General features: G+C 56.0%; 3 protein-coding genes across 5 annotated transcripts in view; 1 reads left to right on the forward strand and 2 right to left on the reverse strand.

The window, feature by feature from the left end:
- Positions 1-1546, reverse strand: part of LOC127033587 (palmitoyl-protein thioesterase ABHD10, mitochondrial-like) — a 2254-nt gene extending 708 nt beyond the window's left edge. The window contains exons 1-3 of the mRNA XM_050921510.1: positions 1374-1546; positions 705-816; positions 283-420 (exon numbers count right to left, since the gene is read on the reverse strand). Coding sequence (XP_050777467.1) covers positions 283-420; positions 705-816; positions 1374-1546 — 423 coding nt within the window. The remainder of the gene's footprint in view (positions 1-282; positions 421-704; positions 817-1373) is intronic.
- A 7704-nt stretch (positions 1547-9250) lies between these two features.
- TAGLN (transgelin) lies at positions 9251-21492 on the forward strand. The gene is made up of 5 exons (XM_050921918.1): positions 9251-9366; positions 18753-18952; positions 19057-19234; positions 19978-20080; positions 20737-21492. The coding sequence occupies exons 2-5, from the start codon at positions 18773-18775 to the stop codon at positions 20879-20881; spliced, it is 606 nt and encodes a 201-aa protein (XP_050777875.1). The 5' UTR covers positions 9251-9366; positions 18753-18772; the 3' UTR covers positions 20882-21492.
- A 1279-nt stretch (positions 21493-22771) lies between these two features.
- PCSK7 (proprotein convertase subtilisin/kexin type 7) lies at positions 22772-85386 on the reverse strand. Of its 3 annotated transcripts, none has more exons than XM_050921886.1 (16): positions 85281-85386; positions 78823-79335; positions 77835-77969; positions 76487-76652; positions 73064-73154; positions 71248-71302; positions 68725-68863; positions 56750-56850; positions 43029-43196; positions 41604-41711; positions 37378-37480; positions 30932-31088; positions 29898-29992; positions 28918-29011; positions 27356-27473; positions 22772-26139 (listed from the first exon to the last, which is right to left on the reverse strand). In XM_050921886.1, the coding sequence occupies exons 2-16, from the start codon at positions 79321-79323 to the stop codon at positions 25720-25722; spliced, it is 2451 nt and encodes an 816-aa protein (XP_050777843.1). In that variant the 5' UTR covers positions 79324-79335; positions 85281-85386; the 3' UTR covers positions 22772-25719. The 3 variants fall into 3 exon arrangements, with proteins under 3 accessions (XP_050777843.1, XP_050777842.1, XP_050777845.1); XM_050921885.1 differs by lacking the exon at positions 85281-85386 and adding an exon at positions 79944-80129; XM_050921888.1 differs by lacking the exon at positions 85281-85386 and adding an exon at positions 79694-79891.
- Positions 85387-102819: the final 17433 nt, after the last annotated feature.

The raw sequence follows: 102819 nt of genomic DNA on the forward strand, positions 1-102819 counted from the left end.
GGCCAGGAGCGATTTCTTGGGCTCAGTGAGAAATGTGTCTCTAGGCAGAGCACGATCGCTGGGAGGACTCACAGTCTGGGTTTGGTGTCTGTTTCCCTGCTCAGCAGGGACAGAGCTGAGACCAGGTGCATTTGCTTCCCAGCTGCTTTCTGGCAGTGCTCACATCTCTAGGCATTTATTCCCAGGGGCAGGTTAAGGAATACAACCCTCCTCTTTCCCCCAGCACACAGGGCTCAGGGCCTTTCCTGTGCTGAACGCATCATGCGCTGGACCCCGTCTTACCTCCGGAGTGAGCTCTCTGTACAGCGTTATGAAGACATCAGCCCCGATTCCTGTGGCCACCAGCCCAGCCACCCTCCCTGGCCGCTCCAGGGCTGCTAGGAGCATGAGCCAGCCTCCCATGCTGACACCAACAAGGATCTAGAGATGGAAACAGGGAAATGGTCAGAGAGAGGGGCACCGCCCTGCGGGCAGCCTTTGCCTCGTCCACCGCTGTGGTGCTACGTCCCCCTGCCCATGGCGTGCTCGCCTACAGCCCAGCCAAGCGCTGCTGTGAATCTGCTGCTCAGGGGACACCAAGGGCTTTGACAAGCCCTGTTAGGCAAAGCTTCCCTGCCCACGAGAACCCCTGGGACCTGCACCCCAGCAGGCAAAGCCCTTTGCACCGACCCAGAGTCAGGAGGGCTGCTGGCTTTGCCTCTTACCTGCGGCCCGCTGGTGAGTTCATCCAGCACTGTTAGAACATCATTTTTCCAGTGGCCGATCAAACAGTCCTCAAAACACCCATCTGAGCTGCCGCAGCCCGTGTAGTCAAAGCTGAGAGGGCAAAGGTGCAGAGCTGTTGTTCAGGCAGGACAGTCCCGCACCTCCCCCTTGTGTGGATTTCCCTCTGCCCCCAGCAGCTCACTAGCTCTGCTCCCAGACCCTGGGCTCTGGCTGCAGGAGGGGATTCCAGCTCTATGTGCCATCAGGGCCCTGTTCCCTTTGCTGGGCCCACGTCCAGGGGCACTCTCACTGCAGGTAGACACAGGCCTTGCTTTGAACATGGAGGGGACGCAGCGCAGGAGACAATCTGGGCTAGTGCGGGGAGGGATGTCAGAGGGGTGCTGAGCCCCACTGGGGCAAGAAGCATGCCTGGCTGGGGCCACGCTGGGGACGAGAATGAGCAGAGGGGGAGGCCCCACGTCCAGCTCCCATGCAAACAGAACATGTGCTGAGACCCCACTCCCGGCAGGGCCGGAGGCTGCACTGACTGACTCCCAAGGATGCACAGTCCTGTGGTCTCTGGCCCAGGGGCTGGAGCTCCCAGCTGGTGGCTGCTGTTCTGAATAGCTCTGGCAATTCCCCATTGGCATCAATGGGCCATCATCTACCTCAGGAAAGCCCGTCTCGACTCCTGGCAGAACTGCTCCAGAGCCAGGCACTTGGGGTTTGCCCTGGTGTCGTTGAACCCCGAGAGGAAGACAATGCCAGGGCTGCGACCGGCCAGCCTGTGGTAAGCCAAGCGGGGCAGGGCTCCCCGTGACAAGAACAAAGGTGATGCCATGGTGGAGCTGGGGCGCACGGCCCTGCAGGAGGGACAGAGACAGAGGTGTTACCCACGTGTCTAGCAGCTGCCAGCAGCAGCAGAGCCATCCCACATTGGTGGGGCGGCACAGTCTGGCCACCCCAAAGCAGAGGGTGTGGGGGTCCTGGCATGGACCTGTGGTGCACCATGTAGGCACCCTCCCCCACTCACAGCACTTCCATCCTGCTCATGAACCACCATGTGGGGGGTCCCAGTGCCGGCTTGGCCTGGGGCCCCCAGGAGAGGGGATGGCTGGAGGCCAGACCAGGCTTGGGTCAGGCCCTAGCAAGCAGCTGGGAAGCAGCAGCAGTCTGGCCCAGCTGCCTCTCCAGTGGGTTTTGGCAAGGGCTACCTGCTGCCGTCACCCCCTGGGCCGGACCCCCAGCCAGACGGCCTTTCTCAGAGCAGGGGCTAGCAGCGGGAGACTTTGCACACTGCAGCCTGAGACTCACGGCGGTTTTGTTCCAGCAGGGGCAGAGGCTGTGGCTCGACGCTGGCCTTACAGCCAGAACATGCAGCTTTCGCGGAGGCCCCAGGCAGCTCGGTGATTTGTTTTCCTCCTGTTCCTGGGCAGGTCAGTGTCTTGTCGTGGCTGGAAGCACTGAGGTGCCCTGGAAGAGACACGCACCCAGCCTGCCTGTGCGCATGCACGGCTCCATGCCAGGACTGGCTGTTATCATGGGGGACCTTGTCCTCCAGTGCTGGGACGGGCATGTGCAGCTGACAATGTTGACGCAGCCCCAAGCCTGCAGCAGACATTGCCTCCACATCATCGCTGCTGAAGAGGTGGGTTTCTACACCCACCTACAGCTGAGCAGGGGGCTCCAGGGTTTGACCTCACCTAGTTACAGTGCAGTAACAGCTACCTGGCCTTGCCCCCACAAGGAATTTGCAGCGAGATACCGCACGGTGGTGATCCCCTCTCTCTCCCACCCCCCAGGCAGCAAAGACACGGCGTCCCATAGCGAGAAGGAAGGTGCATTGTGCTGCCATGGCCTTTGTAACCCTCGCTGGTTATTTTGGGAGTAGCTGTGTGGGGTGAATGGGATGCTAAGGAGCTTGGCTATATCTGTGTATTCCACAGGTCACGGAGCAGGGGCTCCAGCCATTTCACTCCCCAGAGCACTTGCTGCAAGAGCCCCTCCTCTCCCAACACTGCTGGGTTGTTAGCGTCCTTTTGCAGCCCCCTGAGAGAGACACTGAGGAGCCGGCCCCCAGGGGCACGGACATGCCCCACACTCTCACAGGTATGCTCTTTCTGAGAGCCGGGACACAGGAGCTGCGTGGCCTGCAGAGCAGGTGCGTTCCCCCACTTAGCTCAGTGCTCCTGTAGGGGATGGAGGGGACCTCCCAGCTGACAATGGCTCAGCTCAGATGTGGGGGGTCCCTATTTGCTCCTCTGGCAGCCGTTGGCTTGAGACCAGCAGGGCCCCAGTGTGAGCTAATCAGCTAACCACACAGCAGCCCAGCACCTCTCTCTGTGAGCAGCCCTGGGCAAGGGAGCGACCTCAAAGGTGAGTGGATACCTGCTTTATCTCAACAGCTGCCAGCCCCACACCCAGCACGGCCAGGCCCGGGGCTGGGGTCTGGGGGAGCAACAGGCAGACGAGCAGCAAATGAAGCAGACAGGGTTGGAGGCACCACAGGCAGGAGTGCCCAGGAGCCGGGCTCCCCTGCTGCAGAAAGAGGTACAGCCCCGTGCTTGGTAACCCAGACCCTCACTCCTGCCTTGCAGGGCAGCAGAGCTAGCAGCATATGTGTCTGAGGGAGTTATGCCAGATATGCTTAAGGTGGACATCTGAGAGCAGCAGGGACTCAAACAGCCAAAGCATCTCAGTCTGTCTCCCAGTGAGCAACACCCCGCTCTGCACACACACACTCACCCCAGGCTTCAACTGCAAAGCCTTCAGGCAGAGAGCCTAGCAGCTCTACTTCACCCACTTCTAACTCAAGAACAGGCCAGCTCACTTGTCCAGCCCACGATGCATAGCCTCAGGACAACCAGAGATGGGGCACCAGTCCCTGGGGCTCTCTGGGGAGACCAGCTTGCTGGAGACCCAGGTTAGCCATTCAGATGCCCTGAGCAAGCCCTGATCCTAGACATGGCACTGAACGGGTCAGAGGGCTGGGGCATCTCCAAGTCTACTAGAGAAAGAAAAGCTCAATATTATTGAGACAGACCAACTGGCAGCTCTGCTGCAGTCTCGTTGCCTGAGCTTAGGAATCACTTCCCTGCACTGGGTCCCAGCTGTGAAATGGGGCAGCTGAAAATGGCCCTGCTGCACAGAGTGCTTGGAGAACTACAAGAGGTGATTATTGATTATTGCCCATATCTACCCTGAGCCCATGTGCCTACTCCCCAACCTCCTTCCACCACTTCGTCCTCACTACCCACACTCAGCCGCTGATCGAGGCACAGTCTGTGTCTCTCTCCAGCCATTCAGCCACTAACCCTCTTAGCCACTGGCCTCCACACCTGTTCCCACTTACACACCTGCTTCCAACCACCCTGCTGCTGCATTCCACACACCAACTTCCTCTGCTCTCAATGAATGTCCCACCTCCCTGCCCCTTCCTCATCAGCCAACCATGGAGCAGTCTTTATAAAACAACCCTCCAAAGCACCTCTCTCCTACTCAAGGGGTCTCAGTCAGTGTTATCTAGCAGTCTAGGGAGGATTAGGCCATATACGTTGATAGTACAGGAAGAAGGGGTATTCTAAGAGTCAGGGTTTGGTAAAGGAGAAACTAGAGGTAACTTTAGTTCCAGGTATAGAGCAAGGCCACATAACTACTATAAATAGCATCTTGTTGTGTGTCTGTGCAGCACCTGGCAGCCCAGAGCAGCTGGTGAGCTTTGTGTAGCAGGGAAATGCAGTCATCTCTGGGCTGCAATGACACAGCAATCTAATGACACACAGTAATGCGACACTAGTTTCAGGTAGAAGGGGAGAATGAGGTCATAAATCTGAAGCTTGTAGGGGGACGTAGAGAGGCAGAATGTCATCTAGCCAGGAGGCTGGGGCTAGCACCCCACTCATGAAAAGTGTTAGGGGATCTCTAATGAGCACAAGATGTCACGACTTCAGTTTTGTGCATCAGGAGAGTCTGGTGGCTCAGGCACCGGGCTCTGGCTCAGGAGATCTAGGGTCACTTCCCTGCTCTGCCCCAGAGTCTGGGCATAACTTGGGCAAGACACTGAGTCTCTAGGGGAGTCAGATCCCCAGATGCAAAATCTTCCTCTGTCAGTCTTGTCTAGCTGGACTGTAAACTACAGAGCCCTTGTGAGGAGACCAGAGAAGGTTTATTTCAGAAAGAATAGAGATTCCACTAGAAATAGGAGAGTGGTGGAAGTGGTTACACTACAAAACAAAACCCTAAAATACAGACCAGGGCCGACACTGATCACTAGCTACCTCCCCTAGCTAGTAAAGGAGGTTACTTACCCCCAAAGGGCAGGCTGCTGCAGAGCTGGCCTGCTGCCAGGAAGAGGCTCCAATCCTCCATAAAACACCCCCACTCCATAAGGTGCCTCCTCAGTGAATGGCCACCGAGCCTCTCTCACTGGTACGCTACCACCCCATGGCTGTTATCACCTCCCAGTGGTTTTGATTGTTTGCAGTTGTCCATGATGGTTTCCCACTGGACTGGGGAATGGCGGACAGTAGCGCCTGGCATAAACTCACCCGCTGACGGGGGGCGGGGGGATGGCTCCCGCCTGCATGAATAGGATGTCACCTAGTGATAGTTTTGCTTGGTGGCTCCTTTTAACTTTAATACCATAAGGGCACAAACTTTACTATAGCTACATTATTCCTTACATATCACCCATGCACACACCACACCATGGGTATGAACCTCAGTAGGTTACTAGCTTGCAACAAACACCTCGCATGTTACCCTGTTATGGACACACACCCTGTAAACAATATATTTGTTGTTGTGAGTATGTTGGGTCTGAGACAAGAGTTGTTTGCAAATAATGGGACCCTTTGCCCAGGAGCCTTTGTGTCACAGTGGGTCAGGCTCCCTTTGCATGGGCAGAGAGGTGTGCAGCACAAAACAGCAGGGGGGCAGGTACCACAAAGTGGGGAGGGCAGTCTGCTTGCTAGAGGCACCAGGCTCCGTTCGTGTGACAGGCGGGTGCACGTGTATGTGCAGCAGGTCCACACATATCATTATGCTAGTTGCACTGGCGAGGACTTTGCTCGGACTTTCACCCCATTGCTCGGCTGTATGCCTAGGATGCACGTCCTGGGCTCTGTGATCTGTAGCTTTTACACTGTTCTGACTTTGCTGAACTGAGACACTAGTCATATTTAAAACCCCGCCCCACGGTTCTGAGCCCTACACTGTCCCTGTGACGGGTTATGTCCCTTAGGAAGTCACCTGATGTGCTGAGATACCACTGAGTCTACCTGCTCTGCCAGCCTGGGCCCCCTTCACCTGTCTTGGTGAGTCAGGCTATCAAAGCCTCCTCTAACACACACACCAGCAGGGCCACCCCCAGCTGCAGAGCAGCTCTGGGAAGACGGCTTCAGGGACTTGCTCCAGCCCTCTGGTGCTCACTCTGTTTAAGGGGGACAAACCCAAAGATTTTATGAAATTCACCCCCTCCCTCAGTGTGGAGAAAGGTGTGCACACTTTTCTCTCCCTCCCCCCATTAGAAATTACAGACACTGGGTTTAATAATAAAACAAATTTTGTTAACCATAAAAGGCAGATTTTAAGTGGTAAAAGGGGTAACAGAGAACAAAGCAGATTACTAAGCCAATGAAATCAAACACGCAAACTAAGCTAGTTTCACTAAAGAAATTGGTTACGAATAGTATTTCTCAGCCTAGATATTGTTGCAGGCAGGTTGCAAAGTTTCTGTGGTTCAGAGTTTCAGTTATATTCCTTTTCAGACTGGGCCCCTCTCAGTCTGGACCCCCCTTTGTCTTCCCTTCAGGTGGCTTTTGCAGTCTTTCTACTTGGGCAGACAGGCCATGGCGAGGAGGAGTGCTGTTGGCCTCCCTCCCCACCTGAGGATTGACATAATGCGGGAATCCTTTGTTTGCCAGACTTGACCCCCCTTCTCTTCCAGTGGGAAAGTTACAAGAAGTCCCAGGTAATGTTTAGTGCCAGGTGACAAGACCACCTGACTCTGTAGGACCACAGTGTCCATGAGTCAAGGGCAGTATGGAGCATCCGTAGGAAGGCCAAGCTTCACAGTCCATTGTCCTCACTGATGGGCCTTCCACCCTGTCTGGCTTTTCCATTGTTGTACCTGAAGTGTTAGCAGCAGGCGTCACCCAAAGTAGCATAGCTTGAAATACAGATACATAGTCAATACTCCTAACTTCAGATTCAGAAATGACACAGGCATACAAATTGGATAATCACATTCAGTAAATCACAACCTTTCCAATGATATCTCACATGAGCCATCTTGCATGAAGTACATCTCAGTTATGTCATAGTCATATCATAAGCATGTTTTCATAAAGAACATGGGGTGACACGTCACAAGCCCCCCCAGATTCATTTCTTGTTTGACTGTGACCCAGCCACATTTGCCCCCGGAGGGGAAGGCAAGCACATGAGCCCACCGTACTCAGTTCCTAGAAGTTTATTTAAAATTGTCACCACATCACTCCAGCTCAGAGGAGACGCCAGACGTTTTGGGACTCCTCTAGCCACAGGATTGTATGCATCATGGAGCCCTTGTGTGGGACTGGCCCAGGGTTCACCCTGCCCTGGGCTCTCCACCGTGGAGCTCCGCTGTTAGTCTGCCGGAGCTCCGCTGGCCCTGAGGCCCTGCTGACCAGGTGATGTCACTCTTGCTCCACTGCAAGGCTTTGCCGCTGAAATTCTTGCTTCAAAGCCGAGCTAGAGAGCAAGCCGGGCAAAGGCTGTCCCTGCAGCCCCCACAGAGCAGCCTCCAGGCTGCAAGGGGGGTGGCTTAGACCCCAATTTCTGCATAGTCATGTGCCTTGTCCCATTAACCCCTGAGCATCCCAGCAGTGGAACATAGCATGTGTGTGGGGGAGAGGGGTTGCATGGTTCCCGCATGCCAGCTGAACGAGACTCACACCCTCACCTCAGAGCCCACATCAGCAATCCACACAGCAGCAAAGGGGTTGGCAGCCCGGTCTGACAACCAGCGCCCACCTGAGCCCTCCCTCCACTGGCCCAGGGGCATTGGCCTTAGTCTGTGTGGAGTTTGTTCAGCTCCATCGCTGGGCAGCCAATGGGTCTCCCTGGGGCCTTGGCTTGGGGTGCCACGGAGCAGGGGTGTTTACAGGCACTTTGCTCCAGGAGGCTCGGGCCTAGCTTCACTCCCCAGGAGGCTGAGCCAGGCGCCTGGTGGGAGAATGACGAGACGTGCATCCTACTGCAGACAAGCGCAGCCAGAATCAGGGCACTAAAAGCCTTGGGCACCAAGGGGCTCTGAGGAGAGGTCCTGGGCAGGCAGTGGGAGCTGCTGGGGTTATGTTACTAACACCCAAGTGTTGCATTAAAGCCAGCCCCACCTCTGGGACAGGATAAGACCCACTTCCTCTCTCCTGCCCTCAGAGTGCAGCAGGCGACGTGCCCGCAGCCTAGCTAAGACCTGTGGTGGAGACCCCGGCTTCTCTGCTGCAGCTGAGGGGACAGAGAGGCAGCTCAGCTCTGCCGCCTCATGTTGTGGGGGCTGTGACCGGGCTCAGGGTACGATTTCGCTCTCGTAACTGACACCAGCCGTTTGCCCAAATCACGTTTCCCCCCAACTTAAAATGCCCTGTCCCTCCTTGCGCTCCCAGCGGGTCAGGCCTTAGCGCCCGAGCAGGGTTGGGCTGGGATGCGATGAAGTGATTATTCACCCACGAAAGCTCATGCTCCAAAACGTCTGTTAGTCTATAAGGTGCTACAGGACTCTTTGCTGCTTCTAAAGATCCAGACTAATACGGCTACCCCTCTGATACCTGTGGCTTCTGGCACCTCTAGCTTTCCATGTGCAACTTGAGAACCAGGGCTGTGCCTGGGGTGGGGGTGCTCAGCGGTTCTGAAAACAGGCTCTATGGTGTCTCATACCAGGCACCCTGCAATGAAAGCCCCCAAAATCCGAGTCTTGGCCTCAGGAGCTATCAACCTGTGGAACAGCCTTGGTGTGTAGGGGAATGACCGAGGTTATTTAGGTGACCCTGCTGGTAGGAGCAGGGAAGGTTTCTCTATAAACATCGATAATGTGATTTGCTGAAAAGCCAGCCACGCAGTCTCACAGCCCACTGCCATCCCCAGGGCTGCTCGGTTCGGGAGGTAGCTTCGTCCCCTGGCCGCCCCACAGCAGCCTGCCTCCTGTTCAGGCCCCCCGGGAAGCATTGCTCGCAAGTCTCTAGCCCTGACGATGATGGGGAATGTGAGCACATGGGAAAACCAGCTATGAAGTCAGGGACAAAACCTCCCTGTACATTCACCAGGAGCCCTGGCGAGCTTCTGTCTATAAAAGGACTTACTCCATCAGACCCCAGGACCCTGTTTTGTCCCGGCCCTGAAAATCATTTGCTCCCAGGCATGTGGAGAATGCTTCCCACAGACGCTTTAGTCACTGTCTTTCAGAGTCTTTCCCCAAATATGGTGCCTGGGCACAGAGTCATTGCTGTGATGAGGGGCCTGGCTTCTCAAACAGAGAGGCGGGGTGGGGCTGGCGGGGTGGGGCCCGGAGGGGGTGCTGGTGACATCACTGTCCTTCGAACTGGCCTTTTAGCACAAGGGCCAGCCTCCAGCATCTGCAGATTCCAGACTCCCAGGCAGAGCGTCCTCCGTGAGCATCTTGTTGTAAGTGCATCCTCGAACCTCCGGCTGTGAGCCTGGAGTGGGGCAGCCGGGGGGAGCGGGGAGCAAGGCAGAGCAGATGCCTGCTTTCCAAGCTAAACAGAGAGCCAGCAGGGTGGGAGGCTGGGGACAGTAGCCTTGCTCTGAGCTCTCTCCTGGCCAGGGGCTCTAACAGGTGAAGAAATGCACGGCAGGGTTCTCAAGCTCTCGTTTGGAAAGCCTGGCAGAAAGGCCTTTGATTTCTCGGTGGGTTCCTGGGGTTTGCCGATGGGAGGCTGCTCCCTGTGCATTCTTTCCCCTCCCCCCCGTCTGCTAAAACTGGCAGGTGGGGGATTGTTCCAGGGTCTGTTCCCTCTCTGTGCTGAGCAGTGTCCCTGCCAGACATTGAAAGGTGGCCGAACTGTGGGGAGGGATGGGGGGATGCCTGAGGGTACCTTTCCTCTGTGCAGGACCGTCCAGTGCCCACCCACCCAGCTGCTCTGCTCGATGCTTTCCAAGAGCCATGTGCAGGCTATGCAGGAGCACCCAGCTCCCTCCAGGAGCTCAGGCTTGCAAGAGGAAGGAAGAAGATTCCTTCCCCCGCCCTTTGTTTAAAAGCTAAACTTATTTCTGCGTCTCCCACTGCATTCCACAGGCAGGCGGCCTGGCCCCTGCTGGGGATGGGGCTGCGTGTGGGGAAGATGCCTTCCCTAGCTGGGCGGGCCGGTCCCTTGGTGTGCTAGGGATGTGTCTGTGTTAGCCAGAGGGAAACGGGGCGGTAGGCAGTTACTGGGGAGTTTGCAGAAGTAAAGAACTCTGACAAAGGAAACAGATGAAATGGACCCTGGCAGGGCTGAATGGATGTTCTGAAGCTGACTGGAAATGGTGCAAGGGGCGGTGGTCAGAGATGCTCAGGGCTTATGGGGCTTGCAGAAGCTCAGCTGCATGCTGTGTCCCATTCTCACGGACCGGGCATAAGAAGAGTGTCATGGCGTCTTGCCCAGGTGCTGTGGAGTGGGGAGCTCAGCCCTTAAAGGTACAGACCCCAGCACCACATACGGTCTCTGAGGGGCTTTTAAAGAACAGAACATGGTACACAAATGGCACAGACCACTTGTAAAAGCAACCTCAGGACACTGGCCGGAGTTAGTGCTGTGTCTGCTGACCCATTCGTTAGCAAAGGGGGCCCTCAGCCCCACATGGCAGTGGGGTTAGCTCCTCGCCCCATTGCAGGAGTGCACGTCTGGGGGAGTGTGATGGCGCCCTCTTGTGGTGAAGCCTGGTCTGTGATGAGACTGGCATCCTCTGGGACATTCCCTGCTGGGGGCTGCCCCCGGGGCAAATCCCTGGGACCCAACGAGCAGCTGGCGCCTGTAGACCTGCAGCCAATAAATGCTTTGGAATCATACCTGCTTAGGTAATTCGAAAGGGCTTAAAGTCCAGGGCTGGCTGTTCCACGTCCACCTGGCAGCATCTCACACTGGCCAGGCCTCTAGTTTTCTGGTGGCCTAGGTTCTTCTTCAAGCCACATTCTAGAGCCTGGGTGGGACCTGTTTTACACATGAGGTCATGCTGGATCCTAGGAGTCTCTCCTGGCCTGAGATCTGTGACTCTGTCACTCCCAGCTTGATGAGATGCTGCTCACCCTGTGGGATGCATGGGGACCAGGCGGAGGACTAGATGTTCAGGATGCAGGTAAACTCGTAGATGCAGAAGTGGCTGCCCGCTGGAGCAGGGGTGAGTTTCCTAGGCTGGCGCCCAGACAGGATCAGCCAATGATTTGTGAATGCACTGGCAGGTTTCTACTTAGCAGGTGCTAATTAGCCTCCTGAAGCAGTGAGGGCTGGCCTTGAGGGACAGGTTCTCCACTGCTTATCTAGGGGCACTCACCCCAGGCAGCGAGAGCCAGGGGCTGCTGTCTGCTGCCAGGCAGAGCTAGTGGGATCTCCGCACACTGACAGCTTAGGTGTGGGTATTTCTTAACTCTGCAGGGATACGCCGTCTCCTCCTGGCGTGCTAGCAGATTTCTCCATTTCACGTGGGAGCTGGAGCCCCAGTGATCACAGCGGGGCAGGGAGAGAACTGGAAAAGTTCCAAGTGCCAGTGCATGCACCCCTCCCTCTTCACCCCACACAAATGGGGAGCAGGCCAATCCAGAGGGGCACCCTCCAGGCATGGGCATTAAAATAGACTGCTCTGCCTGGCTGCAGTGTGGCGACGTAGGGGGCCGGGGCTGCATGGCTGGGGCCTGAGCTACTTTATTCACTGACAGTGTCACGCTGAGGGTTGCTTGTGTCTTGCGGCACGAACTCCCCTGGGGAGACAGAAACTGGCCATAATCATTGTTGTGTGAGAGAAGCTCAGAGGGAAAAGCAAGAGACGGTGGGTGGGTTTTTGTGAGTACTCAGCACTGGCCGCACTCGGCTGCATTGCAGCTAACAGGCGTTTGACCAGCGACTTGCATGGGAGCAGAGAGAACCTGAGTGCTTCGGAAAGTCCTGCTCTCCTGCTGCTGTACCCGACAGTTCCAGAGTCGGCTGGTAACCAGGGGCCTGCCTGCGCTCAGCGACGCCAGGGCAGCGGCGCTGACATCAGAGGGGTGCGTGGGTGTGCTGGGAGCAGGCTCAGGCTCTGGCAATGTGGCGCTGAAAGGGACAAATCCATCCGAGTGCATCTCCACCAACACCAGCCAAGTCGCATGGGGAGAACTCTAGCCCCAGGCCCTTATTTCAAGTTTCGGCCTCCCAGACACGCTGCTTGGCTGGGCCCATTACCTACTGGCCACTGACTGGCCACTGATGGCAGCATCTCAGAAAAATTCCTCCTTCTCAGCTGTACCAACCTCTCCTGTTCCCCAGCTTAACCAGCCCTGAGCGCTGCGTGCTGCAGGGCCCTGTGCTGAGGCAGCCTGTGGCCTGTGACAGGCCCCAGGTCCAGCCAAGTGGCTGCGGAGCAGCGTTCACAGCCGCCAGCTCTCGCCACTGTGCTGCAAGGCTCGCCACAGCTGGTGTTTTCCAGGAGGCTCCAGCTCCTTGAGTCCTGGAGCCAGGAGAACCCAAGCTGCGCAGCATCCTGCTGCAAAGAAAAGCTTGAGCCTGTGACCTGGAGTATCCGAATGGCTCAGAACCCAGACAGCAGAGAGGCAGGCCCGACATTTACCATTTCAACCATCTCGAGAGGTGTAGCCCAGTCTTATGAGCCCTATCTCCGGGGTTTGGGACATTTGGGGCTGGCCAGGCTGAGTCACTGCAGGAGAGCACTTGAAAGTTGTGGCTGGGAACAGCCATCTCTAGCCATGCCCGTCGGGCTGGGATCAGGGGATCCTAGGGGATTTCTGGAGCTGACACAGCAGGGTAGCTGGGAGGCCACAGGATGTGGCTTTTGCCTAACCCCAGCATCTAACCAGGACTCTTCCAAAGGAGCTAGCTATTGCCCCTGCATGTGAGATCAGGGACGCTGTCTGAGCCCATTAGCCTTCGGGGCCTGTGGAAGCCCCAATGCTTGGCCTGCTTAGACCTGGGCTGGGCACTGCACTGTCTGGAGCGATGCTGCCTTGGCGAACGGGGCAGGACCCACTAGGGCTTCTCATCTCTGTGTGGGAGCCAGGCACTGAGCATCCTCTGGGGGCCAGTTCAGTTCATCCACCTCCCCGGCCCGCAGAGCTGTAGCCCTTCCCTCACACGCCCATGGGCTGCTGTCAGCCATCTTGTCCTGGGGATGGCCTTACATGGTAATCGGCACGGATCCCACTGGCAGGATCATGCAGCCCGACATGCTGCCTCTTGGGTTTGCAGAGCTCATGCCAGTAACTGCCCTGCCCCCGGGATCTCAGCAGGAGCTGGGGCTGCTCCCCTCCTGAGAATGGGGGCCTGGCGCTGCAGAACTGCTCTGCCTACAAGGCTGCTGTTCGAGCCTTTCCAATAAAACGCAGTCAGAGCAGGGGGACCCCACCCTCCCTGATCACCTGCTGGGAGCAGCGCTGCACACTCCTGAGTGCTGCATGTCTCTGGGTAGCTGTGCGATAACACAGAGCGCTGCCCCAGTCCCAGGGCAAAGCCGCCGCGTGCCGAGGGAGTCACTAGCTCTGTGCTGACTCTGCTGGGCTGGGGGCGCTCGGGAGCCCACTGGGGACCTGGTTCCTAACCCAGAGTGTTGTTGCACCGGCTGAGACTGGGAGCGAATGCCTGCTGACCTGAGCAGTAGCAGTGGCTTGTGTCGCAGCCTGTCTGGGCACGGGACTCGGCATGGCAGGGACAAACATGCAGCTCTGAAATCCAGCCAATGGCCCTCAGGATGAGGCGGCTGCATTTTCACCTGACCTCCCAGCCGCTGCGGGCTAGTAGTTAAGAGTTGTTCTTGTGGGGCCTGGGACAGCCCCAGCTCCAGGAAGAGCTGCTCCAGCCTGCCGGGGTCGGGGGCGCTGGCACAGCGGTGGGAGCACACAAAGACAGATTCAATGCCGGGGGCAGAGGCTGCTGCAGAGCCTGGAGGGGAGGATAGTGATTCCAGCAGCCAGCAAAGCAGCCACAGCATGAGGGGACGCCTGGGCGAGAAGGGCAGGGTCCCACAGGGAGGTCCTGCTGGGGTTTGGGGGCAGCTGTGAGGTGTAGGACCAGGTGCACATTGGCAGCGAAGACCCCGGCTGCACCAAGCAAAGTGTGCCTGGCTAGTGTTACCTGCTGATCCCCTGACTGGTCGGGGGAGGTGTGTGGAGGCAGAGACATGGGGAATTGACCCCCAAGCACTTAAGTGTCAAGGGTGCCAACCCCCCAGGCGGAGCTTGGCATTCGTGTGGAGTGCGAGTTCTGCAGAGAGGGCTTCTCCCAGCTTGTGCTCCCGGCGTCAGTGTTTTGTTTACAAACAGAGGCACGGTGATTAAGATCAGAAAAGGCTGGTATTTAATTAAGGAGCTGGACGTCCCTTAGATGAATCCAGGGCCCTAGGCGAAACTGCCACCTTGCACCGCCCCCAGCCCTGCAGCAGCTCCCCGTCCCCCCTGCCCTGAGACACGTCCCCCCCCCACCCCCTGGCCCGGGGAGCCGCGCGCGGTACCTCCCCACCCCAGCTCACCTCTGCTCCGCGTCCTCCCCGAGCACGCTGCCCCCTGCTCTAATTCTCCTCCCAGGCTTGCGGCACCAAACAGCTAATTGCAAGCCTGAGAGGCGGGAGAAGCGAAGCAGCTACTGTGCGGTGGAACCCCCGGGCTGCCGGCGGTGCGCTGACCCATGGGAACCCCTGGGCTGTCGGCCGCTGCTCAGACTTCCTCTCCCCCCCCCAGTGCAGCGGCCACTGAAACGCTTTAAAATTTTTTTGGGGGTGCTGCTTTTTGGTGCCCCCAAATCTTGGCGCCCTAGGCAACCGCCTAGTTGGCCTAAATGGTAGCACTGGCCCTGGATGAACTTGTAAAACAGGAAGCCCTCTGTGAATGGGGTGTTGAAGCGTGAACACAGGGGACTCAGAAGAAATACAGCCAAGCCCTCTGAGCCAAGGTTGCATTCAGAAAAGAGGAAGGTGTGAGGGGCATAAGTGAAAAGAAGGGGCCGAACCGCAGAGCAGGGCTAGCAGTGACATAGAGAAGTTCCCACGCTACCTGTGGTACTTACATGGCTCCATCACTGCAGTATCTGAGCGCCTCACATCACAGCCCCTCGGTGAGGTCGAGCAATGCTATTATGCCCATTGTACAGATGGAGCACTGAGGCACACACAGACTAAAATGCAGATTTTCGATGGTATTTAGGCACCTAGTGGGATGTTCAAAAGAGCTTAGATAGTTCAGTGCTTTGTAAACCCCACTAGATGCCCAGCAGCATCTTTGGGTGCCTAAAAACTTTTCAATCTCAGTCCCTACAGCACTGCCCTGAGGTCGCACAGGCATTCCATGGGTTGTGCAGTGATGCCTGCTGTGCCATTTTAGATTTTAACTGAAAACCACTTTGTTTTATCATTTTTTGTTCTGAATTTGAGAAAAGGAAGGAATGAGAAAGTGCCGCCTGAGTATTAGATGTGATTATACATCAAATTCTTAGGATTTCAGCTGTATTGAGACCAGTTCCAGAACAAAGAACAGAAATTGCATCCTGTGATGAAGTGGGAATGTTCTTGATGTGTTGTTTTGACTGCTGAGTGGGGAGTATTGAGCTGGGAGGGTTGCAGGGGCGTTTTGCTGGGACTGCCTGCATTGGGGAAGGGAGCATACCTGAGCATGTAACATGAGAACCCGGGGGCGGGGGGGTTGGAGGACAGGTAACACCTCTGCCCAGGACACTGGACAAAGGGCACAAAAGCTAGGGGAGGGGCCGAGGGGAGGCTGAGTGAGAGGCTGGAGGGAGTTTCAGTTTGAAGCTGGCTGGGAAATGGAGAGGGGTGCCCCAACGGGGTTGTGGCCTCCCTGGGGCCCCCAGACGCACCTAACTAACGGTGGTCCTGTTGTCTGTACCGGCAAGACCCGTTTGGACTGTGCTCCTGTCATCTAAATAAACCTTCTGTTTTACTGGCTGGCTGAGAGTCATGGAGAATCGCAGGGAGCTGGGGGTGCAGGGCCTTGTGTCCCCTACACTCCGTGACACATCCACAGAGTCCATAAAATCGCCCATTATTGTCATGGTTTGTATTAGTCACTGGGCGCCATCTGTGCACTCCGCACTGTTCAGAATATGCCAGAAAACGTAGTCCCTATGCCTATGCATATAAGATGTGTAACTCTGGATAAGACAGCTCAGATATTTATGTATGACGTGTTTAGTTATTGACCACACGTTATCACAGGTTCATTGTGACGGTTCTATCTATGAGTGGAGTCCCTAATAGCAGTAGAAGTTTTTAAGGACTAGAAGTTTTGTGTCTCCAACTTTCTTTCAAAAGGAAGCGCTGCCCAGAGCTCCTGTACCTGTTTGTTTTCCTTTCCTGCCTGCAGTGGCCCTGAGATACCTCAGAAATCTCAATTTTTTTCCCCCAATTTAAAACATTGAATTTTCTTGGTGTTTTATTTAAAATATTATGTGAAAACTGCTCCTCAATCACTGTAGTGTTGTGTTTAAGAACCTTCTGGGAAGTAACTAGCCTTTAAACAGAAGTGTAAGCAGTGTTCCCAATGCTCATGATTTTTGTCATGAGTCTCATGAGAATTATTGTGTTCCTTAAAGCCCCAGCTCCTGGAGTCAAGTGATATGTGATGATTGCAGCTTTCCTTCTTTCAGAAAAATGAAGTTTCTAGCCCTTGTGGCTGTGGAGAAAGCTTCAAAATGTGACCCCCCTCAATGTACCTTAAAGGCTCAAAAAGCAGATTGTAAATAAAAAAACCCACCAATCTATTATTTTTACATAATCTCATAATTTTAAAGTCAATCTCATGATTTTTGGTGAGCCTGATTCTTGATTTTTGAAAATGTGGAGTTGGCAATACTATGAAAGTGACTTGAATGTGTTAGTTTCACTCCTGTTTAAAGTCAGTTTCTAGTCTGTTATTTGTAGTATGGTAACACCCGTAGAGCCCCAGGCAGGTGCAGTATAAACTCACGAGGCCTTGCCCTAATAAAATGTTTCCAAATGTTAAATGATCTGTTGTAGCTTGATGAACTGCAAAAAAGGGATAGAAAGTCATCTAGGTTTTTCTACAATTGTTTTCACTGTTGTATTCAAGAGTTAGTAACCAAGTAAGAACATAAATTAAATTTTAAAATCTAACCAGTGTCCCTTAAGTGAATTGACACAAGATGTCAGAACAAGAGTGGGTCTAATATTTATTTTATTTTCTTTCTTTATATAGAAATTAGAAATTATCTGACAGGAGCACTGTATCTAAGTCATTAGCTGCAAAAAACCAAGGAGTTTTCAGGTGCCCAAGTAGCCTTTAGAATCACAGTTAAAGTCCCTCTGCCCCCAAACCTAAAATGTCACCCCAAGTTCAAAAAAGAATGAGATAAGTTCCTGGAGGATAGGTCCTGCAGGGCAGGCGCTTCAGGGTGAGTGGAGGGTGGGCTTCCTTTCCAACTCGTCGTCTTCTCCATCCCGGGACAGGAGCCAGTCGCTTTCGCCACTGGAGGCATGCAGTTGTGGAGGGAGCCTGTCACGAGCCAATAGAGAGGAGTGGGTGAAATTCTCCTCCAAGAGAGGAGGATGCTAAAGCAGAATGCCCCATTCCTGGATAAATCTAGTCCAGGAACTTGTAAGGGGTGTGCAGTTCCTAGGCTGTTGTCGCTGTTTGGCGCTACAGGGGATTGAGACCAATAGCAAACAGAGCTGGGTCCACGTCCCGCTGGGCAATGTTGCTGTGCATGTTAAACAGCTACTGCATTCTGTGTTGGGGGAGGCGGGATGCTGCAGCCCAGTGGGGGGAGCAGTGAGCCCCCTCTAGCGTTTGTGTCAGTTTGTCTGCACATGGCCTTGGGCCCCTGGGTGTGGGAGGTTTGGTAGGAAGGTAGGATGGATTGTTTTCACACCACCCAGCTCAACCGTGTGGAATGGAGTCGAGAGTACCTGGCTTGGTTCTGGGCATCACAGACTGGGAGCAGAAGTCATGGCCCTCCACACCAGAGCAGGTCCACAAGTTCAGCTGCTGGAGGACCTCTCCTCTGCAAAGAGTTTGGTTTTATTTGAGCACAGGGCAGTGATACACCCCAGCCCAGCCCAGAGCCTTGCTGTCTAACATTACACAACATGGAGCTCTGCTGCTGATCACGCTCAGTGCACTGGAGAGCATGAGACCACTGGCTAAAGCAGGGAGGATGTAAATGTCAGGAGTCTGGCTTTGGGGAGTGGAGCCCCTTGGTGCAGTGCATAGCAGATCTCTTCCTGGCCTGGACCCCCCCACATCTTCTCTGGCTCCCTTCCCACTCCAAAGCGCTGTGCCCAGCCGCAGCTTGTGCTTGTCAAGTGCCCCAGGAGGGTGCCGATGGGAATTGCCCATGCACACAGGTTCCCAAACTGAGCTCCGTGGAGCTGGTGCCCTGCGGAGAGCGGGCTGGTAACAGGATTCTGCCTCCTCCTGTGGCTAAAACCACCTGCAGGGGCTTCCCAAGGCTGCTTTTTCCAGCAGCATTTCCCACAGCCACGTTAAACACTTGCGGCTGGTATGGGGCAAGGTTCCTGCAATGGGGCATGGGATAGCAGGTGCCCAAGAGAGCCAGAGCCCCCATTATTGCATGGTGTGAAAAGGGCAGACTCTGGCAGTGCCCCTGAGAAGCAGCTTGGGAGGTGCTGGGGAGGGCAAAGAAAACTCGGGGTCCATTGTGTCTCCCAGCTCCACCTGCAGAACCTGAAACGGGAATTGGCTAGTAAGTGTGGGCAGCGAGTGGCCGCATAACGTGTGACTCACCCCCTTGTCTCTGCTGCCGAGAGAGAGCCAACAGTGCAACCCAGCTTCTGTTTGCCATAGGCCGGGTTCACACAGCTTGTTTCCCATCCTCCAGGGCTCGTTCCATCAGTGACCATGGCAAACAAGGGACCCTCCTATGGGCTGAGCAGGGATGTGCAGTCCAAGATCGAGAAGAAGTATGACGATGAACTGGAAGAGCGCCTGGTGGAGTGGATCGTGGCCCAGTGCGGGGCTGGCGTGGGACGCCCTGAACGTGGCAGGCTGGGGTTCCAGGTCTGGCTGAAGAATGGCGTAGTAAGTGCGGCTTTTCTCTAGGGCCGGGTGGGGGCCAGGCCATCTGCTGGCTCCCTTTGCACTGGGCCATTCAATGCTGCATCTGCCCTCTCCTTCGCTTGCAGGTGCTGAGCGAGCTGGTGAACAGCCTGTACCCAGAAGGCTCAAAGCCTGTGAAAATCCCCAAACCTCCTCCCACCATGGTCTTCAAACAGATGGAGCAGGTGGCCCAGTTCCTGAAGGCAGCTGAGGACTATGGTGTGGTGAAAACAGACATCTTCCAGACAGTCGACCTGTTCGAAGGTGCGGGTAGGGGGCTGGGCGCATCAGCTGGTCCTGCCCGTGTGACGGGCTGATCCAGGCATGCATTACTAGTTAATCATCTACAGTATTGTAGCCCCCAGGAGCCCCAGTCACCGAGCAGGGCCCCATGGCGCTAGGCATGGTACACATGCACAGAACAAAGAGCTGGTCCCTGTGCCTGGCTCTCACAATCCGAGTATAAACCAATTGATATGAGATGGAGACAGACAGGGTGGAGGTGTCCAAAGAGTGAGTGAGCTGAAGTGTGGTGCTCCCTTAGGAGCTGGGCTTCCTCCCTGAGCCCATTCTTGGGGGGTAGGAACCACCCCCCCCCCAAACTGGGAGTGTAAATAGGGTAGGCCCTGCTGCAACTGGTGTGTACTTACTGCATAGGACTGACAAGCCTTTGCTGAGTGGTGGCTCATGTTCGAAGTTGCCAGCAGGTAACACGTTTGCCTCTTTGCAGGCGTGCTCTACAGCCTAATCCCAAAGAACAAACACACGTGCTGCAGAAGCTGATGTAAGGACATGTCTGGGGGTGCTGCTGTGGGGCGGTGGTGAGAGCAGGATCCTGGGGGCCAGGCACACCCCTGCACTGTGCTGCACCTCTCTGTGCCCCTCACTGAGCAAGGCTCCCCCAGCTTTGTGGGTAGTGGAAAGCACACCATGTGGGTGCAGAGTTACATATCACATGCGCACAGAGGTTTCCGGCACTCATGTATGACACACCCTTCCTTCTGCAGGCAAGGACATAGCAGCTGTGCAGAGAACAGTCATGGCCTTGGGCAGCCTGGCGGTCACGAAGAACGATGGACATTACCGCGGGGACCCCTCCTGGTTTATGAAGTAAGCAGCAAAGCATCCCTTCCCCGAGCCCGGCCTCAGCATCTCCTGCCGCTGGGGGCAGGACCTCAGGAGCAGAGGTGTAGGGGGTGGGATCAATGCTAGCCCCTCCAAATGGGTGCCAGGCCTCCGGGCTGGTAGCACAGGGTCTCTTGCCTTTCCCCTGCGTTCGAGCCAGGGGCTGTGTGCAGAGCTGGTCAAACCGTCAGTTATCCGGGGCAGGAAACTTCAGTGGCTCTGTCCTTGATGAAACTTCCCAAGGCCAAAAATTTGTTTTGTCACAAAAAAGCACCACAAAGTCAGGAAGTTGTCAGGTTTTGAACATCCATTTTCCGTACAAGGTGTCAGGCCTTTCCCCCCGCTCCCGCAAACGGACTGGAAGCAGGGACCTTTTCGTGAACACGCGGACGAAAAGCTGGTTGTTCTGGTCAGAATGACTCCCCAGTGAACAAGTTTGGACCAGCTCTAGTTCCAGGGAAAATCTCTGCACAAGCCCAGAGGTGTGCAGAGCCCAACTGGCTGTGAGGGCGGGGAGGGGAAAGGGAGGAAGGAAAGGGATCCCATCCCTGCTCTATCCTCTCCTGCCCATCAGCTGCGTCCCTTCAGGATGGGATGCTCAGGAGAGCAGGGGCCTGGAATGATTGTTTCTCCCTCTCCAGGAAATCCCAGGAGTACAAACGGGATTTCTCCGACAGCCAGCTGAAGGAAGGGAAGAATGTGATTGGCTTACAGATGGGCAGCAACAAGGGGGCCTCGCAGGCTGGCATGACAGGCTACGGGCGGCCCCGGCAGATCATCAGTTAGACAGCCACGGAGAAGAGAAAACAAACCCCATCACAGGAACTGGGTCCTTAGCTCCCTCCTGACCAGAGCCCAACTGCAGCCAATGTGAATAGAGCCAGTGGAGCGCAAAGGCCGCCAATTGGACCGAACCCAAATCCATTGGTATTACCACAGTAAATTTTAAACAACTCCTAACCCCAGCCCACAAGGCGATGCAGGGAGTGAGGAGGGGAGACTCCCCCCCGCCCCAAGTATTTCTCTATAGGAGAAACTTTATTTCAGCCACAAATATTGACCACTTGCTCCATTTCCCAGCGTCGCCTTTCCTCTCAGACCTTTGCATGTTCTCTGCTTCACTCCCCATGACGTAATTGTATTGTGAGCTAGGTTTTTCTACTGTTCTATAGAAAAGGTTGTTACGAACATCCTCCAATGTTACACCCGCCCCCAAGAAGGCTAAATTGGAACGCACGTACCTGTAGCATACTTGGAATTACCCAGCCTTTCAATAAATCTTGCACAAGCAAAACAAAGTGCTTTTGTAAAGATCCTTGCAAACAGGAAGGAAGTCAACTTAGCCTCTGTTTTGTACTTTTTTTTTTTTGGTCAAAATTAAAAGAATTATGACTCTACTTCAGTTTGCTGAGGGTTTTTTTATTTTAAAGTCTGACTAGCCCATCCTGGATCTTCAGTTTCAAGCACTCACAAAAACTCAAGCCGAAAAGCATCAAATGGTTTGAGTGAATGCTACAGAAAAGAGGGTAATGGCAAGCTGAGTGCGTTTCTAACAGAGCTGTTTTATTTCAAACAGGAATTAGTGCAGGAAAGCCCTATGGCCTGTGTAATACATGTCAGGCTCCATGATTACAGTGGTTCCTGCTGGCTTTATAATCCATGACTCAATGAAAACCCAAGTCCTCCCCCAGCTGGGCAAAGAGACGAGACTGATTTTGCAGCCACGTGTTTGTCCAGCAAAGCAGGGGCACTGATATCTTTAAAAGATACTTCAGACATTTAAAACATAGCTACTCCTCCTTGTTCAAGCACTCAGAAGCTGGACACACAGAGCTTTAGGGGAATTTTGATTTTTCACCCTCTGGTTTGAATGAAGCAGCCTCAGCCAATGGCCCTTTTTGGCCTGAGTTGCTGATTTTTCTTTGTTTGGGTGAAGAAGAAGCTTGGTTGCTTACTCATCCCCGTCCGTTATTCCCCAGCATCCTCTGGCATGTCTGCAGAGCCCTGGGCATGCCTAACATGGTCAAAGAGCCAGTGCAGGGAACAACAGGCTGATGTTTCATCGGTCCTACAAAGCCAAGGCTTAGGTCAGTCAGCAGCAGTGGAAATACAAATCAAAATCCCACCCCGTTCCCTGCATGCGATTACAGTTCTGAAGTTAGGTCAGCGTTCGGCACTGAAACGCTTGGGGCAATACTTGTCCGTTGTCTGAAGGACAGCAGCTCACCAAGGCTGCAGCAAACAGCCAGCTGTGGGAACTAACCACCTGTCTGCCAGCTGTTTTGTGTGTGGTTCTAAGTAGGAATTAGCCATGCCAATGGCAATTTTCTCTGCACAGCGAGCAATGAATGCCTACTGACATGGCTCTGCTAGCCTCTTGGGGTGGCCCACCTGCCATCTGCTAACCGTCAGAGCCACCCATGCAGGCTGGGTTTGAGCCTCAAGGGTCCTGAACACAGTCCTAGGGATGTTCCCTGGCTCTGCGGGTGCTCAGCACCCCTGAAAATCAGCCCCTGCCACCCTGAGAAGACCAAGTCAGTCAAAACTATGCTCCACGCCAGCCTGCCTGCTGGCAAGTGCCTGGTTAGCTTGCTCTTCTGCTGGGGGGAGCGGTTGGAATGCTCAGAGCAGTTTAAAAAGCAGCCAACTGGCGCACAGAGAGATTTCGGCTTCCAGTCTGGTTTTTAAATACTTTATTTTGGAAAGCTGCACAAAAAGGCCTTTGCTGTTTCAAAAATAAAACCCCAAATCTCTAGAAAAAGAAAAGCTCCCAAAGTCTGTGATGGATTGTTGCAAAAACAACTAAAACCCCCAACCCGTTAACCTCAATGTAACGTTTAAAATGCTCACATGGAAAACCCATGCAGGATTTAAAATCTGCTCCCTCAGTGTGGCTGACAGAGGAGCACTGTGCTAAGCAGCAGAGCAGGCCATTGCTGGAGACACACGGTCACCGTAACACCCTCATCCAGCCATGCAGTGTATTGCTGGAGTTGGGGTCCTCTGATGGCCTCCCCTCAAGCTGCTGGAGGGGCGCAGACGCTTCTGCACCCCACCTTCCTCTGGGCCCTGTCCTGGGAATCTGACACAGACATGCTATAGGACTAGACCAGGGGAAAGACATCTTCTCACTGCACTCGCTGGGCCAACCAGTTGCGTTTGCTGTGAATGCCCTGTGCCAGGCCTCAACGTGCACACCAGGCCCTTTACTTTCCTCTAGCCAGACAATGGCTAGTTTGTGAGAGGATGGGGTGAGCGTGGTGGCCGGAGGGAACAGCAGGGAGAAAAAGGTGCAATTACTGTTGTTGGAAATGGGCAAGCAGATTGTTCGTCAACATTTGCTCTACCTGGCTAACATTAGCCAACTACTAAGCGATCCGGAGGTGAAACATGTGCAGTGGGCTGAGACTGCTGCTGCCAGCAGGCAGAGCCCAGAAAACATGGACGGCTGGGTAAGGCAGCTGGCTGAGGAAGGGTGAATGAAGCCTCCAGTCAGCAAAGCAAAGGCCACTAGATTTCATGTTGGCTACCACAGTCAACCAAGTAGCTACACACTATGTAAAGGGCCTTCTCGCGATGCAGGACACCTTCACCAAGGATGCCTTAATGGCCAGTTAGGGTCTCCTCCCAGGGAGAACCACTGCTTTAAGCAGCAGGCTTAGACACACTCCAGGTCCCCCTGCCTCTGTCCCAAGCAGAGACTTTTCCAGCAGAAGCTGCGATGCCTCAGGTAGATGAGGGGGAGGACAGCATCTTCGGAACTTAAATGACAAACACTACAAGCCAAACTGTGGCTGTTGCTGGCTGAGCAGGGCCCCGGTGGATTGGTGTGAGAGCTTCCCCCTGCCCTTGTGCCATGAAAACAGGAACAAAGCCAATGGGATACAAGGCAAAGACAGACAGATGGCTGGCCAGCACACTCTGTGCTCATATGGCCCCAGCTGCCATCCAGCTAACACAGCCATGTGCAGGGCTGGGGAAGTCACATCCAGTGCACGACACTTCTCCCGGGGCAGATGACTCTGCATGAAGCCTCACTCTGCCCCCCCCCGCTAACAGGCCAAGGGCTCCCAAGAATTTCAGAGTGCCCAGCACACGCCTGTGTAAGACCATGACTGCATGGCAGCAGGAGCCCATGCACCTACCTGACTCCTGCCAGTGCCCTAGCTCCCAGGGGCTCTGGAAAGGGACAGCCTAGCTCTAACCTTCCCAGCCTGCTGGTTACAGGCAGGCACGGCTGATCAGTTCCCCATGCCCCAACTCACTCAGTGATTTCTCGAGGTCCCCAATAGCTCTGGAGCATTCGCAGAGTCTGGGTGTCGACCCTTGGGCTGAGCTCTGGGAGGCAAGAAGTGCACTGGGCATGAGCGAGCACCCGTGCTGAGGACAAGAGACAGATAGGGCATGCAGAGGGACAGCTCAGTGGCTGGACTCCCCTCTGGGGGAGGCATCTCAGAAAATCCAGCCCCGACTCAGTGAAGTAACTAACCCTACAAGACCGAAGGGACTGTACAGACGTCAACCTGGGGGCGGCCAGACAGGGCAGCCTGGCAGTGCCACCCTTGTGTCCAATACAGCGTGTGGCCAGGCCGTGATCGAGCTGGCTGAAGGGCTGGGCCCTTAGTCCCTGCAGGTCTGTAACAAAGGGGGTGACAGTCTCCTCCACTAATGCAGGTTGGGGCAGCCCCAGGGCTCCTGGCAAGGGGCCTGGGCAAACTCTGGGGCATGCAACCACTCCTGGGCGTAACCCCAGAACATGAGCCAGAATCACCAGGTCCAGAACCCAGGCTCTCTCTGCTGCAGAATCACCCTGCATGAGCCATTCCAGCATCCGAGTACCGCAGCCGCGGGGTTTGGCTGCAGCTAATCCAACAGTAAGAGCTGTCCACTTTCCTAGGGCTGTCACTGAAGGCAATGGAGATTCACTGGGGTCAAAGTGCTGATAGGAGTCAGGCTGGGGCTCTCCCTAGGCTACTCCCCCACTCTGAGAGAATTCCTGAGGGGCCTTCCACCATCTCCGCCTTTCCCCCAGGACTGCGCCCTGCCTGCAGAACGCATGACAGGGAGGGCACCAGCCAGAGGGCCTGGGGGCTGCCCGCATAGAAACCTTCCGGCTTCCCTCTCCAACACCTGAGAGCACCACTGCAAAGCCAGCCCCAAGACAGCACTTGGACTCGCTGAGTGCCACCATGCTGCCCCGGCAGGAGAGCCCAGGTTCCTCCACCAGCAGCCAGGCTGGCCCCGGGCGGGCACCCTGGGAGACAAAGGGAAGCTCAGTTCAGCAGATGCCGGGTGCTCACGAGCAGGGAGCAGGAGCGCAGGGCCTATGGCTGAGGAAGGAGGGAAGCCGTGAGTTTCGCCCCTGGACAGACTCGGTTATGAAATGAGTTAAGGCTTGTTTTGTTTATAAATGGCAGGGACAGGCGCCTTTGCAATGGGGAATGTTGAGAGCAAGACACTGGTCCCTCCTCTCAGCCATGGGCCTGTGTCACCCGAGCTACATCCACCACCAGCGCCCCCCAAGTCAGCGGTGGCTCTTGTAGGGGGTTGTAACGTCTCCCGCCGCCGCACCCAGGGAAGGACAGTACCCAATATCAGCCAGCAGGCCAAGCTCCCAGCTCCCGCTAGCATGTCTGCTGCTCCCTGTCTGCTGAGAGGAGTTCGGAGGCTAGGTCCCGGCCAAGATACCCTGAGCCCGAATGGATTGCTTCGTGTAAGCCTGCAGTTCGGCCATTGCTGTGAGGTTTGGGGTCCTGGGGACTCCAGATTCCCTCTTCCCCTAAGTTCTCTGGGGCTTCCGGGCTGGGCAGTGGATGCTCCGACTCCATCTCCACGTCTTCCATGTCCTTCCCCGCATTGAGCGGGATGGACTCCATATCCATCCCATTCTCCATGTTCTTCTGCCGCCCAGCCCTGGGGTACCCCCTGCAGGTGGGGAAGCTGTTGCACGTCAGATTGAAGACCACGTTCTTTCTGGACAGGTAAACCTCCAGCATGTAGTAGATAGTCCAGAAGACAGCAAAGCATCCCAGCAACATGAGCATCTGGGGAGGGGGAGGGGAAAAGGGAAGGAGAAAACCCCATTAGAAACCAAAGCCTCCTATCGAAACCCAGGAGCTAGTCTCTTCTGCTCTCTCTACCCCAGTGGAACTGAGTGCCATGCTGGTAGCCATGCCAGCTGGCCTGAGAGGGGAGAGAGTCCAAGGACGGGCCTCAAACATGCCCACACCTACTTCAGAGTCTTGTGTTTGCTGCGAAGGAGGAGTGCAGATAGCTTTGTAAGCTGCATCAGGCCAGCTGGCTCCCTTCCTCCCAGGGGCGCCTGGTTTAGCCGAGGAGCAGCCTGAGCTCAGTGGAGTGGCCGGGCTCCAGGACGGGACCTGGGGAAGATCCTTGTCTCTCTGGGCAGCCATCGCTCAAGCCAGCGAAGGAACAGCACGCGTGAGCTCGCCAGGGAGTCACGTTCCAAACTTGCCCAGTAGGGTGGGGGCTGCAAAGTGGGACCTGTGTGTTAATGTTGGGGGGCCGCGAAACCTCAGACATGCAGGAAACCCCTTTCCCCGCTGCGTGGCACTGGAAAGCAGAACTGGGCAGAGCCAGCCCTTGGGAGGATGGTGAATGGACAGGGCAAAGCAGCTGCTGTGTGGGATTTGCTCACTAGGCCCTAGGAGGAGGCGGATGCCCAAAGGGCCGGACCAGGGCAGCATTCGCAATGAGCGTCCCTGTGTTGATAGTCTCTGGCCTGCCAGCCTGGCTTTGCTCCCAGATGCTGCTGGCCAGCCAGTTCAGCACCAGCAAGCAGGGTCGATGGGAACTTTTCAGTGCGTTTAGTACTGCCCCACAGGTCTTCACGCCGTCCCCACTTAGAAGGCAACATACCGAGTGCCAGCCGCAGGGACCCTCCCTCTGGGGAGAGGGGAGTTCGGGGTCCAAAGCCTAGCCAGCCCTTGGCTTTCTGCTGAGACGGGCAGCTGGGGCCTGGCAGTTCATGCTAATGGTGTGTTCATGGCTCTTGCCGTGTGGGTCCGTGTACGGTGGGGACCGGGCTGAGACATGCCCTGCCCAACTCATTCCAGCAACCAGCAGTCACGTATTAAGTACTCTGGCTTGCTGCTGACTTGGACAGGACAGGAACTGGTGCCCCAGAGGACACACTCCAGATCCCACTGCTGCCCCCTCGAGCCATCCAGCCCCCAATCAGCTCCCCAGAGCAAAGATGGGCCCCTGGTGTACTCTCTGCGCAGGCCCTGCAGGCTTTACCTTGAGGGTGTTGGCTGTGATGGTGTACGGCTCCTCCTCGGAGATCTCCAGCCCTGGAGGGCACGGCAGGGATTCACCACTGCTCAAGTACTGGCCACTCATGGCGTTCTCCAGCAGCCTGAAGCCAAGACACACATCCAATAAACTGACCCAGACAGGCCCCCAGAGGCAAAGCAGCCAGGAAGAGGGCCGAGGAACGCAGCACTAGAGAACGAATGGTCCCAGCAGGTGGGCTCCCCTAGGCCTGCCTGGGGAGGGGAAGTCAGAGTGGGAGACAGCCCAGGCAGGGCAGGTGGTTTGTGGCTGAGGAGAAGAGTTTTGATTGCATCCCCCTTGTTTCGGCTAGCGCAGGGAATGGCTGTAAAGGGCTGTGGACTGCTGGCTCCAGCACTGCCATGTGCTGGCTGGAGCAGGCCCTGAGGAGCAGGATGGGATGAGGTGTCTTTCTCTCAGATCCCCTGCTCCTGTTTGCCCCATCTGGCCACGGGGCCAGTAACACATACACAACCAAGAGACAGGCAGGGCTGATGCGAGAAGAGAGAATGTGTGGACACATAGGCTTTTACCAGCAAGCAGGAGACCATCCCAGAGGCCCTGACCTGTGGGTTAGGAAAGCAGGTTTCCTCTCCTCCTGGGGTCAACTTTTGCTCAGGTCTAAGCTCCTAGAAGAGACACCAGCCCTGCAGGGAGGTGCTCTGCCCCCGTCAGTGCGTTTGCTGGCTTTGATCTCCCCAACGCTCCGGACTAAGCACAGGCTAAAGAGTGGGGAGCGGCAGCTCCCAGGGACTATATGTGTCCCCTTCGGCAGCCAGAATGCACCGTTCGGTAACGAGTCTGACAGGCGGCATGAGAGTTAAAGGAAAAAGTGCTTTGAACTGATCAAAATACGTGATTTGTCACCTATCCACCAGCTTAAAGCCCTCCACGCTGCTCCTCAATCTGCCCCTGGCAGCCAAGCTGTCTGTGAGGGCCTTGTGCACCCCAGGACCTGCCAGGCAGAATCGGATCAGATGCTGGCTTCATTCAGCAGACACAGAGTTCCCTTGCGCAGCCACCCAGTTCCCCCAGCAGATCATTCCATGGGGCCAGCTGCAGACCCTAGCCTAGTGAGTCCTGACTCCATCTCCAGGCTGCTACAAACCCCACCTCAGCTTCCCCTCACCAGGAATCGGTTCCAGGTTCAACTGTACGTTTCTCTACGTTTAGCACCCCAGGCAGCCTCTGTGCTGCTTACAGACACTGCTGCCAGCCAAAGGGCAGCAGCTCGGATTTCTGAGGTGATAAAGAAATCAGACTCCCTCTCTCTTTAGAACCGAATTCCCCCTCATCTCACAGGGCCCTGGGGCTTTCTCCCTGGGAGCTAGATGACGGCAATCCTCATCAGAAATGCGAAGCAGCACGCCGAGTGGCTACAAATGGATTCCATGCAGCTCTCTCTACCTCATTTGATGCTTCCTGGGCCGTGGAAGTTTGACCTATTCAAAAATCTGTCCAAATATGAAAACCCGCTGCCAGGCCTCAGCCCGGCCTCACGGCTCCTTTGTGAAAGGAGGCTCCCATACCTTCGCCGTTCCCCCATCTCTGCCGGAGTCCATGAAGAGCCGTAAAGCGTCAGCTGCCACTGCTTCAATGTCCCTGTCTTCAGCGTCTCATCCCCTGGAAAAGCAAACGGAGACTTTCTCACTGGGTCCACGTGGTACCTGCTGCTGCAGCGTACCAGAGAAATCAGCATTCCTGCCTGCAGACACAGCAATGGCGACCCTGTCTGCAGAATAGGGGAAGGGAACCCTTTGTGCCTCCTAGCCTGGGAAAGAATCAGTGTTCTTGGCATTATTCTGTAATCCTACGGGCCGGAGCATATGGTGGGCACGTGGCCTCAGCAGCAGCTGGGTGGCACATAAACGACTGCTCGCCTCATGGGAAGGCCCACAGCACAGTTCCCAGAAAAGTCCTATGTGCTGCCAGTCTCCAGACCCAGCAGGGAGAGCTTGGGGGTCAACCCAGCCATCCTGCTCTGGAGGCCTGGGCTCCTGCCGGACTCAGGCCCTCACTAGTCTCAGCCTAGCCCAAAGTGAGCACGTCCCCTCCCCTCAGTTAGCCGCCTCTGTCTGCACTGGAGAGGCCCTGGCCTGGATGAGCAGGAGATGCTGCAGGGCAGGAATGAGCTGCACCGGTAGAGCTGATGGGGTGCACAGGGCTGGGACAGCAGGGAGGTTGGGACTGAGGTGCGTCAGCATGCTGCAGAGAGCTGAATAGCAGGAGTGCAGTGTGGAAGGACAGATGAGCGGGGGCAGAGCTGTAGAAGACCAGCTAATATAGCACCTGCCTGGATTATATCCAGCCCTGGGCCCTGCACTCCCCACCTGTCCTGCAGAGAGGGAATGGGCCTTTCCCCCAGGAACTCAGCAGCAGTCAATGGATTCACCCTGCAGGGCAGAAGGAGACTGGAGGCTCTGGAACTGGGCGAGGACCCGACACACAAAGGAGTCAGAAATGAAAGTCGACAGCGGGCCATTCGTTTCCCAGAGAGGGAGGGACTCACCAACATCCCTGATAATGAGTCTGTACATGCCCTGGGCTTCCTCCCCCCAGCACCTCACTGTGGAGAAGGTCCAGTCAGCAAAGCCGTTGGGATCTCTGCAAGAGGGAGGAGAAAAATACCCCGTGAGGAGCAAACAAGCCACTGGGCACTTGTGCCTGGGCGTCAGGTCTGCAAACAGATTCTGTCCCAACGAGATGGCCAGGAGATCAGGAGCTGGCGGCCAAGGCAGCAGGGGCTGGGTGTCCCTGGCCTCAGTGCAGAGCACATCACGTAAGCCAACAGGTACAAGCCTGGAGATTAAAGAGCAGAGGTGACGGCGACAGCAATGCTTCTATCCACGGGCCAGAGGCGGCCTGGGCGCTGCCATACGAGCTTTCCCACTCCACCCTGGATGGTGAGAGAGGGACATTGGCCTCATCCCAGCGCTGCCTGCTTACGTGTGCTGCTTTCACTGGGGGGACAGAGCCCAGGGACAGCTCATACTGAGGGCGGTGCTGAGAACTGGCCAGGAACCCGGGAGCTGCAGCTAATGAACACCCTCCCTCTCCCCGCATTGCCCCCGAGAGATGGACAGAAGCGGCTCTGTCTGGATCCCCCTGCAGCGGACTCGCTGGGCTCTGGGGGCGTGGAGTGGAGTTCTCCATGGCCAGCAGGTCTGTGTTAATATGGGGCAGGAGCGGGCTAGGAGTCAGTTAGGGAGATCCTGGGAAATTCTCCCTCCCCACCCATGGAGCAAAAGCAGCACCCAGCAGGCTTCTGAATGCTGGGGCTGGAAAGGACAGTGGGGTCACATAGGGACAGAAGCTCCTGAGTTAATACGGTGCTATCTTTGTATTACGTGTGTGGCTTTCAACTACCCCTTTTCACTCCAACAACCCACATGGAAATGCCTTTGCTGCACGTGGTCCACCCAGCCCCCTCTTTCACCTCCAGACCCCTGACTTTATAGCACCTGGGAAGTCACCCATCACTGCCCCTCAAGCCCATCCCATCCCTTCCTGCAGCTCCCGCCGGCAGAGTTCTGCCCTGCTTACGAGTCCAGGCTCCTGGTTGTCCCAATCCTGGACACCATGCCACTGGGGCAGAGGAGTTTGATTTCCAGGTTGCCACGGCGAGGGTGGATTATGGTGATGGTCACTGCCACGTGCTCCAAGGTCCTCATGCCAGACAAGGCGAGGTCGGCCGCTGTGACTGGTAACGAGTAAAGGCGTGCAGGTGTCAGCAGGCTGGTTAATAGGACACATACACACAATGAGCACTCCCCACTCCCCCCAGACCTCCCCGCGCTGCATGGGAACAATGGAGCGACACGTAGGCAGGACACATGCTAGACACCTCTCCAACGGACTCTCTGCCCGCTGCCTGTACATGCAGCAAGGCTGCTCTCGTTTCCAATTCCGGGCACGCTGGCACCAAGCTCTGCGATCAGTGTCTCAACTTCCCATGAACTGATTCATTTTAATTGTTAACAGCCCCTTGCCACCCCCGTCAGCTGCAGGAAAACAGCCAGGCCTGGAAAAGGGTTCTCCGTCCCCTCCTGCCATCAGAGGAAGGCAGCTGTACACCCAGCTGCGTGGCTTGCAGTGCCTCAGCTGTGACTATGCTGCCTTGCTTTTCACGCCTGGATTGTGCGGCTTGGGCTGTGGGCGCTCCACTGGGAATTTCTCATGCAGCCGGAATGCAGTGCCTGTCTTCCCACCAATGCAGGAAGTTTGTCCTAAACAGATACACAGGTGATATCTGGTCAGAGCTTCCCTCCAGCATTAGGAGTTTTTGCAAATGTGCTTTGTTCCCAAAGACAAATCCTTCCTCAGCACAATTTTGCAAAGCAACATAACTGGATTTAGCAGGGTGACTCCTGCTGAACTCTGGCTATTATATACAGCAAAGACAGGAAATTGAGGATTTGAAGAAAGATGAGAGATGCGGTGTCGGATAACTGCTGAAGAAAGTAGTGGCAGCAAGTACTTAGAAATGTTGTATAAAAAAGAATGGATGCTCCTTTGATATCCCATAACATGTCAACTGCACCTGCAAAGCCCTAGTTGGATCTATGCTCTTCTCCCTGCGAAATAAACTATGTGCCTGTGCTGTGAAGTTAGTAGGGCTGTGTGTGCCACTGTGATGCGAATGCCATGACAAGAAGCTTCCTTGCATCTTCTTGCAGCTCACCTAAGCTTGCAGCCAAAGCGAAATGCTGCATGTCACATGCTCCTGGCCCTGGCTCATGCTGAATGCTCCAGCGCTTCCCGACAGGGATGGCCCTAGGTACACTGTGACACACTCTGCTCTTTGGAACAGATGGGCTGAGTTCAAGGTGACAGACAGACAGGCCAGTTTACCACAAAAATTCCACACAGTCCTGACTCAGGGACTGCGAATTCCAGAGCAGGAGAGGAGGTGCTGGTGTGAAGGTTCAGGGCTGCAATGAGAACCCTTCAACCCTCAGCAAATGTAATAATAATCCTTTGCCCCTCGTCGGTGCCTTTCGCCCGAGGACCTCCAAGCCCTTTGCAAACATCAGTGAACTATGTCTCACAACCTCCCTGTGAGCTAGAGGCATCGTTATTTCCATTTAGAGCTTGGGAACCAGAAGCATTGGGAGGGTAAGTGACTTGCCTAAAGTGGCAAGGGCGTGAGCACTGAAGCTGAGAGATGAACCCAGGAGTCCAGACTCCCAGTCCAGACTCCCAATTTTATAGGGACAGTCCCGATTTTTGGGTCTTTTTCTTATATAGGCTCCTATTACCCCTGCCCCCTTCCTGATTTTTCACATTTGCTGTCTGGTCAGCCTACTCCCAGTACACAGTTTCAACTAGGGTGACCAGATAGCAAGCGTGAAAAATCAGGACAGGGGGTGCAGGATAATGGCGCCTAATTAAGACAAACCCCAAATATCGGGACTGTCCCTATAAAATCGGGACATCTCGTCACCCTAGTTCCAACCACTAGTCAATACTGCCTCCCCAAAGGAGCTACCAACGAGAAACTGTAATTAGCTAGAGAGTCTGACAGCAGCAGATTTCAGCCAGAGTTAAGGGTGGCTAACAGAGCTGAGCAAATAAGTGATTGTTCAGTTTGGGGGCCAAACCAAAAAAATCCAATCCCAATTCTGGTTCATTTTGAAGCAAAACTGAATGTTTCGCTTTTCTCACTGAAAGGAAAACAACAACATTTCACTTTGCATCCAAAAACACCTCAGACGAAACAAAAACAAAACACTTCCCAACCCTGAGAAGAAATGAATTATTTTCAGGTTTTCGTTATGTTTCCTTTTCAGGTATTTTCATCCTTTTTCGTTGTTTATTTTTAAATAAATATAGTTAAATTTCAAAACAAAATATCCCAATGTTTCGTTTTAAGAGAGTTGAAATGAACCAGTTTGACCTTTTCAACAGAGAGAATCCATTTTTTCCCAGGCACAACTGGACCTGAATTTATGAATGGTTTCAGTGCAAAGCCTCCCCCATGCATTTTCTGACAAATTTACTATTTGCCAGACAATGTGGCCATCTCTAGCTCTGACTGCCCTCCCAGCTCCCCAGTCAGGAAGCAGGTTGGCAGCGTCTGCCTCCTGTCACGGAGTGGGGGGGGAGTCCGGCCCTGCACCCCTCTTCCTGGGACCCACAGTGACTCTTAGCCAGCCAGTAAAACAGAAGGTTTATTGGACAACAGGAACACAGGTTACAGCAGAGCTTGCAGGCACAGTCAGGACCCCTCCACCGAGTCCTTCTGGGCTTTCAGGGTGCTTGGATCCTAGCTAGGATACCCTGAATTCCGCCCACACAGCCCCAAGCCCAAACTCAAACTGCTTCCCTCCTGCCACTCCCTTCCTTTTCCCTTCCTGGGCAAAGGTGTTGACCTTTCCCCTCCCTTACCTAGCTCAGGTTACAGGCTCTGGCATCGTCCATCCCCTAAAGTCCTCCCCTGCTCTCCCACTCCCCACACAGACAGCCCCTACTGCATCACACCTCCTCAGCCCATTCCCGAGCTACAGGGCCAGAGGTGCATTAAGGACTCTCCTGGCTGCTTTCACACATGGCCTTCCTTAGCAATGGAGTCAGCAGACCTCTCACGTGTGTGGTGACTAAGAGGCCAGTTCTAGGCTCCCTTCTTGCCTGCGCTGAAGGGTTAAGTCTCCGGGTGAGTCCCCAAGGCACCTGGTTGGAAAGCAGAGCCAAGTGCATTCCTTCGGACACACTTCCCCCACGTCTCTCTTCTGGCATTTCCCAACATCTCGTTTGCTGCTGCACTTTCAACTTAGAATTCCTTTTACGGCAACGCTCTCAGAGCTGCCAGAGCCTTCTTGTTTTTCTCTCCTAGCCATGATCTTTAAGGCTCCTACAGACTGAGAACAAACCTGACTCCATTAACAAAAAACAACCTTGTCTCCTGTTTGCCGGGATGAGGGTTAGTTTCTCTCTTGCGGTTTTACAAGGTCTCTCTAGAGGCTGCCCCTGACACTCACGTTTCCCTGGAGTGGGCAGCCAGGTCTCTGTGCTTTACATTGGTGTGTGAATTCAGCGCTCAGAATGGATGTGGGACGGATGCCCTCCCGCCCTCCCATCCTCTCTCCCCCTCTGCACAGTCGGCACAAAATTAACTAGGTAAGCTCCTGCCAAGGTGCCTCAGGCCTGGCCTGGAGACCCCCAAGAGATATGGCCGGGAGTGGAGCGGGGAATTGCAATGGGGACACCTGTCTAACGGGAGATCCATTGACGCGTCAAAGTCATTTCAGGGAGCCCTCCGAATAGCTGGCCTCTGTTGAATGGCGAGCAGCTGTGAAAACCATTCAGATGAGCTCTCTGCCCACTGCCCCGCGACCTATCCTGTGCCCAGCGGTTAGTGCCTAGGGCTTGGAGATTGGAGGCCCCTGGGGTCACCCTTTGTGTGACCATGGAGGAAATCATTCAGTTAGCTTGCATCTCGCCCGGGCCTGACACAGTGGGTTCAAAGCAGGGGGCTCCCTGCCAAAGGCAGCACCAGGATTCAAAAGCTGTCTGGCAGGTCAGTCGCTTGGCACTGGCTGTAAGAAGGGCTCCTCAGGTCCCTAATCCAGAGCAGGTGGAGTAGGTTCATTCACTGGTGACCGCGAGGTGCTTTGGGACCCTCTGATGGCGAGCACTGGAAATGGACAAGAAGGGCTGCTCCTCTGTGCCCTGCAGCTCCCACCAGGCTCATGAATGGGATGAACTCCCGGGAGCAGTGGGTCAATGAGCAAGCCAAGGGTTTAATCCCACGTTCGCCCGCCTCGATGGAGAGTCTGGGGAGCCATGGCTAATGTCAGTCATTTCAGTGGGTGCAGAGGGAATTTCCCATCATGCACGAAGACAAAACACAATTAAAGGGGAGGGCAGCTGGTGAGCAGGAAAGGAAGGCCAGACTAAAACACACAAGCACATCGGGCCAGTGAGCCCATGATGAGGGGGCTCCTGGGATGGGAAGGAAAACAAGCCCCGCAACCCTTGGCTGCACCACATCGCTCATCTTTACTTCTGGGCCTCTCCTTCCCACTAGTAGCAGCTCTGGAGAAGGGCCTTGTTTATGTTGACAGAGGCCAGCCAAGTCAGGAGCTGCAACATTACCTAAAATGGTCAAAGGCAACTGAACAGGTCTGGCCAAAGCCCAGCCCCTGCCGTAAGAGCTCACTAATGCCTGTCTGCCTTCCAAAGACATCAATTTATTAAATCACTCGCGCGTGGGGGGAAGCAGCTCGACAAACAAACGCAGCAGCGGGCTCACAAAGAAAAGAAAAAAATCAGGCTTCTCGGGACACTTAACTCTTCCATAGTCTGTCTAAAATTCATGGGCTTGTGCGAGGCCAATCTGTCCCTGCTGCCCTCCCATTCTGTCCCACTGGGGTCATCCCTATAGCCACAGCTGTTCCTCCTCTCCCACCAGGGGCCATGCTGGCTCTCCTGCCCCAGTCCCCCTCCTCAGCCTTAGCTGTCTCTCCCAGCACACTGTTTCTGCTCCTGCTTGGCTGATGTCTGATCTCTGGCTGGGAGGGCATCTGGAGCTGCTGCACACTATCTGCCTTCAGCACAGTACACCGTAAGCATGCTCAAGGCGAAGCCACTGAGGCTTCTGCTCTGGCAACATCTCCAGCCTTTCAGCACTGCATCCACGTCCCTGCACCCCTCCCATGGTGCAGTGCCCAGCCGGGGAGAACTCGGTCTGCTTTGGTTTCAACCCCACAGATGTTGCATGAGCGAACATCCAGAAGGAGATCCAGCCTCCCCCATTTCTCCAGGGTTCACTGTTTCATCCTACTCTCATCTCCAATGGGATGGGCAAGAAGGAGCACTATTGCTTACTAGCACACTTCAGAAACAAACAGGACAGCAGACAATGAGGGGATCCTGGATCCTCAGTGGCATGTCACCACCGCCAGCAGATCCCAGCACTGGCTGCCTGCATAGAACCACTCACTGGGACTGCCAGTCCCTCAATTGGCAGCTGCTGCCTAGGGCAGGGGCAGATCTGGCTGGAGTTCTCAGAGGGCCACGTTCTGGCCAGTGTGATGCAGGTACGTTTACCTGTGCCCTCGCTTCCTTTCTTCCCTGCTCAGCTCCCCCTGACCTGGCAACATCCCCACAGAATTCTGCCCGTTCTTACCCCACTGGGACCTGGGACACTGGAAATGGCTGGCTGCAGCCTGGGTTTGTCCAACGCTCCCCTGACAGCTCACCCTGATCAGTTCTTCCCTGGTCATGCTGCAGCCCTCGAGCGAGGTGGGGCACTCTCATCCTGCCAGCGTCTATCGCTCCAGCCCCCAGGCACCCACACAGACCTTCCCTGGATGCTCAGCACGATGCCACCCCTTAACAAAGCAGCTCCCAACACCCGCTATTTCACTGGGAGAAACGCCCTACCAAGCTATCAGCCGCCTGTGGGGTGAGAGCCTTACCCTGGAACAGCCTTCCTGTCTTTCCCATGGCATCATCTCCAGTTCCTTTCCCAGCACTGCTGAAAACCGATCCCTGCTGCTCCCTCAATTTCCCCGCTATGGGCCTTCTCCCCCGAATGCTCCAATTTCTTCACCAGATGATGTTCTCTCAGCACAGCTTCTCTCTGCACCTTCCTACACCCGGCTGCCCTCTGTTACACCCCAGCAGCCCTTTGCCCGGGCAGATGCTTTAGGTGAATTCAATGCTGGTGAAAGGCAGAGGACTGACAGTCCTGGAGACATAGTGAGCCCTGCATGGGCAGTGACACTGCATGCCTCCCACGCACTGCCCCATCCCCTGGGCCCCAGCCCTGCCGTGCCGCAGTGCACCCCTGGGGGGAGCTGGGTCTCTAGGGCCTATTCTCAGCTCACACCGGCCAGCAGGCGAGAGCGACTTTTGGTTACCATCACCCGGCTGTTGATTTGAGCTGGTGACCTGGAGGTATACAAGGCCTTGTACTCCTCTCCTGTGGCCGCGGGCTGCCTGAGAGACAAGGATGGGGCCCCACAGAGGGGGTGAGCTGTGCTTACCATTCCAGGTGACTTCCAATGCCTGAGGCACCTGCGGGATGGTCCTGCCCTCCTTTAGAACAGGGCTGATATACGACGCTAGGTATGGGACAGATTCCCAGATCTGCAGAAAGGGAGACGGGGGCAGAGTTAGCATCCTGCAGCATCCGAATCCTCACTCTCCCTAGCCATTAACACACAAACCTTTAAAGAGGAGTCTCTCCACGGCTGGGCTCGTCAATAATGTATCGATTGCAGGTGGTCATGGATGTGGTGTTAATTATTTAGAAACAGCTCAATGAGTCATTACAACACATTAGTGTGGGAACTTAAGTCTGGGGTCTGAGATTCAGAAGACTTTCGCAGGGATGCTGGGAGAAGGAGGGGCTTTATGAAGCTATCGAGGCATGTGATGCTAGAAAAGCAGGCCCGGTTGAATGTACTGAAGAGCAGAGGGAACATTGCTTCATTTGTTAGAGCAAGGGATTGGGAGTCAGGACTCCTGGGTTCCATTTTCAGCTCAGCCATCAACACGCTGAGTGACCTGGGGCATGTCACTTGACTTCTTATGTCTCAGCCAGGGTGCCTGAGGAGAACCAGCAGGAACGGCAGAGGAAAGTAGGTGCTTTCTCTGAGACAGTGTTTCCAGGGGCAATGAAATTTGCTCTTGCTCAGTCACTGAAGCAGCCTGGCCATTAATAAAGGCAGCCGGGTCCTGGATTCCCAGGGCTTTGCTTGGGCAGCAGAACAAGATTCTTAGCACCTACCCAGGGACACAAACACCTCCCTGAGCACTACAGGGACAGAGACAAGCCTGAGAATACTAACATGAGAAAACCTGCTTAGCAAGGTACTCTGAGGGAGGTGTGATTCTGGCAAACCACAGACACCTGCTGCCCCCACTAGGGTGGGCTGGCTGAGCTGTCTTGTTTTTGTACATGCTACTGTGCAGGTTACTGATGAGGAAACAGAGGCGAAGGGATTTGCCCAAGGTCTCACAGTGAGTTAGTGCCAGAGCAGGGAACAGAACCCGGCCCCTGTCCTAAGCACTCCCCTTCCACTGCAACACACACGAACAATCAAGGACTGCAGCTCCTGGAGATCTGCAGTTGCCTTCAGAGAATGCCAGGTTCCCCTGCCATGTCACAAAGCTTAGTGCCCAAAAAGAAGGTGCGACAGTCTCATCACGCTGCGCCTTGCCAACAACCCCCTGCCCCCAGAGCCATGAATCAGACCCGACGGCTTCCATCAACAAGCCTCTTGCCTGTGGCTATATATAGAGCTCTGAAAGAGGGGCAGATTTGCACTACTCTCTTAAGGACTCATGACTTCATCCCCAAAGCAACCGTATAGTGAGGAGGTGCAGCAGGAATCCTTGTAGTTTGACCCCCAAGTCAACGTATCACTTACCCTACAGGGAAGGCCAGAGTCTCATCCTCTTTATGCAGCTGATCTTTGGAATCACTGTGAGAGGTGGATTTGGCTAAGGCTTAGCAGAGCAGGGGTTGAAAGTGCAGCCCTGCTCTGATCAGCATGTCTGTGTGAGGGGGTCTGTGCTCACTGGTCTCTGTGATCCCTACTCAATTTTTCTGCCAATGTTTCTTTTACAAATTATTTTATTGTCTTAAACCACCAGTGCTGTTGTCTCCCCCTGGGATCTGACTGTCAAGCTGGGCACTTTTCTTCTCAGGCCTCACAGATGCTGCACTGGAACTGAGTGAATAATTCTGTTGCTGAAACACGAGTCAGACTAGAATCCATCTCCCTCTCCCTGGGCTGGGCTAGTGCTGCAGGGCCAATGGGAGCAAAACACATGGAAACTCATTCTACACACCAAAATCATAGAAACGTAGGACTGGGAGGGGATCTGGACAGTCATCGAGTCCAGCCCTGTGCACTGAGGCAGGACTAAGTATCGTCTAGACCATCCCTGACAGGTGTTTGTCCAACCTGCTCTGAGAAACCTCCAATGACAGAGATTCCACAACCTCCCCAGGGAATTTGTTCCAGTGTTTAACTATCCTGACAGTTAGGAAGTTTTTCCTTTGCTGCAACTTAACCCCATTACTTCTCCTCTCCTCAGTGCACATTTTATTCCCCTCCTCTTTATAACAACCTTTCACATACCTGAGGACAGTTACTTTGTCCCCCACCTCCATCATGTCTTCTCCAGACTAAACAAACCCATTTTTTCCCATTTATCCTCCTAGCTCATGTTTTCTAGATCATTTATCATTTTTGTTGCTCTTCTCTGGACTTTCTCCAATTTGTTCACATCTTGCCTGAGGTATGGAGCCCAGAATAGGTTACTGTCCTTCAGCTGAGGCCTAATCAATGCTGAATAGAGCAGAAGATTTACTGCTCATGTCTTGCTTACAACACTCCTGATAATACATCTGTGACAGGGCCTTCAGTGGCTGGGCAGCTTAGTGGCTAGATCGTTGGTTAGGGGCTGGAGGGCAGGACCTGCCCTCCTTTCCCTTAGGTCCTGGCTCAGAGTCCTGGGCCACTCACATCCCTAGGCAGGGGAGATGCATCTTGCTCCCTATGTAAGTCCTTTAGTTTGGGGCATGGCCATGCTAGTCCAGTTTCCCCCCAGTTGGGGCTTGGCGGTAGATACCTCTTGGCAGGGGAAGACGTACTTGCCTCCAGTGGATGCGCTGGCAGGCAGGTTGCATCTGTGCCTTCAGGCAGAGACACAGAGAGCTCCTGTCTCTTCGCCAGTCAGCCCCTGGCTGAGGGGGGCTCCCTTCTTTTCTCCCTCTTCCAGGCCTGGCATTGGCTGCAGGTATAACAGGGCGGGGCCGGGCGAGTTGACCCCACAGGTGTTCTTTAACCCCTGCTGTGCCAGGCAGACGCCTCTCTGCTCCTTCACAGCAGAAAGATGTTTGCTTTTTTTGCAACAATATGACATTGTTGACTCATATTTCATTTGTGATCCACTATGACCCCCAGATCCCTTTCCACAGTACTCCTTCCTACGTGGTCATTTCCCATTTTGGGTTTATGCAATTGGTTGTCTCTTCCTAAGAGTAGAACTTGCATTTCTCATTATTGAATTTCATCCCATTTATTTCAGACCATTTCTCCAGTTTGCAAAGATCATTTTGAATTCTAATTCCTTCCTACAAGACACTTGCAACCCCTCCCAACTTGGTATCATCCACAAACTTTACAAGCATACTCTCCATGCCATTATCCAAATCATTTAGGAAGATATTGAATAGAAACAAACCGAGGACAGATAGCTGCGGACCCCACTCGATATGCCCTTTCAGCTTGAATGTGAACCACTGATAATGACTATGGTTAGGGTTTTCCAGCCAGTAGGTTTGTCTAGGCTATATTTCCCTTTTTTGTTTATGAGAAGGTCATGAGAGACAGTATTAAAGGCCAGCTCTGACCCAGATGTGCACAGGGAGCTGACCTGCTGAGGAAGCAGGGACCACTCTACACACCACGTTTCGCCCCATTACTACAATTTATAAGTAAAAATATGTAGCTTTCTTATAGGGTGTTCCATCCACAGACAGTACAAAATGGGACAGCGGGAGAAACTGAGGCACAGAGAGGGCAAGTGACTTGCCCAAGGTCAGTAGCAGAGCCAGACTAGAACCCAGGTCTCCTGACTGCTAGTCCTGAGCCCTTTTGCACTGGACCACGCCACAGTGGCTACATGAGTTAAAACAACGAGGAGTCCAGTAGCACCTTAAAGACTAACAGATTTATTTGGGCATAAGCTTTCCTGGGCAAAAAACCCACATCTTCAGATGCCTTTGTTAGAGTTTTTGTTAGAGAAGCTTTGCCCTGCAGAGGGAAACACTTCATACTCACCCTCAGCAAAGGACTTCACAGCTCCCCCCAAATGTCTCGAGAGCCCTGAGGTCGCCCAAGCTCACTCAGAGAGAAAGGCCGTGGGGAGGAGCTGCGGCTTGTGATGAGGTTTGGGAGGTGGGAGTCGATGTCAGGCTGTCCTCAGGCTGAGGAGTGCTGGCCCAGCCCCATGGCTGTCTATTGAAGCCCCTGCCCTTGTCTCTTATACACAGGATGGCCTGGCCACAGCCCTGCCAACGGGTAGCTCCCATAGTAACAGACCCTATGGAAACACCCAGGCCAGGCCACCAGGAGCCGGAGACTGGGGGAGAAGCTGTTGCTAGGCTGGATTTGTCCCTGCATGCAGGGTATGTCTAGGGGGAGCCCGTGGGGTTGCCTGTTGGATGGGCTTGACGCCTGCAGGCCTGAGTTACCTTGGCAGCATTGACAAGCCTCCAAGCGTTTAGCAAGCCGAAGCCGTGCTCATGGCTGTGGCTGAAGCCTGCCTGGTTAGTGTCCCAGTTGGTGCGATGATCTTCATACTGCAAAGGAACCAGAGGAAGCCACGTCAGCTGGAGTGACTCAGCTCAGGGGGGGACACACCTGCCTCTCGCAGGGTGAGCTAACGTCCAGCTACGCAAAGACGAGGGTCGCAAGGACTGGGGGAACTGGGAAAGCACTCTCCTAGCCTGGCTGCATGCATACCTATGGGCCCTACCTTGCAAACGCAGACCTAAGCCACCCTCCGGAAACTGGGGGAACCTGGCTACATCTGCCTAGCCAGCAGACTTTGCAGAAGAGACTGAAAAGTGAATTGTAACAGCAGCAAAGCCAACTCTGGCTCTGCCATGGGGCCTGATTAGAAAGCACAGCTCGTCCTCTGTTTAAACTGAGTCCCAGCCGAGCCAGGATTCCTTGCTCTTCAAAAGAAAAACAAACAGCACAAAGAACAAAAATGCCTCTGCTCTGAAATATCCCAGCTGGTCCCTTCCTCCCTCCCTGCCCAGATCGCAGCCCCTGGAAAGTCTAAAGGCCAGTTTCAAAGAAATAAATACAATCACTTAAATCAGTGCGAGTTGGGGCAGATCAGATCTGGGTCCCATTACTTACTGGGGTTTAGTGCTTTGGCAGCCGTTGTCTCCAACTGTGGAAAAAGTTATGCTGCGCCAAAGCAAGTTTTATCTCACTGTGTCACGCAAACTGCAGGGGACACACACACCAAGTACAAAAAATCCCTGCCTGCTGGCCAACCCTTGATGCCTCTTTCAGATTCACTATCTACTCCTTCCTTCTGGAGTCAAACTCCCCCTGAAGTCAGAGGGAGCTGTACCTGAATAAGAACGGAGCAAACAGCAACATTTGCAAAAGGAGCTCTTCCCACTCTCTGTTCCAAGACTCAGAATTCCTTGACTGCATCAGACAAACCAGGCTTTTCTGATTTCACGCTGCAAAGCACTTTAGGGGCCATTGCAAAAACTCCAGGGAGTGTATCATCTCGACCCCGCCACCCCAGCCCTACTCCACCCCGGCTCCTGCACTAGCCACACGCAGGCTCATCCTGGATACCTTTGAAGATTTGCATCCTGGCAGATTCAGGAATGCATGGAACAAATACCCCATATATCATGGTGACAGCAGAGAATACCGTCTGCCTCAGGCACATTCCTGGTGAGAACAAGGGGCGAGGGGAAGCCATCCATCCCCTGGGGTCAAGGGAAAGGAGAGATTGATGGGGGTGAGCTCACTGTTCAAGCCCATCCAGACCCACCCAACATGCACTGGAGCCTTCGCCAGCTGAGGGGCTGGAGGTTCTGTGCGGCTGGAACGAGGGGGACATCTCCAAGGAGCCCTTTTCTCACCTTGGTGGCTGTGAAGACAATGATGTGCTGGACATCTCGCCAGGTGAGACATGGTCTCACTTGGAGCATCAAGGCAATCATGCCAGCTGCGAGGGGGGCAGCAGCTGAAGTCCCCGTGTGGCCCTCGGTGCATCCTGTGCCTTTCTCCAAATTCCAGTCTGTCGTCACCTTGAAAGAAAGAGCCAAGGCGACATCTCTGGTCAGATGCAGCCTTCAGAGTGCTAGAGCTTTTAGGACGAGTGAGCCACCATGCACATCGGTCTGTGCATGCAGGAATCACCCACATGTCCCTGTCTCGCTCTCCAGGTTACAGCAGCAGCAGATGGAGGCTACACCTTGCTTGTAACACATCCAGTAACAAAACGCTGGGTACAGACTGGGCCCAGCGAATGCTCCTGACCGTTTGCCCAACGGTCAAGCTGAACCTCAGCCAAGCAACGAGGGATGACAAACCATCACTTGGGGGTTTTTCAGATGGTGTTTTGTCTTAACACACCCCCTAGTCCCAGCAAGGGAATTGGCCTAATCCTGCGAGAAGCCAGATTTCCAGCCCAGGGTTTCAAAGGAGCAGACAGAGGTTTGGGTGCCTTCCTGAAAGTCTACCCAGAGCTCACACAGACAAGGGCTCCCAGGGCTCTTCCTGGACAGGCCTGCGGCCCTGTGCTCTCCTAACTGCTTTTGCCACAGCCATGATGGCTCCTTGCCTCCCATGGGCAAGGTGACATAAATGGGACCATGAGGTGCAGCTGGAAATGGGGAAGAACAGCTCAGAGGCTGGGGGAACCAACGTCAACGCCACAGGGGCCTGGTCTGACAAGGAACCGTGTCACTGGGAAGCAGGGGGCGCAGCCATTCCAAGGGCTGTTCTTCCACTGTGCCTGTCTGCCCACTTATGGCACTTGTCTGGCTCCCATCACCACTGTACACAAGCACCTCAGTCTTTAATGTATTTATCCTCTGAGCACCACTGGGCTACAGGGCTGGGTGACCACCCCCATGTTACAGCTGGGGCACCGAGGCGCAGAGATTTGTCCAAGGTCATAGAATATCAGGATTGGAAGGGATCTCAGGAGGTTATCTAGTCCAAACCCCTGCTCAAAGCACAGGAAGACTGTGGCAAAGCAGGGAATGGAACCTGGAGCTCCCAAATCCTAGGTAAGTGCCTGAATCGCTGAAACAGCCTTCCTCTCTATGGTCTGTCCGTCCACTACAGCCCCCCAAAATAACCTACCTACCCCCATGGCTGCTTCACAGGCATGACTGCGGGAGGCTGGGTTGTCATTTGTTTGTCATAGTGCTCACAGACTGGGATTTTCAAAGGGGTCCAAAATCCCACTGACTTTCAATGGGAATGGGACTCCTAACTCCTCAAGGACTCTGAGCAACCCAGCCATGTAGTGCAAGGTGCTGTACACCTAGAAAGCAAGGCTGGCGCTTGCTTTTAATAGATTCATAGACCCCAAGGCCAGAAGGCACCATTGTGATCATCTCGTCTGACCCCTGGTATCACACAGCCCAGAGACCAGCCTCACAAGAATGCCTAGAAACTGAAAAAAACCCAACCCTGATTTAAAAACTGCTAGTGATGGAGAATCCATCACCACTCTTGGGAAATTGTTTCAGAGGTTAATTACTCTCAATGTTATCAATTTACACTTTATTTCCAGTCTGAATTGGTCTGGCTTCCACTTCCAGCTATTGGATCGTGTTCTACCTTCCTCTGCTAGACCGAAGTCCCCATTATTCAGGATTTGTTCCCCACGTAGTTACTTATAGACTGTGCTCAAGTCACCCATTAGCCTCCTCCGGTTTGCACACTAAGGACTGCAAACTCCCATCCACCCTACAAGTCCTTCGCCTGGGGCGAGACGTCTGCCCTAAAAAGGAAGGAATGAGCTAATAATGATCCCTGCTGATTAAATGCTACAGCGATCACCAAGCATGTTTCACGCTGCCAGTAGCATATTTTTCCCCTGCCCTCTCGGGTAACCAGCCCAGCCATGCATTCCAGCCTAAACGCTCAGTTTCTTCCCCCCAGGGCGATCAGAAGCGTGAAACCGACTGGAAGGCATGTGTATGGGGAGAAGTGTGGAGCGGTTATACAAAGGCATGTCAGAGTGGGAATCAGAGCATGAAACCCCGGCCAGGATGTAGCATTGGCACTTGTACCACTAACCCAACCAGCTGGGCATCTCCTCGCAGGAGCTTCGCACAGTATCTGAACAATGCAGCGGCCCTCCTGCAGGAGGGGAGCTATTTACAGGGACACACATACACAGAGGAGGGCTTCAGATAGTTTTGTTTGGCGTCGCTTCCCATTTCACAGACACCTTATGGCTTTTGGCAATAGAATAAATGATGGTGCTTTGCACTTGTACAGCGGTTGCTTGAGAATCTCCAAGCACTTCGCCAAGACGGGTAAATACTGCCCTCGTTTTAAGCATGTGCAAACCGGTACAGGGAGGTGACGGGACTTAGCTAAGCTGCTAGAAGCCAGGAGCCCTGACTTCTGCCCCCATGCGAACACTGGCAATGACAAGAATTAAAAAATACCCAAAGGACTCCATTGCTCCCCTTCCCCTAACACTCCCCTCACTGCAGCTTGTGGCTCCCTCCCCAGTGCACTTGGGCCAGAATTCTCAAGTGTGTCCAGGGACTAGGGGCCCCACCTGGGACAAGGGGTGCCCAACTGAAACACTCAATGACTCAGACCTTCCAATGTCTGGCCTCAGGTTTCTCAGATTGGGCACCCAAAGGAAGTGCCTACTTTTGCAAATGCAGTCCCCAGTCTCCAGGGCTGTTCGGTTCACCATTAACTCCAGGTAGGCTGGCGTGTAATCCGTTCAACACCCTGCCCTCTCCCCTGGAACGGCCACAGGAAGGCACCGGCGACCTCCTCTTTGGATGCCTGTGGAATTTGCAGCACATATGGGCTTTTTTGTTCTTTGTGGTTGCTGAGCCTATGCCAAGCTGCAGCCAGGCAGGCCAAGCTGCTGGAAGGTTCGTCATTCTCATTCGCAGCCAGAAATGGAACAACAACAAAGGGGCAGGATTTAGTAACGGGAAAGTCTGGAAACATGTCCCTGGGAGTTCACAGTCAAGCCACTGGATTAAGCAGAAAAGCAGCCACGGGCGGTCAGGACACGGCCACAGTAGGTTGTTGTGCCGCACACAATGGCTCCAGGGGTGGGGAGACAGAAGAGGAGACTGGCTCAGGAAAGGTCTGACCAGGACAGAGTATGGCTGCTGTAGGGATTAACCTTCAAGAGACCCGCTGCCAATTTGACAAGAAAACTTTGACTAGTTGCACATTTCACCTCCCCATCATCTTCTGTCTCAGGTAGCCCTTTACAAAGGTCACTGATTTAACTCAGTCCTTGAGAGGCGAGTGAATGGCCCAAAATGTCACAGAGGGAGTGAGCAACAGAGCTGGACGTGGGACCCTGGCATCCTGGCTCAGTTCCAGGCCCTCTTTGCTTCGTTCCCCATGGGGCTCGGAGTCAGCACTCCCAGGGGGACGGACTCGTGGGGTCCGAGGTAGAGAACTTAGAGCAGAAGTCGGCAACCTTTCAGAAGCGGTATGCCGAGTCTTCTTTTATTCACTCTAATGTGTTTTAGAAGGTCTCTCTTTATAAGTCCATATATTATATAACTAAACTAGTGTTGTATTGTAAAGTAAACAAGGTTTTCAACATGTTTAAGAAGCTTCATTTAAAATGAAATTAAAATGTTGATCTTACACTGCCGGCCGGGGTTCTGTTCACCTAGGCCGGCAGCGGGCAGAGCAAGGCCTGCAGCCAGGAGCCCGGCTCGCAAGGGTTCATCAGCCAGAACCCCAGACCAGCAGCAGACTGTGCGGGGCCAGCAGCCAGGACCCAGAGGGCTAGGGACGGACTGGAGTCAGGGATGGGGGCTGGAGATGTCAGGGCAGGTGGGGATAGGTATGGGTGGGGGTGCCAGAGTCAGGGCTAGGGTTGTGGGGGGGATGAAGGAGTCAAGCAGAGGGCTAGGTGTGTATGAAGGAGGTACAGGGCTCAGGGCAGGGGCTTGGGGTGTGTGCGGGGTTCAGGGCAGAGGGCGTGGTGTGTGTGTGTGTGTGTGTGTGTGTGTGGGAGGGAGGGTTGGGGGTCAGGGCTCAGGAGAGAGGGCTGGGTGATTGCCCCCTAAGAACTCCCAACCCCACTGCTCCTTGTCCCTTGACTACCCCCTCCCAGGATCCCTGCCCCCAACTGCCCTCCAGGACCCCCCCTCTATCTAAGCCTCCCTGTTCCTTGTCCCCAGACTGGACCCTACCCCCTACCTGTCCCCTGACTACCTTGACCCTTATCCACACTCCCATCCCCAAACAGACCCCCAGGACTCCCATGTCCCATCCAACTGCTCCCCGCCCCCTGACAGGACCCCTAGAACTCCCGACCCCTCTAACCCTCCCTCTACTCCCTGCCTGCCCCAACCCCTCTCCACACCCCTGCCTCCTGACAGAAACCCCAGAACTCCCAACTCATACAACCCCCCCAGCTCCTTGTTCCCTGACCACCCCCTCCAGAGGACCCCCCCACCCTAACTGCCCCCCCTGGACCCTCCTTGCTCCCGGTCCCCGGACTGCCCTGACCCCTATCCATCCGCTGCCCCCACACAAACCCTGGGACTCCCATGCCCCATCCAACCCCCGCTGCTCCCTGACTGCCCCCTCCAGAGACCCCCGCCCCTAGCCACACACCCCCGGGATCCCACCCTGCTCCCTGTCCCCTGACTGCCCCTACCCCTTATCCAACACTCCCCGCCCTGGGCCCTTTACCTTGAGGCTCCACGCAGAGCCAGACACGCTGCCCCACGGGAGATCACAGCCCCGGCCCTCAGAGTGTTGCGCGCGGTGGCAGCATGGCTCCAGTTGAGCAGAGAGCGTGTCTGCCTCCCCGCGGAGCCAAACGCTGCCCCATGGGAGCGCGCAGCCCCAACCCCCAGAGTGCTGCGCACGGCAGCAGGGCTCCAGGGGAGGGGAGAAGGCGGGAGAGGGGCTGGCAGCTTGCTGCGCTCGGCCTGACGCTCGGGCCCGGGAGCGCGGACCCCACGGCTTGCCGTGCCCAGAGAGTGGGGCCATTCGCCCACCCTGTGTGCATAGCTATGCTTCTGCTCCCTGCCCCCGCGGGGGGAGCAGAGGGCAGAGGAGAGCGGGCCGGGTTGGGCAGGATTTTTAATGGCACGCTGGAGTCCTGGCAGGCTCCAGCATGCCATTAAAAATTGGCTCGCGTTCCATCTTTGGCACGCGTGCCATAGGTTGCCGACCCCTGACTTAGAGGGTTCAGATTAGTGAGCTTAGGGGAGGTTTCTGGCTGGATGCCACTGGGCAATACCAATGTGCAGAGTGTCATACCCACACCTGGATCTGCAGTGCCCAGCAGTGGCCATGCAGGGGATGAAGAGCTTCTGTATTTGTGATGAATAAACTCCAAGAAGGCCAGACTCCAGCTTAGCATATTCTGGGGAGACCACAGCACTGGCCTGGCACTTACTATAGCCAAGCTTCGGCCCTGTCATTTGATGCATAGCCTGGTGCGCATGCTCCGAAACACAGGCCCTTGTTGTTATTCGTGGGATTGGTTTCCAGCCTATGCTGAGCTCCCTGGGGCTCTCCAGCCAGGGGAAGGCAGCTCTCACTTCTCTCTAAGTGGCCAAGGCAGGTGCTGAGTTGTAGTGACCGAGCCCTCGAGCAGCTGGCTGACGGCACTTGCCCAAGAAGGTATGTACAGCGTAGAACAGGTCAGACACAGAGAACACGGTGCTCCTCCAATGACACCACATGCAGCTTTGCCATGGGTGCCTGCAGTCCAGTTGTTTCTGCAGCTCTACAGTGAGGGCTGGGGCATGAGGATTGCAGGGGACATCTGCCCAGCACTCTGACCAAGTGAAGAGCTGCCCCCGTGCTAAATATGAACAGAAGAGTGGCCCGGCTTATGGCAGGGATGGATTCACACTGGTGGCACAAGTTCTGCTCTGGTTTTATAGCTGCCCAGCACCAGATTGCTCCATTGCTCCAAGCCACCTTCCAGCTCTCAACCCTGCTTGCTGCTGCATAAGCAACACCATATTCCACCTCCCCTCTCTGCTCTGCTCCGGCAGCTCCTCTTCCTGCTGGGGACCAGGCCGAACACCCCTCACTCCCCCTGTGAAGAGCTGCTTTGACTCAGCAGTTCAGTTCTCCAAATCCAGGAAGCGGAGTCTCCCCCTGGGTGCAACAGGACAGCTATTTCCCCCCTGGGCTGCCATATGGGATTTCCCACGGCTCCGTAGCCCCGGTTGAGGGCTGGCTTTTCATAGGCTTCCCAGCAGCTTACGCTAGAAGTATGAAAACCTGCTAAGCCCTCTCTGCCGCCCTTCTGCTTCCTGTGAGCTCAGCAAAGCCCTGGGCTGAGGCTAAGCAGCACTCATGTCATTACCATGTGGTCACCACCCAGCCAACCTGATGCCCTCCTGCCCTGAGTCTTCACTTGAGACACAAGGAGTTTCTCCCCACTCCAGCTCACCCTATTCTTCCCAGGAAGCACTTAGTGGCCAGTTTGGCTCAGCTTCTCGGCCACCATATCCTTCAGCCACAGAACTTAAAACTGGCAGGAGTTACCACCCTCTCCTGGAGGCTGAGTGCACGCACCAGCCATCTCCTGCCCTCCGCATGCCCGTCTCATTGTAAGACTATCACACATGGATTCCTGCCAGCTGAAGCAAGGGGGCTGTTCTAGCACTGCTCCAGCTTGTATAGAGTTAATGCTGCCCCTGTTAAAATTAAATGGATGCTATTTATTTTTAAAACACAAAGTAAGAGACAGGCCCAAGCTGCAGAGATTGATGCACTGAGGGCCGTTATCCCATCTGGAAGTGAATTAAGATAAACTGAATTAAGACCACTTTAATTCTGAATAAGAACATCCACACAGGGGTTCAATGCAGTTTAACTAATCTACTTTAAATTCACATCTTTAGTTAATTTGGATCAACTTTCCTGAGTGTCCATTGTGGACAAAACCCTAGTTACCTAACTGTAACTATCAGTCAGTAGAGAAGTAAAGCAGTCATAGCTTGGTAGCAAATAAAACTACCAGGTCAAGTTCTATTTTTTTGGATGCAGCCGTGTAATTCTAGACTAGCTCCACTAAAGGCAACAGATTTATTCTCGCTTTACACTGGTGTGTAACCAAGCAAAATCTGGCCTTTGTAAGAAGTATCTTAGATAAGATGCAAGTAAACAAGTTAGCCTTAGAAAAGTCACTTGAGAAGGCTCCAAATGGTGCATCATTCCATCCTTCATCATGCCATAAAATCAGCTAATTAAAATTGGTTCTGGTCAAAGCACTGGACAAGCTGGCAGAAACATTCGTCCCTCTCCACTCACAGTGGGATATAACTGCATCCTCCATTGCCAAGAACTGTGCCGCCTTGGTTGACTTTTATATTCAACTCCAAAGCATTTTGTCAGCTTTTATCAGCCGCAATTTGCACTGAGATACTGTATGTTCTACAAAATAAAATAAATAAAAAATACAGCACCACAAATGTCAGTCAGAGATGCAGTTCATGCCAGAGACCATATTAAATTCTTCCCATTAACGGAAACGGCAGAACATTTATAGTCTGAAAACTAGATGGCTGTCAAAAACATTAACTCCAATACTATGAAAGGACAATTACAAAGCACAAAGAGAAGAGAATATTCTCTGTAGACAGGGGTATATTTAATATGCCCTACATAAGAGATACAAGTTTATTGGAGTAGTGATCATGTTACTGTAAAAAGAGAGGACAGATCTACATCATGTGTAATTCCTGGGCCGTGCAAGGCACCCAATTCAGACTCTTTGATGGAAGAGTAGCGCCTGTTTTATCATCATATGAGGCCATTCTTTAAGGAGAAAGGGCATGTCAGACTTTTTAAAATTAGCTCACAGACCTCAGGTTTGGAGGAAGCTGGACATAAAAATGAAAAGTATAGCAGAGTCCCTAATTGAGTAGTGTTTCTTTTTCTCCAGCACCAGTGGTTTTCAAGCCAGCATGAATTAATTCAAGTTATTTTTAAAAGGAAAACTTAAAGCTCCATTATAGATTTTATTTCTTTTGTAGCACCCTGAGTCTAACTATTTTCTTAGATGGGGATGTGGTCTTTTCTAGTTAGGAAACACTGATTCTTTGCACTAGCCCCTGGGGTTTTCAGAGAATAAATGAACCTGGGGCTCATTTACTTGTCAGCAGACAAACTGAGTGGCTAGTTAACTTTTACTCTCATCACCGTCTCTTTCATTGTTGCATTTTCCTGGACCTGGCCCCCAAGTTCCCCATTTCTATTTGGAGACCTTGTTTTGCTTCAATTAGTTATCAAAGTCTGGTTTGCAAAGCAGAGATCCAGTTACAGACCCAGAGCTACAGAGCTGGCTCTTTCGGAGAGTCCATGTTTGTAGAACTACTGCCAAACCAGAGCAATGGGAAATTGGCAGATCTATTTAGAACTTGGTGGTCTCTTCTAGGGAGCCAGGGACAGCACATACGCATCATGGACAGAAGAGAGCTAGAGCTCTGGGGGAGAGAGAAAGGGTAACTGACATGCCCCTCTTCCATGCCTGCTATCTTGGAAACACCCTGAGTTTTCCCAGGGCTGCAGCTCCAGGGTAATCTCTCTCCTCCCACCTTCTTGTATTTAAAAAGAGCGGCAGCCCATAAAAACTAACTACTGTGGCTACTGAATGTTAGTAACTTTGGAAATAACACAGCCAAGCAGGCCCAAAGGAAGTGCCAGTTGCGTAAGCGGAAGCCCAGCAAACTGTCAGCCTCCTGCCTCCATAGCAGGGTCTATGAACTCCCTCTGTTTGATTCTGTTCTATAGAAAAGCTATTGCGATCCCTAGCATTGTCCAAGACAGGCCCAGCAGTGTGTGTTCCCACTAGACAAACCACTGTTTGGTTCTCTTTCTCCCTGCTGTGGAAAGGTGGCTCAGGGACAGCCCATGAAGGACATAAGACCAGCAGCAATTAGATTTTCACTGCCTGGTTTTTCCACAAGAACAGAGCACGAGGATTTTGTTTTACTCTGCAGCACAGCTCACAACAGCATCAGGAATGCTTTTGGGGTTCTTTAGATAAGCAAGCACTGTCTAGAGGCTTAATCTTTGGCTGCACTGAAAAGCTTGGGAGGGAGTGTGGAGGACAAGCCTGGGGTGAGTGACTGCCTGTGTGATACCCAGGCACATGGCTAGAATCTGCCACTTACACAGAAGTGCATGAGGAAGAGGTGGTGTCATGTCTCACCAGACTCAGCACTGCCACAGGAAATGTACTGAGCTTCCCTGCCCTTTCTTTCCAGTAGGATGCCATGCTGGTGCCTGGGAAGCTGTACCTCCAACAGCTCACATGGCACAAAACACAGAGAGTGTGGTTTCCATGGCCCTGACGTACATCTGCTGGGATAGACAAGGCCATGTGTGCACTTTGGGACCTGGCTGCTAAGACACAATTGTTGGGAGGTACAAAACGTTCTCCATGTGCCGCATTACAACAAGACCACACGGCCGACCGCTAGGCCCGGGAATCAATCACACTCATCATGTCTTGGAAAAAATTTTGAAGGAGAAAGTCGTTAAGGACATTGAGGTCAATGGTAATTGGGACAAAATACAACATGGTTTAACAAAAGGTAGATCATGCCAAACCAACCTGATCTCCTTCTTTGAGAAGATAACAGATTTTTTAGACAAAGGAAACGCAGTGGATCTAATTTACCTCGATTTCAGTAAGGCATCTGACACGGTTCCACATGAGGAATTATTAGTTAAATTGGAAAAGATGGGGATCAATATGAAAATTGAAAGGTGGATAAGGAACTGGTTAAAGGGAAAACTACAACGGGTCGTACTGAAAGGTGAATTGTCAGGCTGGAAGGAGGTTACTAGTGGAGATCCTCAGGGATCAGTTTTGGGACCAATCTTATTTAACCTTTTTATTACTGACCTTGGCACAAAAAGTGGGAATGTGCTAATAAAGTTTGGGGATGACACGAAGCTGGGAGGTATTGCTAACACAGAGAAGGACCGGGATATCGTACAGGAAGATCTCGATGACCTCGTAAACTGGAGTAATAGTAATAGGATGAAATTTAATAGTGAAAAGTGCAAGGTCATGCATTTAGGGAGTAATAACAAGAATTTTAGTTATAAATTGGGGACACATCAGTTGGAAGTAACAGAGGAGGAGAAGAACCTCGGAGTATTGGTTGATCACAGGATGACTATGAGCCACCAATGTGATATGGCCGTTAAAAAAGCTAATGTGGTTTTAAGATGCATCAGGCGAGGTATTTCCAGCAAAGATAAGGAGGTGTTAGTACTGTTGTACAAGGCACTGGTGAGACTACGTCTGGAATACTGTGTGCAGTTCTGGTCTCCCATGTTTAAAAAGGATGAATTCAAGCTGGAACAGGTTCAGAGACGGGCTACTAGGATGATCCGAGGAATGGAGAACCAGTCTTATGAAAGGAGACTCAAAGAGCTTGGCTTGTTTAGCCTAACCAAAAGAAGGTTGAGGGGGGATATGACTGCTCTTTATAAATATATCAGAGGGATTAATATCAGGGAGAGAGATGAAGTATTTAAGCTTAGTACCAATGTGGACACAAGAATAAAGGGATATAAACTGGACACTAGGAAGTTTAGACTTGAAATTAGACGAAGGTTTCTAACCATTAAAGGAGTGAGGTTCTGGAACAGCCTTCCGAGGGAAGTAGTGGGGGCAAAAGACATATCTGGCTTTAAGACTAAAATTGACAAGTTTATGGAGGGGATAGTATGATGCGACAGCCTAATTTTGGCAATTAATTTGGCAATTGATCTTTGATTATTAGCAGGTAAATAGGCCCAATGGTCTGTGATGGGATGTTAGATGGGGTGGGATCTGAGTTACTACAGAGAATTCTTTCCTGGGTGCTGGCTGGTGAGTCTTGCCCACATGCTCAGGGTTTAACTGATTGCCATATTTGGGATCGGGAAGGAATTTTCCTCCAGGGCAAATTGGCAGAGGCCCTGGAGGTTTTTCGCCTTCCTCTGCAGCATGGGGCATGGGTCAGTTGCTGGAGGATTCTCTGCAGCTTAAGGTCTTCAAACCACAATCTGAGGACTTCAATAACACAGACATAGGTTAGGGGTTTGTTACAGGAGTGGGTGGGTGAGATTGTGTGGCCTGCATTGTGCAGGAGGTCAGACTAGATGATCATAATGGTCCCTTCTGACCTTAAAGTCTATGAGTCTATGTTGGTAGCTCCTGCTATGTGCTGGACGCTGCACCCATGCAGGACACAGCCCATTTCCTAAAGGACTTACAGGCTGAAAAGAGAAGCAACATAAGAAGTGGGGGCTAGAAGGGGACATGTTCCTGTTACAAATTTCAGCTGTCTCTTTCCCCAGTAATGAGGCTCAGGCACAAGTTCCCCTGAGCACCAGTGACTCTGCCCGGACCTGCAGGCACGGAGGCACATGCTTTCCTTCCTGGAGGATGCACACACAGAATGTGCACTTGTTGCTTGGAGCTGGTTAACTTTGCACACCTCTTTCTACCCTGAGCTGCTAAGGGCAACAGTCTGAGACTGCAGCAGGCTGGCAAGACTCCAGGATGCTCTGGTCCAAAACTAGGAACATACCGGGGCAGATCCTGAGCTGGTGGAAACTGGCAAAGCTGCACTGGCATTATGCTGGGGACCTGATGCCCTGGCTTTCGCACTGCACCAAAAGCCGGGACACCTGTTTGGCCCAGGGAAGCAGGTTAGTGTGGCGACAGGTCATTTCTGGCGAAAAAGGAAAAGTTGATAAAATATTCCCCAAACCGCCAGGGGTTAAGCATGCCCAACCGGGGAAGGAGAGGCAGCCAATTAGCTTAATGACCCAACCCAAGTCACAGCTGTCACATGTTCATTCCCTGATTGGTGCAGCACAGCCATGGGGACTGGGCAGCCCCAAGATCCACCTGTGCTGTGACAGTCTCTTGCCGTGTGTTCTCCTTTGGAAAGCACAGTCAGAACACAGTTTTCTAATGTAGGGTCACAGCCCATTAATGACGGTCACAGAAGCAGGTAGTGGAGAGGATGAAGAAGCTGCTTTGGAGTGTAGGCAGAGTCCCGTTAAAGCCAACACCCGGTTGATACTTTAGGACAAAAATTTGTGTTTAGGTTTCCTAATAAGAATCTGTTTAGATACAAAATTTGACATGGGCGAGAATGTGGAGGGGCAGTGCCCACCGGATGCAATGATCCACATGAGACAGACGTGCTAGTGAGAGAGAGTGGTGCATGACAGGAAATAAACAGATCACCCACTGGCAATGTTTTTGTAGGCATTAGACCAAAACAAGAGCCCCCTGCCCAGTGCTTCTCCTAATTGCTTTCTAGGATGTAGCACTATCCCAATCCCAATGCCCGCTGAGAGAACCCTGTGAATGAGTGGGCTCAGGTGGGGTGACTAGACAGGTAGTGATGATGAACTGTATTTCCTCCAGCTCTGAAGCTCTCAGTTAGTTAAGCCGTGCTGCAAGCCGGGAGGAGGAGGAACTGTGTCCGAAACTCCTGCATCCAGACTGGCTGCCTACGACAGGTGAGGAGGACTTGCCCATTTGTCTCTAGTGACAGCAGCCACCCCAAGGACAACAGCCTCCTGCCCTGCTGCTGCCAGGGGAACCCAGGCTCCAGCATGCCATGGTCCTGAGCACCACCAGTACCGTGCAGGCTGGTGCTCATGGGGAGCCAGCCACACTCCAGCTGAAGCAAAGAAAGAACAAACGTCAGACAGACACATGTTGTCATGTGAGGCTCCCTGCTCCAGGGTCCTGGAGCAAACAGCTGAGTGGGTTAAACAGGCTCACGCCTACCTCGGAGGCGAAACACCATGTCACAGTGAGGCTAGCACTAGGGAGATGGAAAATTAGAAGGGCTTTCATTGCTCATGCTTCACCCCCCGCTAGTGAAGGGACCCCCACAATAGTCTGGCATTGCACAGCTAGATAGGGATTTTATGCCTTTCTCTGACATATCCAGCAGCAGCCACTCTCCCAGACAGACACCAAACGACATGGACCATTGCCTTGTCCTGGGATGGGAATGGTTAATTCCTGCTCTGGGCTACAGCCACAGGTCTGCTGAGCTGGCTTCAGCCCCGTACCTTGAAGGAGTGAGGGGGGAGGAAAGATGGCAAAAGGCGGCTATACCCCTTTACACTCCCCTGATCCCTGGGGGAGTTGGGAGTATCAGCACATTTCTGTGGTCGCTAGTCTGTGTTGTGCTCTCATGTCCCAGCTCTAGCAGCATCCCACTGGGCACTGATACGCACCAGGGACAGCTGGAGCGCAGCAGCACTGGTGACACCCCCCAACACCACGGCCAGGGCTTGGTATGGCCTGTTGCTCCGGCTTTATGCCATCTGGGGATTCCTGCCAGCTGCAGGGATCCCGACAGCTAGAGCAACTTTACAGGCGTTGCTGCAGCGGCACAGAAGGACGGTAGCAGGGCCAGAATCTGATCTATTTATTCTGGGTGCTCACCTTGCAAGGGAACAACCAGATGGGAGACGTGCTTGTGCCCCTGCCCACCCAGCTCCTCCAGGCTCAGCTCACTAGTGCTGAGAGCAGACCCTGGGATCAGACCGCTCGGCAGCTGCTCAAAGCCAGGCTAGGAGGGAAGAAGCCGCCTTATGCATTACTCACAATGCTCCTCCTCGTCTTATCCCCACCGCTGAAGGTCACTGCCAGCATGGAGGCACACTCCTCGGCGTAGAACGGCCTGTTCCCCTCGTCATCCACCGCACCTGGGGAAAAGTGAAGGAGAACACATCAAGGTCCAGGGGCTGCTGCCTCTCTCACTACACAGCCCAGCTGCTCAGTTCCTAGGCAACTTCTCAGCCTTCCTCCCTGGGACGGCGGCTGGATTTTTCACTCCAAAGAAGTGACAAGCTGTGGAGCTTCGCACTTCCAGTTACACGTCAAATCGCTAACGCTCCTTGTGTTTCAATGCACGCCGGCCTGTACAGGAAAGTTTCACAGGTGAGCACGAGGCCTGCTACAAAATGGCCCAGAATTAACTTCCACACAGAGTTATGCCCAAACAAATCTTAACCTCTTTGTGACCCCGTCAAGGAAATTGAGACAAGCTTGGTCGTTCTGCCCCTCGCCCTAACCCTGATCAGTGGGGCGGTCCTCCTCCGTGTAACGCTCCCTCTAGGGAAGTGGCTATCAGAGTCCAAACAGCTCACAGGCACCCACTGTTAAGGCCAGTTACTCCATGGCCACATCACCCCTCCAGTTTCTCCCTTCCCTCCAGGGCAGATTGGGGACCAGAAGGATATTGGGAGTTGGCAGTAGAGCAACTGAACTCAAAGGTTAGTAGTACGCTGACTCTCACAGGGCCCAGACCATGGATTGCCAGCAATCCCCAGAAGGAAACCTGCTAGAAGCCACGTGGGGGAATAGGATGTTGGGAAGGAGATGGGGCCAGGAGGGGATCCCTTATGATGCAGTTTGTAAGATGGACAATCCAGAGGACTTTTGAATTTTGAGCAGTGGTCAGCAGTCTGAAGATAGGCTTATCCAAAGCAAGCCTACAATCCTTCTGGGTTTCACCAGTCACTCACTGGCATGCACCTGTACAAACGACAGTCTAGTGTGAACAACGGGCAAATTTCATCTTGGGAAGTACACAGAAAATGTCAGTTAAAGCAATTTGCTTAAGAAAGCAGAAATATTCCAAGATGGTCTTTGCTCAGCACATCAGTCTCCATGGAAGACAGCGTTATTACAGGATGTACAGAGGAGCGGCCCGGTCTAGCTGTGACATCACAGAACCAGCACCTGGAGAACAGGATTCTAATCCAAGTTCTGCAAGGGACTTCCTGTGATTTTAGACAAGTTACTTCCCCTCTCTGCGCCCGAGTTTCTCCAGCTGTATCGTGGGGAGAAAATACCCATAGCAAATTACCATTTGTACGGAGCTAAGTACTGGTATGTTAGACTACAACACAGCTATCTCCTGTGCACACTACCCATACTGTCTGGTTCTGGAACACAGTCTCTGGTGCATTCTGTAACCACAAGAAGGTGCTGCTGCACAGACATGTATCCACAGGCAGAGGTCTACAGGGCCAGGCCTGCTGTACGTACCCTCCCACAAGGCCATCCTGTTCCATTGTCAGAACAGGGGCCCTGCAGCAAACACGTGCCCTGCTTGGCCTCTAGGAAGAAGTTTCCAGATACATTTACCATATTAAGCCTCATTTTAATCAGTGAAATACCAGCAGATGACGAGAAGCAGAGCTCTTAGCCTGCTATGTTTCTCAGCTAGTTTTCTATCCATAGCCACATTGGTATAGAGTCTCTGGAGAAGCATCTCCCCCACCCAACCCCAACACACCCGTTCCCTCCTCAGAATACAGAAATATCTTGGATATTAAACTGAATGGAAAAACGCCTCTCATACACTGGGAGCATGGGAGGGGAGGACTAGCTGCATTTCTCTGTATCATCATCAACACAGGCAGCTACTTGGATGTCTTAATAATTAGCAGCAAAAAATCCTGTGGCACCTTATAGACTAACAGACGTTTTGGAGCATGAGCTTTCGTGGGTGAATACCCACTTCTTCAGATGCATGTGGTGGAAATTTCCAGGGGCAGTATATATATGCTAGCAAGCAAGCTAGAGATAACAAGGTCAGTTCAATCAGGGAGGATGAGGCCCTGTTCTAGCAGTTGAGGTGTGAAAACCAAGAGAGGAGAAACTGGTTCTGTAGTTGGCAAGCCATTCACAGTCTTTGTTCAATCCTGAGCTGATGGTGTCAAATTTGCAGATGAACTGAAGCTCAGCAGTTTCTCTTTGAAGTCTGGTCCTGAAGTTTTTTTGCTGCAGGATGGCCACCTTAAGGTCTGCTATAGTGTGGCCAGGGAGGTTGAAGTGCTCTCCTACAGGTTTTTGTATATTGCCATTCCTAATGTCTGATTTGTGTCCATTTATCCTTTTCCGTAGAGACTGTCCAGTTTGGCCGATGTACATAGCAGAAGGGCTGTGACGAACTGGGAAAGTTCTTAATGTTTTCTCTGAGTACTGTGTTGGTGCCTCAGTGTCCCCATGGCAGTTCTTAAGTATCTGGCAGAGCAAAGGGCCAGTGCACCTAAATGCCTGACACTCTGTCTCCTAGCAACTGATGGCCTGGGCCCCTCCTCTGCAAAGGTGCCAGCTGAAGGTGTTGGAGACAAAGGGATCAGGTGACCTCCTGGCCCGGGAAAGGGGCTGAAGAGAGAGGAGGGGCTGGGAGTGGTGGTTAGTCTGGAGCTGGCTGGGGCCAAGGGTGGAGGGCAGACCTGGGGGTCTGGCTCACTGCCCCCCAGAATGGACCCAGCCGAGGGGTCCGGTTCGCTGTACCTACAAGCTCTGTTATAGACTCTGTTCCTGTCGTCGAATAAACCTCTGTTTTACTGGCTGGCTGAGAGTCACGTCTGACTGCAAAGTGGGGGTGCAGAACCCGGTGGCTTCCCCAGGACCCCACTGGGGCGGGCTCACTGTGGGAAGCGCACGGAGGGGCAGAGGATGCTGAATGCTCCAAGGAGAGACCCAGGAGGTGAAGCCGGGTGAGCTTCTTGCCCTGAACAAGTCTGCTCCTAGGGAGAGGAGGCTCCCCAAAGTCCTGACTGGCTTGGTGGGGAGCAGTTCCAGAGCATCACCCGGTGACTCCGTGACAACTGGTGGCAGCGGCGGGACGTACTGCACCCCGTGAATGGCGCTGCTTGCAGTAAGTGACTGGGGAGCAGTAAAACAGAGGAGGGATAATGAGGACCAGGCGTGCTGAAGGCTCAGAGTGGGACGGTTTCAGGGGGCAGTTAACCTCTGGGAGTGTGTGACCAGCGAGAAGGACTGTTGGAGTAACGGGGTCCCCCTGAGGACTGCAGCGAGCAGTCTCAGGGGCGGAGGAGCTTGCCGCTCGACCCTGGGAGAGAGAAGGATTTTTGCAGTAGCAGGGTTCCCCGGGGGATTGCAGGAGCAGTCCCAGGGGCGGAGGAGTCTGCAGCTCGACCCTGGCAAAGAGGTGGTGATCACGAGAAGGGCTGGCACACCAGGGGTTCTTCCTGGAAACCATGGGGGAGCCAAGAGCACACAGGCCTGTGAGTCCAGAGCCACTTGGGAACGGTGAAGTGATGGCCTATCACCATCTCCTTGAGAAGGACATTGTGATCCTGTGCACAAAGAGAGGGTTACGCATGGGGAAATTCACCAAGGCACAGTTAATCGTGCAGTTGAAGGAGAAGCACCGCTCTGAGGAGCAGATTCCTGGCCCAGATGGGGCTACAAGAGGATCTGAGAGCAGCTGGAGCATCAGCCAGGCATCCCCGGGAGTCTGGTCCCCAATCAGACGAGGGTCTTCACGATTGGGTTCCCCATCAGGAGATTGGAGACGGATGGGATGGGAGCAGAGCCCGAGAGAGCGAGAGGACCATGAGAGAAAGGAAGAGCCCGAGGAAAAGCTGCATGAGAAGCAGCAGCAGCGTGGACTGGTGATGGTGGAGCAGAGAGACATAGGGGGCTGCCCAGGGGTCAGTGGGGAAACACGCCTGTGGGGGCAAGACCCTGGGACAGAGAGAACTGTGTTGGTGCAGCCCCAGATGCTGAGGGACTGTGGAACCTGGGTGAAGTTCCCTGGGGTGAAGCCCCTCGCCCTGCCTATGGCCCAGATCCCTGTGCAGACCCAGGAGGGGTTGGGCTGGCTGGTAGTTGGGGTTCTCCAGGATATCTGCTGGGAGGCCCTGTTGGGGGGTGACTGTCTCCCCATGGGACAGGATCCAGGCCCCGCTCCTGTAACGGCCGAGGGTTTGAATTCAAATCCAGGGAACCAATTGGCTAGGATTGAAATGGTCAGTGAAAATGCAAATAACCTGGCTGGCAGGGGGGAGGGGCTGCAGGGCTCAGGATACCTGCCTACCTATAACCAGCCCCCTGGGGCTGAATGGGAGGGAGAGATGCTCCCCGCCCCCCTGCACACCGGAGAGGGGGCTCAGGCTGGCTCTGATGCTGTGACCAGAGCAAAGAGCTCGCTGCCTGGCCCCACTGGGACAGCAAGGGCAGTGCTGAGCACGGGGGCAGCTGAGATCCCAGCTGAGTGGGGGGACACCCAGGCAGGGCAGGTCAGCTGCTGTCACGGAGTCACCGGGCGATGCTCTGGAACTGCACCCCACCAAGCCAGTCAGGACTTTGGGGAGCCTCCTCTCCCTTGGAGCAGACTTGTTCAGGGCAAGAAGCTCACACGGCTTCACCTCCTGGGTCTCTCCTTGGAGCATTCAGCATCCTCTGCCCCTCCGTGCGCTTCCCACAGCGAGTCCACCCCAGCGGGGTCCTGGGGAAGCCACCGGGTCCTGCACCCCCACTTTGCAGTCAGACGTGACTCTTAGCCAGCCAGTAACACAGAGGTTTATTCGATGACAGGAACAGGGTCTAAAACAGAGCTTGTAGATACAGCGAACCGGACCCCTCAGCTGGGTCCATTCTGGGGGTCAGTGAGCCAGACCCTCAGGTCTGCACTTCACTCGACCCCAGCCAGCTCCAGACTAACAACCCCTCCCAGCCCCTCCTCTCTCCTCAGCTCCTTTCCCGGGCCAGGAGGTCACCTGATCCCTTTGTCTCCAACACCTTCAGCTGGCACCTTTGCAGGGGAGGGGCCCAGGCCATCAGTTGCTAGGAGACAGAGGGTCAGGCATTTAGGTGCACTGGCCCTTGGCTCTGCCAGATACTTAAGAACTGCCATGGGGACACTGAGGCACCAACACAGTACTCAGAGAAAACATTAAGAACTTTCCCAGTTCGTCACATCTCTCCCCCCTTCGAGACCGAACTGAGCGAGGTCACTCCAGCCAGTGACCTGGGGAAGTTCGAACCCACCAAGGTTCCCATGGATGCCCCAGCATCTCTCCCATCCCTTCGTCTGAGTTACACCAGGACAGTCCAGTCTTACGCCCTCCCTTAGGTCGGGTGTGCTTGATGGCACTTGCAGGCCGCATGTGGGAAGGTTTATGCAGCCCACACCCTTTGCCACCCCAGTACCCCTGGGCTTCAAGCTGGGATTGGGTCTTTTCCCAGCACTCTGGTCTGTGATTCGGGCTCCCTTGGTTAAGAGCCCCCATCTTGGCCTTTGCCAGCTCTGGGCTTGGGCAGCCGCTTCCCACTTTGTGGCCCAGACACAACACCTCTGCCGTCCCCCCTTGCACTTTCCAGCTTTTACCGTCAGTCCCACCTCCTTGAGGCAGCCCAGCCCCCTCTTCACCTGGGACACCTGTTCCTCCCAGGTCTGGCTAAGATGCACCTGTTATCAGTGTCTGCCAGGGCCAAGTTCTCCATCCCTCTCAGCTTGTCTAGAATCTCCCCAGGCCTAGGCATGGGGTCGGCATCGGACACTGTGATGGCTTTAAGCTTCTGATAGCCCCCATAAAACCAGATCATCCTGTCTCGCTTGGGGATCAGCCCCACGGGTGAGGCCCATGGGCTGTAAAATGGCTGGATCCCATCTAAAGCCAGCATATCCCTGACCTCTCTCTCCAGGTTCAGGGGTCCCCTCACTCTCCTCCCATCCAGCAGCTCGAAAGGGAAGAACCCTGTGGATTCCTGGGGCACCACCAGCTGTCTCCCGATTCCCCCCAGTTCTACTTCCCCTTGGGGAGCCCATTCCCGGTACAGGAATCCCTTCTCTTGCAGGACTCTGTCCCTGCAGCCTTCCCCAAGGGGGTTTGCAGCGCTGTGGCCAGCAAGTTCTCTCAGCTTCTCCAAGGAGGGATCCTTCTGCAGCTCGGTCTGGGATCCAGCAGCTGGGGCAGGGAGTGGGACCTGCTCCCTCTCGCTGGCTGGGCCTGGGGTCACAGCCCCCCTGAGCCCTGTCCCTGGTAGCTCCCTTCCTGCTGTGTAATCACTTCCCAGCAGCACGTCTGGACCAGGCAAACCTGTTTGGCAGCCGATCTGCCCTGCCCGGGTGTCCCCCCACTCAGCTGGGGTCTCAGCTCCCCCCGTGCTCAGCGCTGCCCTTGCTGTCCCAGTGAGGGCAGGCAGCGAGCTCTCTGCTCTGGTCACAGCATCAGAGCCAGCGTAAGCCCCCTCTCCGGTGTGCAGGGGGGCGGGGAGCATCTCTCCCTCCCTCTCAGCCCCAGGGGGCTGGTTACAGGTAGGCAGGTATCCTGAGCCCAGCAGCCCCTCCCCCCTGCCAGCCAGGTTATTTGCATTTTCACTGACCATTTCCATCCTAGCCAATTGGTTCCCTGGATTTGAATTCAAACCCTCGGCCGTTACAGGAGCGGGGCCTGGATCCTGTCCCATGGGGAGACAGTCACCTCCCAACAGGGCCTCCCAGCTGATATCCTGGAGAACCCCAACGACCAGCCAGCCCGACCCCTTCTGGGTCTGCACAGGGATCTGGGCCATAGGCAGGCCGAGGGGCCTCACCCCAGGGAACTTCACCCAGGTCCCACAGTCCCTCAGCATCTGGGGCTGCACCACCACAGTTCTCTCTGTCCCAGGGTCTCGCCCCTGCAGGCGTGTTTCCCCACTGACCCCTGGGCAGCCCCCTATGTCTCTCTGCTCCACCATCACCAGTCCACGCTGCTGCTGCTTCTTCTGCAGCTTTTCCTCGGGCTCTTCCTTTCTCTCATGGTCCTCTCGCTCTCTCGGGCTCTGCTCCCATCCCATCCGTCTCCAATCTCCTGATGGGGAACCCAATCGTGAAGACCCTCGTCTGATTGGGGACCAGACTCCCGGGGATGCCTGGCTGATGCTCCAGCTGCTCTCAGATCCTCTTGTAGCCCCATCTGGGCCAGGAATCTGCTCCTCAGAGCGGTGCTTCTCCTTCAACTGCACGATTAACTGTGCCTTGGTGAATTTCCCCATGCGTAACCCTCTCTTTGTGCACAGGATCACAATGTCCTTCTCAAGGAGATGGTGATAGGCCATCACTTCACCGTTCCCAAGTGGCTCTGGACTCACAGGCCTGTGTGCTCTTGGCTCCCCCATGGTTTCCAGGAAGAACCCCTGGTGTGCCAGCCCTTTTTGTGATCACCACCTCTTTGCCAGGGTCGAGCTGCAGACTCCTCCGCCCCTGGGACTGCTCCTGCAATCCCCCGGGGAACCCTGCTACTGCAAAAATCCTTCTCTCTCCCAGGGTCGAGCGGCAAGCTCCTCCGCCCCTGAGACTGCTCGCTGCAGTCCTCAGGGGGACCCTGTTACTCCAACAGTCCTTCTCGCTGGTCACACGCTCCCAGAGGTTAACTGCCCCCTGAAACCGTCCCTCTCTGAGCCTTCAGCACGCCTGGTCCTCATTATCCCTCCTTTGTTTTACTGCTCCCCAGTCACTTACTGCAAGCAGCGCCATTCACGGGGTGCAGTACATCCCACCGCTGCCACCAGTTGTCACGGAGTCACCGGGCGATGCTCTGGAACTGCACCCCACCAAGCCAGTCAGGACTTTGGGGAGCCTCCTCTCCCTAGGAGCAGACTTGTTCAGGGCAAGAAGCTCACACGGCTTCACCTCCTGGGTCTCTCCTTGGAGCATTCAGCATCCTCTGCCCCTCCGTGCGCTTCCCACAGCGAGTCCACCCCAGCGGGGTCCTGGGGAAGCCACCGGGTCCTGCACCCCCACTTTGCAGTCAGACGTGACTCTTAGCCAGCCAGTAACACAGAGGTTTATTCGATGACAGGAACAGGGTCTAAAACAGAGCTTGTAGATACAGCGAACCGGACCCCTCAGCTGGGTCCATTCTGGGGGTCAGTGAGCCAGACCCTCAGGTCTGCACTTCACTCGACCCCAGCCAGCTCCAGACTAACAACCCCTCCCAGCCCCTCCTCTCTCCTCAGCTCCTTTCCCGGGCCAGGAGGTCACCTGATCCCTTTGTCTCCAACACCTTCAGCTGGCACCTTTGCAGGGGAGGGGCCCAGGCCATCCGTTGCTAGGAGACAGAGGGTCAGGCATTTAGGTGCACTGGCCCTTGGCTCTGCCAGATACTTAAGAACTGCCATGGGGACACTGAGGCACCAATACAGTATTCAGAGAAAACATTAAGAACTTTCCCAGTTCATCACAGCTGCCAACCAGGTTTGCCTGGTCCAGACATGCTGCTGGGAAGTGATTACACAGCAGGGAGGAAGCTACCAGGGACAGGGCTCATGGGGGCTGTGACCCCTGGCCCAGCCAGCGAAAGGGAGCAGGTCCCACTCCCTGCCCCAGCTGCTGAATCCCAGACCGAGCTGCAGAGGGATCCCTCCTTGGAGAAGCTGAGGGAACTTGCTGGCCACAGCGCTGCAAACCCCCTTGGGGAAGGCTGCAGGGACAGAGTCCTGCAGGAGAAGGGATTCCTGTACCGGGAATGGGCTCCCCAAGGGGAAGTAGAACTGAGGGGAATCGGGAGGCAGCTGGTGGTGCCCCAGGAATCCACAGGGTTCTTCCCGTTCAAGCTGCTGGATGGGAGGAGAGTGAGGGGACCCCTGAACCTGGAGAGAGAGGATTGGATGAAGAAGGCGGAAGACCCCCAGGGGGATCTCTTCCCTGAGGTGGGAGCCAATCTCCCCATCAGGTGTTCCCCATTCAGAGTCATTGGGAAAGCAGCCCAGAACCTGGAGAGAGAGGTCAGGAACATCCTGGCTTTAGATGGGATCCAGCCGTTTTACAGCCCATGGGCCTCACCCGTGGGGCTGATCCCCAAGGGAGACAGGATGATCTGGTTTTATGGGGGCTATCAGAAGCTTAAAGCCATCACAGTGTCCGATGCCCACCCCATGCCTAGGCCGGGGGAGATTCTAGACAAGCAGAGGGAGATGGAGAACTTGGCCCTGGCAGACACTGATAACATGTGCATCTTTAGCCAGACCTGGGAGGAACAGGTGTCCCAGGTGAAAAGGGGGCTGGGCTGCCTCAAGGAGGTGGGACTGACCTTAAAAGCTGGAATGTGTAAGGGGGGACGGCAAAGGTGTTGTGTCTGGGCCACAAAGTGGGAAGCAGCTGCCCAAGCCCAAAGCTGGCCAAGGCCAAGAGGGGGGCTCTTAAGTGCTGGGAGAAGACCCCGTCCCAGTTTGAACCCCAGAGGTATTGGGGTAGCAAAAGGGTTCAAGCCGCATAAACCTTCCTACATGCGGCCTGCAAGTGCCATCAAGCACACCCGACCTAAGGGAGGGCGTGAGACTGGACTGTCCTGGTGTAACTCACACCAAGGAATGGGAGAGATGCTGGGGCATCCATGGGAACGTTGGTGGGTTCGAACTTCCCCAGGTCACTGGCTGGAGTGACCTCGCTCAGTTCGGTCTCGAAGGGGGGAGAGATGTGACGAACTGGGAAAGTTCTTAATGTTTTCTCTGAATACTGTGTTGGTGCCTCAGTGTCCCCATGGCAGTTCTTAAGTATCTGGCAGAGCAAAGGGCCAGTGCACCTAAATGCCTGACACTCTGTCTCCTAGCAACTGATGGCCTGGGCCCCTCCCCTGCAAAGGTGCCAGCTGAAGGTGTTGGAGACAAAGAGATCAGGTGACCTCCTGGCCCGGGAAAGGGGCTGAGCAGAAAGGAGGGGCTGAGAGTGGTGGTTAGTCTGGAGCTGGCTGGGGCCAAGGGTGGAGGGCAGACCTGGGGGTCTGGCTCACTGCCCCCCAGAATGGACCCAGCCGAGGGGTCCGGTTCGCTGTACCTACAAGCTCTGTTATAGACCCTGTTCCTGTCGTCGAATAAACCTCTGTTTTACTGGCTGGCTGAGAGTCACGTCTGACTGCAAAGTGGGGGTGCAGAACCCGGTGGCTTCCCCAGGACCCCGCTGGGGTGGACTCGCTGTGGGAAGCGCACGGAGGGGCAGAGGATGCTGAATGCTCCAAGGAGAGACCCAGGAGGTGAAGCCGTGTGAGCTTCTTGCCCTGAACAAGTCTGCTCCTAGGGAGAGGAGGCTCCCCAAAGTCCTGACTGGCTTGGTGGGGAGCAGTTCCAGAGCATCACCCGGTGACTCCGTGACAAGGGCATTGCTGGCATATGATGGCGTATATTACATTGGTGGATGTGCAGGTGAATGAACCAGTGATGGTGTGCCCTTCACTATAATTAGCCCTTCACAACCATTAATCAGCCCCGACATCTATGAGACGTAGGCAAGTTTCTCCCACTTTATAGCTGGGGAAACAGCTGCTGCAAAGTGACTTGTCAGAGGCTGTACAGCAAGAACGGGTAGGTGTTCCTGCTACCTAGCACCATGTGCCATTCCTCAGGCCAAGCTGCCTTCCTCCTCACTAATCCACGTGCAGGGCAAAGCTCAACTATTGCCCTAAGGGGAAAGTTTCAGTAACTCAGCAAAACTGAAAGCAGCAAAATCCTGCAGTGCAAGGGAGGAAGGCAAAGCGGGGAAGATGCTGGTGACGTCTCATTAACTGTGCATTCTGCAGTGAGAGCACAGATTTTAATACGCATTTTCTCCCTGCTGGCCCTACATTAGCCACAGGAAATGGAAATCATCAATCACAAAGTTACATTTCATTTGCGGAGCCCACATCACCTGCATTCCACCTGGGCACTAGAGCTTACAGAGCCATTCATTGTCACGGGCAGCCTCTCGGGGGGTGGGGGGTTAGGAGGAAGCCCATAATCTTTTAGCTTCTGTCATTCTCCCACTCCCACCATCCTGGTCCACCTCTCCAAGCGAATGGGTATTTAAATCTGGGAAAGAAGCACTGCGGAAGAGCTGCAATCAGACAGGTTGGGATGTAATGGCTCTGGCAGATTCTCAAACCCTTGAAGAAGCACTTCTCTTTCATCCAAGGATCTCAAAGTGCTTTTCCCAGCTAGCCAGACCTCAAATCTTCCCCGCCACTCACTCTTACAGAAGAGCCGGATGTGGAATTTCTATGCAGCTTAGAGGGAGACCCTCGTCAGATCAGAACTTGGGAATGCAGGGAATCTGGGAATTTCCAAATGGGATGCTTAGGGCAGGAGTTACCAGCTTCTTTAGGCAGTGGTACCAGTTTAGCAGGCTATGCCAGCCAGTGCCCATTGTCTACTGTTCAGCTCCTCGCATGCTAGTCTGTCACAGGGGCTGGGTTGCTGTTGTAGTCACGAACCTGGGCTTTGGGGCAAACCCCTGATCAGTCATTCTGCGGTCATGGCTCAGCAATTTCTATTAGAACAGCTGCCGTTTGGTAAGTTTTTGATTGCTGCATGATGGCTTTCAGTGCAAACAACTCTGACAGAGACAGGGACGTTACGTGGGTGATCCCTGGAAGGAATGGAGGAGAAACTAGACCAAAACGTATTTTTTCATGGCTGGCAGCTCTACAGGGAAGAGCTTCATTCTGCTTACTACTTCACAGATTTTACCACCTCACACTCAGCTTCTGCCCTAGAGAAGCCAGATTAGATGTTTCCTTAAAAAATAAAGGGTCTTAATTCTCATTTTTAAAATCATTCTCTAGGGCATGGCACAAGCATTCCCTCCAAGCAGCAGCGAGAGCCTTTCACTCACACGTCTGTTCCAAGGCCCTAAAGTCGGTGCCTGCAGCCATGTGAACTGCGGAGAGGACTCCGATCTCAGCTCCTTGCTGGGGTCATACTGGAGAGTGGACCAGGCAATTCGCGGTGCGACTCAACAATCGTCAGTGCTCAGAAGGGTGGGGCTGGGTTACAGGCACATGCACACAGCAAGTTACCTATAGTGACGGTGTAGATGGAGTTGGCGTAACCATCGTAGTTGCAATTGTCATTGTGCTGCCCTCCATTGCCACTGGCCACGACGAAAATGCTTCCAAAGCCCCTGCGACCAGCAATCACCCCATGTTGCAAGGCAGCCTGAGGAAGAGAAATAACATGTTACTGCTCAAGAGCGAGTTCCCATTGTCCCCTTATCCAAGCTTACCGGCACAGTTACCGGGGTTAAAGAGCTTTCGACCCTGATGCCCATATTTCTCTGCTTTGACTATGTTGATCTGAATCACGTTCTGCTTTCTTACACTCTCCCTGCATTTTCAGCTGGAGAAGGTACCCTGTCTTAAACCCGTTATTGTGCAACATTGCGGGACTCCATTAGCAGCACCCATGTTCCAACCCAGAGGTGGCAGCACTTCCAAAGGCACAGGCAGTGACCCTAGTAACTAGTAAAGAGTTCATTGCATGGACCCCTCAGATGAGCACGTTATGTGCTAAGAAACTGTGTCTTAGCACTTAGAGCTGGAAACTGGGAGTCAATGCCCTCTGGCTACAATTCCCAGCTCACGGTGTGACCAGAAGTCAGTCATAACCACTCTGTGCCTCAATTTACCCAACTACGAAGCAAAGATAATTCCTCCTGCCTCCCAGCGGTGGAATGAGCTGCATCTGTTATACACATTCTGAGAACCTTGGATGAACCGTGCTACAGAGGTGCTAAGTAGCTACTACAGACCCAGATGCTGGTCTCAGCATTCTGGAAGACCTATGAATGCTGGGAAAGAATAAATGAACAGGAACAACTGGAATCCATTTGTAACCACAGCGTGACAGAGATATATGCTTTAATGCATCCATATCCACACCACCGAGCTGCAGCGCAACTGTTGTTCTGTGGTTGCAGAGGTGCAGCAACAGCGTGGCAGAACGAATTCTAGAGAGTGAAATCCCTTCCTGTGCTAGTGGAGAGCTAAACATGAGCCGTGCACTTGAATTTCTAGGCGCTCACTCCAAAGGAGGCATCGTCTAGCTAAGCCCATCACAGTAGGCTCTAGGCATCAAATACAATGTACAAGGCAGTAAACGGTGAAGGCTGTTAGGGAATTGGGACAATGTTCTTCCGTCCATCTCTGGTGAGCGTGCATTTCTATGGGCTGTTCTGCAGAAATGGCTCTGAAAGGAACAAGCTCACTGGCCACTGGGCAGCCTCCCTATTTTCAAGGGAACGCCTGGGATGAGGAATGTGTCCATCCCGGTCTCCAGAGGCAGGGAGTTCCACAGTCCACTCACAGCATCGGCCTCCCAAGACCTTCCCCAAGGTGTGCTGCACACCTTCCCCAGAACAGCCACAGGGCACTCTCAGGAGTTTGCAGATGGGCTCTGATCCCAAACCCTCTGAAATCAACAGGTATATTTCCCCTGAATTTAACGTGCTTTGGATCAGGCTCACGGAGACGCAGTCCCTGGGTCAGCCAGGCTCTCGCCCATCAAGTACTCTATGGATAAAAACTAGAGGGTTGATCCTGTAGCTCTTACTCACATGAGTAAGTCACTGGGCAGTGGGCACATGGATGGGGAGCCAGTGCACAGCATGCCTGTGATAAATGCTCACATTAGCGAAAGCCAAGAGCATCAGTGTCTTAATGATGGGTTAAGGACGGAAATGGGCTACGCCCTGATCTGCATCAGAATCAGCAAGCCTGGCTTCTGCCTGCATTTTTGGGGTGTGTTTCATTTGCTGCTCAGTAACAGTGCAGGCTCTCCTGCTGCAGTGCCGAGCAGTGACTAAATATAGGGAAACTCTCAGCCCACAGCCACAATAACTTACAGTTGTTTGCAAGAAGTGAAGGGGCTGTTCACAGACCTGACAGAATGTTTTAACAAGCAGCGGAGCTGGATTACAGAGTCTGCCAGGGGCCAGATTACCTCTGCATTCCAGCAGCTGCCAGACCAGCCATTCTAGGGAGAGGGAAGGAAAGCCCAGCCAGCCCCCAGGTGGGTTAATCCAAAAATCACTCCTTCCTCCTTCTCCTTTCCAGCCACCTCCTTCTCCCAGGCAGGGGCGTCTTAAATGCCTGTACACGCCCCTTCCAGACTGACTCCCCTGCCATTTATCCCACTCATCAGGGTCTGGATACTTTGCCCGAGTCCCTTATTCATTCCCAGGCCTTCCGAGGTTGCACTCCTTGGATTCTGAGCCATTCACTGATACAAAAGCTGTTAAGTATCAAAGGGGCTGAGAGTCTATTCGGCCACCTTGGAGCCTCTTCCTTTCCCAGTGAGATGAACTTTTCCTTAGAAGTTCAAGTCACCATCCCCTACAACCCTGGCTGTCACCCTTTCTGAGGCAATGACAGCTCTCCCTGGGGCACGGTGACCTGGGGTGGTGTGCGCTGCATGATGGGGTCGCACAAGAGCTTTCTGCACCACAGGGCAGTTCCTCCTGCTCTGGGCTTTAGGCAAACCAAGAGTTACAAGGCATTTCCCAGTGAGGTGGTCGCCCTGGGGCTGGCTCAGTTTTTTGATACCTTTCCTAGTTGATGAGGACCATCCACAGTTTTGCCATCATCATCTGGACCCCAGCTGTGAAGAGAGACACCAAGAAAAGACAGTCACCTTGGGACGCTGCTTTGAATTCAAGTTTTCATGCGTGACTGTAGTGCTGGGGGAAGGTGCCTGACTGGCAGCCCTTTATCAGTCCACAGGACAGATGCAGCACAGGCAGGTCAAGGAACAGCTTCCCACATGCAGCCCTACTCTGCCCAGCAAAGCCCACCTCTAGGGCAGGAAAGGAGCTCAGCCTTCATGGCCATCATCTATACAATCTGCCAACCAGGTTAGTGCCAGTTAAGTGCAAAATCTGGGCAGAGGCCCCCAAGCACCTGTCAGATAGGACCAGCTTTCAGCCGTGTGGGGGCTGAGCGTACGGCACTTTCCCGTCTATCCAAGGGGACCCCGGGCTGTCGGACCCTGCCCTCGTGTTCAGACCATGCTCCGGGTCTGACTCCAGTGGAGGGAAGGTTTGATTTTGAGTAAGGTTATTCTCTCTAGACACTCCAGCTCACAATGCACCTCCCACTCAGGGTGCCTCTGGGCTCCAGTTTCCTCTGTAAGCCTCACCTGCACACAAGGCTGGGTGTCCCCGGGAGCCGGTCTACAACCGTCTGAAGACGCCTTAACTGGGTTTACCCCACAGCTCTAACTGGTTTTACAGTCAGTTTAGTTGGAGCAGTTTGAAAAGGCACTAGACAATCTCCCAGTGGACAGGCCCAGAGACAGACTCCCACCCAGGAGCACCGAGTACAGTGTACTTCAGCCTTCAACAGCTCCCACGTGTCTATTAGTAACAATAAAATCACAGCCCCACCCCTGAAATATGACAGGCTGCAAACCTCCACCCGGCTCAGCTGTGCAGGACTCCTGGCAAGACAGAATAGGGCAGGAGATGCTTTGTAAAGCTTGATTCCAAAAGATATGCAGCCCAAGCCCATGTCCCCATGTCCAGCTCCTGCCTTTCTTCCAGACAGGGCCTTGCTGAGAACACACAGACCCCCTCATACAGTGGCTGTGTTTGTGGTGTGGATTCTTCTGCCGCCAGGAGGAAACATATTACACGGCTTAATAAAAGCGCCGCTCCCGGGGACACCAGGGCCAAGGCTCCTAATGCAGCACTAAGAGCCCCCGGACGCTTCCCATGGGGTCCCAGGTCTGAAGCCCAAAACAGGGCTGGGAGGACAGAAGTGTGGGCGAGCACTCTGAGCAATGCACTGGAGGCTAGGGCGCCAGGATTCTGCCTCTGACCTCTGCACTTCAGTTCCCATCCTCCCAGCAGGGACAGCAATGCCAACCCATCTCATGGGAGGCTCTGGGAGCTTCACTGGGGCCTTCAAAGCCTTTTAATGAAAGGTGCTAGAGATCTGCAAAGTGCTAGTGCATCTCTCTGGGGATCCCCATCTCCTGGGCCAGACACTAAGAGAATCCCTCGCCCCCAGCCCCAGACCAGCTGTTCCTTCCAGCAAACGTTATCCCACCGAGCAAAGGGGGCGACCTCCCTCCAGCATTTTAATCTCATTTCAACATGAACACACAAACAGGAAACGTGCTACGGGTTTTGGTGCTCACAGCCGAGCTGCTCCTTAGAAGCGGAAGAGAAGGATGGGAGCTGGTGTGGACGGAGGGGGGCAACAGCTTGTAACAATCAGACAACCACCGCTCTGATTTTGCCTGTACACCCTGGGAAAGGAGCCTGGCACCGGGCTCTGCACCACTCATACTAAGGGCAGTCGTGCCATGCGTTTTGGCACGACCTGCCCTGTGCCCTTCAGCACAGAGCTCTGGGCTCACCTGCAGCTGTAGATGTCATTGATCTGATAGTGCTTGTTGAAAGCGACAGCCTCCATGCTATCTGTGAGGGGCCCATCCAGGACTCGGATGCCTGCACAACAAAGGACAATTAGTGTTACTGTAATGGATCCCGTTAGCTGTAAAAACAGTGTGAACCAGCTCCTGGGCAGGTTCCCAGCAGGGACATCTACGGTCCCAGCATCAGGCCAAACTGGTTCGTTTGCGTGGGAACAAGGCAGTAACCGGAGAGGGATTCCCTGGACTCAGGCTAGACCTTGAGTCAAGCCACACAGAGGCTCATTCTGGGCTAGTGAATGGGAAGCCCAAGCCTCCCGTGTACAAACTGCAGAGTCCCTCACCCCACGGCAAGGAGAGGCAGATAAGGAGTCAGCCAGTGAAACACGAGCGGCTGCTGGAAGCAGTGTCAGGTCACTGTGGTGATTTGCACATCTCTGCTCTGAACTTGGGAGCTGGAGTAGGAGGATGGGGAAGGGCGGCACAGGGATGTGTGTGGGTCAGGTGAGACAAAAGGCCAAAGTCTTCACCTCCTGGGGTATGTCCACACTGGAGCGGGGAGCACACTGGGGAGACAGACTCACACAAGCGGGGCTCAAGCTGGCTAGAAACAGCAATGTGGACACTGCAGCACCAGCCTGTCACACCAGTTCAATCCCGCCCGCCCCGCTCAGGCGGCTAGCCCAAGCCTCCACCACGCTGTAACAGCCACATAGCTCTCTTTCGCATGCTAGCGTGAGTCCCACTGCCATGAGTCTGTCTACATGGGCTGGAAGGCTTGATCCCAGCTGCAGCACAGATGTGCCCTTGGCGTCCCCAAAGATCCCCTGGTGCTCTTCACTAGGACTGAGGCATCCTGGCCATATTCCAGTTCAGACCATTCTATTCTGCCTCCCCAGCCCCCTACAGTCTCAGCTGGAAACAGCATTTTTTAAGCCACAAGTACTCAATTGCTGTGCTGTGCACTGTTACACAGCTGATGTGTTCCACTCCAGACCCAGCTGTAATGCAGCAGTGGCCGAAATGATCCCATTATGTATAGGTTGCTAAGGATTTAGGGATCCTTTATGGCAGAAGTGGATATGTATCTGCTCAATATATTATTAATCAGAAAGGCTTCTAAGCTGCAGGACCACCAGATTTCTGTGATCAAGACACTGACTATTTCACAGTAGAGTAAACCCGACTCCAGAGGCTAGATTAAAAACAAATGAAACCTTAAACTGGACACATGCTTTCAGGGAACCCAAGAGTCGATAGCCGAACAGTACTGCATCATAGTTTAGGTTAGCAAATACTATTACACATGGAAACCATGTATACGCCCGAGTTAAAATCTTTATCCCACAGGAAACACCCACCAGTTTCCGCTCCAGGCCAGTGCAGCACAAGTGCCTTATTTGCTGTCACAGTGGAATGGTCCCTGCCCCCGTGCCAAACTCGTTGAATAAAAGCAGCACCGGCACTGCACCACTCCCAGCTCTCTGAAACCCAGCCAGCTTGCAGGAAGCCATGTGTGGTCTCAGGACTGCAGGTCAATGCTTGGCAGAGGGAGACATCCCCTGTCCTACCCCTTAGCCAGAGGCTGCTCTGCCTGGTTCCCGCGTTGCTTGACCTGTACCCAATTCACAGACTCGGGGGCAGGTTCAGATTATGGTTTGATCACTCTCAGCAAGCACAGATTCTTCACTAAACAAATTCCTGAGGAATAAACTGAGAGTGCAGCTGGCTTTCCCTGCCTCCTCTCCCTCCAACCCATGAGGTTATTTTCTGGCAAAATTTCATATTCTTTAATGTACTATGCCCTAGAGAACAAAAACTGGCTGCTGGCACCCAATTTAATTACTATACTGACACTTTGCACATCCATAGCACCTTCTATCCACAGATCTACCGCAATGCATGGGAGAGACATTCATTTAAGCACTCGCCTCCTCTGCAAGGGACAGAGCTTCATTTCCCCAATGGGGAAACTGAGGCACGGAGAAACGACGTGTCTTGCCTGAGGTCACTCTGGCAAAGCTGGGACTAGACCCTCCCTATGCCCAGCCCCACGGTTTAAACCACAATCCCATCATTCCTGTGGCACTCTGCTAAATAAGCTCTACTTTCCAAGGACAATAACCAAAACCTCCAAGCCAGGGTGGAGCCAGGCAGGTACAGAGTGACCTCAGCTACTACAAAGGGGCCCTTCAGCAGTGCACAGTTACTGAGGGGCTGTGCAGAAAAAGCCATGGGCAGGGGGAACTGCTCCAACCGTGTAGGAGCCCAACTGCATTTGAGTCTCTACTTCCGCAGCACATGGTCTCCCTGGTTTTACCCTGCACATCAAGAGTGCTGGCTGGTGCTAAGCTACTGGTGTTCATGGGACATTTGGATTCATTTTAAGGACAGCAGCACCATCTGCTGGACAGAGTGAAAACACAGAACTATTAAATTCACAGGCATCCAGTTGGTATGTCTGAACTGCAATTAAGCATCCGTGACTGTCTCATAGCAGACGACTCGGGCTCATGGCTCGGACTGCAGGGCTATAAAACTTCAGTAGAGACTCCGAGCTCTGGGACCCTCCCACCCTGCGGGGCTAAATTCTCTCACTGAAATCAAGGGGCATCAAGGTGGTTTCAGTACCGACTTAAACCAAAGGGCAGAGTCAACAGGAACCGTTTCCCTGGTTTTGCACAGAACAGATGTGCAGCCACGTCTGTGCACATCATGTCTGCGGAGACGAAGCAAGGTGAACAGCAAGGTCTGTAGGGGATGGTACACCGCTTCACTTCACTGGAATCACAAGGCACGGAAGGATTCTGGGAACCAAAGTGCTTGGCACGTATTGCTGCACCAGAGTGCATGGTATCCAAGACTCATTTCAGTTGAAGCAGGAAGCTTTTGGCTCAGTTTGTGAGTGGAAAGCACCAATGGCCAATGCAAGATCCACCAGCCAGCCTCTAGCGTGGGGAGTCCTGCACAATGGAGACACTGGGGCACAACCACTTTCAGAGCTGAAAAGAAACCAGACTTTCTCCAAACCACCAGGTGTGTCAGTGGCCCTGTTTGATCATACTGGCTTCCTGGACATCTGCACGAGGCCATAAGTGCACAAAGCCATAGCATAGTTGTTGTAGGCAGCAAGGGAGATTCCCGAACATCAACCTAACTTACACATGTAGGGAGCTCAAGCAATACAGAAATAGGTCCAAGCCAACCCACAACAGCCAAACACCCCAAAACACTGGGGGAAATGAGATATCACTGACATTTCCCTTGCAAAAATGTTGACTAACTCACCAACCTGGCATGGGAGCAAAGCCAACACACGCCAATCAAACCACCCCACTAGACAAGGGGACAATACACAGCAGAGAGGATTGAAAAAGACTCCGAACTCAGCAAGCAGAGGTGGCATACCTGCAATGCGGCTGCCATAGGCAACTCCAACTGCACAGATGCCGTTGTTTGGGACAGCTGCGATTTCACCAGCGCACCGGGTCCCGTGGTGGTTCCCATTTTCTGCATCAGGGCGGGGCATAGGGTCAGGGTCATTGGAGTTCAAGTCATAGCTGCCTTCAGGGCTCTGAAACAGACCAACAACCGTAACTTAGAGGTCTCCTTTCTTTGGAGAAAGCAGGATTTAATACCAGTTAGCAGGCCTGGAAAGCATAGGCTGAAAGCTTAAAGAACGCAGAGGCAGGGTCCATGTGGGTTAGTGACCAAACCCCATTATGTATCACTGTGGAAGGGTATTAGCAGAACCAGCACTGGTTTCCTGATGGGCAGTGGAATGGCAGAGTCAAACTTAAAGACATTTTAGGACCTAGAAAATATGTCCTCCTCCCCATCCCAGCCAGTTCACAGCATGCCCAGGATTCCTGGACAGTGTCCTCTCTGGCTCTGCGTTTAAGTGGGTCTACTTCTCTCTGTGATTGCCAGCTTCTTACTGACACCTCTCAATGACCAGGTGTACTTGAGGAACATGGCTTCCATTTCTTTCTTCATCTGGAAGCTGGAGGGAAACTGGCCTCTGCCAAGGGATTTAATAGGCATCTTCCTAGCCACTGCTGGGACATTCACCCCTCCCCACGTAGCTGCTCTCTGCCCAGCCTGCCAGTAGAGACAGGGAATGTCTGCAGCACCCAAAGTCAGAGGCCCCATAGCCAAAAGAAACTATTGCAAACAAAGGCAAGTGCCCTCATTTCACCCTGGAGCAGGGAGCAAACATGACCCTCACTTCTCCCTCCACAGACAAGGGAAACGTCCTTCCCGGTGAGCAGCCCTGGCTTTGCCTCGCTGCCTAAGGGAGCAGCTCGTAAGATCTCCAGGTGGGCACCTCCGATACTCATGGCTCACCTGGCACAGCAGGCCCCAGACATCTGCTGCTCACTAGCAGTCTGTGCAGGGTTTACGTAGCCTCCTGCACACAAGAGACAGGCCAGGCCAGTCAGCTACTACAACCAGAGTGCAGGAGCCTCCGGTTCCAACCCCCGTCTCACCCATTCCTAGTGGCCGGGAGGGACTGCGGGAGAGGACTAGCATCAGGGCACAAGAGACACCTCCAGGTGAACTGAGAAGTGCTATTGCTAATCGGCGCTGAGTCCCGTGAGCAGCGCATATTAGCTGCCAGCTACAGTGGAGCTACAAGGGAAGAGTTTCATGTTTGGGCTGTTCCTAGGCCAACACTTGCTTTGGCCTATTGGCCGCTCTTATCTCAGACCCAGCTTGTGCATCCCACTCCAGAGCCAGGCTGTGGGGTACTCACGTAATTTGGCTGTATATCTTGGCTGGTGTGCTCCACGCCATCATCAACGACCACGACGGTCACACCACGGCCTGTCACGTTGTGCTCCCACACGCCCGTCACATTGATATCCTTTCCCGGAGTCCTCCGATTGTTCTAAGCGCCGGCAAAAAGAAGGAGGGGTGAGCAACAGCTGAGCCGGGGCAGCGGCTGGGGAAGGAGGGTCCGAGCGCACCGGGATCCTGGCTCCCAGGCGGATGACAGGAGCATTTGCCCAGGTGGATGACAGGAGCATTTGCTCTCAGCCATTGCTTAGGGGAGGGCATGAAGCTGATGGCTAGGAGCGCAAGAAGCCTCGTGACAGAGTCACTACGGGCTTGACTTTCAGAGATGATGAGCACCTAAAGCTCCCAACGGCCAGCTGGAGCTGTGGGTGCCTGGCACTCTCAAATCAATCAATCAATCAAATCAAATCAAACCAAACCTTAAACTGGTACCTATCCCCTGCAGCAGCAGGAGGGCCTGGGAACTTCCATACCAGTGTGAAATGCAGGCCATTTCCCTGGCACAAAGCTTTGTCTGGCCTCTGCTCAGGTTCAACTGCCACCTCCCTATTCCAGTAAGAAGGACAGGTCAGTTTCCCACTCTCCCAGCCCAGTTGATTTCAAGTGAGCATGCCAGCCCTGGGAGATGGAAGTACAACCCAGAGAAAGGTGGGGCATTCCCCTGCCCTGGGGGAACCACCTCCAAGGATGGGACAGGAGCTCATTGCCCTATTTGCCAAGCATGCCAGCCAGGGGCCCAGCCAGGGCAGTGGTTTGGTGACACGATCACTTGTGCGCTGGGAATGGGGCCAAACAGTTCCCAGAAAGAAAATCCATTCTGATCTCCAAGAGGCTGTTCCCCCCACCCATTTCCAGGCAAATCCCAGGGCTCACCCTACCAGCGCTGCAGCCTGCCCAGAGCAGCCGCGAGATCCCACAACGGCCAGCACAGGAAGGACACTCACCAGATGCCACTGGTTGGGGTATTCGGGGTCGTTAAAGTGCAGGCTGCGTTTGGAGCGCTTCAGAAGCTTCTGCTCAGAATGCCACCGCACGCTGTCATGCTGTGCAAATAAAGCCTCTACCGATCTCCTTATTGCTTCAGGTCCTCGTTCTGTGTGGCCATTTGGTTGGTGGGCGAAGAGGTAATGGTCCTTTAACTCCCCGATCCGGCCCAGGTTCACCAGTCCTCCCGCCCTGGCCAGTTCTTCTGCCTGTCGCTCCAGCTCCTCCTCACGGGAAGACAACCCCTCCGGCACATTTAAGTGCACGGCCCAGGTTAACTTTCCAGAGCCGTGAGCCATCTCCTGGGTTTTAGCCCCAGGCTCGAGTTCTGAACCATGTGCAAATCCATTTGGCATTAGCAAGGGAATCCAGGCTGGAATCAGCCAAAGGCACGTGTGGATACACAGTGTGGCCTCCATGGCAGCACTCCATAATGGTACCTTCCTCTTCCAATGCGGCATCAGACAAGCGGGCTGCAGAGGGCAAAGACCAAAAGTGAGAGTCCTTCACACAACAAACTTAGAATGCAGGCTGGGTTTGGGTGCTTCACCCCCGATCACATAACGGAACATCCCTGGACCAAAAAGCCCCACATCCCTCCTAGAAGCTCGCCCTTAAAACGAAGCCATGACTGCACAACCCTTTGGTACAGCAAGGGCAGCACCAGGCTCCTAGAGAAGGAACGACCATGCGTTTGTGTGCTGACTGTCACAGTTAGTTGCCTTTCCAATGTTAGATTTGGAATTAAATATGCCACACCCAGCCTAGGAGAAAATATCCTGTCATCTGGCAGCCATGAACCCATTGTGGGCAAGTGAAATTACTGCCTACCAGACAAACTGCTGATTTGTATCCTGGAATCACTGACCGATGGGCAGATTCAACCCAAGGCGCAACATGGAAAAAAGTCTCCAGCCTCGGGTTTCCTTTTGAATGCTGTTGAATGGCAGAACAAAAGGACAGTTTGCCTGATCATCTCCTCCTCTAGCTCTGTACAGATAGCTGTGCCCCAGACAGCATTGCAGTGAAGAGGCATGAGGCTAACAACATACAGCAACACAGAAACAAAACATTACAACACCTCTGTAGTCATGTCAGAGGGACACATTTGAGATACAGATCCTTCTTGGAAAGTCTCCTTAAACATGTTCCTAGCCTGTCCCCAGCAGAAGAAACCTCTCACCTGCTCGTAACTTGAGGCAGCATTTCAAACTCCACAAGCAAGGATCTGAGTTTGGGTTTCGATGAAATGTCGCACTGAAAGCCAGTCCCACTTCACGCAGGAGTGAGAATATTCAAATCACACACCCACCCACCCACCCACCTCCCTCACCCCCGACCTCTGCATGTGCCTGGGCCAGTGCATTAATAGTCAGTAGAGCTCTGTGATACATCACCCCACCAGCAGTTTAGCTGTTAACATTTACACAAGAGCTTTCCCCCCTACTCAGTTTACAAACGTGAAATAAGTCAGTGGGGTGCAATTCCTGTCAGATACCATCAGCAGTTAATGCTCACAATGGCTGAAGGATCAGGGAACAGGGCTGGAGGGGCAATTAAAAAAAATAAATCACAACCTATTGTGAAAAGGGAACGTGAATGACAGTAACAGGCTTTTTGCTTTTAGCTCATTAAAAAGTGCACTGGAGATCAGAGATCTCACACAAACCAATCATGAGAGCTTAGTTTTGGGGTGAACAAATCAGACAGACGGGCTGCTACACCGCAACATTTCATTGTCCACTGCATTCCCGTATCTCCATTATGAAGTGATGCACCACAAGCCAGGATCCAAAAGCCTGTCTGAGATTGCAGAGGAAAGGGGGGTTTCCGTAGTGGCATGTTGTTGCTGGAGGCCAAAGCCGAGCTGCTCACTGAGCAGCTGAGTCAGAAAAGGTCACACAAGTTCACGGTTCATTGCCTTTCCCAAGTGCTCCTTTTAAGCTCCAGGAGGCACAGACTCTGCACAAGCAGACTGTCAAAAACAAACAAAAAAGAACAAAAAATCAGCTTTACTATCTAGCCCAGTATCTGTCTTCCGGCAGCAGCCAATGCCAGGTGCTCCAGAGAGAATGAACAGAACAGGGCAATCAAGTGATTCATCCCCTGTCGTCCCTGCCCATCCTGGCTAATAGTCATTGAAGGACCTATTCTCCATGAACTTTTGGAACCCCGTTATAGCTTTGGCCTTCACAACATCCCCTGGAAATGAGTTCCTGTGCTTGACTCTGTGTTGTGTGAAATAATACTTCCTTAGATTTATTTAAAAGCTGCTGCCTATTAATTTTATTGGGTGACCCTGGTTCTTGTGTTATGTGTCCTGCCCTCAGTTTCCCTTTCCATCTCAAGTCTTTCAGATCAATTTCTAGAACACTGGGTGACAAAAACACAGCCTGTGGACACAATACCAAACCAACCACGTTAGATGAGGGATACCTCAGCGGTTTCAGCATCAGCCTACTAACCCTAGGGCTGTGAGTTCAATCCTTGAGGAGGCCACTTAGCGATCTGGGGCAAAATCTGTATGTGGCCCTACTAGTGAAGGCAGGGGGCTGGACTCAATGATCTTTCAGGGTCCCTTCCAGCTCTACGAGATAGGTATAGCTCCATATATTATTATTATCGGGGGCTAGGGAATAGAACTCTTTCCCAGCTCTGCCATGGACACTGTTCCAACAAGGGGTTTAGTGAGGTTAGAATTTGTTCAGTAATTCAAGAGCCCTCAGAAGTCAACTTGACTAGATATATTAAATAATTAGTTAATTAGACAGCACATAATAGAAAGAGTGTAGATACCAGTCTGTGAGAACCAGTCCTATAACCGGCCACAGGCAGCCTGTGCTCTTTGCCTGTTTCAATTACCTGCATACAGCCTAGCACAGATATACCCAAGGCTGCTTAGAAGTTTCAGTTCCTATTGGTTCCTCTTTTCTTGTACAAATATAGATTACTTTTAGTCCATTTCCAGCCTTTGTCATATTTCATAAATTTTCAACTGCATAATCAATAGCTGCTGCTTACTCATTTTTGAATTCTTATCTATTGCAGTTAGGATGTTGCTTGCTCAGTAAAAACGATAGGGCTCTGTGTCAAAGGTTATTTTTCTAAACAGTTTTAGCAAATCAGTAACTTCCAACTTTTTTTAACATTTCTGCAAGGCATTCTGATAGCTAGCTGTCTTGTGAGCCAAAATATCAGGCCTATGAGAAACTGGCCTATCAGTTACACTCAACAGTCATGTCTCCTCAGTTTACCCAACTATAAAATGGGGATAATAGATATCCACTCTACAAAGATTTTTTATGCTTAATTAACTTCTGTGAAATGCGCCTTGAATGCACTTAGAAAATACAGAACATTCTTAGTAAATGGTTAACTGAGGCAATAACTATTAGCCAAACTACTGCTACATTAATGAACAGCTTCTCTTTGAAACTCACTTACTGACATCGACGTGGACAGGACAGGCACAGAACTAACAAACATGAATGATCCTCTAAGTTGACAGGGCTGAAGTTTTACTTATTATCTGCCCTCTATTAAATAGTTTGTTTGAAGCAAAGCTATATTATGCCAGGAAAGCACTTGCATGATCTACCCGAGTTCATACAGTATGTTTGAAAAGTCCATGCATGTAGTTCTTTATGCATATCCACCTGCAAGAATTACAGTGTTAATGTTCTTTAGTGCCTTGTGTATAACTGACAATCAGATGTACCCCCCAACCCCAAAGTCTGTATTAGCATATAAGAGGACTTCACAACATCTAGCAGCCCTAAAGACTTTACTGTTAGGACTTATATCCACATATGGAAGTTGTACTCATTTAACAGCAGTGGTTGAATACCAGCCTCTCTTTCAATTAGTGCAACTTCTACGTGTAGGCACACCCTTAAAGTCATTATGCCGAAGGCCTAGGAGGTATCATTCCATTTCTGTCATGCTCAGGGTTAGTCATGGGCCTCGTTGATCTTGTTTCACTGTTCGTTCTGTTCTAAACTGTAGGGTTTTGTGGTTCAGTTAGAAAAGGAAAACAACTCAGGAAGACCTGGGGGTGATTAAACCAGCAACATCTGCTTGCTCAGCACCTCAAATGCCTGAATTCTATGACTCTATGACACTCGAGAAAAATCAAACAGGCCTAGATGTTGGGAGAAGGAAACATGCCAAGAGCTGGAGAGCATGAAAACAGAGTATGAACAGCTCAGAAAGTGGTAGATAGTAGTTGGAGGAAATGTATTGCAGATTGAAACTGCTAACTCAGCACATGGGATGCCTTCAGCCAGGTTTCTATCCTACTTCACCCTGAGATTTACGTTCCCTTCCTCATTCCCTACCCCGAACAGGGTATTTTTATATGACTGATCTCCTCTCAGGAGGAAACTGATGGCTGTAAATTTCTGAACATACCAGCTGCTAAAACCTTCAGAGTTTCCCCACTTCCTGAAGAGACAGGGTGCTGTTGAAATAGAGAAAACACGCAGCCAAAGACAGACCACCTGACAAAACTACACAGAGGTCACTGAATAATCATAATTATGATAGATAACATTTTGATTTTCTGTAAGACCTTATTCTGGGATGATCCCGAAGTATTTTACACACAGTAATCATTGTTCGCACGTACTGTCCCTGACTCATGAGGAAAAGGAGGCAGAGGGAAGTGAAGTCATACAGCACATCAGTGGCAGAGCAGGATAGGAATCCAGAAACTGTGACTCCCAACTGAGTGTCTAGCTATTGGACAGTGCTAATCTCTGGCTCTTTCCATGCCCAAGATATGCAGGGATCCATGAAAGTTCTGCAGAAGTGTCTTTGTCCAGCCCCCAGCAAATGGGACCGGATTAGCCCCTTCAGAAGAGGGTACACTTTGCACTTTCCCAGCACCTACTCTGAAACACACTGGAAGAGAGAGCTATTTGGAGACTGGAGGAGGAGGGGAGTTGGATAAATCACTCCTTTAAGGGAAGAATTAAATGCTGTTGTGTGTTCTCCATTCTCCAGGACAAGGGAAACCTAACTCCCATCTCTCCCCATCCGCCTAAGACCCCTCCCTCGCTCCCCTTTCCTCTGGCTTCCTCTGCTTGGCCCCCTGCCAAACTCCATCCCCATGCTAAGCTCTCCCTGCCCAGTTCTTTCCTTTGCTCTCCTCACTTTATGTCGGTCCCATGCTGCCCCCTCTGCCCGGCTCCCTGACCCCTCGCCCTAGCCTCCCACCTCATCTCATTCGTGCTTTCGATTTGGTTCTTAGTCCCTTTTCTGTGCTCTGAAACTGCCCCTGCACTCCCCTGCTCTGCCCCCACAGCGCATCCCCCGACCCTCCCAGCTGCCCCCTCAGCTCCCTGGTGCCCCCTGCTCTGCCCCCCAGCTCCCCACAGCGCACCCCCCACACTCCACATCCCACCAGCTGCCTCCTCAGCTCCCCCGTGCCCCCTGCTCTGCCCCCGCAGCTCCCCGCAGCACGCACCCCACACCCCACCAGCTGCTCCCCCGTGCCCGCTGCTCTCCCCCCGCAGCACACCCCACATCCCCCCAGCTGCCTCCCAGCTCCCCACAGCACACTCCCTGCACTCCACACCCCACCAGCTGCATGCTCAGCTCCCCCGTGCCCCCTGCTCTGCCCCCACAGCGCACCCATCCCCCAGCTCCCCGTGCCCCCTGCAGCGCACCCCCACCCCCCCAGCTGCCCCCCAGCTCCCCACAGCACACTCCCTGCACTCCACACCCCACCAGCTGCATGCTCAGCTCCCCCGTGCCCCCTGCTCTGCCCCCACAGCGCACCCATCCCCCCAGCTCCCCGTGCCCCCTGCAGCGCACCCCCACCCCCCCAGCTGCCCCCCAGCTCCCCACAGCACACTCCCTGCACTCCACACCCCACCAGCTGCATGCTCAGCTCCCCCGTGCCCCCTGCTCTGCCCCCACAGCGCACCCATCCCCCCAGCTCCCCGTGCCCCCTGCAGCGCACCCCACACCCCCCAGCTCCCCTGTGCCCCCTACTCTGCTCCCGCAGTGCACCCCCCATCCCCCCAGCTCCCCGTGCCCCCTGCAGTGCACCCCCACCCCTCCAGCTGCCCCCCAGCTCGCCCATACCCCTTGCTCTGCCCCCACAGCGCACCCTCACCCCCCCAGCTCCCCGTGCCCCCTGCAGCGCACCCCCACCCCCCCAGCTGCCCCCCCAGCTCCCCCGTGCCCCCTACTCTGCTCCCGCAGCGCACCCCCAGCTCCTCGTGCCCCCTGCAGCGCACCCCCACACCCCCCAGCTCCCCCATCCCCCCTTGCTCTGCCCCCACAGCGCACCCCCATCCCCCCAGCTCCCCGTGCCCCCTGCAGCGCACCCCCACACCCCCCAGCTGCCCCATCCCCCCTGCTCTGCCCCCGCAGCGCACCCCCATTCCCCCCAGCTCCCCACAGCCCTCACCGTGCAGGGAGCCTCATGGATCGGGGCGTCCCGGGGCCCCCTCGTTCCCTCCCGGCTCCAGCAGCTGCTCGCCCGGTGCAGCCCGCACCGGCCCCAGGATACAGTGTAGCCGATGACAGATGCGTCACGTCCGCCCGCCCCGGGAACCGCCCCCAGCGCCGCAGCGGGAGGCTCCGTGCGGCGGCTCCGGCCCCACGTGCTCAGCGTTCGGGGCCCTATATGGCCCGCGGGCTTCGTTCTCGGGCAGCTCTGCGGGGCCGCGGCTGGCGGCTCCCTGCGGCTTGCTGCTCTGGTGCCTGCTGCACTCACAGCCGGGTGGCCAGAGGCTGGGTGGGACCAGCCTGGGGGGGCCATGCAGCACCCCGGGACACCCTCGACCCAGGCACTCGCCACCCAGGGGTGCCGGTTTTGTCCGGCAATATTCGTGGAGGCCTCATTACAGGCTTCATCATCTCTAATTAAAGATTAAACTTTAATTGCTGGAGACTCCAGTCCAATCCCACGGGGTTGGCAACCCCACAAGAGCATGGCAGAGCTGGCTGCTGGCTCCCCTCCATACCTGCACCCAGGTCACTCACTCCCAGCACCTCCCTGGGGCTGGTCCTGGCCCCTCCAGGGACACGGGCAGCGCTGCCCCAGGCCTGTACCCAGAGCACCCAGCCCACCGGCGAGGAGTGACACGCCCAATGCCCGCAGGTCACCGTGGGGGACGGGTCAATCTGGGTATTGGTTTGGGGTTGTCCCGTTGTCTTTGGACAAGATCTAATTCCCTGGTCAGACGAGCTGCCATCGCCCTGTCAGCCTGTGCGACCCTAGGGTGACCAGATGAGATGAAGAAAATATTGGGACACATGGGCGCGGTGGGGGTGGGTGTAGGAGTTCGTGGCAGAGCAAAGAAAAAAAAACAAACAAACAAACAGTACTGCTGGTGGAGTGAAATATCGGGACAAACTGTGTCCCGACCAAAGATCGGTCAGGACACGGGACAACCACCCAAATATTGGGACGGTCCTGACCTTACTGGGATGTCTGGTCACCCTAGACCTGGGCAGGCTCCGAGGATCAGCTCTGGGTGTGGCCAGGCTGGCGGGATTTCTGTTGGTTCCCTCCCTGGGCGAGATCGCTAGGGTTCCCTAGGGTTCCCGGGCCGAGCTCGCTAGGGTTCCTATCGGTTCCCTCCTGGGACGAGCTCGCTAGGGTTCCCGAGGGTTCCCGGGCCGAGCTCGCTAGGGTCCTATCGGTTCCCTCCTGGGACGAGCTCGCTAGGGTTCCCTAAGGTTCCCGGGCCGAGCTCGCTAGGGTTCCTATCGGTTCCCTCCTGGGCGAGCTCGCTAGGGTTCCCGGGCCGAGCTCGCTACGGTTCCTATCGGTTCCCTCCTGGGACGAGCTCGCTAGGGTTCCCGAGGGTTCCCGGGCCGAGCTCGCTAGGGTTCCTATCGGTTCCCTCCCGGGCCGAGCTCGCTAGGGTTCCCTAGGGTTCCTGGGCCGAGCTCGCTAGGGTTCCTATCGGTTCCCTCCCGGGCCGAGCTCGCTAGGGTTCCCTAGGGTTCCCGGGCCGAGCTCGCTAGGGTTCCTATCGGTTCCCTCCCGGGACGAGCTCGCTAGGGTTCCCGGGTGAGCTCGCTAGGGTTCCTATCGGTTCTATCCCGGGCCGAGCTCGCTAGGGTTCCCGAGGGTTCCCGGGCCGAGCTTGCTAGGGTTCCCTAGGGTTCCCGGGCCGAGCTCGCTAGGGTTCCTATCGGTTCTATCCCGGGCCGAGCTCGCTAGGGTTCCCTAGGGTTCCCGGGTGAGCTCGCTAGGGTTCCTATCGGTTCCCTCCCGGGCCGAGCTCGCTAGGGTTCCCTAGGGTTCCCGGGCCGAGCTCGCTAGGGTTCCTATCGGTTCCCTCCTGGGCCGAGCTCGCTAGGGTTCCCGGGTGAGCTCGCTAGGGTTCCTATCGGTTCTATCCCGGGCCGAGCTCGCTAGGGTTCCCGAGGGTTCCCGGGCCGAGCTTGCTAGGGTTCCCTAGGGTTCCCGGGCCGAGCTCGCTAGGGTTCCTATCGGTTCTATCCCGGGCCGAGCTCGCTAGGGTTCCCTAGGGTTCCCGGGTGAGCTCGCTAGGGTTCCTATCGGTTCCCTCCCGGGCCGAGCTCGCTAGGGTTCCCTAGGGTTCCCGGGCCGAGCTCGCTAGGGTTCCTATCGGTTCCCTCCCGGGCCGAGCTCGCTAGGGTTCCCTAGGGTTCCCGGGCCGAGCTCGCTAGGGTTCCTATCGGTTCCCTCCCGGGCCGAGCTCGCTAGGGTTCCCTAGGGTTCCCGGGCCGAGCTCGCTAGGGTTCCTATCGGTTCCCTCCCGGGCCGAGCTCGCTAGGGTTCCCTAGGGTTCCCGGGTGAGCTCGCTAGGGTTCCTATCGGTTCCCTCCCGGGCCGAGCTCGCTAGGGTTCCCTAGGGTTCCCGGGCCGAGCTCGCTAGGGTTCCTATCGGTTCCCTCCCGGGACGAGCTCGCTAGGGTTCCTATCGGTTCTATCCCGGGCCGAGCTCGCTAGGGTTCCCGAGGGTTCCCGGGCCGAGCTCGCTAGGGTTCCCGGGTGAGCTCGCTAGGGTTCCTATCGGTTCTATCCCGGGCCGAGCTCGCTAGGGTTCCCGAGGGTTCCCGGGCCGAGCTCGCTAGGGTTCCCGGGTGAGCTCGCTAGGGGTCCTATCGGTTCCCTCCCGGGCCGAGCTCGCTAGGGTTCCTATCGGTTCTATCCCGGGCCGAGCTCGCTAGGGTTCCCGAGGGTTCCCGGGCCGAGCTCGCTAGGGTTCCCTAGGGTTCCCGGGCCGAGCTCGCTAGGGTTCCTATCGGTTCCCTCCCGGGCCGAGCTCGCTAGGGTTCCCGAGGGTTCCCGGGCCGAGCTCGCTAGGGTTCCCTAGGGTTCCCGGGCCGAGCTCGCTAGGGTTCCTATCGGTTCTATCCCGGGCCGAGCTCGCTAGGGTTCCTATCGGTTCCCTCCCGGGCCGAGCTCGCTAGGGTTCCTATCGGTTCTATCCCGGGCCGAGCTCGCTAGGGTTCCCATAGGGTTCCCGGGCCGAGCTCGCTAGGGTTCCTATCGGTTCTCTCCTGGGACGAGCTCGCTAGGGTTCCCTAGGGTTCCCGGGCCGAGCTCGCTAGGGTTCCCTAGGGTTCCCGGGCCGAGCTCGCTAGGGTTCCTATCGGTTCCCTCCCGGGACGAGCTCGCTAGGGTTCCTATCGGTTCTCTCCCGGGCCGAGCTCGCTAGGGTTCCCGAGGGTTCCCGGGCCGAGCTCGCTAGGGTTCCCGGGTGAGCTCGCTAGGGTTCCTATCGGTTCTATCCCGGGCCGAGCTCGCTAGGGTTCCCGAGGGTTCCCGGGCCGAGCTCGCTAGGGTTCCCGGGTGAGCTCGCTAGGGGTCCTATCGGTTCCCTCCCGGGCCGAGCTCGCTAGGGTTCCTATCGGTTCTATCCCGGGCCGAGCTCGCTAGGGTTCCCGAGGGTTCCCGGGCCGAGCTCGCTAGGGTTCCTATCGGTTCCCTCCTGGGACGAGCTCGCTAGGGTTCCTATCGGTTCTATCCCGGGCCGAGCTCGCTAGGGTTCCCTAGGGTTCCCGGGCCGAGCTCGCTAGGGTTCCTATCGGTTCCCTCCCGGGCCGAGCTCGCTAGGGTTCCTATCGGTTCTATCCCGGGCCGAGCTCGCTAGGGTTCCCATAGGGTTCCCGGGCCGAGCTCGCTAGGGTTCCTATCGGTTCTCTCCTGGGACGAGCTCGCTAGGGTTCCCTAGGGTTCCCGGGCCGAGCTCGCTAGGGTTCCCTAGGGTTCCCGGGCCGAGCTCGCTAGGGTTCCTATCGGTTCCCTCCCGGGACGAGCTCGCTAGGGTTCCTATCGGTTCTATCCCGGGCCGAGCTCGCTAGGGTTCCCGAGGGTTCCCGGGCCGAGCTCGCTAGGGTTCCCGGGTGAGCTCGCTAGGGTTCCTATCGGTTCTATCCCGGGCCGAGCTCGCTAGGGTTCCCGAGGGTTCCCGGGCCGAGCTCGCTAGGGTTCCCGGGTGAGCTCGCTAGGGGTCCTATCGGTTCCCTCCCGGGCCGAGCTCGCTAGGGTTCCTATCGGTTCTATCCCGGGCCGAGCTCGCTAGGGTTCCCGAGGGTTCCCGGGCCGAGCTCGCTAGGGTTCCTATCGGTTCCCTCCTGGGACGAGCTCGCTAGGGTTCCTATCGGTTCTATCCCGGGCCGAGCTCGCTAGGGTTCCCTAGGGTTCCCGGGCCGAGCTCGCTAGGGTTCCTATCGGTTCCCTCCCGGGCCGAGCTCGCTAGGGTTCCCTAGGGTTCCCGGGCCGAGCTCGCTAGGGTTCCTATCGGTTCCCTCCCGGGCCGAGCTCGCTAGGGTTCCCTAGGGTTCCCGGGCCGAGCTCGCTAGGGTTCCTATCGGTTCCCTCCCGGGCCGAGCTCGCTAGGGTTCCCTAGGGTTCCCGGGTGAGCTCGCTAGGGTTCCTATCGGTTCCCTCCCGGGCCGAGCTCGCTAGGGTTTCCCTAGGGTTCCCGGGCCGAGCTCGCTAGGGTTCCTATCGGTTCCCTCCCGGGATGAGCTCGCTAGGGTTCCTATCGGTTCTATCCCGGGCCGAGCTCGCTAGGGTTCCCGAGGGTTCCCGGGCCGAGCTCGCTAGGGTTCCCGGGTGAGCTCGCTAGGGTTCCTATCGGTTCTATCCTGGGCCGAGCTCGCTAGGGTTCCCGAGGGTTCCCGGGCCGAGCTCGCTAGGGTTCCCGGGTGAGCTCGCTAGGGGTCCTATCGGTTCCCTCCCGGGCCGAGCTCGCTAGGGTTCCTATCGGTTTCTATCACGGGCCGAGCTCGCTAGGGTTCCCGAGGGTTCCCGGGCCGAGCTCGCTAGGGTTCCCTAGGGGTTCCCGGGCCGAGCTCGCTAGGGTTCCTATCGGTTCCCTCCCGGGCCGAGCTCGCTAGGGTTCCTATCGGTTCTATCCCGGGCCGAGCTCGCTAGGGTTCCCGAGGGTTCCCGGGCCGAGCTCGCTAGGGTTCCCTAGGGTTCCCGGGCCGAGCTCGCTAGGGTTCCTATCGGTTCTATCCCGGGCCGAGCTCGCTAGGGTTCCTATCGGTTCCCTCCCGGGCCGAGCTCGCTAGGGTTCCTATCGGTTCTATCCCGGGCCGAGCTCGCTAGGGTTCCCATAGGGTTCCCGGGCCGAGCTCGCTAGGGTTCCTATCGGTTCTCTCCTGGGACGAGCTCGCTAGGGTTCCTATCGGTTCCCTCCCGGGCCGAGCTCGCTAGGGTTCCCTAGGGTTCCCGGGCCGAGCTCGCTAGGGTTCCTATCGGTTCCCTCCTGGGCCAAGCTCGCTAGGGTTCCCGGGTGAGCTCGCTAGGGTTCCTATCGGTTCTATCCCGGGCCGAGCTCGCTAGGGTTCCCGAGGGTTCCCGGGCCGAGCTTGCTAGGGTTCCCTAGGGTTCCCGGGCCGAGCTCGCTAGGGTTCCTATCGGTTCTATCCCGGGCCGAGCTCGCTAGGGTTCCCTAGGGTTCCCGGGTGAGCTCGCTAGGGTTCCTATCGGTTCCCTCCCGGGCCGAGCTCGCTAGGGGTTCCCTAGGGTTCCCGGGCCGAGCTCGCTAGGGTTCCTATTGGTTCCCTCCCGGGCCGAGCTCGCTAGGGTTCCCTAGGGTTCCCGGGCCGAGCTCGCTAGGGTTCCTATCGGTTCCCTCCCGGGCCGAGCTCGCTAGGGTTCCCTAGGGTTCCCGGGCCGAGCTCGCTAGGGTTCCTATCGGTTCCCTCCCGGGCCGAGCTCGCTAGGGTTCCCTAGGGTTCCCGGGCCGAGCTCGCTAGGGTTCCTATCGGTTCCCTCCCGGGCCGAGCTCGCTAGGGTTCCCTAGGGTTCCCGGGTGAGCTCGCTAGGGTTCCTATCGGTTCCCTCCCGGGCCGAGCTCGCTAGGGTTCCTAGGGTTTCCCGGGCCGAGCTCGCTAGGGTTTCCTATCGGTTCCCTCGCCGGGACGAGCTCGCTAGGGTTCCTATCGGTTCTATCCCGGGCCGAGCTCGCTAGGGTTCCCGAGGGTTCCCGGGCCGAGCTCGCTAGGGGGGTTCCCGGGTGAGCTCGCTAGGGTTCCTATCGGTTCTATCCCGGGCCGAGCTCGCTAGGGTTCCCGAGGGTTCCCGGGCCGAGCTCGCTAGGGTTCCCTAGGGTTCCCGGGCCGAGCTCGCTAGGGTTCCTATCGGTTCCCTCCCGGGCCGAGCTCGCTAGGGTTCCTATCGGTTCTATCCCGGGCCGAGCTCGCTAGGGTTCCCGAGGGTTCCCGGGCCGAGCTCGCTAGGGTTCCCTAGGGTTCCCGGGCCGAGCTCGCTAGGGTTCCTATCGGTTCTCTCCCGGGCCGAGCTCGCTAGGGTTCCTATCGGTTCCCCTCCCGGGCCGAGCTCGCTAGGGTTCCTATCGGTTCTATCCCGGGCCGAGCTCGCTAGGGTTCCCATAGGGTTCCCGGGCCGAAGCTCGCTAGGGTTCCTATCGGTTTCTCTCCTGGGACGAGCTCGCTAGGGTTCCTATCGGTTCCATCCCGGGCCCGAGCTCGCTAGGGTTCCCTAGGGTTCCCGGGCCGAGCTCGCTAGGGTTCCTATCGGTTCCCTCCTGGGCCAAGCTCGCTAGGGTTCCCGGGTGAGCTCGCTAGGGTTCCTATCGGTTCTATCCCGGGCCGAGCTCGCTAGGGTTCCCGAGGGTTCCCGGGCCGAGCTTGCTAGGGTTCCCTAGGGTTTCCCGGGCCGAGCTCGCTAGGGTTCCTATCGGTTTCTATCCCGGGCCGAGCTCGCTAGGGTTCCCTAGGGTTTCCCGGGTGAGCTCGCTAGGGTTCCTATCGGTTCCCTCCCGGGCCGAGCTCGCTAGGGTTCCCTAGGGTTCCCGGGCCGAGCTCGCTAGGGTTCCTATTGGTTCCCTTCCCGGGCCGAGCTCGCTAGGGTTCCCTAGGGTTCCCGGGCCGAGCTCGCTAGGGTTCCTATCGGTTCCCTCCCGGGCCGAGCTCGCTAGGGTTCCCTAGGGTTCCCGGGCCGAGCTCGCTAGGGTTCCTATCGGTTCCCTCCCGGGCCGAGCTCGCTAGGGTTCCCATAGGGTTCCCGGGCCGAGCTCGCTAGGGTTCCTATCGGTTCCCTCCCGGGCCGAGCTCGCTAGGGTTCCCTAGGGTTCCCGGGTGAGCTCGCTAGGGTTCCTATCGGTTCCCTCCCGGGCCGAGCTCGCTAGGGTTCCCTAGGGTTCCCGGGCCCGAGCTCGCTAGGGTTCCTATCGGTTCCCTCCCGGGACGAGCTCGCTAGGGTTCCTATCGGTTCTATCCCGGGCCGAGCTCGCTAGGGTTCCCGAGGGTTCCCGGGCCGAGCTCGCTAGGGTTCCCGGGTGAGCTCGCTAGGGTTCCTATCGGTTCTATCCCGGGCCGAGCTCGCTAGGGGTTCCCGAGGGTTCCCGGGCCGAGCTCGCTAGGGTTCCCGGGTGAGCTCGCTAGGGGTCCTATCGGTTCCCTCCCGGGCCGAGCTCGCTAGGGTTCCTATCGGTTCTATCCCGGGCCGAGCTCGCTAGGGTTCCCGAGGGTTCCCGGGCCGAGCTCGCTAGGGTTCCCTAGGGTTCCCGGGCCGAGCTCGCTAGGGTTCCTATCGGTTCCCTCCCGGGCCGAGCTCGCTAGGGTTCCTATCGGTTCTATCCCGGGCCGAGCTCGCTAGGGTTCCCGAGGGTTCCCGGGCCGAGCTCGCTAGGGTTCCCTAGGGTTCCCGGGCCGAGCTCGCTAGGGTTCCTATCGGTTCTATCCCGGGCCGAGCTCGCTAGGGTTCCTATCGGTTCCCTCCCGGGCCGAGCTCGCTAGGGTTCCTATCGGTTCTATCCCGGGCCGAGCTCGCTAGGGTTCCCATAGGGTTCCCGGGCCGAGCTCGCTAGGGTTCCTATCGGTTCTCTCCTGGGACGAGCTCGCTAGGGTTCCCTAGGGTTCCCGGGCCGAGCTCGCTAGGGTTCCCTAGGGTTCCCGGGCCGAGCTCGCTAGGGTTCCTATCGGTTCCCTCCCGGGACGAGCTCGCTAGGGTTCCTATCGGTTCTATCCCGGGCCGAGCTCGCTAGGGTTCCCGAGGGTTCCCGGGCCGAGCTCGCTAGGGTTCCCGGGTGAGCTTGCTAGGGTTCCTATCGGTTCTATCCCGGGCCGAGCTCGCTAGGGTTCCCGAGGGTTCCCGGGCCGAGCTCGCTAGGGTTCCCGGGTGAGCTCGCTAGGGGTCCTATCGGTTCCCTCCCGGGCCGAGCTCGCTAGGGTTCCTATCGGTTCTATCCCGGGCCGAGCTCGCTAGGGTTCCCGAGGGTTCCCGGGCCGAGCTCGCTAGGGTTCCTATCGGTTCCCTCCTGGGACGAGCTCGCTAGGGTTCCTATCGGTTCTATCCCGGGCCGAGCTCGCTAGGGTTCCCTAGGGTTCCCGGGCCGAGCTCACTAGGGTTCCTATCGGTTCCCTCCCGGGCCGAGCTCGCTAGGGTTCCTATCGGTTCTATCCCGGGCCGAGCTCGCTAGGGTTCCCGAGGGTTCCCGGGCCGAGCTCGCTAGGGTTCCCTAGGGTTCCCGGGCCGAGCTCGCTAGGGTTCCTATCGGTTCTATCCCGGGCCGAGCTCGCTAGGGTTCCTATCGGTTCCCTCCCGGGCCGAGCTCGCTAGGGTTCCTATCGGTTCTATCCCGGGCCGAGCTCGCTAGGGTTCCCATAGGGTTACCGGGCCGAGCTCGCTAGGGTTCCTATCGGTTCTCTCCTGGGACGAGCTCGCTAGGGTTCCCTAGGGTTCCCGGGCCGAGCTCGCTAGGGTTCCCTAGGGTTCCCGGGCCGAGCTCGCTAGGGTTCCCATAGGGTTCCCGGGCCGAGCTCGCTAGGGTTCCTATCGGTTCTCTTCTGGGACGAGCTCGCTAGGGTTCCCTAGGGTTCCCGGGCCGAGCTCGCTAGGGTTCCCTAGGGTTCCCGGGCCGAGCTCGCTAGGGTTCCCGAGGGTTCCCGGGCCGAGCTCGCTAGGGTTCCCTAGGGTTCCCGGGCCGAGCTCGCTAGGGTTCCTATCGGTTCTATCCCGGGCCGAGCTCGCTAGGGTTCCTATCGGTTCCCTCCCGGGCCGAGCTCGCTAGGGTTCCTATCGGTTCTATCCCGGGCCGAGCTCGCTAGGGTTCCCATAGGGTTCCCGGGCCGAGCTCGCTAGGGTTCCTATCGGTTCTCTCCTGGGACGAGCTCGCTAGGGTTCCCTAGGGTTCCCGGGCCGAGCTCGCTAGGGTTCCCTAGGGTTCCCGGGCCGAGCTCGCCAGGGTTCCTATCGGTTCCCTCCCGGGACGAGCTCGCTAGGGTTCCTATCGGTTCTATCCCGGGCCGAGCTCGCTAGGGTTCCCGAGGGTTCCCGGGCCGAGCTCGCTAGGGTTCCCGGGTGAGCTCGCTAGGGTTCCTATCGGTTCTATCCCGGGCCGAGATCACTAGGGTTCCCGAGGGTTCCCGGGCCGAGCTCGCTAGGGTTCCCGGGTGAGCTCGCTAGGGGTCCTATCGGTTCCCTCCCGGGCCGAGCTCGCTAGGGTTCCTATCGGTTCTATCCCGGGCCGAGCTCGCTAGGGTTCCCGAGGGTTCCCGGGCCGAGCTCGCTAGGGTTCCTATCGGTTCCCTCCTGGGACGAGCTCGCTAGGGTTCCTATCGGTTCTATCCCGGGCCGAGCTCGCTAGGGTTCCCTAGGGTTCCCGGGCCGAGCTCGCTAGGGTTCCTATCGGTTCCCTCCCGGGCCGAGCTCGCTAGGGTTCCTATCGGTTCTATCCCGGGCCGAGCTCGCTAGGGTTCCCATAGGGTTCCCGGGCCGAGCTCGCTAGGGTTCCTATCGGTTCTCTCCTGGGACGAGCTCGCTAGGGTTCCCTAGGGTTCCCGGGCCGAGCTCGCTAGGGTTCCCTAGGGTTCCCGGGCCGAGCTCGCTAGGGTTCCTATCGGTTCCCTCCCGGGACGAGCTCGCTAGGGTTCCTATCGGTTCTATCCCGGGCCGAGCTCGCTAGGGTTCCCGAGGGTTCCCGGGCCGAGCTCGCTAGGGTTCCCGGGTGAGCTCGCTAGGGTTCCTATCGGTTCTATCCCGGGCCGAGCTCGCTAGGGTTCCCGAGGGTTCCCGGGCCGAGCTCGCTAGGGTTCCCGGGTGAGCTCGCTAGGGGTCCTATCGGTTCCCTCCCGGGCCGAGCTCGCTAGGGTTCCTATCGGTTCTATCCCGGGCCGAGCTCGCTAGGGTTCCCGAGGGTTCCCGGGCCGAGCTCGCTAGGGTTCCTATCGGTTCCCTCCTGGGACGTGCTCGCTAGGGTTCCTATCGGTTCTATCCCGGGCCGAGCTCGCTAGGGTTCCCTAGGGTTCCCGGGCCGAGCTCGCTAGGGTTCCTATCGGTTCCCTCCCGGGCCGAGCTCGCTAGGGTTCCCTAGGGTTCCCGGGCCGAGCTCGCTAGGGTTCCTATCGGTTCCCTCCCGGGCCGAGCTCGCTAGGGTTCCCTAGGGTTCCCGGGCCGAGCTCGCTAGGGTTCCTATCGGTTCCCTCCCGGGCCGAGCTCGCTAGGGTTCCCTAGGGTTCCCGGGTGAGCTCGCTAGGGTTCCTATCGGTTCCCTCCCGGGCCGAGCTCGCTAGGGTTCCCTAGGGTTCCCGGGCCGAGCTCGCTAGGGATCCTATCGGATCCCTCCCGGGACGAGCTCGCTAGGGTTCCTATCGGTTCTATCCCGGGCCGAGCTCGCTAGGGTTCCCGAGGGGTCCCGGGCCGAGCTCGCTAGGGTTCCCGGGTGAGCTCGCTAGAGTTCCTATCGGTTCTATCCCGGGCCGAGCTCGCTAGGGTTCCCGAGGGTTCCCGGGCCGAGCTCGCTAGGGTTCCCGGGTGAGCTCGCTAGGGGTCCTATCGGTTCCCTCCCGGGCCGAGCTCGCTAGGGTTCCTATCGGTTCTATCCCGGGCCGAGCTCGCTAGGGTTCCCGAGGGTTCCCGGGCCGAGCTCGCTAGGGTTCCTATCGGTTCCCTCCTGGGACGAGCTCGCTAGGGTTCCTATCGGTTCTATCCCGGGCCGAGCTCGCTAGGGTTCCCTAGGGTTCCCGGGCCGAGCTCGCTAGGGTTCCTATCGGTTCCCTCCCGGGCCGAGCTCGCTAGGGTTCCTATCGGTTCTATCCCGGGCCGAGCTCGCTAGGGTTCCCATAGGGTTCCCGGGCCGAGCTCGCTAGGGTTCCTATCGGTTCTCTCCTGGGACGAGCTCGCTAGGGTTCCCTAGGGTTCCCGGGCCGAGCTCGCTAGGGTTCCCTAGGGTTCCCGGGCCGAGCTCGCTAGGGTTCCTATCGGTTCCCTCCCGGGACGAGCTCGCTAGGGTTCCTATCGGTTCTATCCCGGGCCGAGCTCGCTAGGGTTCCCGAGGGTTCCCGGGCCGAGCTCGCTAGGGTTCCCGGGTGAGCTCGCTAGGGTTCCTATCGGTTCTATCCCGGGCCGAGCTCGCTAGGGTTCCCGAGGGTTCCCGGGCCGAGCTCGCTAGGGTTCCCGGGTGAGCTCGCTAGGGGTCCTATCGGTTCCCTCCCGGGCCGAGCTCGCTAGGGTTCCTATCGGTTCTATCCCGGGCCGAGCTCGCTAGGGTTCCCGAGGGTTCCCGGGCCGAGCTCGCTAGGGTTCCTATCGGTTCCCTCCTGGGACGAGCTCGCTAGGGTTCCTATCGGTTCTATCCCGGGCCGAGCTCGCTAGGGTTCCCTAGGGTTCCCGGGCCGAGCTCGCTAGGGTTCCTATCGGTTCCCTCCCGGGCCGAGCTCGCTAGGGTTCCCTAGGGTTCCCGGGTGAGCTCGCTAGGGTTCCTATCGGTTCCCTCCCGGGCCGAGCTCGCTAGGGTTCCCTAGGGTTCCCGGGCCAAGCTCGCTAGGGTTCCTATCGGTTCCCTCCCGGGATGAGCTCGCTAGGGTTCCTATCGGTTCTATCCCGGGCCGAGCTCGCTAGGGTTCCCGAGGGTTCCCGGGCCGAGCTCGCTAGGGTTCCCGGGTGAGCTCGCTAGGGTTCCTATCGGTTCTATCCTGGGCCGAGCTCGCTAGGGTTCCCGAGGGTTCCCGGGCCGAGCTCGCTAGGGTTCCCGGGTGAGCTCGCTAGGGGTCCTATCGGTTCCCTCCCGGGCCGAGCTCGCTAGGGTTCCTATCGGTTCTATCCCGGGCCGAGCTCGCTAGGGTTCCCGAGGGTTCCCGGGCCGAGCTCGCTAGGGTTCCCTAGGGTTCCCGGGCCGAGCTCGCTAGGGTTCCTATCGGTTCCCTCCCGGGCCGAGCTCGCTAGGGTTCCTATCGGTTCTATCCCGGGCCGAGCTCGCTAGGGTTCCTATCGGTTCCCTCCCGGGCCGAGCTCGCTAGGGTTCCTATCGGTTCTATCCCGGGCCGAGCTCGCTAGGGTTCCCATAGGGTTCCCGGGCCGAGCTCGCTAGGGTTCCTATCGGTTCTCTCCTGGGACGAGCTCGCTAGGGTTCCTATCGGTTCCCTCCCGGGCCGAGCTCGCTAGGGTTCCCTAGGGTTCCCGGGCCGAGCTCGCTAGGGTTCCTATTGGTTCCCTCCTGGGCCGAGCTCGCTAGGGTTCCCGGGTGAGCTCGCTAGGGTTCCTATCGGCTCTATCCCGGGCCGAGCTCGCTAGGGTTCCCGAGGGTTCCCGGGCCGAGCTTGCTAGGGTTCCCTAGGGTTCCCGGGCCGAGCTCGCTAGGGTTCCTATCGGTTCTATCCCGGGCCGAGCTCGCTAGGGTTCCCTAGGGTTCCCGGGTGAGCTCGCTAGGGTTCCTATCGGTTCCCTCCCGGGCCGAGCTCGCTAGGGTTCCCTAGGGTTCCCGGGCCGAGCTCGCTAGGGTTCCTATTGGTTCCCTCCCGGGCCGAGCTCGCTAGGGTTCCCTAGGGTTCCCGGGCCGAGCTCGCTAGGGTTCCTATCGGTTCCCTCCCGGGCCGAGCTCGCTAGGGTTCCCTAGGGTTCCCGGGCCGAGCTCGCTAGGGTTCCTATCGGTTCCCTCCCGGGCCGAGCTCGCTAGGGTTCCCTAGGGTTCCCGGGCCGAGCTCGCTAGGGTTCCTATCGGTTCCCTCCCGGGCCGAGCTCGCTAGGGTTTCCTAGGGTTCCCGGGTGAGCTCGCTAGGGTTCCTATCGGTTCCCTCCCGGGCCGAGCTCGCTAGGGTTCCCTAGGGTTCCCGGGCCGAGCTCGCTAGGGTTCCTATCGGTTCCCTCCCGGGACGAGCTCGCTAGGGTTCCTATCGGTTCTATCCCGGGCCGAGCTCGCTAGGGTTCCCGAGGGTTCCCGGGCCGAGCTCGCTAGGGTTCCCGGGTGAGCTCGCTAGGGTTCCTATCGGTTCTATCCCGGGCCGAGCTCGCTAGGGTTCCCGAGGGTTCCCGGGCCGAGCTCGCTAGGGTTCCCGGGTGAGCTCGCTAGGGGTCCTATCGGTTCCCTCCCGGGCCGAGCTCGCTAGGGTTCCTATCGGTTCTATCCCGGGCCGAGCTCGCTAGGGTTCCCGAGGGTTCCCGGGCCGAGCTCGCTAGGGTTCCCTAGGGTTCCCGGGCCGAGCTCGCTAGGGTTCCTATCGGTTCCCTCCCGGGACGAGCTCGCTAGGGTTCCTATCGGTTCTATCCCGGGCCGAGCTCGCTAGGGTTCCCGAGGGTTCCCGGGCCGAGCTCGCTAGGGTTCCCTAGGGTTCCCGGGCCGAGCTCGCTAGGGTTCCTATCGGTTCTATCCCGGGCCGAGCTCGGTAGGGTTCCTATCGGTTCCCTCCCGGGCCGAGCTCGCTAGGGTTCCTATCGGTTCTATCCCGGGCCGAGCTCGCTAGGGTTCCCATAGGGTTCCCGGGCCGAGCTCGCTAGGGTTCCTATCGGTTCTCTCCTGGGACGAGCTCGCTAGGGTTCCCTAGGGTTCCCGGGCCGAGCTCGCTAGGGTTCCCTAGGGTTCCCGGGCCGAGCTCGCTAGGGTTCCTATCGGTTCCCTCCCGGGACGAGCTCGCTAGGGTTCCTATCGGTTCAATCCCGGGCCGAGCTCGCTAGGGTTCCCGAGGGTTCCCGGGCCGAGCTCGCTAGGGTTCCCGGGTGAGCTCGCTAGGGTTCCTATCGGTTCTATCCCGGGCCGAGCTCGCTAGGGTTCCCGAGGGTTCCCGGGCCGAGCTCGCTAGGGTTCCCGGGTGAGCTCGCTAGGGGTCCTATCGGTTCCCTCCCGGGCCGAGCTCGCTAGGGTTCCTATCGGTTCTATCCCGGGCCGAGCTCGCTAGGGTTCCCGAGGGTTCCCGGGCCGAGCTCGCTAGGGTTCCTATCGGTTCCCTCCTGGGACGAGCTCGCTAGGGTTCCTATCGGTTCTATCCCGGGCCGAGCTCGCTAGGGTTCCCTAGGGTTCCCGGGCCGAGCTCGCTAGGGTTCCTATCGGTTCCCTCCCGGGCCGAGCTCGCTAGGGTTCCTATCGGTTCTATCCCGGGCCGAGCTCGCTAGGGTTCCCGAGGGTTCCCGGGCCGAGCTCGCTAGGGTTCCCTAGGGTTCCCGGGCCGAGTTCGCTAGGGTTCCTATCGGTTCTATCCCGGGCCGAGCTCGCTAGGGTTCCTATCGGTTCCCTCCCGGGCCGAGCTCGCTAGGGTTCCTATCGGTTCTATCCCGGGCCGAGCTCGCTAGGGTTCCCATAGGGTTCCCGGGCCGAGCTCGCTAGGGTTCCTATCGGTTCTCTCCTGGGACGAGCTCGCTAGGGTTCCCTAGGGTTCCCGGGCCGAGCTCGCTAGGGTTCCCTAGGGTTCCCGGGCCGAGCTCGCTAGGGTTCCCATAGGGTTCCCGGGCCGAGCTCGCTAGGGTTCCTATCGGTTCTCTCCTGGGACGAGCTCGCTAGGGTTCCCTAGGGTTCCCGGGCCGAGCTCGCTAGGGTTCCCTAGGGTTCCCGGGCCGAGCTCGCTAGGGTTCCCTAGGGTTCCCGGGCCGAGCTCGCTAGGGTTCCTATCGGTTCTATCCCGGGCCGAGCTCGCTAGGGTTCCTATCGGTTCCCTCCCGGGCCGAGCTCGCTAGGGTTCCTATCGGTTCTATCCCGGGCCGAGCTCGCTAGGGTTCCCATAGGGTTCCCGGGCCGAGCTCGCTAGGGTTCCTATCGGTTCTCTCCTGGGACTAGCTCGCTAGGGTTCCCTAGGGTTCCCGGGCCGAGCTCGCTAGGGTTCCCTAGGGTTCCCGGGCCGAGCTCGCTAGGGTTCCTATCGGTTCCCTCCCGGGACGAGCTCGCTAGGGTTCCTATCGGTTCTATCCCGGGCCGAGCTCGCTAGGGTTCCCGAGGGTTCCCGGGCCGAGCTCGCTAGGGTTCCCGGGTGAGCTCGCTAGGGTTCCTATCGGTTCTATCCCGGGCCGAGATCGCTAGGGTTCCCGAGGGTTCCCGGGCCGAGCTCGCTAGGGTTCCCGGGTGAGCTCGCTAGGGGTCCTATCGGTTCCCTCCCGGGCCGAGCTCGCTAGGGTTCCTATCGGTTCTATCCCGGGCCGAGCTCGCTAGGGTTCCCGAGGGTTCCCGGGCCGAGCTCGCTAGGGTTCCTATCGGTTCCCTCCTGGGACGAGCTCGCTAGGGTTCCTATCGGTTCTATCCCGGGCCGAGCTCGCTAGGGTTCCCTAGGGTTCCCGGGCCGAGCTCGCTAGGGTTCCTATCGGTTCCCTCCCGGGCCGAGCTCGCTAGGGTTCCTATCGGTTCTATCCCGGGCCGAGCTCGCTAGGGTTCCCATAGGGTTCCCGGGCCGAGCTCGCTAGGGTTCCTATCGGTTCTCTCCTGGGACGAGCTCGCTAGGGTTCCCTAGGGTTCCCGGGCCGAGCTCGCTAGGGTTCCCTAGGGTTCCCGGGCCGAGCTCGCTAGGGTTCCTATCGGTTCCCTCCCGGGACGAGCTCGCTAGGGTTCCTATCGGTTCTATCCCGGGCCGAGCTCGCTAGGGTTCCCGAGGGTTCCCGGGCCGAGCTCGCTAGGGTTCCCGGGTGAGCTCGCTAGGGTTCCTATCGGTTCTATCCCGGGCCGAGCTCGCTAGGGTTCCTGAGGGTTCCCGGGCCGAGCTCGCTAGGGTTCCCGGGTGAGCTCGCTAGGGGTCCTATCGGTTCCCTCCCGGGCCGAGCTCGCTAGGGTTCCTATCGGTTCTATCCCGGGCCGAGCTCGCTAGGGTTCCCGAGGGTTCCCGGGCCGAGCTCGCTAGGGTTCCTATCGGTTCCCTCCTGGGACGAGCTCGCTAGGGTTCCTATCGGTTCTATCCCGGGCCGAGCTCGCTAGGGTTCCCTAGGGTTCCCGGGCCGAGCTCGCTAGGGTTCCTATCGGTTCCCTCCCGGGCCGAGCTCGCTAGGGTTCCCTAGGGTTCCCGGGCCGAGCTCGCTAGGGTTCCTATCGGTTCCCTCCCGGGCCGAGCTCGCTAGGGTTCCCTAGGGTTCCCGGGCCGAGCTCGCTAGGGTTCCTACCGGTTCCCTCCCGGGCCGAGCTCGCTAGGGTTCCCTAGGGTTCCCGGGTGAGCTCGCTAGGGTTCCTATCGGTTCCCTCCCGGGCCGAGCTCGCTAGGGTTCCCTAGGGTTCCCGGGCCGAGCTCGCTAGGGTTCCTATCGGTTCCCTCCCGGGACGAGCTCGCTAGGGTTCCTATCGGTTCTATCCCGGGCCGAGCTCGCTAGGGTTCCCGAGGGTTCCCGGGCCGAGCTCGCTAGGGTTCCCGGGTGAGCTCGCTAGGGTTCCTATCGGTTCTATCCCGGGCCGAGCTCGCTAGGGTTCCCGAGGGTTCCCGGGCCGAGCTCGCTAGGGTTCCCGGGTGAGCTCGCTAGGGGTCCTATCGGTTCCCTCCCGGGCCGAGCTCGCTAGGGTTCCTATCGGTTCTATCCCGGGCCGAGCTCGCTAGGGTTCCCGAGGGTTCCCGGGCCGAGCTCGCTAGGGTTCCCTAGGGTTCCCGGGCCGAGCTCGCTAGGGTTCCTATCGGTTCCCTCCCGGGCCGAGCTCGCTAGGGTTCCTATCGGTTCTATCCCGGGCCGAGCTCGCTAGGGTTCCCGAGGGTTCCCGGGCCGAGCTCGCTAGGGTTCCCTAGGGTTCCCGGGCCGAGCTCGCTAGGGTTCCTATCGGTTCTATCCCGGGCCGAGCTCGCTAGGGTTTCTATCGGTTCCCTCCCGGGCCGAGCTCGCTAGGGTTCCTATCGGTTCTATCCCGGGCCGAGCTCGCTAGGGTTCCCATAGGGTTCCCGGGCCGAGCTCGCTAGGGTTCCTATCGGTTCTCTCCTGGGACTAGCTCGCTAGGGTTCCCTAGGGTTCCCGGGCCGAGCTCGCTAGGGTTCCCTAGGGTTCCCGGGCCGAGCTCGCTAGGGTTCCTATCGGTTCCCTCCCGGGACGAGCTCGCTAGGGTTCCTATCGGTTCTATCCCGGGCCGAGCTCGCTAGGGTTCCCGAGGGTTCCCGGGCCGAGCTCGCTAGGGTTCCCGGGTGAGCTCGCTAGGGTTCCTATCGGTTCTATCCCGGGCCGAGCTCGCTAGGGTTCCCGAGGGTTCCCGGGCCGAGCTCGCTAGGGTTCCCGGGTGAGCTCGCTAGGGGTCCTATCGGTTCCCTCCCGGGCCGAGCTCGCTAGGGTTCCTATCGGTTCTATCCCGGGCTGAGCTCGCTAGGGTTCCCGAGGGTTCCCGGGCCGA

The sequence above is a fragment of the Gopherus flavomarginatus genome, chromosome 13 (genome assembly GCF_025201925.1).
Source record: "Gopherus flavomarginatus isolate rGopFla2 chromosome 13, rGopFla2.mat.asm, whole genome shotgun sequence".
Taxonomy (NCBI): domain Eukaryota; kingdom Metazoa; phylum Chordata; order Testudines; family Testudinidae; genus Gopherus; species Gopherus flavomarginatus.

What these genes read in the sequence shown, in the direction of transcription:
- TAGLN (XM_050921918.1), top strand. Translation starts at nt 18,773, where the DNA reads ATGGCAAACAAGGGACCCTCCTATGGGCTGAGCAGGGATGTGCAGTCC. An exon ending in TCTGGCTGAAGAATGGCGTA is followed by an intron (nt 18,953 to 19,056) that starts GTAAGTGCGGCT and finishes CTTCGCTTGCAG; the next exon opens with GTGCTGAGCGAGCTGGTGAA. An exon ending in GACCCCTCCTGGTTTATGAA is followed by an intron (nt 20,081 to 20,736) that starts GTAAGCAGCAAA and finishes CTCCCTCTCCAG; the next exon opens with GAAATCCCAGGAGTACAAAC.
- PCSK7 (XM_050921885.1), bottom strand. Translation starts at nt 80,009, where the DNA reads ATGTTTAAGGAGACTTTCCAAGAAGGATCTGTATCTCAAATGTGTCCC. An exon ending in CATCTACACCGTCACTATAG is followed by an intron (nt 56,851 to 68,724) that starts GTAACTTGCTGT and finishes ACTTTTCCCCAG; the next exon opens with GTGCGGTGGATGACGAGGGG. An exon ending in ATTGGAAGTCACCTGGAATG is followed by an intron (nt 31,089 to 37,377) that starts GTAAGCACAGCT and finishes ACTCGTTACCAG; the next exon opens with TCACAGCGGCCGACCTCGCC.